The sequence below is a fragment of the Toxotes jaculatrix genome, chromosome 4 (genome assembly GCF_017976425.1).
Source record: "Toxotes jaculatrix isolate fToxJac2 chromosome 4, fToxJac2.pri, whole genome shotgun sequence".
NCBI lineage: Eukaryota > Metazoa > Chordata > Actinopteri > Toxotidae > Toxotes > Toxotes jaculatrix.
In genome coordinates, this window is record NC_054397.1 from 20222267 (window position 1) to 20344162 (window position 121896).

Below are 121896 nucleotides of genomic sequence, written 5' to 3' on the forward strand. Positions count from 1 at the left end.
ACTGATTTTAATTAGATGATTCATCTTCAGTATAGAGAAATCACATGATCTCAGTCCAGTTCAATCTAATTGTTTAAATAGCTAAGAGTGTGTGTGTTTGTGTGTGTGTGTGTGCGTGTGTGCGTACACACACACACACACACACACACACACACACACACACACACACACACACACACACAGAAAACCAACAATATCTTTCTTCTTTCTGTCTCTCCATCTCCCCATTTGCTGTCTGTGTGTGTAGTTTGGAAGGGGAGGTGAAGTAGATTGATGCCACTCTGGCATCAATCTACTTCTTCTTCTTCTTCCTGTTCAGAGTCTGTTTAATAGCATACAGCTCTGCACTGACAATGTTCTGATATCATTTTATTTACATCCATGAATGTAATGCACGAATGTTGAATCAAGTCTCCAATTGTTCTGTATGTTATGCTATCATTTCCTTCATTCATTAATATTTACAAAAGTTAGTGATGGATGTAACAGCACAAAAGTAATTAATGTTTCTTAATTCACAAAATACTACATGCATCAAAACAAATCTGCAAATAATCATAATCAGCAAATAAAAAGTTGGAGGATTGGACAGATTCATTGTGCAGATTCAGGGTCAGCCTGATGATCACTTGCTGAACTCTGGAATTTCTATCAAGGCCTACTTTAGACGAGACCATGGCTCCTCTAATCCATCATGGAGACAAAAAAACACATGCTGAATACAAGCCCAAAAAAGTCTCCAAAACCAGTATTTTGAAAGACATTGGTCAAGGCTTGTCAGTTAGCAACGTATCCTGAGTCATTGTTCTATTTGTTTTGTTCAATCAAGTCCTAGCACAGGTTTGATCTTCAAGTAAATCCACAAAAAAAGTGTTCCAGGATTCTTAATGTCAAAGCTTTGGTCTTGTCAGAACAAATGGGATCCCAACCCAGCCTTTTTATTAATCACGTTACCATCTATCATTAATCAAATTTTATCATTGTGATAAAATATTATTATTAGGTATAATTGTGAGAAAATATACAGATGAAAAACCTGTGAATGAAAAATTATATCAAATAAATAGCCTATAAAATAAAAAAACAGGCCTGCCTCTGTGAATGCTCCTTCAGATGTTTTCAACATCTGAAGCAATAGTTTTATTAAAATAGAGTACAATTACAACATTTCATCTCCTGCTTGACAAAACACATAGTTGTAAAAATAACAATAACTAGAAGTACGGTCATAGTGACCTTGACCTTTGACCTCAAACCTCCAAAATCTAGCCTCTTCATCATTTGTGCAAACTTTAAAGAACATCCTTCAAAGTATTCTCCAGATATCACATTCGCCTGCATAAAATTAAATGTACGATCACAGCGACCGTGACCTTTGATCTCTGACCTCCAAAATCTACTCAGTTCATCCTTGATGCACAGTCAACATTTGTGCAAACTTCTTGAGATATCGCGACGGACAGACAGACGGACGGACGGACAACCCGAAAACATAATGCCTCCGGCCTTGGCTATCGCCGGACCTGCAAACCAGGTCTTCAGTTTTACCCACAGAAATTTACTTGTGGTGGATGGTGACCAATGTGCATGCAGAGACACACGCAGAATAGAGGGGGGAAGTGTAACTTTTATTATTTTCAGTTGCTACAAATGACTAATAAAAGAAAGTAAACTTTCTGTACAGGCAGGCTCTTTATGTGTGTTTGTGTGTGCACATGAGTGCATTTGAATGAGAAGAGACGTAAGCAAGTGTGCATATTATTTTGGCCCATCTGGCAAAACATTTATTTTGAAATCCACTTGCTGTTACCACGGTGACCATGTTTCAGGTGAGCCTTCAGGTGAGCCATCATCAAAGGACCCATGTCCTTTGATGATGTCAAAGCTGTCTGCTTTCGACTGTGTCCTCATAATGGCATCACTGCTCTAATGATCGTGATGATGTCATGTCCTCTGATGATGTCATCAAAGCACATTATTTAAATAGATGTAAAAACACATCTTTCCTTTATTGGAAAGCACCAGATGAGAGTTGACAAGATCAGAATATTCCTCTTTAGAAATGGGAATATTATCAAAGAAGCCGAAGAAATCTTTCAAGATAGCAACCAATAACGTTCTGATTGGAAAATCAAGTTCATACTTGATTGAAGAGATTGTGGGCGAGGGGAGTTTTGGAAAAGTGGCCCGCTGCAGAACATTAGACAAAAAGGAGAAGGTGGCTGTGAAGATTATGAAGAATGACATAAATGCTGCTTTAAATGAGGTCGGAGCGCTTAAAATGCTCAGGCAGCTTGACCAAGACAGGAACAACTTGGTCAAGTTTCATGAGTTTTTCCAGTACAAAGAGCTTGTGTGCCTGGCATTTGAAATGCTGGACATAAGTCTCTTTGATTTCATGATAAAGCGGCACATGGAGCCACTGCATCTTTCTGAGATTCGAGTAATCACACAACAGATGCTGGTGGCTCTGAACGCCCTCAAGAGTGTAGGTCTGGCACATATAGATATAAAGCCAGACAACATAATGTTAGTGAATCATCAGTTTCAGCCCTTTAAGGTGAAACTAATTGATTTTGGTTTGGCTGTCCCCGTGTCCAAATTGTACCAGGGCAGACTGATGCAAGCCTGTTGTTACAGGGCCCCTGAAGTCATCCTGGGCTTCCCACTCAGTGAAGCTGTGGACATGTGGGCTCTTGGCGCCGTTTTGGCCTTCATATTCTTTGGCGATCACTTTTATCCAGATTGCCCATATGAAATTTTAAAATTTATAGTAAAAATTCAGGGTCAGCCTGATGACCAATGGCTGGACTCTGCAATTTATACTAATAAATACTTCAAAAAAGACCAAAACTCATGGAAGCTAAAAACACGGGATGAATATGAGGAAGAAATAGGCTCCAAGACCAAGAAGAGGCACAAGTTGGACAAGTTCACCTGTTTCAATGACATGGCAAAGACTCGCCATGTCAAAGCTGAGGATACCATGGAGTATGAGGACACACAGGCCTTTTTAAGCCTTTTCAAAAGGATGGGTCATGTAGATCCCAAAACAAGAATCACCCCCAGTGACGCTCTGGGGCACCGCTTCATTACCATGAAACACCTTCCTCGTAATGCTGACCCTTATTTATCATCAGCCTGTTCGACCATAAAAAACTGTCAACTAGGGCAATCAACAGCTCAATTCAAGCGCTTCATAACATCCAGCGAAGTTGTAAGTTTCAAGAGATCATCCTGTGACTCATTACCAGCTGATGTAGAAACTGCTGCTTGTATTAATGATGAACCACCACCGCCATCACCACCGCCATCACCACCACCACCATGCAAAGACTTAGATCAATCCAATGGAACCCAAGTTTCAGCTGAAAGAACTGCTGATGATGATAAGGGACCACCAGAGAAAGCTAGGAAAGCTGGATTTCTCTGGTGGAGAAAGCTAAGGAAAGCTAAAGGGAACAATAAGAAATCCCCTGGCATGAGTCACACTAGCCCCACTGAAGACAACACAGAATTTGTAGAAGTCAAAACCCGGAACAAGCATTTGCAGAGGTTTTGCAAATTCTTCTCAACGCTGTTTGAGAAAGCAGGTTGTTGCAGAGGAGGCGCTACTGATTAAAGACGTTACACATTTAACTAAAAATATGGGCAGCACAGCAGTGCGGTGGTTAACACTGTCACTGACCAGTAATATATTCTCTGTGTCTGCGTGGGTTTTCTCTGGGTGCTCCAGTTTCCTCCCACATATCAAAAACATATTGTGTTCATCAAGTGATTTGCAACTGACCAGTACAGGCCTAAATTATGGGCCTGTACTGGTCAGCTGCAAATCACTTTATTTTTTGAGCTTGTAAAGATTGTACTTGCAAATCAACCCATATAAACCTATAAAATAAATCAATAAAATTAAAAAAATGTGTGTGTGTGCAAAAGATTTGTATTTGTAAAAAAAAACAACAATATTGGTGCGTTTCTTTCCTAGGCGTTCTGACCAGAGAAGTGTAGACAGTTAGCAATGTGAATTACGGATATATATAACTATATCAAATAAATAGCCTTTATTAAATAGAAACAGAATGCTCCTTCAGGTTTTCAACAATAATAGTTTTACAGTAATAGTTTTATTAGAGTACAATTGCAAGATTTCATCTCCTGCTTGACAAACATACAGCTGTAAAAATAACAATAAAAATGTAAACAGAACTTCTTATCAGACCTTTTAATTCCACACCATCTCAAAATAATTGAACCATTTTGTCTGTTTCAAAAACCATGTATTTGGACTGTTATGCTGTTCTTTAGCTTGTTTTAGTTAGTGGTGTGGGGTGTAGCACCGCACACTATTGTTGTACAAAGAAGACTGTCACTGTGTAGCGTCTGTGCTCCAGGACTGCTTTCAGTACACAGACAGGCAGATGTTCAGGGAGACAGCTACATATGAGGGAGAGGTGGACCTGGAGGAATACACCTCCTCCGTCCACGGCTTCATCTCTAAGTGTGCTGATGATGTCGCCACCACCAGGACAGTAACCTGCTTCCCAAACCAGAAACCCTGGCTGAATGCTGAGGAAAGAACTGACAGCAAGCATCTCGAGGGCCAAAGCCACATATGCTCAGAAAATTCAGGGTCACTTCTCCTCCAACGACCCCCGGAGCATCACAAACAACAACACCAGGGATGCACAGTGCCCACTGGACCCCTCCCTGCCAGATGCACTCAACAGGTTCTACACCCTCTTCGAAGATCCTTACCCCCCCCTCCTGCACCAGACTTACACCACCACCCGGTGACACGCCCCTCAGTGTGACCACAGCTGACGTGAGGAGAACCCTTATAGGAATTAACCCCCGCAAAGCTGCAGGCCCGACAACATCCCAGGGCAGGTACTGAGGGACTGTGCTCATCAGCTGTCTGAAGTGCTAACGGACATCTTAACACCTCACTGTCACTGGCATCTGTCCCCACCTGCTTAAAGACTGCTCCACAGTGAAGGTCATGGCCCACATCAAAGACTCCATCCATGTCACTGTGGACCCCCACCAGTGCGCCTACAGGAAGAACCTCTCCACTGATCACACCATCTCATCAGTGGTCCACACAACCCTCACCCACCTGGAGAGCAGGAACTTGCACGTCCGTCTGCTCTTCCTGGACTTCTCGCCAGCCAGGGTGTGTATTGCGGTGTATTGAGTGTAGAGGCTTTTAAAAATGTCTCAGAAATTTTTTCTTTATATGAGGACTACAGCCACAAATTTTACTCTACAACAGTGATATTCTTCAACTTTGTAGCCACACTTGTTATATTTCTCACAATGTGTTTACTTTATCGGTAGGATTTCCGTTTTTTTAATAGTCTGCCTTTTATCGACATGAGTTGCTTCATCTGCTCCATTGACTCAAATGTAAATCAAGAACAGGATTTTTGGAGAAAAGCAGAAAATAACCTTTTTTAAAATCGCCGTATTATCCACATTTTTGACACTAGGACCAAAAAAATACATCACTGTGTTCCATAAGATCTCGTGACTTTGACGGTGAAATTTGTTTGGCGATATCATGTTTGGTTTTTGAATAAATAGCAGTAGTTTGACAGCCCTGAATTGGCCAATAATGAGCCCGTCAGAGCAGCTGTGAGGTGCTCCGAAAATTTCCCAAAGGCAAAACATCAGCATACAAGAAAACAAGAGAAAACTAAGTCCTGTGAGAAATTATTACAAATTATTACTGTGATTAGCAGTGATAACAGTAGTCATAGTGACTGCAGTAAAAGTCAAATATAAAATAGATAAAAGTTGTAACAGTAGCAGATTTAGTGGTCAGCAATTGCAATTGCAGCAAGTGCAATAAAAGGGAAAATGTAAACATGTTGTTTCCGAACAAAAACCTATAAATCTGTGGCTCTAAACATGGGGACAGGAACCAAAAGGGGACCTTAGCCAAAGGTTGTGAATGACATCCAATAGTAGTTTTGACTTTTATTTAGTTATTTGCTTTTTTTATTTGCCCTATTGATTTTATTTTTCACAACAATTTTTTATAGTGTTGATATTATTTTGTTATATTATTGTATTTATATATTGTTGTTTCTGAACAAAAAACTGAACAAAAATCTTAAATGAAAACGTTAAATTAAAATTTTTACTTAAAAAGTATTTTTATTTGCCTAAAATCTTTGTCCTGTTTTATTATGATCATAATCATGATTAACTAATTGAAAATTGAAAAATCACAAAATCATTCAATAATCATAAAAATTCAAAATTTCAATTTTCATTAAAGTTTGCATATTGCATTCACTTCATAAATTATTGACGCATTGCTCCGCCCTACACAAAAGTAGATAAGCTGCTTTTCTGAGTAAAAAAGTATTGATATTGGTACTGATATCAGCAGTACTGTATTTACTTGGTATGGGATCATACCAGATTTTGCAGTATGGCACACCCCTATTGGTTTCTATGTTTTGTTTCGTAATACATGGACTGTGATATTATGGTCTGGATCAGTTATCACTGGCCAATCGTTAGCCAATCAGAGATGACGACCCACCTGGTTGTTAGAGGGGTGGGACTTAAAAGGCACAGGTGCAGGCCGGGAGAACGCTAGAAAGAGGTGGACACGGAGACGCTGGTTGAGAGTTTATTCAAATCTGTGAAATACTGTTGTTGTTCATCAGGCGAAGAATCAAGACTTTGAGTCAAAGTGTAACCTGATAAAACCGGACGCTGAGCCGTGCGTTGGAGCTGGTTTCAGCTCGTAGTTCAGCTAAACCGCGGTATCACTGTGACCACCACGCGGCGCACGGAGTCCGCCATTACCGCGCCGGTTTGGAGGAGAGGAGAGCGCGTGTGCGCGGAACACAGACTTCCACCGAGTTTCTGAGTGAGTATGGAGACAGAGCGAGCACACTGAGGGAAACAGACCAGGTGTATCAGAGCAGGTGTATCAGCCTGTGAATCTGTGTGTTTCAGATGCTGCAGCCGAAGGGCCTGGGTTTTTCCATCGCGTGAGCCACAGACGCCACTTTCTGCTCACACCCGCGCACACGCTCCCGGACAGCGTCAGTGCGCGTGTCTCCATCGCACCGCTCACCTTGGACAGGTGGTTTGGAAACGGCTTTCTGGACTTTCTACGAAAAGTGAGTACACAACATTTCAATCCACCGTTTCAGACCAGCCCCAACGAGCGCGCCAAGGACATGGTTCCGAAAACAGTCAAAGTTTACGGTGCCACGGTGCGCTGGTGCCACCTGGGTTTATGGTTTAAGGTGGAGCTCACCTGGTTCTGTTGTCAATATTCTTTTCAGTCTTGGTGGTTTGACATATTTAAATTCTGGAAGGTGATGTGGTTCATGTGGCAAAGATAAAGGCTGAATATGACACGCGGCCGCACGGAGATAATTAGGCCTCAGGGGCCTCCTCAGTTCACGTTGGTAAACCCTCAGTTCACCTCCCACGTGCTCAGGTTATCAGGGGTATGTGGAGACAGGCCTGTAAGTCCTCAGAGTTAGACAGAGACAGACACCTTTATAGTTATATTAGAGTCCAGAGGTGACGGTAAAACACCGTCATCAGTTTGATCAGTGGTGATTTTCCGTTTTACACATTGAGCAGAATTGAATCAGTTAACAATATTAAAGAGTGTGAAACGCTGCTCAGTGAAGAGAACGTGCTGCCGATCAATAAAGCACCTGCAGTCAGTCTGAAAATCTTCATCTTTCAGCTGCACCACAGTCATCCTCACTCAAACATCACAGTCTCCAATATGATCAATAACTATGACAGGAAATGATTGTGTGTGTGTACAAAGCTTCACACAGATGGATTTATATTCAGTGAACTGATGTCCACAGAGTGTGAGTGTTGGACAGGATCAGTCCACCCTGTGTCTTCACAGGTGAACTGGCTCTGACCTGCAGACTCAGACTGAGCTGTTTCTTCTTCTTCTTCTTCTTCTTCTTCTTTCAGGGTCCACAAACAGATCGGCATGAAAATAAATCAACGAATAGTAAGTGAAGCTTTTATTCTGCTGCTGGGGTGTGTTTGATCGGCCGCCGTGCCAGCTGTCATGCTGCCATGTTGATCTCTCTCTCAGCCTGTTGTGTTCTGATGGCCCCCTATCACCATAAGCTTGGATCAGCTTTGAGATGTTCATCAGCCACTGTGCTACCTGTCTCTCTCGTACACACACACACACACACACAGCTGCTGTGCTGATCTCTCTCACAGCCTGTTGTGTTTTGATTGTGGCCCCGTCTTCTGATGGCCCCCCTGCCATCATGAGCTTGGATCAACTTTGAGGTATTTGATTGGCTGCTGTGCCACCTGTCTCTCGCACACACACACTAACACACACACTACGTACGGCCACGTGCCATAATTATTTTTGTCCGCCCGACCACTTTCGCGCGCTCCCTTGCGCTCTCTCTCTCTCTCCTCCCCTCTCTCCTCCCCTCTCTCCTCCCCTCTCTCCCCCCCTCTCTCCCCCTCCCTCCCCCTCCCTCCCTGGGTTCGTTGATTTTGATGCTGGGATCTCTGGTCATTTTGCCATAACTTTTCCTCCTACAGAATTTGTTCCTGTCCATCCAATATGCCCGCAATGGGTCGTCTCTCTTTCTCTCTTTTGGTCGGGCGGTTGTTTGTTTGGTTGTTTGTTCGTCGATTTTGACTACGCTGGATCAAGAGGCTATACGAGGTATGCGACTTTCATTTTTTTGATGCTGGGATGTCTGGCCGCTGTGCCATAACTTTTCCTCCTACAGAATTTGTTCCTGTCCATCCCTCCGATGTGGCTTCTGTCTGTCCTTCAAAAGGTATGAGACAGGTTTTTTTTTTAAATGCCTTGCCAGTCTCTGTCAAACACACAAACATATTCACACTCACACATCTGTCTCTCCCTCTAATCAGCCTGCTAGGGGTTGATCTGGGGGCCCTACATTGGGGCAGTTTAAGACCTGTCTCTCTTTGTCTAATATGGTTGATAGGGGGCCTTGAGTTGGGACCCATTGGGGTTGTCTCTTTCTAATATGCCTGATACAGGCTGATTTGGGGCCCTGTGTTGGGTCTGATTTTAGCCTCTCTCTCTCTCTCTCCCTCCCCCTCCCCATTAGCTTTATGTGGGCTGATTTGGGGGCCCTGTGTCTGGTCTGATTTAGGGGCCTGTCCTCCTTTGTCTCTCTCTAATATGCCAGGTGTGGCCTAATGAGGGGCCCTGTGTTGGGTCAGAGTAAGTGAAGTTTTTATTCTGCTCCTGGGGTGTTTGATTGGCTGCCATGCTGATCTCTCTCACAGTGTTTTGATTGACCCCACCCCCATTAGCTTTATTGGCAGATCAGATCAACCTAAACACCAAATTTCTAAAGCAGACAAGTGTTTGGCAAAATATATAGTGATATATAAAAATCAGCAGTTATATCACTTAACAAAATGCTCCCATTTTTCCCGATAGTGGTGATGATGAACGCAGTGACCACTGTGAAAATCTAATAGATGTGTCAAGTTTACCAGGTTGAACAATAATGATTAATTTGCTCCTACTGAACTACGTGCTGTTGACATACTTGAAATGAGACATTGTCATGGGCTGAATTGAAGAGAAGGTCTTAAGGAAACAGGCTTTGTCTTGAAGTAGAACTGCTAATCTTTATAAACCTGAACAGAGTGACAGCCATTTCAGAAGGCAAACCTGAAAAGATGTTTATAGATGGTAGAAAAAGCTTTCACAATGTTTTAAAAACCATGTCAAAGACACTAGAGGGGAAGACACAGTTAAGGCCTCATTCCAGTTCTTGAAGGAACAGAGTGAGGAAGACATGTTGAAGTTTGGACAGACCATAAATTCTGCTTCAATGATTCTGTAGCTGCTGTAGTTTGATTATGAGTGAACTGAGGCTTTATTCTGTGGCTGAACCTCCAGTGATGGTGTTACTCTCTTTATCCATGCTGTTTACTTTTACATTGTCTGTTGCACACATTGCTCATTTATTGTCACTTTTCTGTCCTTTATCACCTTTTTTATTTACTTGTCATGTTACTTATTTTAGTTTAACTTTACATATTTATGTGTATTTTTTTTTTATTGTTTTGTTTTCTATTTTTTGTATTTTTTTTTTTGTAAATTTTTTGTTATTGTGAATATATTTAACTTTGTCACTTGGATGAAGAAAACCTAGTACTCTGTAGTGCTTGATCAATTGTGTTTTGTTGTTGTTTTTTAACTTTACATTTGGACTTTTCTGTCTCTGAGCCAAGACATGGAGCTGTCAACCTGTTGATATGATTAGTCCGCAAAAGGTGTAAAGTGCAGCAGAAGACAATAGTGTCTTCTCAGACTGTCTCCATGTACGTCAGGACATTGGACTTGCTAATTACTGCTGAGCCTCTGCGGAAGGGTTTGCAAAGATCACAAGACCATGGCAGAACATGCTGAGGAGGAGTTCCACAGGCAATACAGAACTGGAATGTGATGAAGTTTTGAGTTAATGGAATGATGGATAGATGAGTTCAGAGACTCCCAGCAGACTTTCCACCCTGCAGGAATGGACGCACTGGACTTTTCCACAACAGTCTGTGAAAGCAGCAGACACCAGAGTCAGGGGACATTAGTCAGAGGAAGTGAAGGAGCAGCAACCAAAGGTAAGATCTAAGCTCATGTTGAAGGTTTGCTTTAGTCTGTTTGCATTTTACTTATTACTAATGATTGGTTTGTTTTTTTTTCTTTTCGTCATGTGTCCAACCTTAAGGAAGGCTGGAAGGGGAATGTTGTGGCATGATTTTATATGATGTTCCGTCATTGTGTTTCTGTTGACAGTGTTTTCTTGCTCAGCCCCAGCAGAGGTTTAGTAACACAAAGTGAGAATATCTTTCTAGTTTTGGAAGATGTATACTTTAGACTTATTTTTTCATGAAACAAGGGCTGTGGATTTAGTCAGTCTTTACTTACACTGAAATCATTATTAGAAGGGATTTTTTTTTTACAGGAGGAATAATTACACTAACAAAAACTGTGTACACTGGTGTATTTGTTAGATTTAAAAAAAATCTTTCTGAAGGTGTCAAGGCACTGATTTTAAAAAACACCTTTGATTAGAAGTGGAATTTGGTAATCCCAGTGACATTCTCTTACTTTTAAACTCAACCCTTTGAAGATGTTTAATGACAGAGCCTGTTTTCTTTTTAAAATGACATTAGCCTTTTACTGAGAGTACGACAAAAATGCTAACAACAAAATGCTAATATGAGGCTAAATTTCATTAGTGCTGAGGTAAACACTAACAGTCATCCCTCCATTATTAATCTTTTTTCAAATATTCCAGCCACACTGATGTTCTGAGTAATTGTATAAAATATGACAGAACTGACAACAGATTTGGGAAGGTGAAATGTAATGACAATATAATGATGAAAATGATCTAATGATGAAAAAAGTGAAGAAAAGAAAAAAAAATGAACATGAGGGACCCTGTAACGTTCATTATGTACAGCATGAATGCGTGTGAAAAGTGCATTTGTGCACACAAGAGTGAAAACAACAAATCAAAAGTTAGAGGGAGGTCTTATCAAGTTACTGTATTTCCATGTTTGAGACTAATATTCATCTATAGTAATGATTTACTCCACTAGAGTGAGCTCTTGAGCCTCAGTATCTCCTCTCCTGTCACATCTCATTACACTGAGCTGTCTTCCACCAAAAAAGCAGCATAAAAATCGAGTAGGAATAATTTTCCACCATGATATAAAAATTGTTCATACATTAAAATGTTTTAGTAAGTTTAATATGTATACATAGATACTCATAAATAAAATAATAATAAAATTAGTTTTAAAGACCAATTATCAGTTCTAATTCTGACTTCATACTATCTTTCATGTTTCACAGAACATTACCGAAACCAAGAAAACATTCAAGAAGGTATAGTTTTGTTAAAGCATTACAGCAATAGGGAAACTGATAAATAGCCACACATGATCAAAAACAGGAATTTTAAAAACAAATTACAAAATCACTGTAAATTCCATGTATTTCTTCTATGGTTAATTTTTGTTATGTTTTGCTCAGTAAGTATTAAAGAACTGTAATCTCATCTGATCCTCTTCATTTAAATATGGAGCCACCATCCATCTCTGTTCTTAGAGAGGAGCTCCCTTCAAGTGAGGAGGTGCCACGACTGAGGATGCTATGAAACTGAACTTCATGCAAAGAGTTCAGACAGGCAGCTCCATTCTTACTGCAAAGCACATAGTATTTATTTCATAACACTACTAATTGTGGGCATGGGATGGTGCCAGGGTGTGTGTGTGTGTGTGTGTGCGCATGCACACATAAGTGTACGTATGATTTTACCATTGTGTGGGATAAAATGCGCACACTTTCAAACTTTCAGACACCAGAGGAGAAAGTGACTTTTGCTTTTTTACATTAAAGCTCACAATGAAATGAAATCAGGGACTGAGCAAGGCTGATGTGTGAATATTCATTGAATGGAGTAAGTGTGTGCATGTGTGTGACATGAGAGAAAAAAAAGAGGGAGATTCTCATGAAATCATGCTCTTTTATAAGTTGAGCTCACGTGTCCTATGTATCCGACCATGTGACCTGCCTGCAAGGAGGAGGTTGGTTTGATTTGATCTACCTGCTGCAGAGTAAGCAGATAAAACTGTTAGTGTTAACTGGCCTGTGCTGGGATGCACTACTTAAAACAATCAATCTTAATGTTGATATTCTAATCGCTAATAGCTGGGCAACCAAAAAAAAAACCAAATGAAGTCTTTATGTTTTGCATTGTGTTTCCTTTGTCTTTCTATTAATTTCCTTGGCCAAATGCTTTTTTCCAGATTTTGTTTGATGGGTGATAAGTGATGGAAAGGACAAACGTGACAAGATGAAAATCAGAAAAAAAGCTTCTCAAATGATGAAAATGGGAGGGATGGATAAAGCAGCAGATCTGAGGGAGTGACAGAAAAAGAAAGAGGGAGGGAAAAGAGGAGAATAGAGAGACAGCAGGACCAAACTCACTGCCTTCTTTTCCTCCAGTGCTCTCTCCCTTCTTTCTCCCAGTGACTCCAGGCTGAGCTCAACGGATAGGTGAGTTCTACTTCAGCATTTTTCTCTTTCTTCACTTTCCCCTTTGTCTCATTTTTCCCCTTCCTGCTGCAGTGCAGTCTATCTTTCTTCCATAATTCAAAATTTCATCCCTGTGATTACCTGAGCTCATCCACACTCCCCTTCTCCTTTAACAAACTTTAATACAACCCTCACAAGTTATTTCTCTTATCTACACATATCTGTGCCCATATATGAATGCATGTCATCCATATGTAGCAGCAGAATTTCATTGACCATTGACCCTTGTTTGGATTAATTCACTGTGAGGAGTTTCTCTCATCCTCTAGATCTCCTCCTCCTCAGATTGCTCCTTATCTCCAGCTTCTTCCTCTTTACTAGAAGATAAAGGTTTTAGACGTGGACCAAGGATGAATTAATCATTACTCATTAACCAAAATGTCTCTCACAGAAGCAGACCTGCTGCTTTATTTATGTGTGAGAACATTTTTATGACTGTGTTTATTTGCTTTTGTGTCTGTTGGTTAAATACATGCAGCTAAGCTTGAGGTTTTGCGGAAAGCCAAAGTTTCCGTTGGCTGGATGGAGAGGCTACTTTTAGCTTCAGTTATTACTCCCTTTGCCCTGACTGGTTCAGACTGAGGGCTACGTTTTCACAATTTCTTCAGTCTCTGACTATCCTTTAAATGACTCTGATTATTTTAAAGGATAAAAACATCTATCAATCTTTCATTTTACGGTGGAATGTCCCATTAGGGTGAGAAGAGAAGTTTCTAATTATATGTTTTGTCAGAGTATGGAATGTGAGTTCCATGGCTTTGTGTGATTTTTGGGATTTTTGTGGTGACATGTGCATATTTATTTATGAGGCTCTTGCTTTATATGCATCTCCTCTGTTTTCTGTACTGCTGTACTTTCATTCCCATCATGCCCTACTCAGTCCTTATTCACCATTTTTCTGCAGGATGCTGTGCCTCAGCTCTCTGTCTACACTCCTCCTCCTCCTGCTTCTCCTCTACCCCCCTCCGCTGTCAGCCCAGGAGGTGCTTGTACGCCTTGCAGGCGTAGGCCGGCGCGGTGCAAATGAGGGACGTGTGGAGGTGTTCTACAACAGAGCATGGGGCACCGTGTGTGATGACGAGGTGGATCTTAACCTCGCCAATGTGGTGTGCCGACAGCTGGGTTTTCAACGCAGCTTAACCTGGGCGCACAGTGCCAAGTTTGGTGAGGGACAAGGTATGCACAGCCAAGAATATTTGGTTTTGAACACTTAACTCGCTCAATAATAAAGTTTTTATCTTTCTTCATTCAGTGACTCAAAACTCTTTTTTGTTGTTAGGTCTGATCTGGTTAGACAATGTGCGCTGCAAGGGCACAGAACTCTCTATTGCAGAATGTCACTCCAATGGTTGGGGAGTCAATGACTGCACCCACGCTGAAGACCTGGGGGTCGTTTGCAGCCCAGAAAGAAGACCTGGCTTCCCCCCAGTCTCCTTGGAGGGCCATTCATCCTCCAGGAACCAGCCAAGTCAACCAAGACAGAGAAACCCACCTCCACCTTCGCAGTCTTTGTCCCCTCCATCCCCACCTTCAGCCCCAGCCCACACCCCCTCTTCTTCTGCAAGAGGCCATGAGATTGCCCTCCTTCGTAACCCAACGTCTTCCCGTCGCAGCAGCATCTCACCACAGGAAAATGGCCACGAGATCCAGATCTTGCGACGGAATCGAGGAAGTTCAAGAGGAAGCCAGCGGGTGAACCCAGTTTTGCCACAAGGTCACCAGCTACCTTCACGTTTGGCGAACGGTGCAGCCTACAGGCAGAGACAGGAGACGGCAAGGACCAGTCCACAGGCAGTGAGACGGGAGGCAGAGGGGCAGGTGAACAGGCAGCCTCGTCCACAGCCTCATTCCCAACTCCAGTCTGAACGGAGAAGTGACAGGAATCAGCAGCTCAGTGGGAACCATGTTGAACCAGACCCAGTTTATCCAGACATGGGACTGGAGACTGATGCGCATTATACACAGGTAAAAACCATCACACAGATACACAAGCTTTGCAAGCTCACTGCAAAGACATACTCCAATCTAACTTTATTCAGACTCCCATACAGAAATGTCAGTTGTGGGCATGTATAATTAGAGACAAACCTAAAACCAAACCTTCTACAGATCTTGTTCATGTGCAGCAGCAGGGCCTGAAGTTTAGTTTAACCACCAGTAGTTCAACAGCCCCAACTCTTCAAATGTGCACGAACTTCATACCAGAGGAAATTGCAAGACATTTATCACTCGAGTTTGGCTTTCTTTCTTTTCAACTTGCAGAGTTTACACTTTCTTTACCGTTTTGTAATCATCATGACACATAAAGCAAACTCTTTGTTTTCTGTTAGCTTCCTTCCTGCTGCCTACAGTGTGTAATGCATATGATTAAAGAGTGTAATGATTAGACATAACATCGTCATCTTCTCTTCATGTTATTCTCTTGATTGCATGGTGTCTGCAAACATTTAGTTAAACAATGCGTTGTTTGAGCAAAGATGAAGTCATGTTTATGAACTCAAATAAATCTTGTTTTGAGGTGCAAGACAAACACTCGGTGGACGTGAGTTGAGTTGGAGTAAAGCATTCAATAAGTGTGACAAAGATCCATTTCTATTATGTGTCATTACAAAAATTTTAATAAAATAAAGCAGTACTCTTTTATTGAGTTATCAGTCATGTTTTTATCAGTCAAAAACTGTATGTTTTCTTATGGACAGGGATCTGAGAGGGTTCACTTAGAGGAGGCTCGTCTACGGCCTGTGCTGTCCAGCAACCATGGCGGTCTGGTGACAGAGGGAGTGCTGGAAGTGAAGCATGCTGGGAGGTGGCGTCATGTGTGTAACCAGGGATGGGACCTGAGCAGCAGCCGTGTCGTCTGTGGCATGTTAGGATTCCCTTCTGCAGAGGCATTTGACCAAAACAGCTACAGGTAAGTATGTGAGACTGGACACAGCAGAGTGACAGAGGAGGGTGGAGACAGAAAAATGAGTATGTATGTACAAATGGGTGTCTGTGTGTGTGTCTGTGTGTGTGTCTGTGTTTGTGTGTGCGTGCGAATGGTTATGAAAGGGATGGAAAAGTGTGGTGGACTACACATCCCTTCGTGGATTAGGCGGCACCATGCCTGGATTGCTGTTCCATCCCCCCGTAGTAGAAGTTAACCACAACTGCTGTCATTAGTTACGACCACACTTGGCATGACATGTCCACTGTGGTATTAGCTGAGACCGGCTGCCACATTGGCTGAGAGGGCTTTAATACAGGCCTTTAAAATAGTTTGAAAGAGTATGTCATTAATGTCAGATCCACATTGCAAGATTATCATCATCATGGCTTGTGTCTTTACATGAATCTTCCCTGGTTTCTAATCTCATATAATTAAGAAACTCCCAGTGATGTCTCTGTGCAGCAGCACTTTCTAATGCAGCATAACATGTAAGAGGATATTTAATTTTTCTGCACGTCTCTGTCAAAATCATTAGTCAATAATCACTAAACAGAGGTGAATTAAATTAAATCACAAATTACATTCATAAAAAAACATCCAATTAACAGATTAAATAGCCACAATCTATAATAAAGCAGTGATGTGTTTCATAGCTAACTAAAACGGGGCCAGAATTTTCACTAGCATCAATAACTCAACTCTATTGTATCTTTCTGAAAAACTGCTCCTGTGGTTTTAAGTTTATATTTTAAAGCTGCCACATATCAGTTATATAAATATATAGCTCTCATCAGCACCATTTCCAGGCACAGGGGATTTAAGTGAAAAAGCTGTACACACCTGCCAAGCACCAACCAGCAGACAGCTAAAGTTAGCATATTTAGCACCTACAGATCCAGATATTTCTCTCAGCAATTAGCAAAGACCAAACTAGAACTAAAAAGAGACTGAATATTGGACAGACATTTATCAGGTGGACAGAAACACAGCTCAAAATAAATTCTTTAGTTTCTCTGTATCATCTGCATGTACAAACTTGGCCAATGAGTTCGCTAAATCAACTTAAAAGGTGATGTAAGTAGTTTCGGCTGCCCCCACATTGCTGAAATATCACTTCAAAGATTCAAGATTCAAGATTCAAAGGGTTTATTGTCATTTGCACAGTAAGGAAACAGGTTTCCCTGTACAATGAAATTCTTACTTTGCTCTTCACCCAGAATGCCATACAAAAACGTTGTAAGTAAAATAAAATAGATAAATAATAGTATTTACAAAATATTAACAAGAGCATAAGTGAAAAAAGTTACATAAAATATAAACTGTACTGATATATACAAATCAGCTGTTGTGCAAATTCAGCTGAGAGTGAAGTGAAGACTGTGCAAAAGAACTGTTATGTGAACAGTGCGGTATGTGTGCTTAATGCGATTTTAAAATTGGATATGTACTGGACGGTAAAATCACAACTTTAAAAAAACAGAAAATGCTGATTTGTTCGTTAACATTCAGTAGCTACAGCCCCATGGGAGGTGTAGTTTCTGAATCTCAGCAAAACAATTGTAGTGTTTTCTTTGTTAAAATTATAATGTGCTCATTAGATGAGAAGAAGCAGGACTTCAGCCTTCTGTTGGTTTATGTTTTAACTCTTTCATTGCCCTAAAACGTAAATCATGCACTACACTAATAATGTCAGGCTGTTATGTTGATTTTAAACCCATAAATCCAATTCATCTGTCTAACTTTAGCCATAAGTACCCACTGAAGCACCTACACAAACCTTCAAAGCCCTTACACACATACCATCAAAACCCTAGTACCTCACTTACACACACCCACACACACATTAATACCCCTTCTTCCAGCCCCATCTCACAGCATCTAACAAGACCTTACATAAACTATGTCCAAGATCCACGTGCACACACAAATAAGCACACAAACACACACTTGTGCACACACAAACACAACCCTCCGTGTGTCCGTCTGTCTGCCCACAGATGTCTTTTTATGGCTTGGCTAACAGGACGACTGTACTGACCGCTGGCCTGCCCTGCACCATCTGTCTCTCCATGTTGCCAATAATTACCCCTTGTGTCCTGCTCTGCTCTGCTCAGCAGCAGGATACAGACTGCTTCTCCTCAGCTGCCCTGTTCACCACCACGACATTAGCCTCAAAATGACTAACTCTCTCTCATAATGTCTTATCTCTCAGAGCTGTGTAGTTCACATGCAGTGATGTGAGAAGTTTAACTTTTACCTACTTTGTCTTCACTTTTACTTAAGTGGGTCCTTTTGGTCAAGCCAGAAGCCCTTTCGCGTTAAAGATGGCGCAAAGACGTCAGAGTCTAGTTGTCCACCATGCTGACCTTCTAAATCGAATGCTAATGCCGACAACTACACAGAAAAACACCTCAGAGTGGTTTGAAGAAACAGCATATACTGTATCTGTGCCAAGAACTCAACCAGCAGCTTGTGTAAAGACTGGACCAGGCCAGAGAATGTTGTTTGTTTTTTGTCAACCTCCACCCAGCTGTGTGGGGGATGAATCAAGCAGCCATTTTTGTCCAACAGTAAACAGCTGAGGGGTGTAGGAAGGTTTTGTTGTTTCTTTTTTTTTTTTAAACAAAAAAGAACAAGCAGCTTAAGGTGGACCTCTGTCATCTGCCATCAAGTATTATGAGTCAGATCTTTATGCTATTTATGCCTGTCAAAATGTTTCCCTTTGAAATTTTAACAGTGCTAACCCGGTAAGTGACCAGAGATGTTTTTAGCCCTACTAGCAACATGGCTCTGGGGATAGTAGTGTCGTTGTTTCAGTCCACCGCTTTTGCCCAGAACTACTGGGCAAAAGCTGACTTTTTCACTGACTCACTGACTTTTTCTCCAGCTCAACCATGATGTTAACATTTATTACTTACATTTATTCATTTCAATTTGTCCAATACTTTGGTTTCTGAGCAAGTATGTGCAAAAAGACATTCCAATCAGTCTCAGCTGTACTTTGTTTAATGCTAATTAGCAAATGTTAGCATGCTAACATAATAAAAGATGATCAACATGGTAAACATTTACTTCCTAACCACAGCATTTTAACATTGTGAGCATGTTAGTATGCTAACGCTAAACTAAGATTGTGAACAACTTGAACATGGTAAATGTTATACCTACTACACATCAATGTGTGAACATTTATAAGCGTGTTAGCATGCTGATTTTAGCATTTAGCTCAAAGCATCACTGTGCTGAGCCCCCAAGAGCTTCTTGCATGGATGCTTAGTTTTGTTGTTACTGGGACTCACAAGTTGTTTTCCTATCCACCTGCCTGCACACAGGTGTGCAAAGATCACTTTTCCTGTTTGACTGACTGTTCTTTTGAAAATGTGTCTAGTAGCCATTTTTTTCTGTCGCTCTTCATGATGACTGATCTACAGTCACATCTTCCTGGTGCTACCCATTGTGCTGGCAGTGGTCCATGCCTGCTCTTCCTTGGGGTTTGCGTCCACTGGAACAGCTGTAATTATGGTCTGAGGGATCCTCTAATCTAGAATATTCTCTCAGCTGAACCTGCTGCACCCGCCTTTGCTGTGTCAGCATTTCCCTCTCTGGCCATGTGGTTGTTTTTTTGGTGTGACTGCCTTTGTCTCTGCCTGTTAAGTTGCTCAGTGCATTTTTACAGATGTTTAACTACTCCCCCACTTTGCCATGCTTACAAAAGGCAAGGGCTAAAGCCATTTTCCAGCTCCCTTGTTTCATCACATCTACACTCTCTTTGAGGCTCACAGTAACTTCTTCAGTTCTTCTAATTTACTTTCACCCCCTGCTCCTTGTTTCTCCCGTTCTCAGTTACAGCCTTTTTTAAGGCCACATTTAATTCCTTTGTGGCAATTACACTAAAACCCACATTTCATGGAAAGTACATCATTATGACCCCTTTGAGTTTTGTTCCATGGAGGTTGATGGGACTGTCTAGAGGCTGTTGTGGAGTCAGTGTGGCAACCTGCTGTCTCCTGAGTGAGCCGATTGTTCCAGTCAGGCAGCTTTGCATTCATGCAGCATAATAACAGGTTATCTCTGCTTTCCTGACAGTCAGCTCCTCTCACCAGTGTGGCTTATGGTTATTGTGTGTTGCATAAAAAACTTGGCATCGAGCTGAAGATCCTGAGAAGTAAGAAAGTCTTCTCCAGGTTAAAAGCATTCAGCAGTAGTGCTGCGGTTACAACCTGTTTGTTGTGTTGAAGCTCGACGCTGTGGTTCGCCTCCCTTCCTTTGAATATTCACGTAAGACAGAGAACCTTAACTCAGGTGCAACCTGTTTCCACGACTTTTAGGTTTTTGCAAGACAACAGAACTGTGTCTGAAAGACGAAAAAAACATACTTTTCCTCTTCCAGTTAAGTTAAGCAACGCTCATAAAAAGTAGCCAAGTTCACAGAGATTTGAGTCTTACATCACTCTGTGTTTCCCAGCATGCTGGGTAACGATGCTGGGGTTTTAAAGAGCTTTGTTTTTACAGAGGCAAGGCAGGGAAAGTTGATATGTACGTGCATATTTTCATGTCTGGTGTGTGTGAACCAACATGCTACTGCTCGACCGCACAGCAGACACTGCCAAGCAGAGCAGGCAATTATATGGGTAGCACTTTCTCCCCCCTCCTCCCCCTCCTCCAAACCATGAACTAACACCCCCTTACAGTCTGTCTCTCTCATTTTGATTTACCACAAAGTTATGAAACATTTTAAACTGTGCAAATGCACACAGGCTCAGACACATGCAGGCAGATAGTTCCAAGCAAACACACACTAACATGCACAACTCGCATGTATGCATGCAGACTTACATTACATTACAAAAGTCATACAATCAGCTTGAATATACAGCAATATACAGCTTGATAGGGCTTGAATTTCCATTTTGATGATCGGCTTACTGTTATATGCGTCTCATTCCCACGCAAAGATGGAAGCAAACTTTTTATATCTGTTTTCTGGATTTTTCATGCTTTCAGATCAGCTGAAAACTAGAGAAGGGAAAGGGCAAAAGGAAGGGAGGAAGAAAAGAAGGAGACAGAAAAGAAATGAAACAAGACAGAAAAAGGAAATGAGAAAAGAGGGAAGGAAGAAAAAAGGAAAGAGGAAAGGAATGAAGGAAAAAAGAAATAGCTGTGAATGAAAGGAAAAAAGAAGGAATTCAAGAAGAAAAGGAAATATGAGAAGAAGGAAGGCAAGAAGGCATGGCTCCTGGCACTCTTACCTACCTTGTTTCCAGATGTGGCAGGCAGCTAATTACAATGAAAAAGCCTTAAAAAAACAACTGTACACTACCTGCTCAGCAACAAACAGCAGACAGACAAAGTTAGGGTCTAGCTGGTGAATATAGTGGAGCAGCTAAACAGCTAAAAAGAGCCAGACATTTGTCTCAGGAGTTGGTAGAGACCAAAAACCAAGCTAGAAAAAAAGTGTATATTAGACTTCACCATGTGTTATTTCATAACTGAATGTATGAATAAGGAACTGTTTGTTACATGCCATATGAACTTAAAAGGTCATGAGATGTAAATGTTGTGTTCACGTTATATCAGCTTGCCCACAGTGGCCCAAAAAATAAAATGAGCAGGTTTAGGATATTTGCAGTATTTGCTACAAGGCAGAGAGAAGCAAGAATTTTGTGTTTCTTTGCAGATTTCACTACTTAGAGTCTGCACATTGTAGACGAGGAAGATAGACACATTTATCCACCAGATGAGATGTCTGAACCAGACTAGTTGTCTAAATTTTATTTCATCACTGCTGGACTGCAGCAGGTCACAAAATAATGATATGTAACAGTGTAAAAAATGGCTGTTTGCCCTTCACTGTGTGGCCTGCTGGTGGATTGTAAATGATTTGTAGTTCACGTGTTCCATACAGTTGTTTCTCTGACTCAAGATTCCTACTGTGAGTTTTTGGTACAGGCCCATACAGGAGCCTGTGGTCTCCACAGGTGGTTTCCTATGGAGAGGAAACATCTCATGTTTTAAATATTTAATTGTATCATGAATCTGGTGGTATGGTAAATTCTCCTGTCTATACTTGGTGTTCTGACTCATTCAATTCAGGCTCACTCATGAAGGGCGTCAGTTACACTGCACCTGTCTGTGGTCACTCTGATATGTGTGTGTGTGTGTGTGTGTGTGTGTGTGGACACTTCCCAGACTCTGCCTGGTTTGTGAATCATTCTTTTTATTGAATTCTACCCTTTTTTTTTTTTTTTTTTTTAACTGCTCTAAGTTTTGGCATGGTGTGTGTGTGCCTGCCCCAGCATAGGGGACCTCATTTTCTGTACACACACACACAGTTTCCCTTTAGGATTTGACTCTAGTTTAAGGTAATACCCATGAAACTAGACACAGTTTTGAAAACCCTGTTGAAGTTGGCAGACCTCAGTAAGGCTTCTTGCTGGGATTAATGTATAGTGGTTTATTCATATTTGTAGTTTTTTTTCCACCTGCATGCCCAAAACCAGAGTTCCTCTGCAGACATATAGACAAACACTAAAACCGAAATACCCATGAATGTAGAAGTGGAAGATCTAAAAAAAGCCATGACAAGACGGTAGTGGTTTGAGAGGCAAGAGAAAATGAAATGGGGAGTTATGTGATCCATTATTGTAAATTTCCCTCTCTTTTACCCACTCCGTGGCTCTTACACGAGGACTATGTTTAACCAAAGAAACACAATCCCTCTACACCATGTTGTGTCTCCTTCATATTTACAGCTTTCAGTTTGTTTATTGAAGGTTTGATGGACAGAATGTAAGAACAGGGGTGTCAAGGAAGAGAAGGAAGGATGATTGAGGAGGAAAGAGGAGATTGAGCAGGCGGGAGGAGCACAGGAGCAGACTGTGGGAGTGTGTAGGACAGCCAGTTGTTTAGTCTGCTGGATGTAAAGATACATAATTGTAACCCTAAAAATATCCAGAATGTGATGTTCTTTGTCTTTCAGAAAACTGTGGGACTCCAAGTTAGCTGATCCATCCTCCAGGTAAAATAAACATCTGCTCTTTGAAGCACTGACGATCCTGAGTAATGTGACAAATCACAAATATATCCCTCATGTCACTCTGCTTGCTCCTCCATTTCATTTCCTGTCCAGACTGAGGACACAGATCAGTAAAAAGGCCTACTGGGTGGAGAAAGTGCAGTGTCAGGGTGTGGAGGCCTCTCTGTCGCAGTGCCAGGCCCAGTTGTCCCTTCCCAGGAGTGATGTCCCATGCAGGGGGGGCATGCATGCTGTGGTCCGCTGCATCCCTGGATCCCAGTTCACACGCTATGGAAGAGCGCCTGCTCCGCCTGCTGTGCCGGTCAGTGTGGAGGAGGACAGTCGAAAAATATAGATTGTGAATGAAAGTGTGGAAGTTAAAAAACACTAGTTTGAGATTTTGAGAAATACACTCTTTTGTTTTCTTGTCAAGGGTTAAACTAGAAGATTTATTTCACACCCTGTATGGTAAAAGGAAGCTACAATCAGGAAACACTTAGCTTAGCATAAAGATAGAAAGCATGGGGAAACAGCTATCATTAGCATAGCTTTGTGCAAATTTCAAAAGATCTGCCTCCCAGCACTTCTTAAGTTTTCTAATACTTGTCTAACACAACACATATTTTGTTTAATCTGTACACAAACAGGAAGTCACTGCACCAACAAACAGTGCTAGCACATGACCACAGTAAAAATCTAGCAATTCTTACATTTTTATGTGACTGTTTTTTTTTTTTTTCACCTATCCTTGTTTAGTTTTTTTAACTTTGGTCAAAGGTAACTTCTTCTTGACATTTTGGGAAATTTATTTTACTGTTGAGAGTTACATCAGAAGACTGATGCCACTCTTATATCTCCATAGCAAATATGAAGCCAGCAGCCGGTTAGCTTAACAGAGGGAAACTGATAGTATGGCTCTGTTTGATGGTAATCTGGCTATCAGCACCTCTACATAAGTAAAAACCGAAGTGTAAAGACAACATTTTCTAGTTATATAGGTTGATTTTCAGGTGTGTTTTTGTATATGTATATATTTATTTATTTTTAACTTTAAACAGAGCCTGCTCTGATTTTTCTCTAATTCCTTCTTTGTATTTAGCTAAGCTAACGGTCTCCTGGCTGTGGCTTCAATCTTCTCAACAAACTCTAGGCAAGAAAGTGAATGATACCAAAATATCAGACTATTCCTTTAAATTTATCCTTTTGCTAGCTTAATTTTCTTCGATGGGTGGATCCACAGTTTTGAGAAAATAGCCAAATGAGCTTTATGTGAAGATAAGAGTCCAGTTTACAGTAGAAGTGTAAATGAAGAAATGTCTTCACTTCCACACAGTCTTTATAAGAATAAGATGACTCAAACCATTTCTCAACTAAACTCTTCCTTTTGCCTTCCAGCCTGTTGTGCGCTTGAAGGCGGGGCCCCGGCTTGGGGAGGGCCGAGTCGAGGTGCTGCGAGAGGGCAAGTGGGGCACAGTGTGTGACCACCTGTGGGACCTGACTGCAGCCAGCGTGGTCTGTAGGGAGCTGGGCTTCGGGACAGCCAAAGAGGCACTCACTAAGGCTCAGCTCGGACAGGGTAGGATAGGACACATAAATACAAACACACATAAATATAAACACAGTGTACATAATGTGAAACTGCACTTTCAAGGTACATTTAGCTTTAGTCATGGTGACTATTGAGTACAGTATGCTTAAGTAAAACTATAATTGGGTCTCTATTTGTCCCCTAAAGCAGATATTCAGAAAATCATAGAGTATAATAAAGACCCCATGGCTGCTGATCTGAAAATCAGTTATGTGTTAAATGGAACCGACTTTGAATCAGTGCCTGAGTTCACCATGTACCCTGAGTATGATCAGTTTAGTTCAGTGATTCCTTCAGACTAAACACTTCTCACTCTAAATGCCTGTTGCTAAACGCAGGACTCCAAGAACCATGGGCCTGAGCAGACAAATAAACCCGGGGAAAATGTTTACAGCCTCACTTCTACTTCTATCAGACAAGCTGATTGTTGAGAGGCTCTACCCATGACCAATTATATGAGTGTAAACTATGCGAGGAGGTTCCAGCGCCTATGTGTTGTTGTCAAAATAAACCTGTTGTATGTGAACAGCTAACGCAGCTTTGAAAGCGAGGTTGTCATGCAATCAGCACTGAGCACAACCAAACATTCAGAAAGAAGGCCCTGAATATACAGTCACTAAACTGTCTATCAATGATAGAGTGAAACATTTTCCTTGGAAATACCATAGACTCCACTTTCTCACACTCAGTTATTGTCCTTTTTTCTTGCCGTACCCCTGCAGTAGCTCTGTAATCACGTTCATTTCCTCCCATTATCTTTCTGCCCAAATGAGCACATAGCATGTCCTGTAATGACGGGTGCATTTCCCTCTCCCTACTTTACTTAATGAAGTAGTGATGGAAACCATTTGAGTGTTACTTTTAGTGCTCTATTAAACTAGGTGCTATGTTGCTGTTCGCTCAATAATGAACATGGTTAAATGTCAGAAAGGAGCACTGTGGCTTTTAATTTCTCAGGCCTGGTCACCAAAGTTGTGTAAGCATATAATATACAAGAGATAGATTGGTGCTTTGCAGGAGACATGTGAGGACTCATGGGCAGTGCAGTGAGAGAGCTCAAAGCTAGGGTAGATGACATCATTAGCTATTTAAGGCTAAATTATAGGGCTTTATACTGCATTAGCCTGGGCCTCACACACCTACGCAAACATAGATGTGTTCAAAGATTTTCCTCCATTTTGCCATTTAGGTATCTATTTTAGTTTATAAAGCATGGCCCTGCTGTGCAGTGTGCAGCACAGAGTACAGTAATTTAGACAGAAAGCTCTCTGGCTAAGCTCAGTTTCAGAGCCACATCAGAGGTCCGAATCATGTCTGGGCTTTTAATCCCTCTCTGTGGACATCTGTGGCTGCAGAGCCATCAGGTTTTGGAGTCTTTTATGTACCCTGTATGTGTGTGTGTGTCCTTTTGCATGTGGCCTATGGTTGGTAAGACACATATGAATCCATAATTCTGTCTCTCCACGCCCTCTTCTGTAGGTACTGGTCCCATCCACATGAATAGTGTCCAGTGCACAGGCAGAGAGAAGTCGATTACTGAGTGTCACTTCAGAGTGGTGCCACTTTACAGCTGCAAACACAACCAGGATGTAGCAGTCCGCTGCAATGTGCCCAACACTGGCATGCAGACAACGGTGAGAAACGCACACGAAAAAACTTGCCTTGCTGTGTCCACAAACAGGCATTAAGCAGTACCGCTCACAAGAAAACACTTTTTCCTCCCTCCGCATTCAGGTGCGTCTGGCAGGAGGCAGAGAGCCATCAGAGGGCCGTGTGGAGGTGCTCATGGAGGTCGGAGGAGTGAGGCGGTGGGGCGCCGTCTGCAGTGAGAACTGGGGCATCAACGAGGCCATGGTGGTCTGTCGACAGCTGGGCTTGGGTTTCGCCTCAAGAGCTCATCAGGTAAGGGACAGATTACAATATGTTGAGTTTTTTTTTGTTTCTGCTTCATTCTCTCCTTTTCTAAGCTTTTGTGCTCCCATATTTCCTCCTCTCTCTCTCTCTCTCTCTCTCTCTCTCTCTCTCTCTCTCTCTCTCTCTCTCTCTCTCTCTCTCTCTCTCTCTCCGTCCTGCTGTTTGTGTGTCTGTGCTGTGTTATTACCGAGGCCTGAGGTAATTACAGGCTTCTCAAACGTCCACTTCCAGCACACCGAAAATAAAAGAGGGAAAGTGAGGCGAAGAGAGATCGGGAGAAATTCACAGAGCAAACAAACTGAAAATAGAAATGTGTATGGAAAGGGCAGCGTGAGTGTGTTTTGAGGGGGGCTGCTGGGAACATTTAGTTGGCAGTTTTAAAATTGTGAAAAAGAGTGGAAAAAGTGATAATGTATACTGATAGTTCCTATAAAAAAAGGGGGTTTTGTTGTTCATAGCAGAGGCTGCTATTTGCCTTCAGCTCCAGCTCTGACATTTTTCTTTTAGTCTTTGTTTAAGACAACCGCACAGATGAGCTCTAATGATTTTGTGTGTGAATTTGCTCTCTTCTTGTGTTACTGTGCAGGAAACCTGGTACTGGCCCGGTTCTTCAGATGCTGGGGAGGTGGTGCTGAGTGGAACTCACTGCATTGGCACTGAGATGTCTATCCAGCAGTGTCGCAGAAACACACATGTCTACTGTCCCAGAGGAGGAGATGGCAGAGCCGCAGGAGTCACATGTGTGGAAAGTGAGTCCAAAACCAGCAAACATACAGGCGTATTTGTATTTGTTGTGCAATGACTGTGAAGTAAACTCTGAGTTCTCACCCCTGCAGCTGCTCCTGACCTTGTCCTGGACGCTCAGCTCGTCCAAGAGACATCCTACCTGGAGGATCGACCCCTCCACCTGCTGACCTGTGCCAATGAGGAGAACTGCCTGTCTTCCTCTGCCGCCAGAATGAACTGGCCCTACGGACACCGCCGCCTGCTGCGCTTCTCCTCTCGCATCATGAACCTGGGTCGCGCCGACTTCAGACCCCGGGCCTCCAGAGAAAGCTGGATATGGCACCAGTGCCACAGGTAAGATAAGATAAAGGAACCATAACCTGAACCAGACTCTGTGTGCTCCCTGCCACTGTGTCACTTGGAGGAGCTTTAAGGTTTTCATCCGACCCAGCAGCCGTTTATTTTATGCCCTCAACCAGATAGGGAGTAAATATGTGTTGACTTTAGCTGCTGTAAAAAAAAACATAGCTGCTACCAGAGATCAAAAAAATGAAATGTCTGCAGCAAGAGATGAATGGGAATTTAAGATTTGGTGAGTGAAATGGGATCACTGGGCGCAGCACAGTGCAGTGATATTTTTGAGATCTGGACTATAAATAACTAAAACACGTATAAAAGTCTGTTATTTAACACAATAAACACAATCTTTTATTCTCCAAAATGATGTTTACAATAAACATCCTCCTCACTGGTCACCCAGTTGTTACAGTCAGAGCCATGACTGCACTCAGAGCAGCCTGGCTTCTTATCTCAGCGGTTGTGGTTCTGTGTCCCAAAACGAGAGGCACAGCTCGTTGTGTCTCTGAGCCACAACCCAATCACTACCTCCCCAACCAGCAAACACATGGTTTGACTTTCAGTTTTGGTAGAGTCTGTTCTGGGAATGGTTCCGTAATGAAAGAAAGGACAACAACAAACTGATATCTATCTGCCAATTTGTGCTTTTACAATTGTTGTTCGTGTCTGTTTGACGCCTTCGCAACAACATAACAGAATTTATGGCTGCTCTTTCAAATAAACACCAGGGTGTTTTTTTTCACAGGATGCTGAAGGTGACACTCGTGAGCAACAGTGGAGATCTTTCTTTCTATAACTTTCTTTTTTTTTTTTTTCTTACATTCTTCATGTACTAATCTTGCCACCCTGATCCCATTTTCAGGCACTACCACAGCATTGAAGTGTTCACCCACTATGATCTGCTCACCCTCAATGGGACCAAGGTGGCTGAAGGTCACAAAGCTAGCTTCTGTCTGGAGGACACCTACTGCCCCGATGGTGAGACAGATTACAGATTAAGGTTGCATACAGCTGGCTTTTGAGGGAAATCTGGAAACGAGAAGCGAATCGTGACAAACAAGAGAATTGAGAATACATAAAACTGCAAAGCTGAAATCCCATAATGAGCATTCAAAGTCAGCTGTAAGATCAGAGGCCAAGCCTAAATTGATCTTGGCTTCACAAGGCCCAAACAGCTTTACGCAGCTCAGATCCTTTCTATTCATTTTAAAGTCCCCAAAAAAGATCGGGTTTTTAAATCATTTTGTTATAATTTCAGCTTGTTGGTGGAAATCTGAATCCACAGCGACTGACAGCAAAGACAGCTTACATACATCATAGTCATCGCTTTTTTTTCCTCTCCTCATATGTTTCCAACTGTTTTTTTCTTCCAGGTATCCATAAGCGGTATGCCTGCTATAACATGGGACAGCAGGGTATCTCTGTTGGCTGCTGGGACACCTACCGCCACGACATTGACTGCCAGTGGGTCGACATCACAGACGTACGACCCGGGGAATACATCTTCCAGGTCAGGAGGCTTATTAACCACAGAAAACAAACAAGCTCTAAAGTGAAACGTCACCAGGTTCATTTATAAACCATGTTTAGTTGTCTTTAGGGAGAAAAAAGTAACCCACACATCAGTCTTTAAGGTGAAATAGCATGAGTAAACTCAGATTATACAACCCGTTAGATTGGGCATGAAAGTAAAAAAAGAAAAAGAAAAGAACAGGGCAAGCACCGGGGGTTGGTGTTTCAACATCTGAAGGCGCACGTGAGATAAAAGCTGCGATAAAAGACTATAATTTCAGCTAAATGGCTCTTGGCTTTGCTTCCAGCCATTCAGGTGTACAGTATGTGTGTAGTTTTAAGGGTGTGTGCATATTTAAGGAAAGTGAATTTAGTCTGGATTTATATAGAAAGTAGACCTGCTATTAGTACACCCTCTCAGAAAGTATGGGCCCATTGGCAGTGGAAAAAGCTCCGTCAGCACTTTACATTGGTACGGAGCGAGTTTTTATATTTGAAAGCTGAGCTTGTTCACATGTCCTGTCTGTTTCTAGACGTCCAATCGGCTGCGGTGACCTACTCATCTGTCCTCCCTCTCTGTCATTTGTTCTGTTTTTTCCTGGCAGCTCAGCAGCAAAGTGATGATGTTTACAGTTTCTGATTATTTTCTGAGTGTTTACAGAAAATCAAGATGTTTAAGTTTGACTTGCATGTGCATGCGTGGACTGTATGTAAACTATATGCAGGAGTGGTCCTTCTGCTCCGCATGAGCCGGTGCACGTGTGACGAGCCACGTTTTGAGAGATAAAACCACATATTTGTCATAAAGCAGGGGATCCACTGTTGCCATGACGATGTGACCCAGCAGCACTTTGTGGTGGTTATTGTGGTTCAACGGTAGCTGAGCTGCTCATAAATTTGTGTAAGAAGTGAGAGATTGAGGGAGGGTGCAAACACCCGCTCATCTTTCATGCAGCTGGGTGTTTCTTTGAGTGTTTACCAAGAATCGCAGGGTGGCAGCCATTTTTAGGACCATACATTTAAACCCATGAGTCACATCCACCTCAGCCTGATTGCTCCTGATTGCTCCGTCATTTAAAAATCAGCTGGACAACCTCACAGTTTTTACATGACAGTGACAACCTTTCATCGTTCTGTAAAACAGGCTGTGGGCCCTTTGTTTTACATTATTACAAGAGCTTTTTAAACAAGAATCAGCTGCCACCAACTTAATATGGTATTTTACACCGGTACAATAAACTATGTGCTGAAATCATTGGCCGCTCTCAACATGCGATTTTTTTTTTTTTTTTTAAATGAAGTTTTTCACACCAGATTTGGCTTAAAATGTAATGAAAAAAATAATTATTATGAATATCTCAGATCTTAAATCTTTCTCTGTAAATATAATTGAGACCACAAAATTTATACTGTATGTAAAAAAATGAAACTGGGTTGCTTTATTGAATATGTGGTCAGGTTATCTGTTTGATGTGTGCATCAGGAAAATTCATTTGTGTGCTTTTCCTATATATGGCAGGCAGTCAGACAGGGTGGAAAACAACAAACCATGGCAACCAACCATGGCTGCCGCCTAATGATAGGCTGCAACTTAAATCCAAACCCAAAACTGTCATCTGCATCTCTGGGCCTATTTTTCCTGCACGGAGATAACAGTGGAAAGTGATGTCATGCATTGCTTCAACCCCCAATTTATACATCATGAGCCATATAGAAAAGGAAAGAACAATAATCCTGTGGCTTCTCAGTCAGCCCCATGGAAAACCAGTTGTTTCTTAACTGTCTGAAGTAAAGTGTTACTTTCTCACTTGTTCCCATATTTTATAAAAGACACTCCTTGCAGTGCGCTTAGTCTAGACTTAGACAGAAAGGTACATTCAGCAGACACTTCAGGAAGTCACTGCTCCCGGCCAAGAAATAGTCCCACCCATAACCCTAATGTAAAACAGTGACGCTCCCAGAAGATGTACAAGAATGTTCCCAGGACATTACCAGAGCAGAAATGGCAGTTATAGTTTGACTTCAAACTAATTTTATAGTATTTGTACGGTGTCAAATAAGTTATGTCAATAATTTTGTAGTTAATCAGCTGTTCAGCAGAACTCTGTAATGTAACGTTTGTATTTGTAATGTTTGACCAAATTATTTCCATCCAGGCCATCTGAATGCTTATGGGAGATTTCTACCTTTGGCAAATAACAAAATAGTCACAAATTTCAGTCACAAAGGGGCAGAGCTGTGCAGACAGGGGGCAGTTTGTATGAAAATTGAAATAGGTTTTAACTAAGGAAGTCCAAAAAGGCTTCAATCAAGGGCAGCTGGACTTGGCTGTAGATACTCTGAGATGTTTTGTCGCAAGAGGCTTCTTCAGTTCAGTTCAGCCTCTTCAATCAACATGCAAAGACTATGGTAGTCTTTGCATGTTGATTGTTCTTTAACAAATCCCGTCGGTTCAGAAAGGTACTTTACCCAACGTTGAGGCGTGTGACTGACTCTAGTCTCTCTCCTTTTACAGGTGGAGGTCAACCCTTCCTTAGACATGGCTGAGTCTGATTTCCAGAACAATGTGATGCGCTGTCGGTGTAAGTACGACGGAGCTCGAGTTTACATGTCCGGATGCCATGCAGGTAGAGTATTAAGAATATTTCAGTGCACATGAACCCTGATATCCTCAATATAATATATATCTCCCCCCATTTTCTACTGTTTATTCTTATTCTCCTCTTCACCTGTTTTCATCAGGTGATGCTTATAGTGCAGAGGTGGAGGACTTGTTTGACCACCAACGTCAGATTTCCAACAACTTCCTGTGAATTAAAAAACACGCAGATATAAGGACAGAACAACTCCTCACCACACCTCAACATGTCAGGGACAGGAGGGTTAATGACAGTGACATGCCAGTAAATAGAAAGAAGAGGGTCAGAGGGAGGAGGGTGGGAAACTGGGATGGGAGGGACTTGATGCAAAACTGACCAATTAGGATCCTGTGACTGAGTGCCATCAGCAGTGACTGTTCCTATTAGAAAGTCAAAGAGATAGAAGGAGAAAGAGGTAGACCAGACTAGGCCGTCACAAGCATCGTGTCATTATGATAAAACGTAGAGTAGTTTACAATTTTGTCTTGAATTTTTAGTAAATTTAATTCCCTTGATCAAAACACAACCACAGTTAAAGTAATGACATGAAGGCACATGAGTACAACACATCCTTTGTTTTTACAGCACATAAGCAGGGTGTTGTCCATGTAATACCAACACAGGTAACAGACTGTCAACAAAACTCTGTACATGCCTCCTGTGCTTTCACTGCTCACATTACAAAATGCAGTATTTACTGTTACAGCTGTGTGGTTTTTGGTTTCCATTGAGAATTTTTTATTTCATGGTGCTATTTTGCCTTATTTGAATAAATAGTGTAATGTATTGCAAATGTATTGTCATGTACAGTTTTATATTACCTCTCTGGAATATTGTTCTTTAGGTTCTCTAATTTATGCAGAATTTTAATGTACTTTTGAGTTGAAACTTGTCCCTGTGTGGCTGTGTTTTGTATTGTTAATTTTATTATGATAAATATTTCCATTTGTTTGTTCTTCACCTGTTTAACATCGGTAACATCAGATGAGATCTGGTTGTACCACAGTATTGCGCCTTTAACAGTACTTGGTAATGGTAGAGAAAGAATAAACATCAAGACTGACAAACTGTATGGTTATTTGAGGAATGGTTATTTGACTGCAGAGTTTTCTAATGCAGAGCAAAGATAATGGTTAATGTTACAGTTTCTGCAGAAGACTTGGGGAATCTGCTAACTTGCTAAAAGAGATTCCCATATTTAACTGGCCATGTAGTGGAGCTAAATAGCACAGCAGTTCAGGCGGATACAGCGGCTTATGTCTGATAGATCACAATAGCATTTCGACTCCGTTGCTTTCATCAGCAGATTGAAAAAAGACAGTGACTGGGTTTACCATCTTTTCCCAGGGAGCCTGAGCTAACCCGTGTTTTATGGTTGTTTCCAACCTCATTCCCACTGATGAACAGATACAAACACTGGAAAGTCTCGCAGCACCCCACCGGCACATTACGTAGGCTATACTTTAAATACGTGACTCAATTTGGCCTAATTTTTTGCCTTTTATGAGTTGGAGTAGAATATAATTTTCATGTAAAAACTAAAATCAAGCAAGTAACACAAAGTACATTAAGGAAGTGACAGAAACTTCTTACTAAAAGTGGCAGCATAGTGATGAGAGTGCTGCTGTCAGCTGTTACACTGTGAATACCGTGAACACCATAACAATCAGTTATCTGTGGATTTAAACAAGCCTCACTCCATCTGAATTCAACAAACAGGTCCCTGAACACATCATATCATGTCCATCAGTACTTGTGCTTTTTATTAATAATTTTCATCATACGTAATAGTCCAAACTAAATCAGTAATGTTTGAAATATTTAGCTAAAGTTAGGTTAACATTACCCACCTTAAGCTAATGGTCATAATAGACGTAGTAAGGCTGCAGCATCTAAAGTATATTTAATGGAGGAACAGTGTGTTTTATTGCTAATGAATTCAACTTTTCATTCCTCAGAGTAGGACTGTGTAATTTCTTCTCACAAAACTTACATAGCCTTGCTTTAAGTGTGAATCATCATCCAAAAACACACACTCTGGTCTGCGGATGGAAATTAGCTAGTACCTAAATCTGGTACAATACATTTCTTGTCTTTATATGAGATTAATGTTTTTTGTACAAGACCCCTGCCAAATAAATTCAATAATACTAATACTAATAATAATAATAATAATAATAATAATAATAATAACTGAGACACTACTGACCACTTGCCCAGGTGGCAGTCAAACTATTTGATGGAGGAAGGTGATGTAAGGTGTTTTTGCTGACAGTGTTTGGTGCTAGGAAACGCACCACCCTGCCAAACTAGGGCCCTTTATTGTGGTGGGACATTAGATTATTCTTTCATTTGGACCATGCCTCAGATTTAATTTGCTCCATGACATAACAGCTCCTCTGTGCAGCACATATAGGGCAGAACTGGCATTTGGAACCACCACTTGCTTAGTAGTGGTTTGTGTTTGTGTAGTTAATCTAATGATTGTGTGTGAGGCACCCAGTAGGCTGTTCTGCGGTACATCACCTCCTCGCGTAGCCACAGTAAAACATGAGATTATGGGCAGGGCTCAGATCTCACACGAAGATGGTAAAGAGCAGCTAGAGGCTGTATGTGTAGTTCAGCTGTGAGAACAGAACACAGGGAGGTCCACTTCTGTTCTGGCAGATTCACCAAGAAAATTTGTCCACATTTGCTTTTATTCCACATTGTATCAAAAACACAAGGACATACAGTATAATCCTGCCTTTGATTTTTAAGACCATCTCCTAAATGAAACTCACTGACTGAAATCCTATTCCCCGACTCTCACCCAATGTCAACTGGGACTCAGCCTCCTGCAGCCCTCACAGGATAAGCAGTATAGTTAATGGATGAATGGATGAAGTCCTGTTTGTCCTGCGGCTGTATGTTGTTCCTTTGTGTCCACGAAAACACATGACACACATGCTGTCAGATGCATTTTTATCAGCTTGAACAATGCGCGAGTATGTATGATGTAGAGTACACTGCTAAACAAAAAAAAAAAAACAACAAAAACTCATTCCTCCAAGCGCTTTCCACAAAAACATCTCTCTGCAGACTCTGTGCAAAGACATCAGTACCTACAGAGATTTGAATTACATAAATCTGAATTTGTCAGTGCTCTTTGTGAATGACTGATTCAAACAGAAATGAACACAAAAACTGAGCATGTAACAGTGCCTCCTCTGAGGCTGCAGTGCTTTAATTAGCTCACTATGAGCCACGTGGCACTGTGTCTCAGTCGCCCTCAGCCACTGATGTGCACAGTTACGCAAACTGGGTTCTGTCCTGAATATGAATTTGTATATTTAGTAGCTCTAAAACTGAATGTCACTAAAGCACTCTGATCAGTTGCAGGCAACAAAACAAACACCTTTTCAAACATGTATGCACCCAGCAGTCTGTTGTTAGCATGTCCAGTCACTGCTTGGAGCTTGTGAGGCCAAATATTACCAGCAAATCTTTAACCTTTAATCTTTAAAATTAACTGAGAACAAGTGACAAATTTGCAGCTCTTTCTCCTAGCAGCGCGAATGACAATTATTGGCTGAGGAGGTGAAGGAGACGCAGTGCCACATGGTCTGTGGTCGGCTGGGTGAAGCCTCAGAGGAGGCAGTGGCCTCCAACTGTCAAAAAAAAGTCTCCTGAGGTTGGACGTGAGAAAGCTGGTAGTGACTTATGAAAGCTGGCTTCTGTTTTTTCTAAGTGCTATACAAAGGCAACTGGCCTTGCTTGAGGTTCTTGAAGATGATTCACCTCTCATCCAAAAGGCGTAGAATATGTGTAAAATGTTTGAAGAGAGGTAGCCTTCATGTCTTCAAGCTCATTCTGGATTAGGAAACTGAATTTGAGGATAAAATTGGAATTAAATACACATTGTTTTTGTCTAGTGAAAAAAATTTACAAGCCACAAGTTTCATCTTTCCAGGAATTAAGAAAAACAGCCTGTTGACTGACCACCACTTTATTTTTTTGTTGCTTTTTAATCTGTGGCACTTTGAAAGAGTTGTGGTAAACCCCAGTGTCAGAAGATTTCCTCAGCCAATAGCCCATGTAATACTTCAAATGGGGTGAAAACATTACTAAAATGTGTTGCTACGTACGCTGCAATAATGGTGCTCTTCACTGTGTTTTCAGAAAATAACAAGCTGTTAAATGTCAGAAAATCATTTGAACTGGATTTCTTAATCCTAACTGGCTTGTCCAGGACAAGTTACCTCTGTTGACATTTTTCCCTCAAAATGGATGAAAACCATTTTGAGGGAATCATCATCATCTTCATCATTAGTTCTCTTTGGACAGAGAAATCCTCTCACTGAAAAAGCGTAGACAAGCACACAACACACTTCAAACTCTGCAAAACTAACCAACATGAAGGTTTAAAGTCAGGTAAAAGTTTAATAAAAGTCAACCTTGAACTGTAAACAATGCTGCATGTTTGAAAATAACACATTTAATTTAACCCATTAAAACAGAATCAAATCAACAATGTCTTCATATACAATAATGTACTGTCCCATCGTGACTAAATTCAAATGATACGGGAGCATTAACAGTAAACCGTGCTGCTCCCTACATTTACAGATGGATTTACATGGTTCATTTTTAAAAACATTTTTAAAAAATCTATTAAATGACAAACATGAGGCTTTAGATCTATACAGAAAATAATCCTCTCAATGAATATCAAATTACAAATGATTACTCAGTGCTTCAGTACAGAGCTTAGTTACAGACATGAAAGCAAGTCCAGGTGAGACAACAGCCCCTGAACAAAGAAAGTAAGAAAATAAAGGAGAGTGAAAAGGAGTAGGACGTTCTCATCTGAGGTGACACTCCGGGCTAACGGACAGTGGCAATAAGAAGGAAAAATTGGTGGGAATCCATTTCTGGGCAGTGTGGTGGTGGGAAGGAGAGGCCAGTTGAGAAAAACAGAAAAACAGAGCAAGAGAGGAAACAGAGAAATCTTCAGTCTCTGCTGAATCAAGGAATAAAAAAAAAAATACAGACAAGGGGGTTGTTCTCTGTCCAGTCACTTTCCTTCCCAAGCATCTTCCCTCTGTTTGGCTGCCAGGCGCTTTTGTTCTGAAAGATAAATCACAGACAGACAGTTCAGCATATCAATCAACAAAAGCCCTTAAATAAACAACCCTTTGGTAATTTGTTGCTCTAAATTTATATCAGCGTCTTTGCCACATGCTGGGCAGTGAAGAGCTCAGGCAGACTGAAGAGGCAACTGTAAATTAATCTCTGGATGCTGCCATACGTGGCATCCATTCCAAGGACACAATGTTCAGCACATGATGCACGTCTGCACTGACATTTACTGTGCGTGTTGTGATCTTAAATAAAGAGCACAGCAGCCCATGCTAAGAACAAAGGAGCTTTTTTTAGTTTGCTATACTCAAGGTCCTGACTTCCTGACTGACTGTGCAGTGGACGGCCATTTGTGGTTTTCTGTGCCTATATACTTATGTTCCATCTGTGAAGGGAAATGGCTGCTGTACTGATTATAGACCTGTTATGATTTGCACAGGAATGGACGGAGAGCAACTTCTCTTGGCATCAGTTTGCAACTACATTTTCCATCTTTTTTCTGTTAAGTGTAGAAACAGCTCCCACTTGTGGTGGAAACACTGTGATGCAAAAACTAGGACGGTCAGATGAAGCCTCTTATGTATTTTTAACACTTAGGTGTTTATGTAGAGGAGCCTCACTGAGCACTTTATGGTCTTCCTTTAGCAACACCTGAGATGTGGATCTGCAGTATTTCAGTCTGCTTCTAAAAACTCTAGACTACTTCCAGCTTATCCGACAGACCAGTGCAGGATACAAAGACACAGAACACATTCTCCTCATCACATTATGGCTCCACCACAATCACAATGACTATAATTTCTCTGTGTATGATGCACCTCTCGCCTCCTGGAGTTTCCTCCTCTCCGCCTCGCGCTGCTCCTTCGTCAGGTTGCTCTTTACACCGAGGGCACCGATCACAAGCTTGCGAGCCAGTGCTGCACTTGTCTGAGGTCTCTCTTTAGCGGGCAGGAGGTAGTCTGGGGACGGGAGGAAAGGAGAAGGAAGAGGAGCACAGATTATACTAATCTTTAAATATGTGAGGCACAGAAAACTGATAAACAAGTGGGACAATAAGGGACTGTATTTGTACCTGAGCAGCTGCGGGCTTTGGCTTTTGTGGCAGAGGAGGATTTGGAGAGTGGTCGCAGCTTCATCAGAGGATGTTTGGATCTTAAAGCTTCACGGGCTGAAAAGAGAAAAGACCCAAATTCCTTAAGTAGACACATGTAACATGATCTCAATACAACAGAACACACAAATTTGTGAAATTGTGTCAAAGAGTTTCAGACATGTTTCCCCAGAGGACAGATACTCATCCTCTATACTAAACCTGTTTTCTTCTTACAACATTGTGGCAGAAAAAAGTATCACAACAATAATTACTGCAGAGAATAATGTACTGGAAATTATTCTCCCCCGAAATGACCTTTAATGTGAAGCAGCACTTACCTGCTATGGGGCTTGAGAAGAGGCCCAGGGCATGTGTTTCATCAATCCACTTAATGTCAAAGCCTCTCTGTCTGAAATCAGAGTCAGACAAAGGCAGTAAAAAAATTGTGATAAAAATCAAATGCAGATTAAAAATGATTCTGTTGAGACCAGTGAATCTTAGATGCAATACATGTATCAGGGATCCTACACTCCCGGAGATGTCAAACTCAAACTTTACCATAGCTTTAGTCCCATTTTTATTAAGTCACAACCTCAGGGAGAAAATATTCATTATGAAAAAATGCTGCTACATCCACCATAGAGTTTTACTAAAGATTCTAATGTTAATCTTCAAATACAGAGAGGACAAAAAACCTGAACTATATTATGAATATTGTACTTTTTAAGTTATATTAAAGTCAGATGTTATTGTACATTGAATTACACATACTGGTAGCACTGAAATAATTTGAGAAGGTCCTCTGTCTTAAATTCGCCAGGGAAGTCGTAAATCTCTACGATGTGAGAGAGTTCATCCTCTCTGAGGTCAATGTCGTCTTCATCATCGTCTCGGTCCATGTTGTAGTAATCAAACCTGGGCTCCTGGATTGACTCCTTCTTTCTGCCTTCCTTCACAGCGAGCTGGAGAAGGAAAGGAACAAAGGTCATTAAGCTTGAATTATAGCTCTCTGCATTTATGTTTTAGCTAGGTGTAAAAAGAAACTAGCAACTGAGTGTTTGTGAATTTGGAGAATGTTCTCCTGGCTATCAAGTCTTGTTCTGAATATCACCAAGGCTTCCACCAAGCTCTTACCTCTTCTAGCAGATGTGGGTCCAAACAATCTCCATCATCGTTGAACAATGTGTCCCAGCTCTCCTCTTCCCCCTTTAGCTCCTGAGGAGATGTTTCTTCCAGCCGTGCGGTAACATCTGCCCCCACACTGGTCGACTCATGCTGCCCATTAACCTGCACATCTGTATCCTGTAGCAACTCTTCCTTCACATCAGGCTTAGTGTCACTGTTCTGACCTTCATCTTCTCCTCCAACAGGTGCTGTCTTGTCTTTCCCTTCAGCCTTGTCCTTCTTGTTCTTAGCATTCTTTCGTGCCTTGTCTGTGTAGCGAGGCCTGGGTCTTGGCTTAACTTCTCCTTGAGTCTGAGCTTTGTCTTTGGAGGCATGAAGCCGTTGTTTGGGAACGTACAGAGCCTGACTTGGCCTCTTTGACTGGCAGGGGGGTGTGGGAGTTGGCTGGGTTTGAGCACAGTCTTCTTTTGGCTGTTCCAACTCCATTGTTAAATGATGTTATCAAAACACCTGGATTATAGAAGGGAAACAGGAGGCAATGCAATAAAAAAAAACGCAACATCATATATTTAATCTTTCTCAAACGTTAACAGATTTGTCCTGAATGAGTGTAACGACAATATGAATTTACTTTTATTCAAACAACTTTAAATATCTTATGTATTTCGGAAATACAATATAAAAATTAAACAAGTACCATTCACCCCATTACTGTATACTGAAGTTAGCTACAGTTAGCTTACCGATCTATCTACCTACCTAAACTTGCATCTAGCTGAGGCTATAATACCTGTTTATTGAGGACACAAATCTAAAGTTAGTATCGCTTTGCAAAGTGTAATTTTATCCAGTTATTTTCATTGGGACCATTGTAGCTATAATTATACAGAACAGTTTATACTCTTTCGGCTTACCCGTATTTGGTTTGTTTAGAAACAGATCTTCGTCGCACCACTGACGCAAGCGTAGGACAGCCCACAGCATTCTGGGAGATGGTGTTCTTGTTTGTTTAAAAAAAAAAAAAAAAAACATTTGTTTTTTTCAGCTGAATGTGCGTCGATTTCACAGCTCAGGATTTATTCATACCCCAGCAGGAATGATTAATATATTGTTTCTGTGCTGTTGCTGCACTGTTTTAATAGCAGCGCCTGCAAACATCCGCGTCTGCAAGGCACGCTCACGGAAACACTGGTCAGCCATTGGTAAACACCCTCATTATTCAGGTAGCTCTCCGCTGATTGGCCAATCTCCTTCACGTTACACAAGCTGTTTCGTAAATTTTAAAAGTTGTGTAAGGTGGATCTGTGCCAAATCATTTAATAACGGCGTTGACTTCATTCACATAACAACAGCGAGGTCAGCTCATTTCCATCTCTACACGCTGACAGAGCTTCAGGTAAAGACGGTATTTAGATAGTGAAGGAATGAAATGCATGAATGTCTGCTCAGGACCAGGCAGAGATGAGGAACAGGCTTCATGCACGGGTTTATTGATAGAGATCTTATTGTAGAGTGCATGAGTGTCTTCGTGGAGCTAATGTAAGAAATAATTTTTTGACAACAATAATTCTGTCTTAAGTAATAGAGCATTAATAACAAGGTGCTTATCTTGTATTTTCTGGTATTCAAAATCTAGAAATTTTGTTAAATAGCCTTTCTTCAAATGTAGAGTTATTTTCACATAACAGGAAAACATAATGTTCATTGGTAAAATTGGTTCTCTCCAAACTTACTTAAAACTATCATTACTGTGGCTTTCCACTCTTGATTTTATTTTTGCTCACTTTAAACATCACCTCGGATCCTTTCACGTATTTGTGGCCTTTTGTGTGCTTTGATTGTTCAAGTATGTTTTTGTGTTCTCAGTTTCAGCTGTTCTTCTAAACTAAAACTACAAAAGGCATAATTCGTGGAGCACTCCAGCGCTTTAGAGTTGCATGTTCCTTGCATCATTCAGTTGCGGCTTTCACAAAACACACATAAAATGTTAATGTAAAAGATGTGTAAAATGTATGTATGTATAATATTGATATTGTATTTGCTCATACAAACAGCAGTACATCATCTGCACCTTGAACTGAATAAGCCACACCTTTGCTCTGTGCCCTCTCAGGTTGCAGAGATGTGGGGTTCTGGTCTATTGCTCCTCCTGTTGGTCGGAGTCTGGCATCAGTCTCACACCCAGAGCTCTGAGCCCATGCTCCAGGCTGTGACACAGACTATGCTTCCTCCTGACAATCTACACAATCCGACACAGCTCAACTATGGGATGGCCGTAACAGACGTGGATGGTGATGGCGACCTGGAAGTGGTGGTAGCAGGGTGAGGGGCTGATGCCGTGACAATGTACAGCTATAAGTTTGTTACCTTGTGTAGAAATTATTATATGAATATGTGTGTGGAAAACAAATCTTTGTGATGTTGACCCCCAGGTACAACGGGCCCAACCTAGTGCTGAAGTACGATCGCACTCAAAACAGGCTGGTGAACATTGCTATTGATGACAGTAACTCACCATACTACGCCCTGAGGGACAGAGCAGGTAACGCTATTGGCGTTACTGCGTGCGATGTGGATGGAGACGGACGTGAGGAGATCTACTTCCTCAACACAAACAATGCCTACTCTGGTAAATAGTGAATGGTCAAGATCAATCCTCAAAAATGCAAATTGCATATCCACAGCAAGTCATCTCAGGTATATGAATGATTTTTCCTCATGATTACTATCTTCTCTTTTTTTATGCAGGACGGGCAACTTACTCAGACAAGCTCTTCAAGTTTCGAAATGGCCGCTTTGAGGATCTTCTGAGTGACGAACTCAATGTGCGTCGTGGCGTCGCTAACCGCATGGCAGGACGTTCTGTGGCCTGTGTCGACAGAAAAGTCAGTAAACCCTCTTTGTTAACCTATTTATAAAGTTCCATGATATGATTCTTCAGAGTTCACCATCTCTGTTTCTTATTTTTCCGTCTGTTTTCTCAGTGATTCACTGTTCTTTCAAAAAAAAACCTTCCTCTCACTTCTCTTGCGTGTTGTTGCTCTGCAGGGAACAGGCCGTTATTCAGTCTACGTGGCCAACTATGCCAGCGGCAACATCGGCCCCCACGCTCTCCTAGAAATGGATGAGGCTGCCAGCGATGTGAGCAAGGGCATCATCGCTCTGTCTAACGTGGCTGCTGAAGCCGGAGTCAACAAGTTCACAGGTCAGGAGGAGTTAGACTGGGGAAGTGCAGTGTGTGATGGTTTGAGGTTGTGTTTTTTTACAGTGTGCTTATTGTGCAGGTGGTCGCGGTGTGGTGGTTGGACCGATCCTGAGCCAGGCCAGGTCTGATGTTTTCTGTGACAATGAGAACGGACCCAACTTCTTGTTTAAGAATAATGGAGATGGGACTTTTGTTGATATGGCCAGACAGGCAGGTGAGCATGGCAAGGGAGGGAAGGACGTGAAAGCACACATGGTAGGAGTAGAAATACAAAATTAAATCCAAAACTTGAGGTCTTGCAACTTTTTGTTTCACATCTAATTCTATTTCTTACCCTGTTACATTTAATAGTGACTGATTCTCAAGTTCTCAACAAATATGTTGAGCTATTCTTAAAAAGAATAATTCAACAAGTGATGATTGGCATTAAATTTAACGGCCACATAAGAGAATGGTATCAGCCTTCTCATCTGATTCTCAACAAGAAAAATAAAGCAAATGCCCCAAAATGTTAAATTATTCCTTTAATGGTTTTTAAAGGTTTTTTCATAAATGAGATGAGTAAGATATTATTGAAATATTGTGGGTATTTCACTGGAAATGTAGTCCAATAGGGGAGAATCAGTGTGAAGGGTCATCTGCCACAATGTCTTCTTTAGTACCACCACTAGATGTCACCAGAGGCATCAGAAAAAATTTCATATGCATAAACAGTACATTGTTTTCCAGTACTGGCAGCACCAGAGCTTTAACTCTGTGTCCATATCTAAAGGTGTGGAGGACCGGTACCAGCATGGCAGAGGAATAGCACTAGCTGACTTCAATGGCGATGGAAAGACAGACATTGTCTATGGCAACTGGAACGGTCCACACAGACTTTTCCTGCAGGGCAGCGACTCTAAATTTCGGGTAATGAAAGAGGACAATGGGGAAAAGAATATGTGATAAAAGTCTGTAAAATGGATAGATTTTGACTAAACAGGATTTATAAAGTTATCTGTTCTCTTGTGCAGAACATAGCTTCTGGAGGATTTGCCACCCCCTCTCCTATCCGCACTGTCATTGCTGCTGACTTTGATAATGACAGGGAGCTGGAGGTGTTTTTCAACAACATTGCCTACAGAGGAAATGCCCCTAACCGGCTGTTTAGGTAATATTTTAATTATTATGTGGATCCAAGTTCCAGTGAGATTCATCAAACAGTTAAGAAATACTTGGCAATAACAAACATCCTGGATTAATGTTTAAATTACTGGTTATTTTTATAATTTATTTTTATAATCTTGCAGGGTGTCAAGGAGAACTGATGCAGACCCACTGATCCAGGAGCTTAATGTGGGAGATGCTGCAGAGCCACAGGGGAGAGGAACAGGTCAGATAGGTCTAAACTCAGAGCGCTGGACACTGGACAACACATTTTCATCAGTTTTATTCTAGAGCTGGTGTAACCTAAAAGGAACGTGATATCTCTGCTTCCTCTCTCCTTGGATGAGATTTACAGAGACACAGCTGTCAGATAAACACCACAGTGAAGTTGTTATGTAGGTCAGTGCAGTGAAAGCTCTCTGTCTGTTTTGGACAGGTGGCACTGTGACAGACTTGGATGGGGACGGACAGCTGGACCTGCTGCTGGCACATGGAGAGAGCGCCCAGCAGCCAATCTCTGTCTTCAAGGTCACACAGGTGTGTGTCTGTGCATGTGTGTGTCTGTGGGCTTGTTTTACTAAATTTGTGGGGTCTAAAACCCAGGAGTTCACAAGTTTAAATGGCTGTTTGAGGGTTAAGACCTGGTTTTAGGTTTTAGGGTTAGGGTGTGTGTTTGTGTGTTTGTTCATGACATCCAGGCACTGATTATTCACATACTGACCTGTCATCCTTGTTGTCAGGGCTCATCCAATAACTGGCTGCGGGTTATCCCTCGCACCCAGTTTGGTGCTTTTGCCCGGGGTGCCAAGGTAACAGCCTTCACCAATCAGAGTGGAGCTCACACACGCATCATTGACGGAGGCTCCGGGTACCTGTGTGAGATGGAGCCTGTCGCTCACTTTGGTTTTGGTGACTATAATCTACATTTCATACTTAACAGACATTCAAAGAGGATGGGACACACATCTAGAGTAAAAGATTGTTTTTTATTGCATGTAATAAACCCAGTACTGAAAGGTTTAAATTCATATGATGCTCAGGGGTTTTCTTTTCTACCGTTGACTTCCAGGAAATGACGAGGTGAAGGTGCTGGAGGTCTCCTGGCCAGATGGCAGCGTCTTCACTCGAACCCTTCAGCCTGGTGAAATGAACTCAGTGGTGGAAGTGGCCTATCCCAGAGAAGGGGAAACATCTGTGCTTGCCAATGACACACAGGTACGCAGTACGGATCCAGAGCATGAACTGTGAACACGGATAATTTTCCAATCAGCCTCTTATAGTGGCCTCATAAACTTATCCAACCCACCACAGTCAGTCGCTTGTCTTTTTCTCTCATTTTCTGTCAATTTCAGATTAATCAGTTTTCAGTACAAAAAATTAACAGAGGACAATACTACAAAATAACAATACTACACTTTTTTTTCAGTGTGGCAAAGGCTTTACTGTCAAGAATGGCCGCTGTGCAGGTAGGCAGATTTCTTAAACGAAACAACTTAAAGGTGAATAAAACAATTTAAAATCAAAATTTGTTTTTAATTTTATTTATTGTTTATGTTTTTACAGGTCTTTGAAGATAATCACATGAAATACAATAAAAATTGCTTTGGAAAACACAAAAATAACATGATATTATCACAATACTTTTCTTTTTGCCTGTGCTTTAAGACAGGAGCCTTGTTTTCTTTACTCTATGAGTAGTTTAAAAAATGTTGGTTTTTCTTAATTTTCTCTATCTTTTACTGCTTCTTCCTGGTTATGGTTGCTGTTTTTTTGTGTTCCATGGAAAACTCTAAATAAACTGTTACAAATCAATATTCTGCTGGTATTATCATTTCAGTGCTGTGAGACACTCCCCATTTAATCTGGCATACAACCTCATCACTCATACAGGACTAGTATGATCAAGGCCAGAATTCTGACTACAAAGGAAAGATAATGAGTTTCTTTACTCCTCTGAGCAAGAGCACATCTCTCTGGCCTTTTCTTGTCATCAGTCCACACGACTGCTGTGTCCTTCAGTTTCAACCATTTGCACTACTGTGTTGTCCTAACCTTATGTCTACCCTGTCTTCTTTTCCTCCACCATTTTTCTCGTTCTCCCCTGATCTGTCCCTTCATCCATGCAGCCTTGGCTCCATTTTACGATGGCGTCCGCTCCACTTCTGTCTCCACGTTTGAAGCCTCCTGTTTTAAGACAGTTTTACTACAGTGTGTCTTGGTGCTGTCTGCACTGGCAGATCTCAGAGGCTGGTAGTCTTCAGGGTAGCACTGACACAGTAAGAAAGCTTCTATCCAGCACTGCATGTCTGAACCAAACATCTACTAAAAGATTTGACTTGACTTGCTGTAACATGCAGTGCGTCCATCTGGATACACTATTTGATCATATCCCAGTATCTGGACGCTCTGCTGGACATTTCCTGTTTGTTGTGGTGGATTGGGTGCATGCGCTAGTTCCTGCACGTTGTAAGTGAAGACTGAAAAACTGGGATCAGTATCACGCCCTTTACCCAGCTGAAAGTGTAACAGTGTCATATAACCAGTCGAGCATGCATGCAAACATGAGGGAACCTGCCTGACCAAAGCTGGTCATAACATGGAATTAGTACATTTCCTGTAGTTCATTCAGTGGGTTTCAGTTCTTATCATTATTATGTACTGTAGGCCTTTTTTCATAGCTGGTCTTTGTTACTTATATCATTAGGGAGGACTCTGTTCTGTTCAAGTGTCCCCAGTGACACATGACAGTGTGACAATGAGTCAGCATGCACAGTGCCAGTACCCTGAAACTGAAGCAGCTAAACAGAACTAATCATCAACCATAATTCATTTTATTGTTTACACATGTGCTTATGGGACATGTCAAAATATCTGGTTTGAAAAAGGTCTACAGTGCATAAAAATAAATATCATTTGATGATCATTTGCTTTACATTCTGATGGTGAAATTAAAATTTGTCCATAGTTAATAGTCTTTTTTTTTTCTGCATTAACAGATTTATGGCCACTCTTGGGCAGAGTCATTTGGAGTTGTGTTTCTGTCCACCTGATGAATGTAAGTACATTTTTGTCCATTATAAGTTGTTAATGAAAACATGTTGTTTGGCACAACATTGACTGCGTTTAATTTAATATTCCCAGTTCTCGAGCCCTGCTACTGTACATGCTCAGGACCTGTGATGGCATACTGGCACACTAACCCTTTTCCTGCTGTGACAAGCTATTGGTCTATTTTGTATATTTACAGTATAATAATAATAATAAAAAAAGATGAGCTCTGTGCAGCTGTGATGAAACAGTATTTATTTGACACCGGTCATATTTACTTCATTGCCACATGTATCAAACAACAAGCAGTACGAAAGTTTATTCTTGCACACAATGTCACCAAAGTAAAAGACACATTCACATTTGTGAGCCAGCTTTTTGGCAGTTATTGTTCTTTGGAAGTTTGTTCAGAAATTAAGGAAGGGTTGGTGTATTTTAAAACACTACAGGAAAGATTCAGGAAGACTTTTTGACCCATCCTTAGTCTACCTACTGTCGCATTTAATGCACAGTATGTCCTTGCATAATCAAAATTTAGGAAAAGTTGGTCTCACTCATTGAAACCAAGAGGTTAGTACTTAGATTTGTGCACGTCTGTGTGTCTAACTAGAGATATGGAAGATCTGCTACATTATATACACACATGGGCTGAATGACATTCATCTGCTACCAGACAGCATGATTTACAGCAGAGGTGATGGAGGAAGAGCTTCTTCAGTTAATCTGGGCTCTGAGGTGGTGAAAATTTGCGATGCCCTGATCAAATACTTGTATACCCTTTTTAAATTAGCTCAAATCTGGAAACTCAGAGCTGCACGTACCATCTTAAAAAGCCAGTGTCTGGTGTGCGGGGTTGACAGTGATGTGTTCAGTCCAATTTCCTGGTTGTTCCAGAGTGGTCAGGGTGCGACTGTGGCTGATCCGGACCGTGTGGTGCAGCGGTGGTGGCTGAGGTATGAAGTTTGGCGAGGCTTGTGGTCTTTGCTCCTGTCTCAACACTCTCTTCTTCCCTTTTTATTTCTCACTTCATTCCATCCTTTTCCTCACCCACCAGACAAGACAGGAAGGAAGGTGACAGTATGTTCACACAAAGTATTACCAGGTACTTTTTTTTTTTTCCATCGAGACATTGAATCTAAACGTGACTGTGTCAGTATCCATGCACACTGCTTTGCAAGAAACTGCTAAAGTGCATGTTTTAAGCGTTCACTGAGAAAAAAGCTTAAACAGTTTAAACAATGTAAGCGTGTGATGGCAGGTCAGGATCAAAAAGGAAAAAAAGTGAGGAAGTGAATACTTTGTGTGAGCATAGCTGAGGGATGTACGTGTAAGTAAGTGTTGGGACAGGAGTGGTAAATTCTCCTCCGGGGTTGTGAGTGATCAGGGGGGCATGATTTTCAGGAAGTGCCCAGTCATCGAGCAGTGCTGCCAGACACGGAGCTGCTCCCTGAGCTGGAGCCGCTGGAGCCCCGGTCTTCATAGATGGAAATCTCTATCTGGTGAAAGCAGTTAGGGACCAATGATTCACTATGGTTCATTAAACAGAAAAGATAAGCACTCACACTTTTGTGCACATGCCACCAAAAACATAGAGCAAGGATACGACACGCATCCCCCTTTCTATGGGATCTGTGATGAGCAGACCTCTGGGAGCATAGATCTTCTCATTCTGCTCCTGAATGTACTTGGCTATCTTCTTCAACACCTGACACACAGACAGAGCAAGAAAAATGAGATCAAAACACGACACGTTCATCGCTGTCCGAGAACGGTAAAATGTGTGAAGTCTGAGATCACCGGTCTGACCTTCTCATAACGTGTCTCCATGCAGAGGAAGATGAGATATGCTGTAGCGCAGGCCAGACACCCCTCCAGGTAGGACTGTCCTCCAATCTTTTCTGCCTCTGCGTAGTAGTTATTCAGAGTCTTCACAGTGTCCTCAAACAGCGTCCGCTCAATCTGGACACACATGCAGGACAGAGACATGAGTAGAGGGATTTAGTGTAATGATGATAAATGATCATAGCAACCATAGCTGTGAACTAGGGCTGCCAGTTATTTCCTCAACCAACTGATTAATGGTTTAATCTATAAAATATCCATAAACAGTGAAACATGCCAAACATCAAACATCTTCTCAGACCGACAGTTCAGAACCTAAAGATGTTCAGTTTACCATCACATGTAACAAAACGTTGCCTCTGAGAAGCTGGAGCTATGTAATCTTTATGAGTATGTTTAACTGAAAATGCTGTGAGTCGCAGGCTTGTGTCTCCTCACCCTGCTCTCCAGCTCAGAGGGGAACTTGGTCTGAAACTTGCAGGTGGTTCCTTCGCTGTAGTCTCTCTGGATGAAGACTTTGTTGGCCAGAGATGCACTGTGCCTCAACTCCTGCAGGTTGTGGAACTGAGGACAAAACACACACACACACACACACACACACACACACACACACACAAGCAAACGTGCAATGGTAAGTGTTAATACAGTATGTCTTTAATGAGTCCCCAGAGAGAGACAGAGCTACACCCCTCAATGCACCTGTTCACTGGTAATGTGTGCAAACAGAGGCTGATTTGGATGTATAGGATGATAGAGGAGATGTGATCTATCACTCTGCGGCTCAGTGTCTGCACTCATTTCTGTGTTGTCTGTTGGAGCGGAGCCCAGCATCAGACATACTATCTCCTACACACACACACACACACACACACACACACACACACACACACACACACACACTTTCATTCTCTCCCTCTTCTTCCTCTCTGGTCTAACAGGGAAGCATAGCTTGAAAGAGACGGGACAACATTTCACTACAGCTCCCAACAAATCGATCAGGTGGAACAGTATGAGACAGACTGATAAATGGTAAGCCAGATTTTTTTTTTTTTAACAACTCTTCTAATTCCAGCATTTACAAAAGCACGGATCCTGGAAAAGCAGTGGGTGAGGTCAGGACGGCGTGGCTTCTGTCCATGGTGCTGAACGCTATTTCCTCCGTGTGTGTGTGTGTGTGTGTGTGTGTGTGTGTGTGTGTGGTCACTGGTCAACACAGGGGCCTGTCACCGGATTAACGGGGCGTCTCAGCAAACAAAAACAGATCTGCTTTCACCAAAACAGCTTAACATCGCTGTGTCCGTGAAGAGCAGCTGACTTTCATAATTCTCCCTTATGGTTTATTTTTTTTCTTTAAAAAACGCCAGAACACGCTTACAGGTTTATTTAAAATAAATCAGAAATAAATAAATAAAAACGACCAACCCTCGGACGAAACTGGCATGATAATGTAGGACACGGTCGTCAGTCCTGATTCAAGTGAATCACAGTTCAGCCGTGTGCAGACTTAATGCCCCTCTCTGGCCGTGTTAACTGCACCCGCGCCCGTTTCTATCCCGGTGACCGCGCGGTGCGGCGGTGTGCGCCCCTGGTCGAAACCTGAGCAGGAAATTACACCGATCATAATCGTCAGTCTTACCTCTGTCGCCATGTTGCCATCCGTGGCCGTAGGGACGAGCCCCTGCATGCGCTGAAATCGCTTTACTAGGACACAGGGACGGATTGGAGGAGCGGAGGGGGAAGGGCGGGGAGGGAGGTGGGGGGGAGGAGGAGGAAGGAAGAGGGGAGGGGCTAACGCAAGTACAGGTTTAGGTCATATTAAATCAGCTTTTCACATGAGTCTGGCCTCTGCATTAAAACAAATACTGTAACTTGTGATAAAGGGTGTTATTAATAATAATGACATTGGCTCTGTTCTATAACAGTCTCCCTATAAACCATGACAAGGTGACAGAGAGCCAACATCCCCAATACCAGAACCACAAAGCCAAAGCAGATAAATGGAATTCAGCTATCATTAATTTTATCATTTACACCTCTGCTTTTCCTGCCCTGACACTGAAAATTGCTTTCTGTGAAAAAGACCTGTTGAATGGCAGCAAAGAAAGGCCTGCATGTGGCTACACTGACTTATTATCAGCAAACTTGTGAGCTGCTTGTTTCCTGCTTACACATCCGGTTGTTACTGACTCGTGTTTTAGGCCACTTGGTCAATGTAAGTCCAGTATTCATTCTCCTTTTATGTTGTTTTTCTCTCCACCAGCTCTTGGCGTTTTGTCTCTTAAATGATCCACAAAATGCACCATAGAGCTGAACCAGAGATACAGGCGATAATTCTCTGTGGGTAAGTGGCTATAAATGACTGCTTTCACATTACACATACACATTTGATCCATTATTAATATAAGAAGATTTAAAAGAGCAGCTTTAAGGATATGAGTCTTACAAGCATATCAATACCTACAGAAACTGAAATATAATCACTGCCATAAACTTACTGTTGATACGGAAGTAGTGTATAAACGTAAAATATGTTACTTCTACAGTTTATGTGGTTTGGATTCCTGTTTTTGATATTTCCAGCAGGTAATTTCAAAAACTTAAAACAGGTATTTTTTTACTTTTACATTCTTACCTTCTAGCAGAAACAAAAGTTTAAATTTTTTTTTCGAAGTAAAATATCACAAGGCTATTAATCACACCGTATTTCAATATCAAGCTAGCAGTAGTGGTTAAATTTTACAATTAGGCATTCAGTTGCTCATAAATTCAATTTATTATGGCCTTTCATTGCTTCCATACTTCTGAGGCAAAGACTCAAAAAGAACATACTCACCACTTGTGACTTTAAATTAATCAAATCATTACAGAGTTTATTTCAATAGTGGCATGTTTCAACCATAAAATAAGGGGCAATATATACAGAATTCATCATTAGGTCAAATAATAACTTGCAGTTTCTGGAGTTTTAAATTAAATATATTAGATATAGTGGAACAATTTACAGTAACAGTGTATATATGATTACAATAAAAGCAAAGCAAACAATTACAATCATCTGTGTCTGAATCATGATTAAAACAACTTTGCCATCAAGATCCACCTTTTGAGCTATAATGCCTCCACATTAATTCTTTTAAGTCCTGCTTGCAAGAGTGTGAGGCTCTGATGACATTTTCAGTTGGTTTCTATGTCTGTTCAAATTAGTTTAATCCAGTTGGGTTGACTTTGATCCGGTTAAAGGAAAACCTTGGGCTGTGGGGATATCAAGTCTTTTAGGGTGTGACATGTGCACACAGGAAAAAGCATCAACCAGAATGAGGCACCAGTTTGATCTTTGTAAGTAGAGCAGGGTGGTTTGCCAAACTTGTTCTCATTAACAGCGCTCCAGTACAGCATCACCGGGAGTTTGTCAGAAATGTGATGGGATTCATCGCAGGTCATGCATTTTCAGTTTGATGTCACAAAATTATCAAAGTTTACTTCTGGACTTGAGGTCTGGTAAATAATGTGCATACCCACAGGAGGAGTGTAGGGTAGCGTGGGCTGCAGTGGAAGCAGGTGCAATTATTAAAACATCAAGTAAACCAAAATCACTGGCCTCAAAAAGTTGGACAAACCCAGAACTAATCACATGATATGACATTGCCGACCGGCTACAGGTCCACAAACGAGTCTGAAAGAAGTTTAGATAGCTGGCCTGCACACACTGCAGCAAACAAGGCCAAATTCAGAGCTTCTTTTGGTACTACATCCATTATTTTGTTCATCCAAACAAACCAAATTCAGTTTTGTTTGGAGGACACTGCCCAGCTCACAACATCATATTCATCACCAATCTGAAAATACGCCAGATTTATCCAAATGAATATTACTATGCCAGCCTCAGTCGTACAGACAAGTCCTCTCAGCGTTACAGTACAGCTGCTACACAGGGCTGAAGATATCAACATTCAAGTGTACTCAACTTTGTGGCGAGGCAGAGCAAGTAAAATCAAAACCACTGACATCAAATCTGATTATTTGTATCACCTCACCTGACACCACCCTGTACGTCCCTCTGCTCAGCACAAGGAAAAAAAAAACCAAGGTCCTTTGATTTTTGGAGCCATTATGCCCTGTATTAAGTCTCATTGATTCAGAAGGTCCAGTTATTCATTGAGAGTTGAAACAGGAAATATGTAACATATTACAGTAGAAGTCCCATAATCATCACAAGTATTTAAGGAGGGATGTAACTGGAAAAGTGGGGTCTTGGAGGTCAACGCAGGAGGTCTCTTGACAGATATTAAGCGCCTTAACATGAAAACCAAGGCATGTGTGAGGGCTTCAGTAACTTGGTGAAGGGCTGGGGGTGGGGCGAACAGCGAATGACCTCCCACTGTCCACTGGGAGACAAAACCGACATTTCATCTCATTGTGCCTTGATGAGAGAAGAATTACAGGCAGCACAAACAAACACGGTCTCTCTCTGGGCCTCTGGAGCTGAAGAACAAACAGAAATAAGAGAAAAGATCATCAGTCAGAGAACAGATGAGTAAGAGGTGTGATAATTTGATGCGACATGATGCAGCTGACAAAGAATAAAATGGTAGAAGGGTCTGATATTTTTCGTTTTTCCCTCCTTACCTGTTGCCCCCATGAAAGATCTCAGCACCTTAAAAGAACAGCATCGAGAACAGAAGCTGTTGCCACAGTTACTGCAGTTCCTCTGCAATGAGGAGAGACATCATGTTGAAGCTCGTGCCAAAGGAAAAGTAAGGCAAAATTAAATGATGATGACACGATGCCTAAATATATCCCACTTTCTTGTCACAAGTTTTCAGATGTCTCACCCTTTTCTTCAGCACTGAGAAGACGGCATTGCAGCTCGAACAGTTGCCTTTGGAGACAGAGAGACAAGCAGTACTATGAAAAAAACAGCATTATGAAATAAAAACTGTTCAGAGCTAAGATATGAGGCGAACAGAATGACTCCTCTTTCATCTCTGAAGTATAACAGGAGGAACGAAGTGAGTGGATGAATCACAGCAGACTGACCTGTGCTGGTGGTGGGGTAACGTTTACGCAGCTTCTCTGTCAGTTTGGACACCTTGCTGCGTATTGGTTCGTTGCGGCTCAAGAGACCATTCTCAGAGATGGTGTCATACTCCGGGGCTCCAAGAGGCCCGTCATCATCCTCCTGAGGGAGAGAGAGGAGGGCAGAGAAGAAAGGAGGAGGGAGTAGAGGGGCAAACAAAGAAAAAGGTAGTTACACACTCAAATTTATTAGCCTTTATTACATGTCATTAACTCTGTGTCCTCTCTGTCCCGCAGTCCTGTGTTTGTTTCTCTCTGGTCTCTCTGTCTCTGTACCTTTCTGCAGGTATCTCTGGCTCCCGAGCTGTATGTTCTGTGGTCCTGGCTCCACCCACCTGCTGCTGTTTATTGTTTACAATGATCCATTTCTAACACGTTTAATGTTCCATTCTGCTACAGATAAATATTGGATTAATATTCTTTGCAGACTGTAATGTAAATAATTACCGGTCATGACAGCTTTTTGCCTCTGTGCTCTGTTTCCTATCATAACTTTAATCTGCTGAGCACACATTATCCCCTAACTGTTCACTAACTGTTCACTAACCCCATCTCCTCCATTCCTAGCTGTCTTATCTTCCTCCTTTCACCCAGCCCGGCCATCGACAGGAGGGTCCCCCATATGAGCCGGGCTCTGCTCAAGGTTTCTTCCTGTTAAAAGGGAGTTTTTCCTTGCCACTGTCACCTTAAGTGCTTGCTCTGGGGTCAGGCTCTGGGTCTCTGTAAAGCGCTTTGAGACAATTTTGATTGTGGAAGGTGCTATATAAATAGAATTGAATTGAATTAAGCTACAGTAATTGGAGTTAGTCACAAGCCAAACAGCAGTTTGGCTAAACAGAATGATATATGATATAATTGTGATGATTTCAGCCAGTTTGACTTATAGATGTTTGGCAAATAAATCAAGCAGGATGATGGCAAGTAGTAGGACTACTAGGGAGACAAACACAAGTGTAAAATACATGCATTTACAGGAAAGCTGTACTTAACCTATTTGCCAAACATAAAGACACCAAACCCTATAAACAACTGAGAAAACAACCGATATGAATCATTTTATCCTTGTAGTGCTGAGCCTATGAAGATATGTGTTATTTATACCTCTATAACCACCTCCTGGAGACCTAGGGCTGGGTAATCAGGTTAGTAGAACCTAAACAAGGCATAACCTCAACATCATAGAACAGTGTAAGAGGACAAAGAAGAAGAAGAGTATTGTTCTTGCTAAAGAAGTCCATCTGTCTTCAACAAAAAGGACTTTTAGGGGAAAAGATAACCTGTTTCTGCATAATGTGTGTTGAACAGCTGATATTCAAAAAGGAGAAGGCAACAACTACAATCAGAAACTCTAAAGCACATATGCTAGTATGCACCAACTCTTAGATGTACCACAGGTTATCATTAAACAAAGAATATTCCTCTGGGCAAAACACTTCACTGAGGTCAGACTATACTTTCAATCAAAACATACACACTTCAAATCATTAGTCAGAATGGTTTGAGGAGGGAAGAATTGATTTCAGTGTGTATGTCAACACCAGCCATGCAGACTAGAAATGAATGACCCTGTATGATGGGATTACTGGAGACCACAAGTACAGGCCTGTTAATTAAAGTGTTACACATAACTATCACTACCATGCCAAGGGAACAAACACATGAATGCATGGAAGGATGGATGGTTGGCACTGGGAAATTCACTTACCACTAAGGCCAAAGGAGCTTCCTTTCATTAGGATGCAGAACAACACATGAGAACAATGTTACTCAAAAACACTGATTTTCAGTGCGACTAGAAAGGGATGAACCCAAACCCATGCTTCAAAGTGCAAAGCAAGGACCTAAAATACAAGATCACCTCACACAAGCTTACGACACATGACGTTGTTGTTCATGTGTCAAGTAGTTCAGTAGTTTGCTGGGTGACAGTGCACTAGCTTCTTCTAAACGGAGGGGGCAACACTCACCTGCAGGGAAATTGAATGTTCCTGATCACAGAAGACAGCAGAGAAAAAAAAACAGGAAGTATCACAAAGTTTGTTTTTGTGTTTTTCCCCAAACAGCGATGGCAAGCTTCAGCAAAGATGTTTCAAATTTGTAAACAGGACGTAGAGACAGATGGTTCACAACAGTCACCAGCCACTTTTTTTTAATGGAGAAACAAAGTAACCAGGAAACAGTCCCACATGTAGTCCACACATTGTTTTTACACAAATGAAACTAATGTGATATAAGCTAAGCTAGGCTAACTAGCTGCTGGTTCTAGCTACATATTTAGTGTTCAGAAATGAGAGTGCCTTCTCATTTAACTCTGCAAGAAAGCAAATTCACATATGACCCATACTGTATATTGCAAAGAAGGAATAAAGGCAAAGACAAAGTGAGACATGAAAAGATGTAACTGAAATGTGGACATTTAGATTTATACCAGTATTTACCTCAATGGCATCCTTAAATTCATCATCAGGCTCTGCTTCCTCCGCTTCCTCCACACTCCCGGGAGACAGGTCCTGTCATCAAACACAAACACACACTTGTTAATATACAAATACTGAGCTATCAAGTATACTATAGACAGATCCACACATTTTGATCAGTATCTCTGGACAGGTAAAGTCACCTTTATCTGAGCCCATGCTCACAATCACAACAGAAAAAAATGGCTCCATTGATGGATGGAGAAAACCCATGCCTGGATTTATGTTACATTACTGGATAAGTACATTGAGAGTGTGGGATAAACTGGATAAGAGGATTACAGCCATGGTTGGTTTTAATGTAAATCACAACCACTGAATCTGTCAGTATTTAACCCTGCATGTACTTTTCTCCACTCTGCTCCTTCCTCTCACCTCCAGACTAGTTGGTGTGGGGGTCCTGTCCAGCAAGTTGCCTTGTTCCTGTTCCTCACACAACCCCTCTGAGGCCTTGGTCTGGCCCACGTGGAAGAACTTCCTAAGGTCCAACAAAACTGGGAGTACACGAGAAACAAAACTTAACTTCAGATTTACCTTATTAATTGAGAGTTAGTGTTCACCCTTGCTTCTTTCCGACAGGATAAACTGACCTCTGCAGAAGTCTCTGTTCCACAGGAAGATGGTGCTGTTGAGCCCAGCTAGCACCCAGCCCACGGGAGCAACATAGAGCAGACACGCCACTATTAACATCCCTCCATAGAACCTGGAGGGTGATATTACACGTCAGGTCACACTCGAGCCATGTGAGTGACTGATCAGCCACAATATTCCCACAACTGGTAGATTTACATTTAACATAACTGTAATGTTGTAACTGACTTAGGTCTGAATAACACAGTATTTCAGTTAAGCTGTTTAAATGGGTTTTCTAACTAATTAATGCTGAGTAATGATTACTCAACTAGAGGTGATACTGTCTGTCTGTCTGTCTGTGCGTGTGTGCAAAAAGATGCAGACCTTGATGACTTGGTGTGATTATCCCAGTACAGGACCTTGTAAATAGCTTCTGCAGTCTGACAGGCAGAGGACAGCATGTCATCCAGGTGCTTCAGCCTGGTGAAGACAGGTAACACCCCCAAACACAAACATTACAAGAACAAAGATACACTTCAACCCATCCATGAACAAATACCATGTATAAATGTCATGAATACAGTTTGTAAACCTGATCCAAAGAGGACAACTAAATAATGATTTCATTATCTGTTATTCTACTTTTCAACTAAATAATACATTTCTTAATTTATAAAACAATTATTTTATAAAACAAAGAAAACAAAGAATTCTAAAGGTACCCTCTGGAGATTTTGGCACAATATTGAATATATTTTGTTAATTTTAATTTATTCTTTTTGCTTTAGACTGTTGGTCAGAAAAAACAAGATGCTTTAGGACGTCACAGAGGGCCTCAGGAAACTGTAGCTGGCATTTTAATATTTTAATGTTCTCTGATATTTTATATACTTAAAGGTTAATCATTTAATTAAGATAATCGACACATTAATCACTAATGTAAACACTCATTAGCTGCAGCCCTGCAGCAAATAACCCCATCCCCTGTCTTACAGGTCTTTTACTTCCAGCATGGCCTCTTGTTTGGTGAGATGCACAGTCTGCAGGTCTCTGCGGTGCACGGCGTGATAGCGCTTCCTCTGGAGCTCAGCTTCTGAGGCTCTGCCCCCACACCTGTCCTGCAGGTAACCCAAGGCAGCTGGCACCGACACTGCCACCACACCCACTGAGAACCAACCCACTGACATCAGGGAGGCAGACACAACAGCACGTTAATAAATTATTCAAGTGTCCTTTAAAACACCACACAAAAGCTGGATCAATATTAATGCCTAATGCCTCATCTCACCTTCATTAACAGTGCAGAAGAAGACATTAAGGAATATACAGACCAGCAGAGAGCACAGGGGCATCTTCCATCTGAGAGATTAAAAAAAGAGAGAAAGCAGATGGCACTGAATACTCCAATGCAAGTATGGCTTCTTGCCATTTCTACTAAAGGCCAAAAGCATTTATATCATATGATGCTCAAACAGACCACACAAATACGCACCCGAGCAAGAAGCGGCTCAGCTCCAGTGCATCTGCAACTGGTTCTAGAAACAGAGCCATTCTCTTATAGGACACGACCATGTTGAGGAGGTCAAAGTTTGGTATACACCGTGGACTCCCTAACTCAGAGGCATCTGGAGACCCGGGGGTCTCTTTGGACAATGTGTGTACCAGCTCCCCCCGTTCCCCTGTACCCTGAGAAGGGTCCTGGGACGCTCCAGTAATGTGCATCGTCGTTCCTGTTCAGAGTGAAGAAAAGTGGTGTTTGGTGCATTGACAGTAAAAGGCAAAAGGTTTCCTGATTTGAAATGTTTCAGTTCACTAAAGACATATACTCTGAAGTATGGACCCTGTCCGTCTTGTTCAAGGGCCACAAAGAGACGACAATTTACATTCGCATAAGCGTTTCATGTTGTTTTATAACGTGTTGTTAAATAACAAGTAGGTTCTCCTGAACGTACCACTGCATTAACTGGGCACTACTAGGGTGAATTCATTTTGCAATGTTATGGTCAAGATGCCACTGTGACCCTATCAAAGTAGCTTGGTACTTCATGTAGTATTCAAAAAACTACTAAGAGGTAGTACCGTTACACAAATAACCCTAACTACGTGTGTGTGTGTGTTTTTTTTTTTTTTCTCCATCCCTCACAGTTCTTCTTTGAAGCAATGTGTGAAATTAAACTATTCATCGTGACCATGGACAGGAGAACTTTCAACCTGCGACATCTCAATAAATCAGCGCCACTAACTTAAAGTGCTGTGGCCTGCGGGATGCTGTCAAACAGGAAAGTTAACTTGGCTTGCTGACAAGAGGACACTGTAGATATACCACTGTCACTTCAGTCCAGCTAACATCAGCTGCCGGGTATGAAGGAGGTAACTTACCCCGAGCTGACAGTCCAACAACAGCCTGCTTGTGAAACAGTAGCGGTGCTGAGAGGAGCTCAGGCGAAACTAGCGAGTCCCACCGACATCATCAGCCCAGAGGAAGGAAGAGCCTCCAAATTCAACCGGCCCGATCAACATGACAGCAGCCTGCGATCCTGCACGACCATTAACCTCTCAAAGCAAGTCAGTGTGCGTTTGTCTAAGGAGAAACCCGTTAGGTAAATCAGCTATGTTGTTTATGGACGGCTGCTTATCGCAGCTAGCTTTGTTAGCTGCGTCTTGTTCTAACAACGTCCGCTTCCGCGTTCAATTCAGGCCTAGTAATTGATAACAGAAAAGTGGGACGCGTCCGAGATAGTTGATCACAGAGCAGGATGATCTTTGGCTGCAAGGTTGAGCCTAATGTCAATCTGACTGTAAGATGAAATAGTCCTAACTTTACATGTTTACATGTTTAAGACAATTGATGAATAATATTTTTTATATATTTTTCCCCCAAAAAGAACAAAGTTGAATTTCAAATTCTCTCATTAAGTTGCATATTTGACCACAACTGGCTCGCATGAAAACAGTCATCTGGTGTCAAACTCTACTCATGCTATATGACTATACATCAATCTGCACAGTGGTGGTCAAACATCCAAGTGAAGTAACAATAAGCCAAACACATTTTTGAGTGGAGGGGTGCTTTAATAATAACACAGCTATACAGTGTAATCCCTTGTTGAAAGCACTGAGGCGGTTACAGAACAGCTCAGCTGAAGGAACCAGTGTCTTCCTTAAGGACTATTAAACAGGGCACAAGGCAGCCAACACTGACTGAGGGAGAGTCATACATTTCCACACAGAAACAATACGTACTGATTTAGTCACTGGCAGTTTACTTTCAGTGTGCAGTTTACAATGCTGAGCTTTGTTTCCACACCAGAGCACGTGGGCAGGGAGCAGCGAAGAGAAAGAGGGAACAGAGATGAAAAGTAATGAAGTCAGTCATCAGTGGAAATGGAGCAATCTGAAGCAGCAGTAAACACACACATATACAGAAACACGCATACAACAGATATGCACCTACAGACCCTTTGATGGTGTATTGCAGTGTGAAGTTCAGTTATCCTTAGTTGTATCAGTGGGTAAAGACACACACACACACCACACACACACACAGCATCTACTTCCTTATTATCACATCCAATCAAACTGCTGAGTCAACAGACAGGTAGGGTGTGATGGGACATGATTCTCCACTGGGACACTGGAATGAGTCAATTAGGCCTTAATGAAACTGTTTAGCAGCCGCAGCAAGTTCATGAGTACCTCTTCATTTACACTCCATCATACAGCGGCAAGGGGCCCTTTGAGCAGACACGAGAAATGTGCCTTATACTAAACACCAATGCAAACATTTAGGGTGCCTGTATTTGAGTTTCAGTGAGGCAGAAAAGAGAGGAAAAAGTTACTTGGAGATCAAACAAGAAGTAAATCATTGTCTGACTGCACTGAACTTGCAGATTAACTGCAGATTTCAGGGACCACAGTTTGTTTGAAAGTTCTCTCTAGTGAGCTACAACTGCACCATAGTTCAAGAAGCTGAATTTCCTGTAACATGGTTCTTGGTTTGTTGTTGAACATACGTTATCTTGCACTGATCAGTTATTGTCACTTACTCATAATAAGTGTAAAGGACATCCGATAACTGTACATGAACTTAATATTAATGTGTCCTAACCTTAATTTCTTTGTTTAGAACATTGTGGCTGGTGTTTAATATCACTTTTTGTGGGCTTATGTAGTTACATGATATATGTGATATGGTCTTTGATGCCCTCTACTGGTAATCTGAATGTCTCCAGCCATCTTTCCTCTACTGTTTCATGAGAATGTATCCTTTATTTATTCTCTGCACTTTGCAGCTGTTTTCAAAATCAACCATAAAGAGTTCTCAGACATGGTTACTGTCTGACTCTGAACAGTAGAGTGATCTGGTGTCAGATAAGTAAATTTACTTTCAACATCTAATTAAATCAAGCATTAAAACTTCAACCTATTGGCCTCCATGGTTATATATTCAGTACCCTGGTACAGAACAACAAAACATTCATCCTTTGTTCACTTTCTGAGCAATTCCCATATGTTTATTGCTCTGATTACATTATTTTCCATTCGGTATAGTCCAAAAAATGCATATTTGAATAAATGAAGCACACACACAATTAGAAAAAAAAAATCAAGATTGCCATGTACAAGAAACAAACTGGCTCAGCCAGTGATTTTTTTTCATAAAATAAGAAAAATATTTATAATTACTCTGAAAGCTTCCACACATACTTAATTTCAATAGGTACCACTGTGCCATCATACACATGTACAGTATGCAGCTAAATAGCTGACTTAGTGATCACATAGCTACAGTATCTATATTTTGTCTTTCTACTTGGTCCTTTTCTACCAATGAGAGGACATTAATGTACAGAACATCGCCACCGAAACAAAGCTAATTAAATTTGTTTCAATACCATAATAGTTTGTGGTTTGACACAAACCACCTCAGTACGATGCACTTGACAGTTTCAATAACTTGCTGGATTGCAGCTTTCTGGGTGAGAGTTCTTGAATACAGTACCTGCAATCTCGAAGCAAAGACCTAACAGTATAGACCCTGTTATAGAGTGGTCACGTATTAGTAAGCGTGATCCAGCTGTGAAATGTTGATAATAATGGATCTTTGTGTTTATCAGAGCTGGGGAATGTTATTCACACTTTGCTCATTTTTATAGTGGATGTATGTAATGATTTTTCAAATGACTATAAAACACTACTAGAATTTTTTTTCTGTTTACAGTATTAAAAAGCAGAATTCTCAAGGCCCTTACAGGCTGTCAGTTATACATATTAAGGGATATATCATGTCTGTCCAGAGAATTTTAGACAGCTTCAGGACTCACGGTATACAAAACCCAGCGAAAATGGATTTTTTTAAACACTGAAAAGATAAAATTTAAACATATTGTGCACTGCATAAAATCAGCTGTTTATATCTTGCATAAAAAATATAGGTCCTGAGGACCTTAACACTGTGGCGTTCTACTTTACTGTAGCTGCTTGCTATGTGAACGCTGGTGGAATTTAAGCCCCCCGCAGTTTCTGAACGACTTCCCACACTGTCCGCAGATGTAAGGCTTCTCTCCGGTGTGGATTCGGAAGTGCCTAGTTAATGCACCAGAGTGACGGAAACACTTGGAGCACACCGAGCAGGTGTACGGTCTCTCCCCCGTGTGTATGCGAAGGTGGGTCTTGAGGTTCTCCATGCGGTTGAACTCTCGGTTGCACTCTGAGCAGCGGAAGGGGCTGCAGCCGGGTGGGTATAGCTGCAGTCTGGTCCTCTTGCTTCCTGCTACAGGCTGCTGACAACGCTGCTGGAGCTTCTGCGGGCACTGGCCGCAGTGCCGCCGCAGCAAGCTGGGCAAGTGGAAGGTCTGACCACAGGACTTGCAGGCGAAGAGATTGCCAGTGGTGTGGCTGAGGTTGCGACTGGTCCGCACGTGGACTCCATATATCTGCGGAGGGGCTTCTGGGATGGGAGCTGGTTCTGCTATCTGGAAGATGGGGAACTCAGAGGAGAGGGATGGAAGCTCTGTGGGTGGTGGAAGGCGTGTAGCCACGTTTGGAGGATGAGCTATAGAAAAATACCAAATGTGAGGGGTTAAACTAAAAGAACTTGGAAAACCTTCACACCTTAATAACATTCAAAAACAGATTATGTAGCTGCAAAGTTTGAGTTTTTGTATCCAACTTTTTCTGCCACATATCTTTATGAACAGCTTAGAGCAATATGCTTATAGAAAGTAAATCTGTATTTAGCCATTCTGGCCATCCTATTTATTTAAAGCAAGTTTTTAAATGATTTGATGGTTTGACTGAACTTAAAATGTGGATAATACATTGCTGTTTAGCAGCAAAATTTCAAGTCCAGATGCTAAACACTGGCACCAGCACCTGAATGCTTCAAGATGATGAAGTTTGACCAGCACAACAGTGTATTTTTGTTAACCCCATTTTGATTTGTTGCTACAGATGTGTGTTTGTGTTTGTTTCAGGCATTCATTGTGCCCCTTTCTTACCCTTTGCCAGCCTGGTGCAGGACAGCTGGGTGTCTGGGTCTTGGCTCTGAGTATCTAGAACCTCTGGTTCCCACTCCTCCAGCATTTTGGTCTGGACCTCCGACATAGACCCCACGCTAAAATCCTCCACTTTGATCGACTCTAAACAGCAAGCTGAACCATCTCTCTCCTCCTCCTCTGGCTTCTCCTGCTTCACTGCAACCTGCTCTAATATGGACTTGTCATCAGTGCAGGGAAGTGGTGCCACATGGAGGTCTTGAGCTGTCGAGTCCTGACATGGCCAGGTAATACTTTCCACCTTCACCACACATACACGCGAAATCTCTTCAGTGACCTCTGTAACAAAAAGGTGACAGGGTACACGTATTGAACAAGGCAACACTGAACCTTTTTCTCTATGATTCACCAGGTCCTGAACCTTTAAATAAACAATTTAAAGTATTCATTTACAAATTACACATAATTGGACACATTTTATTTTTAAATAAGTCACTTCAGTTTTCAAAACCCAGGCATTAAAACAAATCAGTATATTAAGTAATACCTGCACACTAAGAGGTGATTGGTCTTCAACAATTCTGACTGAAAAACATGCAGTAGAAACTAACAAGTGTCACTCATTTTGCACCCATCTACAAAATGTGTGAAAAAGTCAGCACTATGTATATGAACATTTCAGCTGTTTTATGCAGTTTCTGTTCATACTTACCCTTTGTATCACACGTATTCTTAGTCTGATGGCAGGAAAACTAACAAAAAAAAAATTAAACTAAATAAAAACTGCATCATACCTTTAATACATCCATTATTTCTTTTTTCCGCTGGGTCTGAAGCATCTCTGACGAGCTGTGTCTTATTCTCATCGCCTGATCTCTGCTCTTCATTTCTGCTCTCATGTTTATCTCGGGGGTCAGCAGGCTGCTGTGCACGGATGTGGCTGGCAGGAGGCGCATCACCTCTGATCCCTCTACCATTATGCACACCGGCCACTTTAGGACTGACACGTATTTGATTGCATTTATGGTGAGGCGGCTGATCTGTATGTTTTGAGGCATTACAGAGTCGCTTTGTAGGGGCAAGGCTCCCACCGCTTTCCTTCATGCGCGCAGAGTCCAACATAGCTTCAGCTCTCTGCAGTCTTTGTTTGAGGGACTCGTTCTCTCGTCGCATCTCTTCGTATATGTCTCCTGCCGTTTGACCCACCAGTTTTTTCACCTCTCGAACTGCGATCTGCACGGCCACTTCAAATGCTCCATGTATCGCTGCAACAAGCTCCTCTTGCAAAGACAGCGCAGCTTCAGCCCCGTCTGGTTTTGACATGGACGGGTGTTTCTTGGTCCCGGTTAGCTGCGGCTTCATGGTGCATTCAAAGACACATTAGCTCGATGCCAGAATTTGTCACTAAAAGCTTCCTGCGACCAACAATTTCTCAGTTATGAACACCTTTTGGTGATGCAGCGTGTTTTCAAGCACAACGATGGGTTTCACTTCCGATGACAGTTCTGCCATCTATTGGTAAAGGGGCTGAACTGCACCAGCTTGTTAAAAATTAAAATAAATAAACAAAAAAAATGGAGCTGACCAAGTGAAATTGAGAAACTTTAACTTTTTATAACGTTTATTATGTGAACAAAACATCCGAAAACTCCCACAAGGTTCAAACGACACGTATAACACCAGACCTGTGGCATTCACAGGCAGGCCTACAGACAGTGTTTCCAGGGCCTCGTCCATTAGTCTCGGCTTTTATAATACTCCAAGTTTGCAAGTATCCAACCAGAAGGCCCGAGGACGGCCAGGGTCAGCACAGTCAGGACGAACACAGACTCCTGCAGGACAGCCATGTCAGCAACTTCAGTTACCATTTAATTCATAAATATGAGAACAATTTAAGCTATAAACGTACATTTTCCAGCCACTAACAAAAATGTGGGAGAAAAACAAACAAAAACAGGCCCCGTGTGCAGACTTACCGTGGTGCCAACGTTATTTTTAGGTGGCTTTCCATAGATGTAACTTGCTTTTTGTTGAATCATTATACCTGCCCTCGGAGCAAAAGCCCGTCGAGACCTCAGCAGTCCAGCAAACAGGCCACACATGTTTGGATTCGAAAGAAAACCGCCCGTATCAGCACCTGAGACAACACAGAGGACAGGTGAGGGCTTTGAGGAGCACGCGCGCTTATAAGCAGACGACACACCTGCTAATTGGTCTGATTTTAATTAGGTTGCCCTCAGGTGGTACAGGAAAAATAATATAGCGAGATGAGTTCAGTGTCCATGTCTGAGGCTGTGACTGTTCTTGTCAAAAGCATTCAAAGATTTGATGGTTTATTGGGAATTATGTCAGAGTTTACAAAGTCAGGGAAAGAGGAACACCCATTACCTTATTTGAATATGGATTCATGATGATATGGCTTATACATAGCTTTGAGAAATTTTAATATAAATGTGGAAAATGAAAATGACTACTGCTGCTAATTATTGATGGGGAATACTGAGCAAATGTGCACTCAGTTTTTTTTTCCATTTCTTTTCTTTTTCTTTTTTATTATTTTGTTGTTTTTTGAAGCAATGACTGAGTGTGACAGTGACAGACTCCCTCTCTCTGATTGCCAGTAATGCCTCTATGGACAAAGGCTCTGGTAAAAGAGCACAACATGGACAGAAGCAGTTGTTTATGTTGTTCGCAAAAGCCTCTTTCAGCATCACAGAGGTCAGACAACAATGCCTACAGAGATTCAACTTTGTGTGCCCATCAGGCTCACATCCACAATGTCATGCACTGTCCTGTGTCAGAGTCACAGCCACAGCTTTCTGGGGCACAGAGAGAGCTCTAAATGAATTTTCTTAAAAATAAAAAATAAAACTCTTTTCAAGCCTTGAAAGTGAAAATGATTCTAATTTTATACCAGTTTATCATCCTTTCTCTATAATGATATAATTAGTTTACATTTTACTTCATCATTCCCAGCAAATATGTGGACAAACTACATTCAGGCTTCAGGATGCAGAGAATGTGAATACCTAAAATATTTAGCTCATGTGTCCTCACTCTCCCACAGATGGTAGGAAAATGAAATTTGTAATGAAATTCGTACATCACTGAGTCTCCATTTATCATTTATGTATTTAGACCAACATTTAAGAGAAGATAATCTAGGTAAACAGAAATCTATAAAAGCAGTCAACATAGGATGTGATGCAGTGCAGTTCAGCGGGCACTAGATAGCAGCAGCCTTTAGCTGCCTACTAAAAAGACTTCATACATGGACGATGGAAACTGTCAGGCATCAGTTTTTAATAAGCACTGCAGGCTGCTGTTGTATAGTATTGTGTGCTGTTTGTTACTGTACTGTCTTCCTCCAGCTTATGATGTATGGCACCATTTTTCTGTCAGCGGTATTGGGTTTGTGGACAAACTCTTTGATCTTCTTTACTGCGTATGTTCAGCTACATGATATGCTGTTAATCAACACCTGATGCAAGAAAATATAGGCCAGTGACATTACTGCAGCTACACAAACACACAATGAAACTTAATTACCAGTGATGGAAAGTTAGCAAATACATTTACTCAAGTAATGTACTTAAATTCAGTTCTGAGTTACTTGTAAGTGACAGAGTTACCATATATGGTTCCTTGCCCCATAAAGAGTTAAGACCTTCTGTCTTCTGTTTGTTTATTTGGACTGTTGTTTCCCTTCTTACTTGCAGACTGACTCTTGCTGTGAGGTGAGCACCTCGGCACTGACGTCATTAATGGATTAATGATTATTCCTTGACGTTCCCCCCTGTGGCTCTACTGACGTGTGGGTTGGAAGTGGGTCGGCTCAGCATTAGCGGGTGTGAAGGTTGTAGTCTGGGTCCTGGTTCAGTAATAAGGTTGTCTGTCTGCCTGCTGCGCATGGTTGGAGTTTGTCTCATTCAAACTACAGAGGGTAAGGTAAGCACTCTCATTATAGCCATAGTTTAATATAATTCTCAGCTTTTTTCCTATAGTGACAGTTAAACTTATTTTTGTTGTTACAGTCAACAGCTGTGAACCATATCAACCATATTGTTATGGAATTTATTTAATTGGTAGATTTTCCAATATGGCATAAAACATTTCAGGGAAATAATCTGATTTCAATGTCATTTCTTATTTTTGCATATCAATACTGCCCAGTTTATAAAGCTGTGTCTCCAAAAGTTTGCATTCTCAAGAATTAGGCTCTAATATTTAATTATTTGGATTGTTGTTTAAGCCGTTTGGTTTCTAAGATAGAATGGTCAAATTTGTTGTCTGCACCACCCAAACTGTGTTTAAAACTTGAGTATGGATGTGCTGGATAATGTCATGACACCAGCATCAGTGTGGAGCTGAAACTATTTTCGATTAACTGATCGACAGGAAATCATTCAGCTACTGTTCTGATAACCGAATACTTGTTCAAGTCTTCTTTGAAGCAAAAATGCCAAAAAACTAATGGTTTCAGCTTCTAAAATCTGTCAGATGTTTGTGGATTTTTTTCACTGTTCTCAGATATCTTATGGCCCCAAACAATTTATGAAGAAAATGACTGACAGATTCCCTGCCAATGAAAATAACTGTTAGTTGGAGCCCCAAATAACAGTGCATGTGCATGAGTGCCACTTCTCTGCACACTTAAGACTCATAAATGATGAGATAAGATTGTCATACAGGAAAGGGTGGCAGAGTTAATTAGGTTTTTTGGCTGCAGCTCTGGAAATGTGTCTGCGGGCTGAAGGATTGAGCTTTTCTTGTAACTGTGATCTCTTTATTTTGACCACTTAGGTCTATTTCCTTTACCCCCACTCCCCGCCCCCCCTTTCAACTTACTTTCCTGTCAACCCTCTTACCTTCTCCCTTGATATTGTCCTCCTGTTCTCATCTCACCAGTTGGAAGTTGTCCACCCACACAACATGGCAGAGGTCCCAGCACCCACCTCCACTGAGGACGGTTTGCCTGTGCAGTGGAAACTTTCCAATCGACGCAGCAGGAAGCCTGGGTGCTCCAATATTTTTACAGGGGTCAACTTGCACCAACTGCACAGGCTGTTCAGAACAGCAGGAGACAGAGACGCTGAACATCGGGCGAAGTTGGTTTGGCAAGGGATGGATGCAGATATGGAGGGAGCAGAGGAGAAGAGGGAGGAGGAAGGGGAGGAGAGAGAGGACGAGGCTGGACTTGCTCAGGCCTTGGTGGGGCTCAGAGTCCGAGCAAGGAATAAAGCAGGTTTCAGAGTGGAAGGACACAGAGACCACAAGTGGCTCAGAGCATCAGGATATCTCAGGTAAGTGACAGTGTCAAATGGCAAGAGGGCAAAAAAAAGTAAAGAAAGGATGTGAAAAGTGATGTGTAGACGAGGAGTTAAAAAGAAATGAGGTGAGAGATTCTCTTAATTCTTCGTTATTAGTTGCAAAGTGGTTCTCTGTCCTCACCTTGCTTATTAATAATGAAAAACACTGTCATCAGGTGAACGTCTTGATGTTCAAGACCCTGTCTAACTTAGATCCAGACTCCCTCTGCATCATAAAATGAAGTGTGTAAATTGTCATGTGCCTAACAAACTCAGCATGACCTCACAAGACTGTGTCCTCTTCTCTCTGCATACCACTACACACACACACACACACACAAATGCACACTGCTTTCAACATTCCTCACTGAGATGAAATTAGATTTGTTGGGGGAGTAATGAAGTACCACAGAATGGTAAAATGGTTTCATGAGTCCACAGGGCGGTGTAGTGATAACAAAATGGCGTACAGCAACAGTTTTTTTTAGCCATGCTATCGGTGTGCCTGTAAAGGTGGTGATGTTGGTCTGTCAACCGGTCCACCACTTTGGTTCAGACTGAAATATCTTAACAATTATTGGACATACATTATAGTAAAGTTTTGTCTAACATTATAAAGTAATTTTGATAGCAATGCTCCACTACACCACATATCTGTATTTCAGTGGCTACTTGGCCATTCAAATTTCCACAGACAAATCACTGAGGTCTGCCATCCTAGAGTAGCAGCACCATTTTGAAGTTATAGCTACAGAATTATGCCTCCTGACACATTATCGTATGATCTTCATCAGTGACATTCTTGGAGTCATCTGGTGTTTTGATCTGAACGCACGCAGTTGACACAATAGCATATTAATGTGGGAAAATATTGTACAATATGTGGGCCTGTAATAATTTAGCTAAACCAGAGTTACTTTCTCCTTGTTCCAGGATTGAGGAGCCGTTATCCGACTACACTGTTGAGGATGAGGTGGCCGACCTAGCGCCAAGTACGGGGGAATTCCTGTTGCCCACTGAGGAAGACATCCCAGAGCACCAAAATCCCTTCAAGCCCTCCTCATGGAGGTTGGGTGTGGCAAGGCAGGACGGTGCCAGAGACTCTGAACGCTACCTTCACCGCATCCTCCACTAAAAGCTCATTGGAGTTTGGAATAACACACAGTGGCAAGAGATGCAGTGAAGTCAAGAAATACATACAGGACTGATTCCGCCTGAAAGGACACAGTGTGTTCCTACTTTTAGCACCTTCAACTAACATGTACTCTACATGTTAGACCCCAGCACAAAGACACACCAGTGAACTCTGCTTGGGGATTAGTCCAACTATTATAGGTAATTTAAACACAGCCATGTTGGCTGTAGATTAGCACAAACATCAGAATGAAACCAGTTTTGTTTTTGAGCTGGTGTGTAAACCCTGAAATGATGGAGCACAATGCCTTAACTTACCTGCCACAGCAGGGAAGTTAATACTGAAATGACCAAATGAAGATGCCATCAATCATTCTTTTTAAAACCTGTCTTAACTGATTTTTTTGGCTGGCTGAGGGCAGCAGGACCAAGCAGGACCAAGCAAACCACCAAACACAAACTTGATAGTACCATGATATTACCAACTTATTAGTTGATATGGAGAACTTGTTAGCAAACACTCATTTATTTACACACCTAGCAGAGCAACGTTGGCATTCTGTTGAGTCGTGTTTCAGTCCACCTGAATGGAAGTCATGTGTTCACTCTCTTTTAGCTCTGTTTTTGGTCTGCACAAACTCCTGAGGGAGATACTTGGATCTTTAGCTGCCGAATGCTCCACTTTCTTCATCAGCTAGTCGCTAACTGTGTCTGTCTGCCATGTGGTCCTGAGCAGGTGACTTTGCCAGAGCTTTTTCACTGAAAACAGCTGCCTGCAACAGCTGGACACAATGCTGATGAGGCCTGTGAGACTGGACCAAAATAGTGAAGTTGAGGGCTTTAAAATTGAGCATTTTAAACAACGAGCTGGAAGATACTGACATGCTCTGTCAAGCTAGAAGGAACAATAATCTCTGTGGATTCATCAACAGAGTGTTCATTAACAGAATCCTGAAAAGCATGTGAAGTCTGGCTGAATTTTTCTTTTTAGTGTGGTGTGACTGTGTCTGATTGTAAACTTTTCTCATTCCCAAACACACAAGTTGTCTGTATTAATGGAATATGTTTTAATTATAATCTATCATTAAATATTACATACAAATTATACAGTGCATTGTCACAATACATTTCATGTCAGTTCAGTACAGCAGGAAGTTATTTTGTTGTTTACTTAGGGCCACCCCACGAGCCAGAAAATGAACAGAAATCAACACGGCTGAGACAAACTGGAGCTTTTGGACTGGGAGTCACTCACACTGCCACTTGCAGATAAGATAATTTAGTCTTCTTCACCAATGACTTAACTCATCAGTGTAAGGGGACAAATTAGGTGAGCCAAGCATACTAATCTGAGCTTAACAAACCATTTGTTTCTTTCACCTAAGATTGCTGCTGCTTTCTAACATCACCCAGGATGACTTGCAGATTCAAATCTAGACAGTTAGGAGAAGCAATGAGTAACTGTGAAACTGGTTCACATGGCTTGTGTCCATTTCCTAAATCTTTAAGACTTAACCACAATGAACACTTCTCTTATTTGTTAAAAAATAAAATTCTGATCTTCAATAGTGGCTCTGATGCCTTCACCAGCCCCGTGCTTTGGACTGCAATGCTGGGGGGGGGGGGGGTATGTAGATGAATATTAAAAAAGGCAGACAGGTATGAAGAAAAAAAAAACATGGAATGCAACACCTCTGATCCAACAAAAACAACTGTATAAGAGGCTTTTGACTGGCGTGCATGTATGTGAGCAAACATTATGTGCACCCAGGAGTCCAACAGAAAAGTCTGACATCTCACTGAAATCTTTCTCTCTCGACAGAGGTACAGAATCTTTTCCATTCAGACGTTAATTCCTCACTGACATCCACACAAGGCACAGAGGCAAAGAAGGAAGGTATGTTGGGAAATTCTTCCTCTTTTGGCCTCATCTCTCCACCCATTCATCCACTCTCTGTAACCAAAATATCCACAAGGAGAGGAGGGGAGGGTGATGATAATATCCACTTCTGGGACAAAAACCTGCACTCTCAGATTCTGTCCCTTGTTCTGTCCAACTGCACATCTCACTCCTTTCCCCAATCCGGCTTCCTGCTGTTCCTCCTTTAACTCTTTGCTGCTTGATTCCTACCACCAGGTGAAGAACGGTCTTCTGCTCTGGAAACTCTGTGTATAGGACTCACTGTTGGCTCTCTGAGGTGCTCTGGCTGTTTCGACGATTACCGGGGGCATCTGGACCAACTGGAGGGGCGTTTTACCATCCTTCAGAGCTTGGCACAGGTTCAGAATCTTAGTATGAAAAGAGAGACAAAGAAGTGTGTCAAAAAAAAACACTGTGGTGAATTACTGTTTTAAAGCAAAGAGAGTCAGCCAAGAAGGAACAATGATAGAACAATGATAGGAACATTTGTTTTACAAGGAGTACAACTTCCCCTATTTGGCTTCAGTTCTAGATTTTGTTTTCAGGATAGATGTTAGAAATCTGAGGAGAAAACTCACCTGTCCCCTCATTACGGCTACTTGTCTGTGAAACTGTCCTCTGTCGAAACCAGGGTCTTTCTGCGAGAGACAGAAGGCAAGAGATGCATGTGATACAGAACGTTTACAGCCACAGAACTGAGTCATCCTCCTCTCCATCTTGAATTTCCCCTTATTTCAACATCTGCATCCATTTCTCTGCCAGATTCTAAAATTGCTTTTCTCGACGTACAGGAGACGTCGCTGAATCCTTAATCCAAGCACCTCCTTACCTTGAATAGTTCATAGAGGTCTTCCTCCAGGTCTTTGATGAAATTTGGGTCAGAGAGTTTGGGCAGGACCAGCTCTCTAATTTCCTGGGAGAAAGGAACTTTGGCCTGGGAAAGCCACGCCCAGTAGAAGGGGTCTGGTGATTGGGCAATGAAACCGGGAATTAATGACTACATACATTATGTGTAAAGCCTTAGAAAGTTAACAACAGAGTGATGGAGTAGCTGATCTATCTTAATATTTTCTGGAAAAAATATCTTTAAAGACACTTGGGGGAACTTTAAAGAAAATAGGACAAAATTAAGAGCAATATAAAAACATATACACATTTAGAAACAACGGTAATAGAGAAATAGACAAATATACTGTATGAGATATGGGACAAATGTAACAGATGCTATAGCAGTTTTCACACTTGTAAAGAGAGAAGCTGTTTCTTCAAAAGAGTCAATTACATCCTGCTGAGAGCGAGAAATGATTGGTTTAGACAACGTCAGTGTAAGTGCTTACAGGCTCTCCAAGAGTCGGGGTGTTTGAGGGGGAAGGCGAGGCCGTTGTCTATGGCTGCCAGCTTGATGATGGGATCCTTTACTACCACCCAGTCTGTATCCTGCAGAGAGGGCGTGAGGGTACAGGTAGGAAAACAATTATTCATAAAATATATACATACTGTAGGCACAACAAAAACAAGTATCTAGCCACATAATGACCATTTCAAAAATTCATGTCAAGGTTTTGACGGTGTGCGTGTCAGTGTAGCCTCACCCTGTTCCCAACAGGATCCATGGGACAGTCGTACTTCAGCAGCCAGTTGTCATTTCCCCTGTCTGCAATACAAAACAACAGATTCAAATTCAACCCAGAGTAACAAAGTCCGTATAACATCTTAGTAAGTGCTTAATGAAGTACTGGGATCTTTTATTTAAGCAAAAGCAGCAATTCTATAAAACGGAAGCAAGAAGTTTTGTCAGCAAAATGCACTGAACCCATTTCTTTAAAGCATCAAAACTAACAGTACTCAGTAAGGGCTGAATGGTGCCCTGTTATATGATGCTTATTATAGGATTATTACTACTGATCATTGTGTAGCCAGTAACTATACCTATCAGATAAATGTGGTGGAGTACAAGTATTAAGTAGCAGAAAATAGAAACATTCAAGTAAAATACAAGTTTCCCAAAATCGCACTTCAAGTACTTGAGTTAATGTACTTAGTTACTTTCCACCGCTGATCTGAATGACACTATACATTCTAATAAAAAACTAGGTTTGCTCTACTTTGAACACATGCCTGTGTTCCTGATGATGTAATCGAGGACTACGAGCCGCTCAAACTGCAGCTGGAGCTGACGATTGGTGTTTTCAGGCAAAGGCTCCGCCTCGAACCTCCGCAGCCAGAAATCTGCATCCTTGTATCCGTCCACAAAGAGCTGGAAGGAACCAACCTAGTGGAAGTGAAACAGATATTAAGGTGTTTCTGTTACATACAACACATGATTTCTGACTTTTCATGTGAATCTCAGACCAAACACAGATATTGTGACAGCACATTTGTGCATCGTTTAACTGTAAATATCCCAGTTAAAGTCATTTACAGGCAACAACTTCATACACTTTCTCTGAGGTTTTTTAAAGTCATTCAGAGAAAAACAAGAAAAGAAGAGGAGTCAAAGTAGAGAAGACACAGAATAACAGAATATCCGACACTGAACATCATAAACTAATAATATCTAACCTTTACCAGCCATTGGATAAATTGTGTGTATGTGGTGAAAAATACACAAATTAATCACTAAAAGAAATCACTTGTGTAATAATTTGTCAGATTACCTTTGGAGGCAGTCCAATCCTGTGGAAGCGCTGCCCCACTTTAGGCACCTTCTCCAGGGCTAACCTTTTTCCTCGAGACTTGACCCTGTCTATGGCACTGTAGTTGAATGTTTCACTAGCTAGATACACCACCTAAAGGTGAGAAGATGCATTAGGAGACAGAAAATGTGCTCTTGTAACATTGTGGTAGCACTGTGTGTGTGCATACCTTAGTCCTAGGAACAATGTTGAGCTCCAGTTTCTGATCGACCAGGCTGGCCCCGGCCTCTGAGAGGTAACCCTGGTTCAGGACCAAACAGTCGCGACCAAAACAGCAGGGACAGCACAGTTTCTGGAGCCACTTAGTCCACTTGGGATTCAGCTGGCCATAGGGCTCTTCATTTTTGGGTTTGAACACGCCTATGATCTTCTGCGGAAGGAGAAAGTGTAGGAAAAATGAGCATGAAACATTGACGAAGAGGCTCAGTACTGGAACATTTCGGAATGAATTTAAAAAAAAAAAACAGTTGTGTATGAGACAATTATTTGAATATAAAACTGAAACACAGAACTTACACAGGGGCGATGCAAAGGTAAATTATGCTGGTGGAGCTATTTTAAGTTGTACTTTTTAAACTGTGAAAAATATTTAAAGTCCCTGTAAGTGACATGAGCTGAAGCTGTCCACAGCCACTGTGCTTTATAGAAAATGAAACTGCAAACTTTCTTTACAGCCTACAGGGGACAAGTGTTTGATAAGCAAAGGGCCGATTTGGGAGCAGTGTCACTTTTGACCTGTATACAGCCATTATGTGTTGCAGTGTGCGAGTATGACACACATACAGCGATTACAACATGAAACTTGGTCATAGAAGAGAATTATATCCTCACACAGAGAGCTAGCACATGACTACTAAGCACAGTGGTGACTAACTAAAGAAACCGGAGAGGTGGGGGGGTTGGGTAAGGGGAGCAGGTCACTGGATAAAAGCTAAAAACCTCACGCAATAAGCCTACAATACTCAATTCTGTTTTGTAAGCTTTTAATGAGTGGAGAAAGTGGTACATAAAAGACATGGATTATCTTGTCTTTAACAGACTGAAAATACAAGTGAAAGGAGTGAGGATTGAGCCACAAGGTCCAAAAACACACTTCCTATTTTTTTTTATTATTTTTTAACGTGAACTGAACACAACACACGCTGCAGACAGGGATTATGGCGGCAGGAGAGTGCCTGTGAGTTGCACAAGACTTTTATTGGTCGACACCAGCGGTGCTGATCAAAGTTTACTGTCAATAATCTGGCAGGACTGGAAAGTCACGAGATGTTGTAGAGGGTGACAAATGAGAAGGAATGCTCTATAACGATCCATGAGGTGATTTATTGATTTGTCTCGACCGTGTAGCAATTTGAAAATGTTGTAGAGCGCTTGCAGAAATAAAGTGATTACAAGTGCTGAAACTAAACAGACACGTGAGCTTAGCATCTTCTGTTTGATCAGATGCTTAAGACTTTGTTCTTAGTCCAGAAATGCAACAGAGAAAGAACAAGAACAAAACTGGAAAACCACCTGAGTTAACAAGTGAGACAGCATGTCATCCGTGACTGTGTTGTTGTTGACATCAGTGTGACAGTGTGATTACCTGACTCGTCAGCAAGATCTGAAATGAGGAACACCTGCCAGCATAGCACATCACAATGATCATAAAGGAATTTAAGGGGGAGCAAAGCAAATGGATCAGGAAGTTTGAAAATACTAAAATGTGAATGTGCGTTGATTAGGTTTTCAAGAAATACGGGTACTGTATTTAAATAACCTCACAGGTTTGGTGTAAGCTAAGTTAGCTAGACTGAAAGCCTGCTGTCAAACATGCAATAAATACAGGAAGACGCTGACAACATGGCCAGTGAGCTAATCAGAAAGTCACAGAGCCAGTTAAGGAGCTCTTTGGGAACACAGGGTGAGGAGGTGGGATCTGTGTGTGATAGGTGCTGCAGGATGACTTTGGCAACAAAGAGGGGTTATACGAAGACACTGATCCAAACAGCAATTAGAGACTTACATTTTTTTCTGTTAATTTTTCTCTTTTTATTTAAGCGTTGTGTATTGTGTGCCATTACTTGGAGTACTCATACTGACAATGTTGTTGTTGATGTGCTGTGTATGTGTGTTTTTCAATGAACTGCAAATAGGCCAAAGACAATTTTACACCTTGATGGTCAATAAAGTTGTATTCTATTCCAAAAATAACGGTTGTTTACTAGTTTACACCTGAAAATGTAGGTTCATCTTTTGTTTGCATGCCTTATCGCCTATTTGCCAAGTCATGACAGGCTAGTTGGAGGAGGCCTTTCGCAGAAGCGACTAACACTTAAATCAAAACACTCTTTCTGTCTCTCAATCAGTGCATCACACGCAACTTAAGATTTCACGGATAAGCCATCAGATAACAAAAGGTACCGGTAGCATGGCAGCAGCTGTCGGTTATCAGTAGATGTGAGTTAGCAGCTGCTCTTCTTACCCCCTGTGAGTCTTTGACAAAATAGCTCCCACTGGATCCCTGGTAGATCCTCTCCGGGTAGATCCCCTCCTCTATGGCTCGCTCGGCCTTTCGGATGATCTCTCTGAACTCGGGATCCTCCGGGAACTCGTTCCTGTGCGGCTCCCGCGGCGAGCTCCCGCGGTCCCGGTCCAGCAGTGGCTGTCTCTCCCGGCTGCGCCCCGGGCTGCCGGCCGGGATGCGCACTACGGAGCCCGGTGTACCTCCAAACGCGCCCCGCGGGCTGGTGGGCTCTGTGGGACAGTAGCTGAAATCACCGGAGTCCCGAAGCGGAGAGACAAGCGGACTCGTCTCGTCCATGTCTTTGGAGGTGGGCGAGGAGTTAGTCTAACTCCCGAGGAAAGACCAGGAATGGAAAAGAGGAAAAAACAGAAAAAGGAGAGAAAGTAGGACGGTTGTTATGTTGGCTAGCACTGACGCTGGCTAACAAGGAAACTCAGAGGGGAAAAAAAGAAACATCAGATGACTGTCAGCTTCCGGGAAGAGGCAGGGTCCGTTGAGTGTTTTGATTTTTAACCAATCAGCGTTCAAATGCTGCTGTCAACAACCTAATCTGTGGCGCTGATTGGACACAAATATTCCGACCACGGAAGGCACGTGAGTGCACAGTTAACCCAATCAATTAACTCAATATAAAAACAACCTTTGATAAATATTTTCAGGGTTATTATGGGACTGTGGAATAATCATTTTACTTGCAGCTGTCAGACTGGTAAGTATTTGCACACTCTGTTGGCCTGTCGGGATATGAGGAGCTAAATTCAGCTGCAAACGATTTAAAACCCTACATTAAAGAGCTCTGTTAATCAGTCTGAGACAATTTAATCAGTAAATGAAGAATAATGGTGTCAAAGTACTTGTTAACACCACCAGGGTTTAATCAAATGAAGGTGATGTACATGTTTGTTTTTGTTTTGTTTTTTTCCTTTAAAAGAATGTTTTTGAAAAACACATTAGATTTCACATTTTGTCCATAACCACAGCTTGTCTTAATCTCTTTTGTTAATAATTAATAATAATGGATGACATGAGACCCCCAGTCATACCCCTTCTTTCTCCCTCCTTGTCCCTCCCTGTATGCCAAAATACACAAAATATCGAATGAATGTAAGATTACAATCAGTCCAGTTTAAGTTTCCCATATGTCCCTGTCATAGACTGCACTACTGAGTACTTACACATGTTTTGCTCTGAAAATGCTGAATGGCAAACTTTGACTTCTCCCCCTCTTCACAGAAGAGTCAAAGGTCAGAAGTGGTAGCATTTGAATCTCTCTGAACTTAGCGTCGTACTCAAGCGACACTTTGACTGGGCAGATTCTGGTTTGAATGAGGGATTGCTGAAGGACAACCACAAGTCTGATACACCTCAGAATAACCAGTGTCTGTACTGAAAATCCAATGAGTAATACAGTATCTGTCATGGCTGGGGAAGTCCAAGTCATGTCTCAAGTCCATGAGGTTCTCATATGTTCTCCTCAGCACACTGCAAATTAAAAGCTACAAGTCTTTCAGGTCTCTGACTGTTACTGTTAAAAGTCACCACACTTGTATTTGTTTTGTTTTTTTAAAATTAAATAATCACTGAATATTTTTGTTCTAATTTGTAATATTCCTAATTTTATTGAGACTTAAGTTTGATCCAAGGTTCAGCCATCTAAAAGCTCTCCTACACCAGCTATCAGACAGCTTTTCTACTACACATCACATGTGTAATAATGTGTCAAAGAAAGTAAATAATACAGATGTGTTGTTGTATGAGCAGTCGGATGTTTGTAGCAACATCTTGAGGCTGATTATTGAGTATTTATTTGAATATTTGAAGATATGTATACAACCTTTTTTTTTTTTTTGCGCGGACTGTGGTGATGATTCATGATACTTTTCCGTGTCAGAATGCATTTCTCCTGTTTTTTCCATATGTGCATTAACACCAGCCTGGCCTGCAGGATGCACGTTTGGGTGTGTGGACGTGCCGCTGTGCGCATCCTCCTGCCTCCCTCCTCCTCCCGGCGCAAACAACTCGCCATCTCATTGGTGGAAACCAGCAGGAAGAAGAGAAGCAAGAGAGCTCGGGTCGTGAGATCTGTCAAGTTCAGCCACACCAGGCAACTCTACAGAGCCGCTGCCGCATCAGACCCCGAAAATACCGCGCCTGCTTCCTCGTAGTCGTCTTTGGGGTTTCGGCGAAGTCAGGTCAAACCTGCGGACGTTAGTGCCGCTTTTTAGAAAGAGTCACTTACCCCAAAGTTTCCGGAAATACACCGCAGAGGGCATCCGTGTGAGGATGGCTGCCTACAAGCTGGTCCTGATCCGCCATGGAGAGAGCTGCTGGAACCAGGAGAACCGCTTCTGCGGCTGGTTCGACGCGGACCTGAGTGAGACCGGAGAGCAGGAGGCAAAGAGAGGAGGACAGGCCCTGAAAGGTACAGCAGATAATGTCACAGGGCCTAATCGGGCTTTCTCTCTCTCTGGATTAAGTCGCTGCAAGCCAGTGCTTATGCAACTCTGCCGGATGGGGAAACAGGTAGTAGGCCCACTGCGACACAAGACAGGCCAGCAGCGGCGACACAGAGTAGAGAATAAATCATTGTATTTCTTAGACTAAATAGTTGCTGTTAGTCTCCGAAATAAAAGATTAGCTGCAGTCACTCATTTCTAGGAGATTTTAGATGCTTCAAAGATCAGACATCTGTCAGTCTGGCACAGATCACAGTCTCTCTGCTGGACGGCTTTTCCCCAGAGCCCATGATGCTCCCACACACCATCCCAGACAGTCTGACGGCCCTTGGTCTAGTAATCTTTTTTTTTTTTTTTTTTTAGGCTTTTCTTATTTTGATGTGGCTCTGCAGTTATATTTCAATGAAACCTCTACCTCTGTTTCAATGCCAATATGCATTTGCAATTGCCATCATTTTCACGTCCTCTCTCTGATTCACCTCAGATGCTGGCTATGAATTTGATATTTGCTACACCTCTGTCCTGAAGAGAGCCATCCGCACCCTGTGGTTTGTTCTGGACAGCATCGACCAGATGTGGCTGCCTGTCCACAGGACCTGGCGCCTCAATGAGCGTCACTATGGTGGCCTGACTGGGCTGAACAAGGCTGAAACAGCAGCCAAACATGGAGAAGAGCAGGTCAAGATCTGGAGGCGCTCTTTTGACATTCCTCCCCCACCCATGGATGAGGGGCATGACTTCTATCAGACCATCAGCAAGGTGACACTACAGGAGAACAGCAGCTCATTGTCTCTTTCTCTCTTACAAATACAGACACCTTTATTACAACAGTGCAAGCTGACATGGCCACAGCACATGACAACATTAACTCTGTTTTCTGTTGTAGGACCGCCGTTATGCCGACCTGACGGAGGATCAGCTCCCCTCCTGTGAGAGTCTCAAGGACACCATCGCCAGGGCGCTGCCTTTCTGGAACGAAGAAATTGTCCCACAGATCAAAGAGGGAAAGAGGGTGCTGATTGCTGCCCATGGCAACAGTCTCCGGGGCATTGTCAAGCATCTCGAGGGTAAGAGGCAGAGTGGTGACGTATGAGGCGCTGCCCACTGTCAAACGAATTTTTCCCCTTTTGGAGCCTCCCACTGGAAAATTAGCATTTATTGATAACTCAACACTGAATTAAAAAGTTTTGTTATCACAAAATCACAGTCTGAACTGATTACAGTTGCTGAATTCGTTTAATGCATTTTTACACTGATTTATCTTTGTTTCTTCTGGGGCAGGCTGAAGAGTCTGAACAGTGATTGAATCTTCAGAGTATTTCACTTCTGATGTTTTAATCTGATCCAGAATTTCTTTTGACAAAATTGCTAATTTTACTGAAGATTTATATGCGACTTTCAAGCTGGTTTGACTCCTTGTCCAGTGTAATGGCTGATACTCAGCCCCGAAAAAAGGATGTAATGTAATGCTCTCAGTTTGGATTAAGAAATAATTAATTAGCGGAGAAATCATAGACTGAAATGAGGACACAGCACTAGAATCATGATTTGTCCATTTCTAAAATGATTCTTTCTTTTGGCAGATTTTGCACATTTTTGCAATCCCAGCTGAACAAAGATGCCCCATGAGTTGTCCAGAGCTGGCCAGGGAATCTAAATTTGTCAGTTGTACAGGTTTCATATGAATTCAGTGGGAGAAAAAGCTAATATCCACTGGGCAGAAATGTAATGTGACTGAATCTTTATGGTTGGAGGGAAAAAGGAAATGATAAGAATATCGAGATTGGATGTGACTGTAGAATAATGCTCAAAGGAATGACTGCTAAAGTGGGCTTGATGTTGGACAACTTGGAAATGTTATCAATTGTAGCTTCTCTGTGGCATTAATGTGATAGTGGTTGAGTTTTGTTGTGGGTTTGTTTCACTTTAGTCTGTGAACAATATACCACAAGCAAAGATCTTTGCCATCATAAGTAGCTGGCATCAGCGGTCATGCACCTGAAGTCTTTCTGCTTCAATCTACAGATGCATTAAAGTTATTTTCACACAAATGGATTGTAAGCTTTGAACTTTTCTTATTTTCCCAGGGATGTCAGAGGAGGCCATCATGGAACTGAACCTGCCCACAGGCATCCCCATTGTCTATGAGCTGGACAAGAACCTGAAGCCTATAGGACCCATGCAGTTCCTGGGAGACGAGGAGACGGTCAAGAAGGCAATGGAAGCTGTGGCTGCTCAGGGCAAAGCCAAGAAATAGACTCATCCTCAGCGGGGGACTAGAGTACAGATCAATCATGTGCTGTTCAGTTATCAATTTAAAACAAGGTCATTTATTGTTTGTGTCATCACAGACTTGCAGAAACACAATGTGCACTTTATTGTGATAATACCCACCTTTCACACAAACATACAGTCTGGTATTTGAGTTGATTGGTCTTTACTTTTTGGCATAACTGAAACACACATTTCATCATTAGACTATGGATATCTGCTGTAATTTGGTTTAAGCACTGACCAAAAATTGCAAATTAGGGACCAGCAAATAGGAGCAAACATAGACTAACTCTGCAGTCATCCTAAGTATTTCTTCCAATTTACAATCCGTGTAGGTGAAACTCAGTGGGAACATTGTATCCTATGACGAAACAGTGGCTGTTGTCAAAAGGGCAAGCTGATATGCTCTGCACTGCTGAATTTTGTTTGCTGTGGCATTGTGAGTAAAAGAATAAATGTTGTGAACCATAATGTGAGGCAATTAGTGTCTGACATCTTTTTCCAGCATAACTTTCCGCTCTGTCATTATGGTTCATCTGGTTATGGACAAACTGGTTGGGTGCAGTCTCTCTTGAAAAAAAAAGTAGTACAGATATTAGTTTTAAAAGGGAACTAAAATACATATTACAACACAGGTCACAGTTTCAGTCAGTGTTGTATACCAAACATGCACTGTAAGTCCCTACATAAATGCTTTAGGGGACTCAGCTGTTATAACTGTTTTATATGGAACTTAGAACTACACAGCTGTAACGTTATAAGTGTTGTAAATGTCTCAATCATGGATTCCACTGCAGTATTTTTCCCCCACTGGTCATAGGGCCAGAGCCTTTTAGACACTGCAAAAGTCTGGGCACCTGCAGCAATTCACTGGTACTTTTTCCTTTAATGTTCTTTAAAAAAATACAAAAAAATAAACAGTGAGTAAAGTTTGGGAAGCCTAGCATCACAGCTTGCAAACACTTTTTGTAGCTGCTAAGAGTATCTCTGTTCTTGATTTAGGAATTTTCCCCCACTCTTCTTGCAGATCACTACAAGGTCTGAGATGTTTTTAATCTGTCTTGCAGCCACAATTTGCAGATATTTAGTGGAATTTATTCTTCCCTTTATCCATGCAGTATTTCCACCACCATACTTAACAACTGGCAAATGGCTGACTACATGCCACAGTAAATGGAAAATAAAATTCTTTATTTTCTTAAAACGTGTTATATGCTTAATACCTGTAGTAAAAGTAGCAGTACCTTTACTACTGGTATTAGTTTCATGAATATTGAATAGTTGCAGTACAGGTTTGCACATATATAACCGACTGAACAGTCCGTGTATGTTGGGCCACATGGCTTTGATGCAGCGTTACTTGGCATGCGCACACGTATGCCTCAACAAACATGGCGGACCGAGCCGTCCCTGTTCTCCTTCCTCTCAGCGTGAGCCCCGGCCAATCAGAATCGACTCGCGGCCTATGTCACAGCCAATCGGCTGACAATCTACTCTTCTCGAAAACATGTCGCCCATGAAGCTGTGTGTTCCAGGTGAGTCCCGTAAATTTTGTCTTTAGCAGTAGTTAGGATGTAGTTACACAACATTTTAGACCGTTTTGGCGTTTTGTGGTCATGTTGGCTGTTGTAGGCGTCGCTGTGTTGCTGGGAAACAGACTGAAACTACACTTCTGGCAGTGTAAAATGCTGTTAATTATTTCCAGCTGCCATGCGTGGGGTGGGCGTTTGGCTTTGCCTTTCACCACCTTCAAACTTTACTTTTTAATTTCGGACTAGCTGTATGAGGCGAATAAGAGACGGAGGGAGTGTGTTTGCGGCTATTATGTGCCATTGTTTTACGGTAAAGGAGGGTACACATCGTACGTGTGCGGGGCAGTGGGTTGTTGACTTTTACTTTCCACGGCAGGTTTCATGTGCAGCCCTGCCCATCGCCTCAGGCAGGACAGCAGCATTCCTTCTCTCACTTGTTTTGACTCACCCATGGGAAATCCTCAGTTTTGCTGTGCAGGCGTTAGTAGGAATTTTTAGCAGAAATAATTCACATAGAATGACTGTACGATAGTTATCTATCTAATAATCTCAGTGTGTTAACGTTGCATGGAAACACAACTGTGTCAGTCCTTTGAAAAATCATGCAGGATCAGCACTTCATGTCATGTTAATGCCACGGTTAAAGGACTGAAAATGATCAGAGAAATTATTACAGAGAAGTAGTTGTTGTCCTTAGATGAAGGCTAATTACGGCAAAGATCTTGCATGAGATAAATCATATATTGTGTGCTCACAGGAGTGTGTTTGGTTCTGGTATTGTTGTTATTCCTGATGTCCGGTGTGTGTTCTGCAGGATCTGGAAAGTAAACCTAGACGCTCTCTAAACCATTTAAAGTTGTTGTGTATGGAGAGTTTCCTTTTGCCAGGACAGTTTTGCTGATATGGTAATCTACCCAGATCTTTACATCTACTTAACTCATCTCATGGTCAGTTTAATTAGCAGGTGGTGGCTTAAATAATATTCACACACTGTAAATATATGGTTTTGGCTTTGTGATATGGTGTCTCTCTAGTCTCTTTTATTCCCAAGTAAGTCCACCTCCACTATAAACCTCTGACATATAGTACGTACAACTTTTCACCAAGACACTTTTACTACCTCTGTCTTCCTCCTCTTCTTTGTACTCAGGTGACAAACTATGCAGCGTAGAAGACTGTATTCCCGGCACAGGAGTATACCTGCGGCACGGCTACATATACTCCTCACTAGCAGGCTACGTTCTCAGGAAAAACGAGGGAGAGGAGGTGAGGGGTGTGGTGGGTGTGGGTGGGGGAGAGGTGATGAAAGCTGCAGAAGCAATCAAACGTGGTGTGGGAGTGCCTAAGTAAAGGTATTGCGTAACATTTGTGAATGTGGCTGAAGTGAAATTGGTTTGTTCAGTGCCTGTGGTGAAATATGGCCCATATTTTGTGTGACAGTGTGTGACTGTTTTGATCTGGATTTATGAAAACTGAACGGGGTTTGTGTGGCCCATATTTGCATTAATCCATGTGATTTATGTCTCTTTCTAGTTACCCGTGATTTCAGTGGTGAGGGAAACAGAAGCGCAACTACTGCCAGATGTAGGAGCAATAGTCACCTGTAAGGTATGCAATGGGATCAGATACTGTTTTTCTATAATTGTTTGATCTGTTTAGGTGATCCTGCACAGGTCAGCTATGGATATGTTTATAAAAGAGGTGGTTTGTCTTGAGCCCTGATGTGGATTTTGATTGAGCAGGTGACCAGCATCAACCCCAGGTTCGCCAAGGTCCACATCCTCTATGTAGGTTCCACACCACTGAAGGACCGCTTTAGAGGGACTATCAGGTAACCTCAAAACTGACTGTGTGATACAGCAGTGGTGTATGGTCTTATTATTTTGATTCTTTCCTAAAACTGAGTTCACATTCTCTGACTTTACAGAAAAGAAGATGTGCGCGCAACAGAGAAAGACAAGGTGCGTTTGGCTTAATTGATTCAGTAAGCTCATCATGAGCAGCTCCTGAAATGACAAACTGGTGTAAACCCTTTGCTTCATTTTTACAGGTGGAGACATACAAAAGCTTCAGACCTGGAGACATTGTCTTGGCGAAAGTGGTATCCTTTACCTGCTCTGAGGCAAAAACAAATAAATACCTTTTTTAAGAGTGAAAGATGAAAAATACTCATCAGCTATGAGAACTATTCAACTTGTGCGTCTGCTTTTACTGCATTTTTTACCCTCAGAAATTCTTAAACTCAGAGTGACTCATGCACTATAAAAATAATTTCACCTCCAAATGGGGAACGTTCTGGTGTTAAAAGTGGTTTCAGGATTTTAATGCATGACAGATGCACTTTTTCACATTACTTTTTAATCCATTGCAGCTGCTTTTGGATATTTCCTAAATTTACTGACCCTTGACATGTGATGTCAGATTTCTCTTGGCGATGTTCAGTCTAACTACCTGTTGACAACAGCTGAGAATGAGCTGGGAGTCGTGGTGGCACACAGTGAAGCAGGTAACCGTTCATGCTCAATTAAACAAAACTTCTTGCTTCTGTCAAATTTTCTATTTAAACTTCAAAACCCAGGAGGATTCCAGCACAACAGCACACACACGAATAGTATCCTGTTTGAACACAAGGTGGTGCAAGAGGAACTATCAAGGTAACTACAGGGGAAAATAGTTACTACTGTTTGGCCTGCAGACAGTAATTGTCACTTGGTTAGAGCTGTGTTTATTGGGCATTTGGTGTAGCATGAAACGTAAACTCAAGAATAATTACAGAAAATGTCTTGCCCCCACACATCTACTAAATCAAAATGCCAATACAGCAATTCTGCATGATGAGCACCTGTATCAGAGGTTTTCAAACTGTGAGCCGCACACCCTCAGGAGGGTACACAGGGAGAGATGTGATGTGAGGTGTTTTTGTCTCATATCTTTGTCACATTTTCTTTTGTGAACCAGGTGCCCAGATGGTTCCCATCAGCTGGTGTGAGATGCAGTGCCCTCGGACACACGCTAAAGAGTTTCGGAAAGTGGCTCGAGTGCAGCCGGAGTATCTACAGGCATGAGAACCCTGACACTTCTTTCCTCCACAAGGAACACACAGCTTCCCCCTCCCTCCTTCACTCATTGTCGTTGAGTAGCCACTCGACTTCTTTGGGATGTTTTCTGAGAGACTGGACGATGTGGGATTTGTTAGCTACTTCTGGTGCCATGTCTTTCTTAAGTGTTGTTTTAAATAGCTTTCCCTTTGCACATTGTGTCATCATTTGATTGTGCCAGCTTGAAACACTGAAGCAGCATCAGACCAAAATGCAAAACTGTCACGACGTACTCTAAACAATGTAGTGACTGTTGTTAAAAGATTTTCAGCTAATTCAGGGCTGGTACGTTGCAGCTGCTAAACTCTTAAGAGACCACTATGTTGAGAAGCTAAACATATCAGGATTTTGCATCTACAGATGAAAGATCTCTTTCACAGATGCAGGATTCAGTTTTGCTAGTTAGTGTTATGGCAAAATTTAGATTAGCTGGTCACTTTAAGGATGAAGCGTGTTGCTGGGTGTAAACAAACAAGATTGAGATTACATCTCATGCAAAGGTAAAAAAGAAACTCTGCATTTTAAAACCGGAAAGATCGCTGCAAAGGGCAGTGGCTGCATTTGGTCTGAAATAAGGGGGATCTGACCAAAAAAGCTGCATAGTGAGTGCTGCACTTTGGATATTTTAGTCTCCTGAGGCTCATGTTTCCTTACACTATTTCAGCTTTTCCAGTTTCAGATAAACTGATGGACAAATGTTGTCCACACAGCAGTTTTAAATGGAACATGAATGTGATTGAGAGAGCCTAATGTTCAATCAGACTTACAACACAGCAACCATGCACAGAAAACTGAAGTACCACACATGATAGTCAAATATTTCTCTCTGTCTTCCTGCACATAATAAAAACCACATGATTATGAGCCCATAACAAGCAAGCCGAAATGTTTCCACCTGATCTTTGAAGTATAGTGTGCTTTGATTTTTCTTACTCTCTCTTCACTTTGCAGCAGATGTCATGTGCAAGACTGAAATATAATGACTATCAAAACCATTAAGGCCAGTTTCCTTTTTTATCCAGACTGATTCAGGTCGTATTATTCAATAATGAAACTGGGTGACAACAGTCACACTCTATAGTGTGCCCACAGCTGCTCATATTTGCTCAACTGGAAGGACAATCACCAAAAACATCATGAGGATTCTTTCTCTTTGCACATTAATTAACGTGCTTACTAACCTTTCTGTCACAAAAAATATTGGACAGTTAAATGTGTAACAACAGCATGGATAAAATCAGTGTGCCACCTAACACTGCATATTATGTCAGTATTCACTTTTTTGCCATCATTAGAATAAAGTCATTACAGGGTTAAAAATTCTTAGTCTGTAATGTCTTTAAAAGAGAAAAAGTGAAATTAGGAGAACACGTTACAGCTTCACAGTGTAAACAGTGACCCAACAGTTAAAACTACACATAATTAAAAAAAAACCTTTCAATCGCACTTTTATCAGTCGTCAAAGCGCACAGATCGACATGCATTGACGTCAATAGAGAACTTCTTATTGGACGGTGCAGTAAAGCCAAGTCCTGCCCCCCTGTTACTGAAGTCCATTCTGCGTGAGTGAGCGCGTTCAAACTCTCCCAGAAGCCCTTGCTGTAACTGCTGCTGTGCGTCTTTCCCCATGGCCATATTTCCTCCTCCAGTGCTCGCAGCTGGCTGGAAACCCTTTTTGAAGCCGCCCATCAAGCGTAGGAATTTCTGCTGCTGTTCAGAGCTGTTGAACTGGGCTGTGCTCCACTGACCCAATCCCTGAGGAACACAGACATTGGGGACAAATATTAGAGACTAGCTGTAGTAATTCTTAGAAACTACAGTGAGAGGAACTCCACTAATTTTACACATGAAGCTCAGGTTCATTGTTTTGAGGAGAAAACAGTTGTATTATGTCATCTGTGGCTCTCAAGGAGCTTTCTAAAGCTTGAAAAAAATGGCAATTAGAGTTAGATACTACAGAGTTGCATTTTGGGAAATGTAGGTCACAGCACTTTCTGAAGCTTGACTCATACTAGCGAAAAAAAAGTCAGGATATCTCTGATCCTGCTGCATCAATTTTGTCAATTTATTTTTAATTTGTCTCTGAAGACCCCCCCCCCCACCAGCCTTCCTGAAAGTACAACACTAGAAGTATGGCGTGCCCCTTTAAGGGGAAAAGCCAAAATGGAAGTTCCATTGTTTTATTCTCTTTCCAGGGCAGATGCAGATACTGACCGAAGGTTTAGCTGGTTTTTCAGGTTGAGAGGCCTTGTCAATCTCCATTTGTAGAGCCTGTCTTCTCCCCTATGACAAACAAAAACGCACTTCAATGCAATTCACAGTTTCATTTGTCAAGTGTCATTTAAGCCAGCGATGTAAAGATAGTGAGAGCCCTGGTTTACCTGGCTGATGAAGATCTCATCAGTGTTTCCACACCTCTCTGACAGAAACACCACGTCCTCTTGGGAAGACTCCTGAAACACAATGAAACACAAATGCAGCTCACTGCCCCAGTACAGAAAATTTAAAAAAAAATCTGCACAGCGTGAATAACCTCTGACAATACATACTCACCTGTTGGTCTTCCACCTCTCCTTTGATCTTTCTCTTCTTTTTCGTACCACTTTCAACTCTAAAGTTGTTCTCAGCCTGAACAGAGCTTTTCTTCTTTTTGCTTTTCTTGCTTGTTCCATCACCTTCCACTGCGACAGGAGTTTCCCTACTGAGTCCATTCTCCTCATTTTCTTCACATTTGATTAATAATGGCTCTTCTTTTCCTTTTTTATTTTCCTTTTTCTTCTTCTTTTTCTTCGGCTCTGTCTCCTCTACTTCGCTGACCTCCACAGAAGCTTTTCTATATTTTTCTTTTTTTCCTTTTTTCCTTTGCTCTGTCTTCTCTTCTACAATGACAATCTCACTCTCCACTTTTCCCGATGCTGCTTTGCTCTTTTTTTTCTTGCCTTTGATCTCAGGTTTTTCTACTCCATTTTCATCTTCTTTAAATTTGGCCTCTTTCTTTGTCCTCTTTTTCTTTTTTACCTCCTCAACCTCAGTCTCTCCCTCTAGTGTTTCTAACGTCCCTTCATTCTTACCCACTCTAGGTTTCTTTTTTCTTACAGTTATTCCATCAATAGCTGCAGTAGTCTCTTCCTCTGTGGATTTGGTCTTCTTTCTTTTCTTCTCTTTACTTTGCTCCTCAGTGCTTACAGCTATTTTGTTTTTCACTTTCTTGGCTTTCTTTGGCACTTCATCCTTTCCAGCTTGCTGTACTTCTTCCTCTTCTTTCTGTATGTTAACATTTTCACCTATAATTTGTACAGTCTTGTTCTTTACTTTCTTCTTCCTTTGTTTCTTTTCCACATCTTCTTTTACTGAAATCTGTGCAATTTCCATTTGATTGATATCATCAGCCAGCTGCTGTTGCTTCTTCTTCTTTTTGCTGACTCCTTCATCTTTGGCATCTTTGGCATTGGCATCATTCTGAGATTCATTGACAATTTTCCTTTTCTTCTTTTTCTCCTTCTTCCCACCACTTACATCCCGTGGCTCCTCTTCTGTCTCAACCTTTTTGCTCTTCTTCTTTTCTTTTTTTCCATCTGCTAGGCTCCCAACATCAACGTTACAGTTTTTGTTTTCAAGCACAGAGGCCTGTCCCAGAGCCTTGTGTTTCTTCTCCTTCTTTATATGATTCTCCCCACGCTTGTCTTCCTCCACCTTCATTTTCACCTTTTCCACTGGCCTCTCCACAGCAACCGACCTCTGGCTTGTCTGGTAAGAAAAATGCAATTACTGTAAGATAATGCTGCTATACCAGGCTCATGGACTCAATTATATGCATATATGTAAGTATATATGTGTATGTGTATGTGTATGTGTAAGTGTGACTAACAGAAGTAAACTGACCAAGGATTTGACTGGCTGCCTGGGCAGGGACTCCTGATCAATGTCTCTCTGCAGAACCAATCGCTTTGCCTACAGGTAACAGAGTGCATTTAAAGTTGTTTTCACACATCTTACATCTATGCATTATCCTGTGTCAGGCAAGTCAATCGTGCACGTGGCTTTACAGAAGGTTCTTCTGATCTAACCTGAATAACCCATGCTGAGTGAAATCATTACCTGCTCAACAGTAATCTTTTGAAATTTAGGTGCAGTCTTTTCGGAAACAAACATCACGTCCTCATCGGAATCCACCTGCAGGTGCAAATGAACATGATTTCAGTCCCAGTGTTGATAAGTAAGCTCACACTTCCACAGCACCTACACCTGAATCAAGATATGTCGAGATACAGCCTTGCTAAAGCTTCAGATGTTATGCTACGATATGTGATTGAATGACAAGTAAATATGCAATGTTAACAAATCCAGTGTGATAACATAAGAACAGCATTTGAACAACAAAACGAAGTTTATTCGTGGCACTGTCTTTGTAAAATATGCTAGCTAGCTAACAGCAGCTAAATAACAGCGAAACGCTTAAACCGATGAGGAGACAAACTAGTCGGCAAGCCACACGGTGACATTAGTTTATCATAGTTGCACAGTGTATTATGAAATATAAACTTCATGAGAGGTTTACTAACTTCGTGCGCTTTGATAACTCACGTGGACACCCGTTTACATGACCTGGAAGTAGTTTTCCTCGTTCCTCTTAGCGACGACTCTGGCGTCCGTAGCAACGAGCGCGCTCTCGTGGACAGATTATTGAGACGTAAATCAGAGAGCCCTCGTGGACTTTTGCTGCACGTGGAGTGACGTATTTACTGTCATCACGTTCAGTCTGCGAGGATGTTGGACCGCGAGGGCCTACAGTACGCCACGAGATGGGACTTAGAGTCCTCGTGTGTTCCCATGGAGATGAAAGTTAAATTTCTGACCCTGTAACTCGTTTCAAACTGTTTCGGAACGGTTCTTAACGGTATTGAGCTTATACATGATACCTGCAGGTCTGCTATCAGACATAATAGTATAGAAGCCATAACAGATATATTTTACCTTTACATACAATTATATTATATCAACATTAAACATTCAATTGATGATCCTCACACCTGAGATGGACATAAACCGACCTGAAGATTATAACAAATCCAAATTATTCAGCCTGTTCATATGATGTATGCGCAATGTGAAACCTTACTACAGCAACACTTTTACACAAAATAGAAAAATGCAAGTTTTCTAAAAGTAATACAATTTATATGTGTGTGTGATATTATCATTAATTGTAGTAGTTGTATTGATAGTCATTTCATTTTGATTTTGTTTGTTAGTTTTAACTATTTCAACTCTGAAGCTTAGCTTAGATAAAGCTTACACGACCTTGTTAGTTATAATTTTTTTTTATTATTTGTTGAACATACTTATACTCTAACACACCTGACATGAGGCAGCAAAAGGTACATTTTTTCATTCTTTTTTCAAATAAAATTGTATAATATAATGTATTAACTGAAAACACCAAAAAATGAACAGAAAAAAAAAAACTTAAACAGTAGAATCAAACCAGGATTTAACCAATTAATGCTGCATTCAGGTCATATGTTTGGGAGTGGTTGGTAGCAATGGAAAATATCCCCATGTTAATAACATGCAATTGTGCACATCATCTGACAACTCAAAACCATTGTTTGATTACAGCAGTGGATGTGTGAGGGTTAAAAATTCTGTGCACCCACAAGATGACACCATGTCCCATAAATATAGGATTAATTACATTAAACTTTGGTAGATGTGAGACATATTTGTTTTTGTTTTCTGACACTTCCATACTCTTAAGTTGGTGGGACACTGGGGGATGACACGTCCTTCAAATTGGTTCATTTCAAGCATGCGCTGGGCTTCATCTTTTGCCTGAGTACTCTGGGAATCAATCTCAGCCACAGCCTTTGGCCTCAAAAGTCAAGCTAAGACCAATGTAATGCCATCTGCAGCACCAGCATCTGACTATCATTTGCATCATCTTTCTCCTACAGCAAGTCAGCACCCAGCCTTCAACCTGCGGTGTGAGTATTAAGAAATCACCTACAGCCCCCCAGCTGCCAACTACAGCTTGCAGGGGAGGCTACATTCCCAAATTCCACCTACAGCCCGTGCATTTAAGGTGGCATGACTTAAATAATCACAAGTTACTTTTAAAACACTCCTACACGCAGTATGGGATTTTAGTACCACTGCTACCCTGCTATTTTTGATGGCTAGAGCCAGGAGATGAACTGGCTCACGATTCAACACATCACGCAGGGGGCATACATCATGGAGGTCTTCACTTGGCTCTTAAAACTTGGAACTAAAGATACTACAGCTATTCTTTGTTCCATGTGTGTATTCTGGACATCATTTCAGAGTCATCTTACAGACAATCACACATGGACATCAGTTTTACTGTACCCAGGAAACATTGTTTGTATTGTAACTTACTGTAGATCCATTGCTGTGAATGACTTGCAGCTTTTTTGAATTGGCAGTGTTTCATTTAGGTGTTTCATAATTTGCTTGTGTTTTATTTATTAGCAACAGATCTTTCCATGTGTAGTTCCATATGTACTGTCAAAGTGGTATTTTCTATCTTTCATGTATTTACTTGTATTTTCTTAAGTTGCAGCACATCGAAGTCTCTGCGTACTCACATTAGTAGCTGACTGTGCTGCATCTTTATGTTCCCTGCAGTGAAGTGGATCCATTAGTGTAACATAAAAGGACAGGAGAGTGAAGAAAGATCACCTCAATGACCAGACGATAATTAACAGAAACTGTGCACTGATGTATTAGCCACTTTGTGCAAATCACATTACAGACATTCATGTTACGCTGCCATCAAACAGTGAGAGTGTTATCATTATAAGAGCATCTCAAAAGGCAAATACCAGCGCTTCTTCACATTTGAATATTTACATGATTAAAACTCAGTGATAATATTTTCATTGTACAATATTAGAGCACACACCTGTACACAAAAGCAAAGTTGTGGACAAGTTATTTAGTTAAGTCTCTCAGCAAGAAGAAATGGTCACAACATGAACATGGTAACTGCTCTTTCAAATGTATTTTAACTGGATAAAATGTCCGGGCTTGATTTCAGTCTTGCTCAAGAGACAATGATATTTTTCAGCCAAACTTTGTAGTGTCATTAATACAGTAAACCGTATACGTGAAGTGTTACCACTTAAAGTCACAGTGATGTATGACAAAATATTTTTTCTGTTTTTGATGGAATTTGAAAATGTAAGGAGATCCTGAACGCTGCCATTAATCTCAAACAAAGTGTACGTGGTGCTCATACTGTTACTAAGTCCAGAAAAGCCTTGGGAAAATATGAGTGAAAACTAACTGAAACTGGCTGACAAAACACTTCAACCTCAAGGTCCACTGAGCAGATGTTAGAAGCTTTCAGTCATATTATGTATGGTCTTCCTCTGCAGATAGAGTTTGCACAGTTGTCATGGAAATGTAGATGTTTAAATTTCCAATTTGCTGAGCACTTGAGATCGTTTTCAATGTCATCAGCTTTGAAACTCAAACTCTACACTAAAACTGTTTATTTTCCTTGAATATGTATATCAAAATTCTAGAAAACACTCAAAATACTGTAATTTTGACAAAATACATTACCTTTAAACTGTGCTTTTTTTAACATGCATCTCAAATGATCATACATCTCAGATATCACAATGCCCAGACACAATCAGCGCCGATAAAGTGCAAAGTCACAATCTCCAACAGTAAACCCTATACTGCACAATAGTTATTGCAGTATTAAATGGCTTTTTATGATATGCTTTAAAAACCAGTTCTCCATGAGCTGTAGACTCATCTTTCACCTTTTAAATCACTTGACAATCTTCCAGAACCCCGCACAAGCTCTGTGAAATACATGACATTTATCAGCACACACACACAGAGAGAGAGAGAGAGAGAGAGAGAGAGAGAGAGAGAGAGAGAGAGAGACAGAGAGAGAGAGAGAGAAAGAGAGAGAGAGAGAGAGAGAGAGAGAGAGAGAGAGAGAGAGAGAAATGTGCCAAACTGTCCAAATGCACTGAAAATGGAATGGAGATGTGGAGAGAAAAACACTATGAGAGTCCTTTGGGGTTTTCCAGCATGAAATTCAAAGGCCAAGCAAGCTTTGTGGGTGTATGCAGGTCATTTACATAAACATCCTAAGGGTCGCTTTTTTCTGAGTTGTAGCTTGATGACAAACAGAAAGAGACAGAATTTGATTTTTTTTTTTCCAAAGCAAGGATCAGTGATGAACGGCACTGATTTATAGGTGCTTACGAGATAAAATGTTTTCTTCACTACTTTCAACTCATGCCTTAATCTTGACTGTCACAGTCTAACAGCAGCTCGTTCAGTCACCCCACCTCAATACCACAGTGGACACTGATTCTTGATCTTTGCCTCAAACACATTGATAACATTGGCCCTCCTGAAACACTCCTTGTCAGTGTATTTACATATTACAATTAAGACTGTTTGTGCTGATCAACATAATGCACTGTAAATAAAATCACTCTGACAAAATATCCTTAACTGTAGAAGCTGCATCACTTTCTGTTCCCTTGTTTGAGATTTCTTGTCCAGTCTGCTGCTGCAGAGACAATCGAGAACATTTCAGCAAAAATACTATTACAGTTTGTTTGCAGAAACACAAATACATTAAATATATTTAGCTTCCACCAAATCCACTGTGTGAGTGAAATGTGGCGTCTTTAATATTTCCTTCTTCTTCTTCAGCAACATAAAATTTCTCTGTCATAAATCTGACTCGAGTGTAACCTCTTCAAGCCTGGTCCCATATTACCATAAGCGTCGTCCAGTGTAGTTAATTGGAGCTGTGGGCATCTATGAGAGAGAGAGAGACAGAAGTAAAAGAATCCATTGATTAGTTATTTATTGATCAAGTAAAAGGGAGTTACACAGAGTGAGTATTTCTGCCACACTTACTGTACCACCGTTCATGACCAGAGCCATCTCAGTGGGTTGGTAGACGTGGCCTCTGAAGGCAATGCCAGGACGCATACTCCCGTGGCTGCTGTGGTATGTTCCACTTCGGAGCGCTGACAGACCAAGCAAGGTAAAACACACACAGGTTACAGGTGTCATGTTAGCAAGTGTTACCTGGAGACTGACGACCTCATGCAACAGAGCTGAAACGTAAGACAAATTATTTTGGACACTTATGGGCGTAAAAAGTCCCATTCATTTTTACCATAGGTAAAGTTACTTCCAGTCTAGCATGAAACAACGTGTCAGGTGCTGCTAATAGTGGATGTCGTTTAGATCATTTAAACTGGTGGCTCTATCATAAACATATGAATGTTGCATTATCCCATGTTTCTGTGTTAAGTAACACTGAGGAGACTGTTGAAGTCAAAAATTGAAATGAGAAAACCAAATAACACTTAATTCTGGAACCAGGGCCCTCTCCCACTCCACAACTGTGTTCTCAGCACAGCTCCACCCAACTTCATACAGAAGTGTAAGTGTAACTGAAAACACACCTGTGGGTGTGTAGTGCCTTTAAGACCACACTAGTGTCTGGAATTACTCCCTTGTTCCCCCATTCATTCCTTCCTATATATCTGATATAGTTTACTGTATAGTGAGCTGTGAATTGAGATTTTGGATCCATATGAATCATCATCCATTTGTGTCATCACTGACAGCTGTGGTGTTGCATAACCATTAATTTTTGCATCTATAAAATGTGGAGCAATGCATTGTGGGAGAAAGTAGCGTACATGCTGTAGACAATATTTTTTTCGTTTTTTTTTGTTTGAGGGATCTTTGAGGGCACTAGATAGTGGATACATTTCACAGAGGGACAGTAAATATAGTGTGTCATTTAGTGGACATGGAGTGAGACACAGACTATGTTACTTTTGCTGAACAGCCACTATTATGCCCCATGTGGAAATTACACGTGAAAATACAGGATACTGGCACTAAGAATTTCCCTTTATTTTTCAATATAGGAGTCAGATGCTTCAAAGACTTCATCATTAGATGGGCTGACTGTGAGTGAGTGGTGGAGTGGGGACCACAAGGAGGGGAACAACTAACAGGTCTAGTATTGAGATGCAGTGTGTTTTCTTCTTATTTTTCCTTTATGATAAAACCAGTGAAACATGTATCTGTGACATCCTTCCATGACTTGCTTATACTGTGTTACGTGATGCATTGTCTCTTCCTCAGTAAACTGTACAATGGCCAACAAATATGATCAGTTTCCTGAAGTTTGCTATCTCACAAGACACTCTCGATCACTCCTTTCACTGCCTCCACTCTTTGTTTGTCCTGGTTCTTCATGGTTTTTCTCCTCATCTGTGCGTTTGGCTTCAAATAAATATGGAGAGCAGTCAAAGTGAAATGACTCATAAATCTCCCTGTAGAAAAGCCTGTTGGATAATCAGCCATTTCATGAGATTTAATTGGATTTTGGATTTTGCACAGTCGCTAGAAGTGAGGCACACTTTGCTGTAAACAAACCTACATAGGGCTCATGGTAGTATGGTGATATGGTAGTCAACTTGCAAGGTGAACAGGACATTGATCTGCAGTGAAATTGATGATTTGAAAGGAATTAACAGGAGAAAATGTCAAGCTTTTCTCAGTTTGACTCACACAAATAATAGTCATCCTTTCGGTTAGAGTCTAGTTTTTATTTGAGATTACGTCATGTCATGTCACTTGCTCTGACAGATGATATAATACTTAACGTGATGTAGAGTTGCCTTCAAGTGGGGGCGTTTTTCACAAGAAAAGAAAGACTCACTGTGATATTATAATAACAGTTTATCTAGAATATTTATATTCAGTATAATCCAATCACTGTAGACAGAGTAAATTAATTCATGTCAATATTCGCAGGTTTTCTCTTGTCTTGGGTCAGGAGTTCTCTCAGGCCCTCAGTCAAAGTCGTTCTCAGCAGCTTTGAGAAACGTTTTAATGACATTTTTGAGTACTGCTAATGATCAAGTGAACTTGATCATTACTGAAATCCGCTGTAAGCGAACCAGACAAACTTGTGACAGCCACCTTTCATACTCAAAAGAAAACTCTGATTGGAGATCTTATGTAAAATGTCAGACCCCATGAAAGTTTGTTACTTTTGCAGTCTTCACTTTTTTCATTTCTCAGCATGACATTGAGTCACACCATTTTTGTTGTCAGTTGCCTAGCAATGTTGCCCTTATGACTTACTGTAAAACACCTAAATGTCAATATTTTTTGATTGAGAATACAACCTAAGGAGTTACAGCTGAATGCATCGTGTGACCCAGGTTTTTAAAAATGACATTTCTTTTGAAACAGATTCCTCATCTCTATTATACAAACATGCACACGCACGCATGCACGCACGCACACACACACACACACACTTAAACATTACATAGACCTACTTGCACTGTGCTCCTCCATAGAAAAGGCTTGGTTTTCCGGGAAGGGTCGGTGAGAGTGTGCAGAGAGTTCATCTCCAAAATGAGGAGGAGGAGACGTGTGACTGGTGTCAAAGAAATCTTGTGTGTTGGACTGTGGAGGTTTTCGGAGACACAGGTGTGCCTCTGGGACAGCGTGGAACAGTAGCAGGATCCAGCCCTGAATGACCAGGGCCACCGCCAGTGCAGGCTCATCCAACACCTTTACATCCTTCTTCCCTCCTCCTCCTCCTAACCTTTCTCCTTTCCCTTTTCCCCTCAATACCTGGCTGCCGTAAAGGTAAAACCCCAGCCAGGCCACCCACAGCAATGCTGATGCCAGACTGGAGAGGAAGAGCCAGACTGCATTACACTTCCATCTCCGTTTTTCACTCTCTCCTTCTCTGTCTTCTTCACTCCCACCTCCTCCTTCTGCCCCCAACTCTCCTCCACAGAGCACCACCCCCAGAGAAAGCCCCATGGCTATGAGGAGGAGCCCCAGGGTGTAGCTGCATGTCAGAGCAAAGTCCAAAGGTGGATATTCGCAGGCTGGGTGACCCTCCCTGACAACAGTCAGCAGGACCCATTCAGCAGAGATGATCCCCTGAACCAAGGCCAAGGCTAGACCAAGCGCTGCCAGGGAGCTGCCTGATGGGCTCGTCTTGCCAGCCACCAACCTCCTCAACCGCACACCCTGCACTAGCAAGCTAGAGAAGCAGAGGGCGAAGAGGGGCCCCCAGAAGGCCCTGCGGACCACACAGAGTGCCTGGTTCTTGCCTACCAGGAAAGCCAGAGAGATGGTGAAAAGCCCTATGAGCGTGCCAAGGAGCAGGAGAAGAGGCCCCATGCCGGAGCGCCTGGCGGGGTCAGAAACCGCGCGCAGCTTGACAAGAAGGAGCACAGCGAGGACCAGAGAGGTGAGGCCACCGCTACAGGCCACAGCCTCCAGTACCACACCCCAGACTGACTCCAGGTCACACAGCACTCTGTATGGAGGGTCCACATCCACACTGCATCCCCGAGGAGGAGGAGAGAGGTGGGACGAACCATAGCCAATCAGTGACAGGAGGCAGATGATTATAGGGCTGACGGCCATCTTAGAGACACAGAGACAGAAAAAATGTAGTGATGAGAGACAGAGAAAGGGTTAAAGGAGAGGGATAAACAAGAGGATTGACACTGTGGAAAAAGACCCTGAGAAGAGGAAGGCAGGAAGGTGAATGTACACATAGGTTATATTAGTCTATACAGGGTCTCCATGATACACAACATACTGTAAAAACAGCAGCCAATATATTAACATATATAAACCTGTTGGATATTAGACATTAATATGTTTCTCTCTCTTTGAGACACACACACACACACACACACACACACACACACACACACACACACACACACACACACACACACACACACAAAGCACAGAATAGAACTGCTTTTAGCACCGGGCAATGGTTTCCATGGGAACGGGAAACAGCGTGGGCTGACTACATCGCATACTGGGCTTTTGAGAAGTCGAGTTTCAGTACCCAAAAGCACAGAGAAACACATGACTGCATGCACACACACACACACACACACACACACATCTAGAGTTTGTACATACTTGTGAAGACCATCATTGACATAATTCAATCCCCAGCTCTAAAATGAACATAAAACTGTGAGTACATGAGACCAAATGTTCTCGCATTTAAAAAATGTCGACACTGTCGTACACATGTACAAATACACATACATACAAAATAAATGCCACAACAGAAATTTCATTCTTCATTTGAGAAATTTCAGACTCACCTCAGGCAAATTCTTGACTTTAGATCTTGATTATTGAGGGTGAAGAGGCATCATAATTTTCCAGTCTGCATCACTTTAACTTGTTGAAGTATTTTTGTAATTCCAGTTAATGAAATCCTTGAGGCAACAGAAACAGAACGGTTTCCATTTTGTCTTTGAAAATGTCTCTTATGTCGGTCTCTGCGCTCACAGCTCCCACAGCTTTAAAGTACAAAATAACACACTTTGAGAGACCAATAATGTCCTGCTGCTGCAGTGACACGTCCAGCTGCTCCGAGAAGAATCCACGATTATGATGCATGCCTTGATACTTCACACACCCACATAGTCAAATATATCTTCTGTCTCCCTTTCACTCTTCTCTCTCACTGTCTGTGCCCCTCTCTCGCTCCCTCTGTCCTCCTCTTTCTATTCATTCTGTCTCCATGACTGTGTTTCTCTCTCCCTGCTTCGCACTGAATCTGCGGAGGTGTCAACAGAGATACAATCCCAGCTTTACCTCTGCTCACCCACACATGTGCAGTATGATTTGCCGATGCACCTGTGTAACCAGGAAGAAAGTAGGAAATAAGTACAGTATATAAGCATGGCAATGCACTGCCAATCCTGTATTAGTCACTGGTTTGCACATCTCTGTGTTGTTTCCTGCCTTTCAGGCTCCCACATCTTCCTTATGCCGCTTATACAATTCCTCCTTACACCCAGAACTCGGCGACATGTAGATTCATCTTTGATCACCAGATTGGACCAAGACAATCACAAGTCTCTTCGGCAGTAAGATGTCTGTTGATGGTGTATGTTGCAGAATGAAGATGGGATTTGCACGGAGAGGGGCAGATGGTCAGTACAAACACAGGTGAGCCTTGTGGCCACGTGGCCATCCTAGTAGAGTGTTACATAATACGCTTGAAGACATGATTCAGCCAAGTCTCCCTTTAGAGTGGAGTAATCTCCTCCCTTGGAGGTGGCTTTATGTGGGGATAGAGAGGAAAACCATGACAAGGAGTAACCACTGTTCCGGCTAATCGAGCGAGTTTGGATCAGCGTGTGAGAGATTGATGCTGACAGAAACTAGTGAGCTCAGTGACAGATAGAGGCCAAACATAGGAGAAGCCAAAGCTGGTTTGTGGTACACAAATAAACTCTCAGGCAAACAGATGCAAGGGAAGGAGTGCACACCTGCACCCTGCTGTGCCAGTCAAGACTGTCTAATCCAGACAGTGAGTCCTTGTTATGTAAGCAGCAGGAGCAACCACTTTGGTTGGAAATAACAAGAATACATAAATAAATATGAGCATGTATAAGAATGACAACAGCAAACATTCTCACTTGTCATAGTAGGAAAAGCCAGTTGTTACTTACAGTATAACATTAATTATAACTGTTCTATTTAAGTTATTAAGTTTAAGTTATTAAATTATATTAAAATTAGTGCTGTCCAAAGGTAACAAAATCCAACTGCCAGAACCGCTGAAGCTAAAATAATGTCTCATTTGTGTAATTGGTACAAACACTGAAGTGTAAAAATAAGAATTTGTTGTTTTATGGGGGTTAATGTGCCAGACTATTTCTTGCCAGGTGATCAGTTGATACTCCAAGAAGTTACAAGCCCAGCTAGTTGGCAAGCTAAGATACTAAGGCTGCTTCATGCATGGGAGTATCAAGTCTCAACAAACAGTGAAGAAGTGTATTTCCCAAAATGTCATCAACTCAAGTGGCAGATGAATCAATAATTACACTAATCATTACCTGCAATTAGGGCTGCAACAACTAATCAATTAAATCGATTAAAATCGATTATTAAAATAGTTGGCAACTAATTTAATAATCGATTAGTTGGGTCTACTTTATCATACACATAAGTGCAGCTGCTACCCTCTAATGTGGGGGCAGTAAGCCCACCAAAGCCGCGGTGGCAGTAAAGCACCAGTAAGCTGGATGCCGACCGCCGTAAAAGAAGAAGAAGAAGCGGCAGGAGACGCGAACCAATGCCGTGCCTTGTGTAGCTCACCTGGAAGAAGCGTTCGAAAAATGGCGGAGGAGCTCACAGCAGAGGACGCTAACGTTAGGAGAGAGACAAATGTACGACCCAAGTTGTCAGAAGTCTGGGAGCACTTTGCATCAATGCCTTCAAAGAACAGCGTTCGGCGCAAAATGTGCGCAGCTGATCTCTCCTGGCACGGCAGAACAACATCACTGCATGAGCACCTGAGGAGGAAGCATGTTGGAGCCATGGGTGAAGGAGACTCACGGTAAGTTCGCAGTGAGTTAATTTATCACGTATCCATCAATAAAACTAGAGAAAACGGACAGAGGTTTGTTTTTAAATTGTCCCGAAAAACGGACATAAATCTGCCGGATATATTTGATTCGAATCCTTCATTTTCTCCATAACAGAAATTTGAGCAATATCTGGTCAAACATTTGCATTTCCCTTTTATTCTCAGCACATGGCAGCAGTACCCAATGTCCATTCATTTAATTTCATCTTGCCTTGTCTGCATTTTAGATCAGTAGTTATTAATTTAAAAATATATTGTATGTTTTACTTACTGTTCTTCTGTGCATATTCATACTACACATTCTCACTCACCTCAGAAAACAAACAGCCCAGCACTGGTGACTATGTTTTGAGGAAGATCTGCACACCACAGCAGTCAGCTGTTCTCACTGATGGTATCCTGAATATGCTGGTTACAGACATGAGACCACTATCAATGGTGGAGGTGGTGAAGAATTCAGAAAAATTTTAAAGACCTTCAACCCTGGTTACACTCTTCCCCCAAGGACCTATTTCACCAGACTGATGGAGAAGAAATAAACCATAAAGAGCCATTTCTCCATAGTTTTATAGGAAAAGCCTGTTTAAAATCTGTTTGAGCATTTTATTTATTAAATTCTTGTTCAGCTCATTTCAAGATGGAGACAGTTTTTTTTTTCAGATCATGTAAAGAAATGCTCTCTGCACTGTATAAAAACAGATGGCCTTTGTTTTTCATTACGGTTATTTAAACTGTTCTCTATCTTTATGTTTTTCTTTACATTGATTCAGCAGCTGCAAAATTTTTATTTTTATTTATTTTTTTGTACTCAGTGTAGCATACATTTAATTTTTTATGTGAGTTGGAAACAACTTTTGAACAAAGACAGTTTGGTTGATTAAATAAAATGCTGGAAATCAAATTTTGCTTTTTTCCCTTTTTACCCGATTAATAATCGATTAATCAAAAAAATAATCGACAGATTAATTATCAAAATAATCATTAGTTGCAGCCCTACCTGCAGCTCTAGTTATCATTGTCACCATTATCCATCACAGAAAACCCCAAACCTCAGATGGGGTCAGAGGGTCCAGGGTTTTTTAATAGTTCGGTATCTGAGCCAACCTTTCTGATTTGATTTTAGAGGAACTGAATGTCTGCTAACCTCTCACAGACATCACTCTCTGACGTCCCTGTCTGCTTTGGGTATAAATAAAGTAGATGATTAGTTACGAGTCACTGGCTTTAAAAAGTTTGGGAAACCTTGTGGAGCTTCATGTCTTGTGTTGTCTTTGTGCTCTTTTGTCCACATTGTGTGATTGAGTCCTCTGACAGAGACAAAGGAGGGAAACAACAGGGTTGAGAGGATGATCAGTCCTAATCTGGGTAATCCAGTGGTTACTATGGTCACAGTCTAACAGAACCTTGTTAAGTATGGGCCATCCCATAATCTCAGCTTTATCCCACCTCAGGTCCCTTCTGAGAACTGACATAGTTAATAAGTCATCACAGTTGGTTAGATTTGTTATTAGAGGTATGTGTTTGTGCAGCTGGTTGAAGTCTTTTTTTCAGGGTCTTTTTGAAAATGTCCTTTTTTTCTACCAGTGGAGACCTTGTATAAAATAGTGCATGCCATTGTAAAGAAGAAGTGGCAGTAGTGTGTTGTGGGAGACATAAGCCTGCTCGCTGACAGCCTGTTGGCTCTATCTGCTGTCTACTTGGAAAACTACAGTCTGGTCTTCAGCTGAGTAGACAGCTCTGGTGGAGGCAGGAGACGACCGTAAATTTGCTTTGGCAGATTATCCAGCTCCGCACACCACTTCACAGTCATACAAACACGTACTGTATCAGAGAATGTAAAGTCATGCCATTGTATATATATTAAAAAAAACCAAAACAAAAACAACTACTACTACTACTTTGGATAGTTATCATTACATGGCATGTTGGCATGAAAATGATTTGAACCCCATTTTCCCATTAAACAAAACATGAAATAAATACAGTTCAAAGCCTTCTTTGCCACGTTATCTGTTATCAGTAAGCACATTTGCAGGAATCAACATAACTTCTAACGTAACTTATCTTTTAACTAATTTTCAGTGGTTTAACTTGCTCAGTCCACCTGTACTACAGTCATTTCCGTAGACAATATGAACGCTATTTGAAACTGAGGCATGCCCACTTTTTTTTTTAAGCTGGGTTGAAGTCAACAAGTATTCATATGAGTTTCATTGAAACATCTTTGGTTGATTTTATGGTGTAGTTTCTTTGATAAATACCACCTATACTGACAGAGCTGTGCTTTAGCAGGATAAACCATATGTGGATCAGAGAACCACAAACTTATTATTTTGCTTCACGATTTGTTTACATGCGACTCAAGATCTCAAGTTTTAACATTTATTTCTTGAAAATAAATTATGATTTAAAAGTATGTGGTGACTTTCAGTCATGAAGTTGAAGAAAGAATGAAAGTCACATTTCAGAGGTGATTGTTATTTATTCATTTTAATCATTACATGGAATAACCACCCTGTGACCCTTAAAAAAGTTGTTTGCAATTGCAATTGCAATTAAAGGTTTTGTTAAAAGAAGAAATGATTATGCTAAAGGGCAAATAATTTGGCTTTTCTTGCAGACATTTCATAAAAAATATTTCATGATATAATCTGCTGGAGTTAAATAAAATATAACTTCATGGTGCAGCTGCAGTCTTACACTGTAGCTTTGACTTAACACTGAGGCATATTATATTGAGACAATGGCGCTCACATCAAGTCGAGAAAAAATATCAAATCACGAGAAAAGAAAAGAATAAATCGCATTTTTTAGATACATTTACAGCACACAGCAATGCAGGAACAACTAGCATTTTACACAAGTTAGCACAGGGTTCAACATGATGTCTGCTGTTTGTACAGGGAGGTTTGGCCCCTGTACAGATGTTTGTTTGATCATGGCTGGCTTCTCTACCTTTTGTTGTTACATCAGAGTTTACACTGCAGTGCTGTTTCATCTGCGTTTGTAGACATGCAGGACAGTGTTACATGAGGGACAGGAATGCTCCACATCCTTGCAAGCATCCACACAGAAGGGGATCAAACAGCAAGGCCAGCACCTGGTGCGGAGCATTGGAATAAAGTCAAAATAATACTCGATTACTTTGTGTATAAGTTTCAATTCATATGGGTGTGTGTGTGTGTGCTGGGGTTTTTACTCACAAGAAGACTCCAAGTAAACCACAGATCAGCCAGGTGAGCAAACCATTTCTGTATTCAATGTGAGTGAGAACAGTGGTTTGACAGCGAGGACACATCATCTGTCCAGGGGCTTCAGATGGCAGCTGCTGTACCACCACCACCTGGTTGACTGTGAGTAGAAAAAAAAACTACTACTACTACTGACAAGTACAATCTTCACCTCCCCAACAACCCATCACTAAACCCAAAAGTGTCTGTTCCAAACAGTTTTTGCATGTTTTTTTTCTATATTAGACACATTTGAAGTTATTTAACTTATGAGAGAAAGTTGGAGAGAGACACTCACCAGGCTGCACAATCTGGGGTAGTGGATGTGGGTTGTGTTGGTAAGTAGTGTATTGAACTGGTTATGAAAAGGAAACATTTAGCTTGAGAAAGGTTTAAAGAATAAACTACACAAGCTGCCCAAAGGTTCCTACCAGATGGACTAAAATGGCAGGAATAATTGAAGAAATTAGAATTGCATTACTGTAAAAGAGACAAAATGAGTAAATAAAGTGACACAGATGAAAGTCCCTGATGTCCTACCAGTCTGGACGGGAGGCGGAGGTTCCACATAGAATCCCACATTGTCTGCAGCAACACCTGGGTATGGTGGTGCTGGCACATCTGTCATTCCGATGGGAGGTCCCTGAAACTTTTCCATAATCTTTGTCTGATGGACTAGGGATAAAAGCTTTTAAGGCAGAGAAAATGAGGTTAAAAAAAAAAACAATGGAAAAAGAGTAAGGGCTTGTAATTCAAAAATGCTACCCCTCCCTCAACAAAGGAAAGTGGGGATAGTCAGGGGGTTAGAATATTGGGTGGACTTGGGTCCAGATTGAAACCTGGAATCTCCACGATCTAGTTTTGCACCATTTACTTCTATCTCAAGTGTGAAAACTCGCTAGTCAAGTTGTAGAGTAGTTTAAAGTAGTGCATAACCAGCTGCTGCAACACTTTCAACACTCACCCCATGGTGAGTGAATGCAAGCAAGCAGGTTTGGTCGCTTAACATTTTTACATTGTAAAGAAGCACATGATTCTCAGAAGTGAAACTAGAAAACACCAGTTAATGTAAAAGTCTCTGCTCTCGCATGACCACAGGGCCCATTTATGTATGTAAATTATATGACTGTTTACCAAAGACCAAATTTTTCAAGAGATGTCCCCAACCCGCCTGCCGGCAACTAATACAAATAGGCTGTTATGAATCAGTATTGACATGACCTCAAGTATTATCTGATGAGTGTTGGCTGACTAGATTTAGGTAAGTGTTTGTCAAACTCGTATTTTATGTAAACAGCCCTTGGTGAGAAAGATTTGTCAGTTCCCATCTCTGCCTCAGCATTAAGAAATGCACTGTGTATACAGAAAACACAAGCAAACAAAGTGAAAAGAAAAAACAGACAAACGCTACAGCGAAACTAAATCATCGACACAACAGACCATTCTCACAGCACGTTTTCATTTGTCACAGAAGGAAAGCCACATGTGAAACTTTTTGTTAAGTTTTTGTTAATGATGGCTCAGTTCCAATAAGTGTCCCAGTAAGCCATGACAGTGTACAAAAAAGGCCTAACAGGGTCCCGGAACTAGATCACTGAAATTGAATGTCACCATTTTTAATGTCATCTAGTCAAAAATGTCTGTGCTAGTAATAAGTAAAATTCAAATAATCCAATAATATCTGATCCTCTGTTTTCAATATTATCTTCAAGAGCTTTCAACCATATCTCACAATCTACACTGGATTTTGATAAGTTTTTTCAGTCCTCATTAACAAGTGGTCAGTGATCTCAGCAGTTTTTAGTGTCTCCATTTCTTAGTTTGCTTGTGCTCAATGTATTTACATAGCATTTCCTTGATCCAAATGTGTTACTGTTAATCATGCTGCATACACAGCGCTCTTGGCCACTGAGAATCACTTGGCTCACTGAGCACAAGAAGGAAAGATGTATCAAAGTAAGACCACAGATCTCGTTCAACCTGTTCTATGAATCATTGTGCATTTTTCCATGAACACTTTTGCACAAGTATTCCAGCAATAAGTTGTGTTGAAACCTTCTCTCATTAGTGAAGGTTGAAACTATAGTCATGTTTACTGAGTTTAAAAAAAAGTTATGAAATAACCTCTGAATTTAACATCTGTTTCAAGGCAAAGCCACTTTTTTTTAACACACATGAAAACCAAGCCACACACACAAATTCCAGCAGTAGGTGAGGGAAACTGAACTTGTTTCATCTCACCTCAAAGTACAAAACAAAAAGGGTCTTTTGTTACTTACGTTTCTTGACGTTTCAACAGATTTTCAGAGTGAGTGCTGAAACCACAGAAAAACCTACTTCAGTATATAGCTTCAAACCTCAACAGACTTTTGTTTATTTTAAAAAAGAAAGAAAGGCAGACGGAAAGAAACAAAGAAAAATCTAAATGGTAGCTGTCTCCACCTGAATGTTTTCTCTTCTCACCACTAAGGACAGATCTAATGCTGCTTACCTTGATAAGGAGGTCAGGAGGGCATGTCAGACCACTGCTGCACTTTTTCTACCTGAGATGTTTGAGGAAGCCAACACGACATGTTATAGCAGTGTGTCAGAGAGGAGGTGGAGCAACATCAAGGAAAAGTGAAAAGCATTACTGTAACACATACACTGTGTGTGCACTTTATAAAAAATAAACCCACCACTACACAATCTAGCATCATTTTTCCAACAAAATCTCTCTTAAGATATTAATTTGTGTTACTCGTTTTCTGTATTTTATGCTACAATATTAGAAAACTATATTCTTCCAAATATTAAGTGGGTGCCACTTGTTTTGGGGTCAGCAGTGGTGGAACTGGAGCTCTGTGTGAAACTGTGAATGTGAAGTAGGGATTAGGTGTACAAAATAACAAAATTTTCCTTGAATAGTAGTTTGAAATTATTGTCCTTATACAAATTGATATAATGATTAAATTGTTTTACTTCTGTCTGTTACAGTTTTATCTTTTCATTTTTGTTATGATTATTTAATACTATGATGCATTCAGAGCTTTGGACAAAGCTCCAGTTTCATGTTTGCAGGTAAATAACTACTGCACTAAATTTTTTCCTACTCCAAGTGGTGTGAAGCAAAGGGCTTTAATTTCCCCAGCATTATTTACCCTTTCTGTTAATGATTGGCTCAAGAACTTTAGCAGGCCAACGTCAGTTTATGAACTGATGATGTAAATTTAAGTGTTTTGGTGTATGTGGATGACATTGCATTGATTGCAGAGATTAATTTACCAACAATGTTAACTATTTTGGGCAGTGCAGTGGTTAGCACTGTTGCCTCACAGCAAGAGGGTTCCAGGTTTGAACCCGGGGTTTGCATGTTCTCCCTGTACCTGTGTGGGTTTTCTCCGGGTACTCTGTCTTCCTCCCACAATCCCAAAAACATGCACATTAGGTTAATTGGCTACTCTACATTGCCCCTAGGTGTGAGTGTGTGCATGTGAGGTTGTGTGTCGGCCCTGTGGTGTACCCCTGCTCTTGCCTGTAGTCAGCTGGGATAGGCTCCAACTCCTCCGCGACCCTGAAGGATCAAGCGGTATAGAAAATGGATGGATGGATGTTAACTATTTTGAGTTCATGGAGTAGAAAATGGAGATTGACTATTAATGCTGATAAAACACAAATAAAACACTTTAGAAAGCAAGAGCAGAGCAGGTACATTTTTAACTACCAGCCTTTATATATTGGTTTGGTCTTTGATGAACATATGAGTTTTACAGAGAGAATCAAAGTCGTGGCAGAATCAGCTGGTAAGGCACCAGGGTCAGGGCTGAATAAAATAAAATTGTTATCTGAACTTAGTTTTTCAATCTTCACAAAACTTAATAATTCAATGATAGTCTCAGTTTCTCTACATGCTGCAGGAGTGTGGGGGTTTGAGGATGAAGTGTTTTCTTGGGGTGCATAAATTTACTGCAGAGCAAGCTACTGAATGCAATATGGGATGGGAACCGTGTCTTGCAAAGCAGAGAGGTAAACTGGTGTGGTGAGGGAAGCGACTTGTTCAGTTGCCAGGGGAAAAACTGATCAGAAAAGTCTCTAACTGGGATTGGACACACAATCATTTCTGGTCGCTAGAGGTTGAGGCAGAGCTTATGATCTGAATTTCATCTTTAGGAAAAATTTGAAGTTTAATATAAATTCACAAAATTAGTAAAGGTTCATAAAAAAAAGATTGGAAACAGGAAATTTGTAAGAAGCCAAGAGAGCTACCAATGCAAAACCAATATAAAATGAAACTTGATTTGTTTTGGTTGTCTGGTGCTGATATACTGACTTGGCTTTTTAATGTGGAAACCTTTGTTTGGGTGAGATTTATAGACAATGCTTGGTGAGTGAGACAGGGGACACTGGAGAGGACTGAGTTGTGAGTCTCTGCAAATAAGCAATGGAGATTTCTTTGTACTCGAGATTTACAGAGAGAGCAGAGAGAAATGCAACTGAACATGAGTCACTGACCAAAAATATTTTTTCTCTGTATTTGTCCCATTCGCCTCTATGGCCCACACCAGCAGCCAGCTGATATAATGTTCAGAACATTATATCAGCTGGCTGAGTCAGTTTTTTATTTGGCCGATTTTGACGCTCAAAATGTCATAAAAAACGTCATAGTATAGTAAGGCGTCAAAATCGGCCAAAAAAAGTCACAATTTTTTTTTGAGCTCAAGATGTCATAAAAAATTTCATAAAAAACGTCATAGTATAGTAAGGTGTCAAAATCGGCCAAAAAAAGTAAAAAAAAAATTTTTCCTTAAAATGTCATAAAAAACGTCATAGTATAGTAAGGCATCAAAATCGGCAAAAAAAAGTCAAAATTTTTTTCGACCTCAAAATGTCATAAAAAAACGTCATAGTATAGTATGGCGTTTTTTTCGGGCAAAAAAAGTCTAAATTTTTTTTGACCTCAAAATGTCATGAAAAACGTCATAGTATAGTATGGCGTTTTTTTCGGGCAAAAAAAGTCAAAATTTTTTTCGACCTCAAAATGTCATAAAAAACGTCATAGTATAGTATGCCGTTTTTTTCGGCCAAAAAAAGTCAAAAAAAAATTTTCGACCTCAAAATGTCATAAAAAACGTCATAGTATAGTATGGCGTCAAAAACGGCCAAAAAATTTCAAATTTTTTTTCGACCTCAAAATTTCATGAAAAACGTCATATTATAGTATGGCGTTTTTTTCTGGAAAAAAAAGTCAAAAATTTTTTCGACCTCAAAATGTCATAAAACACGTCATAGTATAGTATGGCGTTTTTTTCGGGCAAAAAAAGTCAAAAATTTTTTCCACCTCAAAATGTCATAAAAAACGTCATAGTATAGTATGGCGTTTTTTTCGGGCAAAAAAAGTCAAAATTTTTTGAACCTCAAAATGTCATGAAAAACGTCATAGTATAGTATGGCGTCAAAATCTGCCAAAAAAATTTAAAAAATTTTTTCGACCTCAAAATTTCATGAAAAACGTCATAGTATAGTATGGCGTTTTTTTCTGGAAAAAAAAGTCAAATTTTTTTTCGACCTCAAAATGTCATAAAAAACGTCATAGTAGAGTATGGCGTTTTTTTCGGGCAAAAAAAGTCAAAATTTTTTTCGACCTCAAAATGTTATAAAAAACGTCATAGTACAGTATGGCGTCAAAAACGGACAAAAAATTTCACATTTTTTTTCGACCTCAAAATTTCATGAAAAACGTCATAGTATAGTATGGCGTTTTTTTCTGGAAAAAAAAGTCAAAATTTTTTTCGACCTCAAAATGTCATAAAAAACGTCATCGTATAGTATGGCGTTTTTTTTCGGGCAAAAAAAGTCAAAATTTTTTTCGACCTCAAAATGTCATAAAAAAAGTCATAGTATAGTATGGCGTTTTTTTCGGCCAAAAAAAGTAAAATTTTTTCGACCTCAAAATGTCATAAAAAACGTCATAGTATAGTATGGCGTTTTTTTAGGGCAAAAAAATTCAAATTTTTTTTCGACCTCAAAATGTCATAAAAAACGTCATAGTATAGTATGCCGTCAAAATCGGCCAAAAAAATTCAAATTTTTTTTCGACCTCAAAATTTCATAAAAAACGTCATAGTATAGTATGGCGTTTTTTTCTGGCAAAAAAAGTCAAATTTTTTTTCGACCTCAAAATGTCATAAAAAACGTCATCGTATAGTATGGCGTTTTTTTCGGGCAAAAAAAGTCAAAAAAATTTTCGACCTCAAAATGTCATAAAAAACGTCATAGTATAGTATGGCGTCAAAATCGGCCAAAAAAATTCAAATTTTTTTTCGACCTCAAAATGTCATAAAACACGTCACAGTATAGTATGGCGTCAAAAACGGCCAAAAAATTTCAAATTTTTTTTCGACCTCAAAATTTCATGAAAAACGTCATAGTATAGTATGGCGTTTTTTTCTGGAAAAAAAAGTCAAATTTTTTTTCGACCTCAAAATGTCATAAAAAACGTCATAGTATAGTATGGCGTTTTTTTCTGGAAAAAAAAGTCAAATTTTTTTTCGACCTCAAAATGTCACAAAAAACGTCATAGTATAGTATGGCGTCAAAATCGGCCAAAAAAAGTCAAAATTTTTTTCGACCTCAAAATGTCATAAAAAACGTCATCGTATAGTATGGCGTTTTTTTTCGGGCAAAAAAAGTCAAAATTTTTTTCGACCTCAAAATGTCATAAAAAACGTCATAGTATAGTATGGCGTTTTTTTAGGGCAAAAAAAATCAAATTTTTTTTCGACCTCAAAATGTCATAAAAAACGTCATAGTATAGTATGCCGTCAAAATCGGCCAAAAAAATTCAAATTTTTTTTTGACCTCAAAATGTCAGAAAAAACGTCATAGTATAGTATGGCGTTTTTTTCGGACAAAAAAAGTCAAAAATTTTTTCGACCTCAAAATGTCATAAAAAACGTCATAGTATAGTATGGCGTTTTTTTCGGCCAAAAAAAGTCAAAAATTTTTTCGACCTCAAAATGTCATAAAAAACGTCATAGTATAGTATGGCGTTTTTTTCGGGCAAAAAAAGTCAAAATTTTTTTCGACCTCAAAATGTCATGAAAAACGTCATAGTATAGTATGGCGTTTTTTTCGGCCAAAAAAAGTCAAAATTTTTTTCGACCTCAAAATGTCATAAAAAACGTCATAGTATAGTATGGCGTTTTTTTCGGGCAAAAAAAGTCAAAAATTTTTTCGACCTCAAAATGTCATAAAAAACGTCATAGTATAGTATGGCGTCAAAATCGGCCAAAAAAAGTCAAAAAATTTTTCTACCTCAAAATGTCATAAAAAACGTCATAGTATAGTATGGCGTCAAAATCGGCCAAAAAATTTCAAATTTTTTTTCGATCTCAAAATTTCATGAAAAACGTCATAGTATAGTATGGCGTTTTCTTCTGGAAAAAAAAGTCAAAAAATTTTTCGACCTCAAAATGTTATAAAAAACGTCATAGTATAGTATGGCGTTTTTTTCGGCCAAAAAAAGTAAAATTTTTTCGACCTCAAAATGTCATAAAAAACGTCATAGTATAGTATGTCGTTTTTTTCGGGCAAAAAAATTTAAAATTTTTTTCGACCTCAAAATGTCATAAAAAACGTCATAGTATAGTATGGCGTTTTTTTCGGCCAAAAAAAGTAAAATTTTTTCGACCTCAAAATTTCATAAAAAACGTCATAGTATAGTATGGCATCAAAATCGGCCAAAAAAATTCAAATTTTTTTTCGACCTCAAAATGTCATAAAAAACGTCATCGTATAGTATGTCGTCTTTTTCGGCCAAAAAAAGTCAAAAATTTTTTCGACCTCAAAATGTCATAAAAAACGTCATAGTATAGTATGGCGTTTTTTTTGGGCAAAAAAAGTCACATTTTTTTTCGACCTCAAAATGTCATAAAAAACGTCATAGTATAGTATGGCGTTTTTTTTCGGCCAAAAAAAGTCAAAAATTTTTTCGACCTCAAAATGTCATAAAAAACGTCATAGTATAGTATGGCGTTTTTTTCGGGCAAAAAAAGTCAAAATTTTTTTCGACCTCAAAATGTCATGAAAAACGTCATAGTATAGTATGGCGTTTTTTTCGGCCAAAAAAAGTCAAAAATTTTTTCGACCTCAAAATGTCATAAAAAACGTCATAGTATAGTATGGCATCAAAATCGGCCAAAAAAATTCAAATTTTTTTTCGACCTCAAAATGTCATAAAAAACGTCATAGTATAGTATGGCGTTTTTTTCGGCCAAAAAAAGTCAAAAATTTTTTCGACCTCAAAATGTCATAAAAAACGTCATAGTATAGTATGTCGTCTTTTTCGGGCAAAAAAAGTCAAAAATTTTTTCGACCTCAAAATGTCATAAAAAACGTCATAGTATAGTATGGCGTTTTTTTTGGGCAAAAAAAGTCACATTTTTTTTCGATCTCAAAATGTCATAAAAAACGTGATAGTATAGTAAGGCGTTTTTTTCGGCCAAAAAAAGTCAACATTTTTTTCGACCTCAAAATGTCATGAAAAACGTCATAGTATAGTATGGCGTCAAAAACGGCCAAAAAAAGTCAAATTTTTTTTCGACCTCAAAATTTCATAAAAAACGTCATAGTATAGTATGGCGTTTTTTTCGGGCAAAAAAAGTCAAAATTTTTTTCGACCTCAAAATGTCATAAAAAACGTCATAGTATAGTATGGCGTTTTTTTCGGACAAAAAAAGTCAAAAATTTTTTAGACCTCAAAATGTCATAAAAAACGTCATAGTATCGTATGGCGTTTTTTTCGGCCAAAAAAAGTCAAAAAAATTTTTTTTCGGCCAAAAAAAGTCAAAAATTTTTTCGACCTCAAAATGTCATAAAAAACGTCATAGTATAGTATGGCGTCAAAAACGGCCAAAAAAAGTCAAATTTTTTTTCGACCTCAAAATGTCATAAACAACGTCATAGTATAGTATTGCGTCAAAATTGGCCAAAAAAAGTCGAATTTTTTTTCGACCTCAAAATGTCATAAAAAACGTCATAGTATAGTATGGCGTTTTTTTCGGCCAAAAAAAGTCAAAAATTTTTTCGACCTCAAAATGTCATAAAAAACGTCATAGTATAGTATGGCGTCAAAAACGGCCAAAAAATTTCAAATTTTTTTTCGACCTCAAAATTTCATGAAAAACGTCATAGTATAGTATGACGTTTTTTTTCGGCAAAAAAAGTCAAATTTTTTTTCGACCTCAAAATGTCATAAAAAACGTCATAGTATAGTATGGCGTTTTTTTCGGGCAAAAAAAGTCAAAAAATTTTTCGACCTCAAAATGTCATAAAAAACGTCATAGTATAGTATGGCGTCAAAATCGGCCAAAAAAATTCAAATTTTTTTTCGACCTCAAAATGTCATAAAAAACGTCATAGTATAGTATGGCGTCAAAATCGGCCAAAAAAAGTCAAAATTTTTTTCGACCTCAAAATGTCATAAAAAACGTCATAGTATAGTATGGCGTCAAAAACGGCCAAAAAATTTCTAATTTTTTTTCGACCTCAAAATTTCATGAAAAACGTCATAGTATAGCATGACGTTTTTTTTCGGCAAAAAAAGTCAAAATTTTTTTCGACCTCAAAATGTCATAAAAAACGTCATAGTATAGTATGGCGTCAAAAACGGCCAAAAAATTTCAAATTTTTTTTCGACCTCAAAATTTCATGAAAAACGTCATAGTATAGTATGGCGTCAAAAACGACCAAAAAAAGTCAAATTTTTTTTCGACCTCAAAATTTCATAAAAAACGTCATAGTATAGTATGCCGTTTTTTTCGGGCAAAAAAAGTCAAAAATTTTTCGACCTCAAAATGTCATAAACAACGTCATAGTATAGTATGGCGTAAAAATTGGCCAAAAAAAGTCAAATTTTTTTTCGACCTCAAAATGTCATAAAAAACGTCATAGTATAGTATGGCGTTTTTTTCGGACAAAGAAAGTCAACATTTTTTTCGGCCTCAAAATGTCATAAAAAACGTCATAGTATAGTATGCCGTTTTTTTCGGGCAAAAAAAGTCAAATTTTTTTTCGACCTCAAAATGTCATAAAAAAAAGTCATAGTATAGTATGGCGTCAAAATCGGCCAAAAAAAGTCAAATTTTTTTTCGACCTCAAAATTTCATTAAAAACGTCATAGTATAGTATGGCGTTTTTTTAGGCCAAAAAAAGTCAAAAATTTTTTCGACCTCAAAATGTCATAAAAAACGTCATAGTATAGTATGGCGTTTTTTTAGGGCAAAAAAAGTCTAAAAAATTTTCGACCTCAAAATGTCATAAAAAACGTCATAGTATAGTATGGCGTCAAAATCGGCCAAAAAAATTCAAATTTTTTTTCGACCTCAAAATTTCATGAAAAACGTCATAGTATAGTATGGCGTTTTTTTCTGGAAAAAAAAGTCAAAATTTTTTTCGACCTCAAAATGTTATAAAAAACATCATAGTATAGTATGGCGTCAAAATCGGCCAAAAAAAGTCAAAATTTTTTTCGACCTCAAAATTTCATAAAAAACATCATAGTATAGTATGACGTTTTTTTTTGGGCAAAAAAAGTTAAATTTTTTTTCGACCTCAAAATGTCATAAAAAACGTCATAGTATAGTATGGCGTTTTTTTCGGGCAAAAAAAGTCTAAATTTTTTTCGACCTCAAAATGTCATAAAAAACGTCATAGTATAGTATGGCGTCAAAAACGGCCAAAAAAAGTCAAATTTTTTTTCGACCTCAAAATTTCATGAAAAACATCATAGTATAGTATGACGTTTTTTTTGGGCAAAAAAAGTCAAATTTTTTTTCGACCTCAAAATGTCATAAAAAACGTCATAGTATAGTATGGCGTTTTTTTCGGCCAAAAAAAGTAACATTTTTTCGACCTCAAAATGTCATAAAAAACGTCATAGTATAGTATGGCGTCAAAATCGGCCAAAAAAATTCAAATTTTTTTTCGACCTCAAAATGTCATAAAAAACGTCATAGTATAGTATGGCGTTTTTTTCGGCCAAAAAGTCAAAAATTTTTTCGACCTCAAAATGTCATAAAAAACGTCATAGTATAGTATGGCGTTTTTCTCGGGCAAAAAAAAGTCAAAAAAATTTTTTCGACCTCAAAATGTCATAAAAAACGTCATAGTATAGTATGGCGTCAAAATCGGCCAAAAAATTTCAAATTTTTTTTCGACCTCAAAATGTCATAAAAACGTCATAGTATAGTATGGCGTTTTTTTCTGGAAAAAAAAGTCAAATTTTTTTTCGACCTCAAAATGTCATAAAAAACGTCATAGTATAGTATGGCGTTTTTTTCGGCCAAAAAAAGTAACATTTTTTCGACCTCAAAATGTCATAAAAAACGTCATAGTATAGTATGGCGTCAAAATCGGCCAAAAAAATTCAAATTTTTTTTCGACCTCAAAATGTCATAAAACACGTCATAGTATAGTATGGCGTCAAAAACGGCCAAAAAATTTAAAATTTTTTTTCGACCTCAAAATGTCATTAAAAACGTCATAGTATAGTATGCCGTTTTTTTCGGGCAAAAAAAGTCAAAATTTTTTTCGACCTCAAAATGTCATAAAAAACGTCATAGTATAGTATGGCGTTTTTTTCGGGCAAAAAAAGTCAAAATTTTTTTCGACCTCAAAATGTCATAAAAAACGTCATAGTATAGTATGGCGTCAAAATCGGCCAAAAAAAGTCAAAAATTTTTTCAACCTCAAAATGTCATAAAAAACGTCATAGTATAGTATGGCGTTTTTTTCGGGCAAAAAAAGTCAAAATTTTTTTCGACCTCAAAATGTCATAAAAAACGTCATAGTATAGTATGGCGTCAAAATCGGCCAAAAAAATTCAAATTTTTTTTCGACCTCAAAATGTCATAAAACACGTCATAGTATAGTATGGCGTCAAAAACGGCCAAAAAATTTCAAATTTTTTTTCGACTTCAAAATTTCATGAAAAACGTCATAGTATAGTATGGCGTTTTTTTCTGGAAAAAAAAGTCAAAATTTTTTTCGACCTCAAAATGTCATAAAAAACGTCATAGTATAGTATGGCGTTTTTTTCGGGCAAAAAAAGTCAAAATATTTTTCGACCTCAAAATGTCATAAAAAACGTCATAGTATAGTATGGCGTTTTTTTCGGGCAAAAAATGTCAAAATTTTTTTCGACCTCAAAATGTCATAAAAAACGTCATAGTATAGTATGGCGTTTTTTTCGGGCAAAAAAGTCAAAATTTTTTTCGACCTCAAAATGTCATAAAAAACGTCAAAGTATAGTACGGCGTTTTTTTCGGACAAAAAAAGTCAAAAATTTTTTCGACCTCAAAATGTCATAAAAAACGTCATAGTATAGTATGCCGTTTTTTTCGGCCAAAAAAAGTCAAAAAATTTTTTCGACCTCAAAATGTCATAAAAAACGTCATAGTATAGTATGGCGTTTTTTTCGGCCAAAAAAAGTCAAAAATTTTTTCGACCTCAAAATGTCATAAAAAACGTCATAGTATAGTATGGCGTTTTTTTCGGCCAAAAAAAGTCAAAAATTTTTTCGACCTCAAAATGTCATAAAAAACGTCATAGTATAGTATGGCGTTTTTTTCGGACAAAAAAAGTCAAAAATTTTTTCGACCTCAAAATGTCATAAAAAACGTCATAGTATAGTATGGCGTTTTTTTCGGCCAAAAAAAGTCAAAAATTTTTTCGACCTCAAAATGTCATAAAAAACGTCATAGTATAGTATGGCGTTTTTTTCGGGCAAAAAAAGTCAAATTTTTTTTCGACCTCAAAATGTCATAAAAAACGTCATAGTATAGTATGGCGTCAAAATCTGCCAAAAAAATTCAAATTTTTTTTCGACCTCAAAATGTCATAAAACACGTCATAGTATAGTATGACGTCAAAAACGGCCAAAAAATTTCAAATTTTTTTCGACCTCAAAATGTCATAAAAAACGTCATAGTATAGTATGGCGTCAAAATCGGCCAAAAAAAGTCAACATTCTTTTCGACCTCAAAATGTCATAAAAAACGTCATCGTATAGTATGGCTTTTTTTTGGGCAAAAAAAGTCAAATTTTTTTTCGACCTCAAAATGTCATAAAAAACGTCATAGTATAGTATGGCGTCAAAATCTGCCAAAAAAATTCAAATTTTTTTTCGACCTCAAAATGTCATAAAACACGTCATAGTATAGTATGACGTCAAAAACGGCCAAAAAATTTCAAATTTTTTTCGACCTCAAAATGTCATAAAAAACGTCATAGTATAGTATGGCGTTTTTTTCTGGAAAAAAAAGTCAAATTTTTTTTCGACCTCAAAATGTCATAAAAAACGTCATAGTATAGTATGGCGTTTTTTTCGGGCAAAAAAAGTCAAATTTTTTTTCGACCTCAAACTGTCATAGTATAGTATGGCGTCAAAATCGGCCAAAAAAATTCAATTTTTTTTTCGACCTCAAAATGTCATAAAAAACGTCATACTATAATATGGCGTCAAAATCGGCCAAAAAAATTCAAATTTTTTTTCGACCTCAAAATTTCATGAAAAACGTCATAGTATAGTATGGCGTCAAAATCGGCCAAAAAAATTCAAATTTTTTTTCGACCTCAAAATGTCATAAAAAACGTCGTAGTATAGTATGGCGTTTTTTTTGGGCAAAAAAAGTCAAATTTTTTTTCGACCTCAAAATGTCATGAAAAACGTCATAGTATAGTATGGCATCAAAAACGGCCAAAAAAGGTCAAAATTTTTTTCGACCTCAAAATGTCATAAAAAACGTCATAGTATAGTATGGCGTTTTTTTCGGGCAAAAAAAGTCAAAAAATTTTTCGACCTCAAAATGTCATAAAAAACGTCGTAGTATAGTATGGCGTTTTTTTCGGGCAAAAAAAGTCAAAATTTTTTTCGACCTCAAAATGTCATAAAAAACGTCATAGTATAGTATGGCGTTTTTTTCGGGCAAAAAAAGTCAAAAATTTTTTCGACCTCAAAATGTCATAAAAAACGTCATAGTATAGTATGGCGTCAAAATCGGCCAAAAAAAGTCAAAAAATTTTTCTACCTCAAAATGTCATAAAAAACGTCATAGTATAGTATGGCGTCAAAATCGGCCAAAAAATTTCAAATTTTTTTTCGATCTCAAAATTTCATGAAAAACGTCATAGTATAGTATGGCGTTTTCTTCTGGAAAAAAAAGTCAAAAAATTTTTCGACCTCAAAATGTTATAAAAAACGTCATAGTATAGTATGGCGTTTTTTTCGGCCAAAAAAAGTAAAATTTTTTCGACCTCAAAATGTCATAAAAAACGTCATAGTATAGTATGTCGTTTTTTTCGGGCAAAAAAATTTAAAATTTTTTTCGACCTCAAAATGTCATAAAAAACGTCATAGTATAGTATGGCGTTTTTTTCGGCCAAAAAAAGTAAAATTTTTTCGACCTCAAAATGTCATAAAAAACGTCATAGTATAGTATGGCATCAAAATCGGCCAAAAAAATTCAAATTTTTTTTCGACCTCAAAATGTCATAAAAAACGTCATAGTATAGTATGGCGTTTTTTTCGGCCAAAAAAAGTCAAAAATTTTTTCGACCTCAAAATGTCATAAAAAACGTCATAGTATAGTATGTCGTCTTTTTCGGGCAAAAAAAGTCAAAAATTTTTTCGACCTCAAAATGTCATAAAAAACGTCATAGTATAGTATGGCGTTTTTTTTGGGCAAAAAAAGTCACATTTTTTTTCGACCTCAAAATGTCATAAAAAACGTGATAGTATAGTAAGGCGTTTTTTTCGGCCAAAAAAAGTCAACATTTTTTTCGACCTCAAAATGTCATGAAAAACGTCATAGTATAGTATGGCGTCAAAAACGGCCAAAAAAAGTCAAATTTTTTTTCGACCTCAAAATTTCATAAAAAACGTCATAGTATAGTATGGCGTTTTTTTCGGGCAAAAAAAGTCAAAATTTTTTTCGACCTCAAAATGTCATAAAAAACGTCATAGTATAGTATGGCGTTTTTTTCGGACAAAAAAAGTCAAAAATTTTTTAGACCTCAAAATGTCATAAAAAACGTCATAGTATCGTATGGCGTTTTTTTCGGCCAAAAAAAGTCAAAAAAATTTTTTTTCGGCCAAAAAAAGTCAAAAATTTTTTCGACCTCAAAATGTCATAAAAAACGTCATAGTATAGTATGGCGTCAAAAACGGCCAAAAAAAGTCAAATTTTTTTTCGACCTCAAAATGTCATAAACAACGTCATAGTATAGTATTGCGTCAAAATTGGCCAAAAAAAGTCGAATTTTTTTTCGACCTCAAAATGTCATAAAAAACGTCATAGTATAGTATGGCGTTTTTTTCGGCCAAAAAAAGTCAAAAATTTTTTCGACCTCAAAATGTCATAAAAAACGTCATAGTATAGTATGGCGTCAAAAACGGCCAAAAAATTTCAAATTTTTTTTCGACCTCAAAATTTCATGAAAAACGTCATAGTATAGTATGACGTTTTTTTTCGGCAAAAAAAGTCAAATTTTTTTTCGACCTCAAAATGTCATAAAAAACGTCATAGTATAGTATGGCGTTTTTTTCGGGCAAAAAAAGTCAAAAAATTTTTCGACCTCAAAATGTCATAAAAAACGTCATAGTATAGTATGGCGTCAAAATCGGCCAAAAAAATTCAAATTTTTTTTCGACCTCAAAATGTCATAAAAAACGTCATAGTATAGTATGGCGTCAAAATCGGCCAAAAAAAGTCAAAATTTTTTTCGACCTCAAAATGTCATAAAAAACGTCATAGTATAGTATGGCGTCAAAAACGGCCAAAAAATTTCTAATTTTTTTTCGACCTCAAAATTTCATGAAAAACGTCATAGTATAGCATGACGTTTTTTTTCGGCAAAAAAAGTCAAAATTTTTTTCGACCTCAAAATGTCATAAAAAACGTCATAGTATAGTATGGCGTCAAAAACGGCCAAAAAATTTCAAATTTTTTTTCGACCTCAAAATTTCATGAAAAACGTCATAGTATAGTATGGCGTCAAAAACGACCAAAAAAAGTCAAATTTTTTTTCGACCTCAAAATTTCATAAAAAACGTCATAGTATAGTATGCCGTTTTTTTCGGGCAAAAAAAGTCAAAAATTTTTCGACCTCAAAATGTCATAAACAACGTCATAGTATAGTATGGCGTAAAAATTGGCCAAAAAAAGTCAAATTTTTTTTCGACCTCAAAATGTCATAAAAAACGTCATAGTATAGTATGGCGTTTTTTTCGGACAAAGAAAGTCAACATTTTTTTCGGCCTCAAAATGTCATAAAAAACGTCATAGTATAGTATGCCGTTTTTTTCGGGCAAAAAAAGTCAAATTTTTTTTCGACCTCAAAATGTCATAAAAAAAAGTCATAGTATAGTATGGCGTCAAAATCGGCCAAAAAAAGTCAAATTTTTTTTCGACCTCAAAATTTCATTAAAAACGTCATAGTATAGTATGGCGTTTTTTTAGGCCAAAAAAAGTCAAAAATTTTTTCGACCTCAAAATGTCATAAAAAACGTCATAGTATAGTATGGCGTTTTTTTAGGGCAAAAAAAGTCTAAAAAATTTTCGACCTCAAAATGTCATAAAAAACGTCATAGTATAGTATGGCGTCAAAATCGGCCAAAAAAATTCAAATTTTTTTTCGACCTCAAAATTTCATGAAAAACGTCATAGTATAGTATGGCGTTTTTTTCTGGAAAAAAAAGTCAAAATTTTTTTCGACCTCAAAATGTTATAAAAAACATCATAGTATAGTATGGCGTCAAAATCGGCCAAAAAAAGTCAAAATTTTTTTCGACCTCAAAATTTCATAAAAAACATCATAGTATAGTATGACGTTTTTTTTGGGCAAAAAAAGTTAAATTTTTTTTCGACCTCAAAATGTCATAAAAAACGTCATAGTATAGTATGGCGTTTTTTTCGGGCAAAAAAAGTCTAAATTTTTTTCGACCTCAAAATGTCATAAAAAACGTCATAGTATAGTATGGCGTCAAAAACGGCCAAAAAAAGTCAAATTTTTTTTCGACCTCAAAATTTCATGAAAAACATCATAGTATAGTATGACGTTTTTTTTGGGCAAAAAAAGTCAAATTTTTTTTCGACCTCAAAATGTCATAAAAAACGTCATAGTATAGTATGGCGTTTTTTTCGGCCAAAAAAAGTAACATTTTTTCGACCTCAAAATGTCATAAAAAACGTCATAGTATAGTATGGCGTCAAA

General features: G+C 40.3%; 12 protein-coding genes across 15 annotated transcripts; 4 read left to right on the forward strand and 8 right to left on the reverse strand.

The window, feature by feature from the left end:
* The first annotated feature begins 12951 nt into the window (after positions 1–12951).
* LOC121181248 (lysyl oxidase homolog 4-like) lies at positions 12952–32864 on the forward strand. Its single transcript, XM_041037108.1, has 15 exons — positions 12952–13087; positions 14031–14302; positions 14406–15091; positions 15826–16037; positions 23035–23073; positions 23185–23392; positions 24466–24646; positions 26138–26292; positions 26393–26560; positions 27159–27321; positions 27409–27652; positions 28518–28633; positions 29029–29165; positions 31683–31794; positions 31910–32864. The coding sequence occupies exons 2-15, from the start codon at positions 14032–14034 to the stop codon at positions 31978–31980; spliced, it is 2763 nt and encodes a 920-aa protein (XP_040893042.1). The 5' UTR covers positions 12952–13087; position 14031; the 3' UTR covers positions 31981–32864.
* A 3340-nt stretch (positions 32865–36204) lies between these two features.
* Positions 36205–40099, reverse strand: r3hcc1l (R3H domain and coiled-coil containing 1-like). 2 transcript variants are annotated; one of them, XM_041035278.1, is made up of 7 exons: positions 40060–40099; positions 39155–39655; positions 38792–38982; positions 38359–38429; positions 38000–38095; positions 37746–37886; positions 36205–36915 (listed from the first exon to the last, which is right to left on the reverse strand). In XM_041035278.1, exons 2-7 carry the CDS (start codon positions 39629–39631, stop codon positions 36863–36865), a joined length of 1029 nt encoding a protein of 342 aa, XP_040891212.1. In that variant the 5' UTR covers positions 39632–39655; positions 40060–40099; the 3' UTR covers positions 36205–36862. The 2 variants fall into 2 exon arrangements, with proteins under 2 accessions (XP_040891212.1, XP_040891211.1); XM_041035277.1 differs by lacking the exon at positions 40060–40099 and adding an exon at positions 39905–39926.
* Positions 40100–40424: 325 nt separating this feature from the next.
* crtac1a (cartilage acidic protein 1a) lies at positions 40425–45283 on the forward strand. Its single transcript, XM_041037253.1, has 14 exons — positions 40425–40541; positions 41259–41467; positions 41578–41774; positions 41894–42030; positions 42194–42350; positions 42430–42564; positions 43123–43259; positions 43364–43500; positions 43640–43722; positions 43933–44033; positions 44237–44405; positions 44566–44711; positions 44923–44962; positions 45060–45283. The coding sequence occupies exons 2-14, from the start codon at positions 41268–41270 to the stop codon at positions 45065–45067; spliced, it is 1647 nt and encodes a 548-aa protein (XP_040893187.1). The 5' UTR covers positions 40425–40541; positions 41259–41267; the 3' UTR covers positions 45068–45283.
* Positions 45284–46792: 1509 nt separating this feature from the next.
* Positions 46793–50092, reverse strand: golga7ba (golgin A7 family, member Ba). The gene is made up of 5 exons (XM_041037254.1): positions 50023–50092; positions 48825–48950; positions 48351–48503; positions 48148–48249; positions 46793–48040 (listed from the first exon to the last, which is right to left on the reverse strand). Exons 1-5 carry the CDS (start codon positions 50068–50070, stop codon positions 47957–47959), a joined length of 513 nt encoding a protein of 170 aa, XP_040893188.1. The 5' UTR covers positions 50071–50092; the 3' UTR covers positions 46793–47956.
* A 1738-nt stretch (positions 50093–51830) lies between these two features.
* On the reverse strand, positions 51831–59191 carry zfyve27 (zinc finger, FYVE domain containing 27). 2 transcript variants are annotated; one of them, XM_041036659.1, is made up of 13 exons: positions 58892–59191; positions 58005–58242; positions 57801–57871; positions 57506–57692; positions 56897–56992; positions 56530–56642; positions 56315–56433; positions 55901–55972; positions 55430–55450; positions 53424–53565; positions 53219–53265; positions 53013–53094; positions 51831–52868 (listed from the first exon to the last, which is right to left on the reverse strand). In XM_041036659.1, the coding sequence occupies exons 2-13, from the start codon at positions 58232–58234 to the stop codon at positions 52798–52800; spliced, it is 1251 nt and encodes a 416-aa protein (XP_040892593.1). In that variant the 5' UTR covers positions 58235–58242; positions 58892–59191; the 3' UTR covers positions 51831–52797. The 2 variants fall into 2 exon arrangements, with proteins under 2 accessions (XP_040892593.1, XP_040892594.1); XM_041036660.1 differs by lacking the exon at positions 55430–55450.
* A 1832-nt stretch (positions 59192–61023) lies between these two features.
* On the reverse strand, positions 61024–64476 carry si:ch211-284e13.5 (uncharacterized protein LOC793850 homolog). The gene is made up of 3 exons (XM_041036514.1): positions 63804–64476; positions 63013–63348; positions 61024–62567 (listed from the first exon to the last, which is right to left on the reverse strand). Exons 1-3 carry the CDS (start codon positions 64369–64371, stop codon positions 61981–61983), a joined length of 1491 nt encoding a protein of 496 aa, XP_040892448.1. The 5' UTR covers positions 64372–64476; the 3' UTR covers positions 61024–61980.
* Positions 64477–70498: 6022 nt separating this feature from the next.
* Positions 70499–77024, reverse strand: pi4k2a (phosphatidylinositol 4-kinase type 2 alpha). The gene is made up of 9 exons (XM_041037104.1): positions 76534–77024; positions 74239–74439; positions 74031–74162; positions 73492–73645; positions 72966–73027; positions 72711–72810; positions 72203–72336; positions 71952–72011; positions 70499–71741 (listed from the first exon to the last, which is right to left on the reverse strand). The coding sequence occupies exons 1-9, from the start codon at positions 76870–76872 to the stop codon at positions 71580–71582; spliced, it is 1344 nt and encodes a 447-aa protein (XP_040893038.1). The 5' UTR covers positions 76873–77024; the 3' UTR covers positions 70499–71579.
* Positions 77025–78602: 1578 nt separating this feature from the next.
* On the forward strand, positions 78603–81940 carry pgam1b (phosphoglycerate mutase 1b). Its single transcript, XM_041037116.1, has 4 exons — positions 78603–78997; positions 79516–79790; positions 79918–80098; positions 81119–81940. Exons 1-4 carry the CDS (start codon positions 78859–78861, stop codon positions 81286–81288), a joined length of 765 nt encoding a protein of 254 aa, XP_040893050.1. The 5' UTR covers positions 78603–78858; the 3' UTR covers positions 81289–81940.
* A 786-nt stretch (positions 81941–82726) lies between these two features.
* exosc1 (exosome component 1) lies at positions 82727–86930 on the forward strand. Its single transcript, XM_041036350.1, has 8 exons — positions 82727–82840; positions 83988–84103; positions 84371–84445; positions 84580–84668; positions 84765–84798; positions 84888–84938; positions 85259–85343; positions 85796–86930. Exons 1-8 carry the CDS (start codon positions 82813–82815, stop codon positions 85900–85902), a joined length of 585 nt encoding a protein of 194 aa, XP_040892284.1. The 5' UTR covers positions 82727–82812; the 3' UTR covers positions 85903–86930.
* Positions 86931–87064: 134 nt separating this feature from the next.
* On the reverse strand, positions 87065–90575 carry knop1 (lysine-rich nucleolar protein 1). Of its 2 annotated transcripts, none has more exons than XM_041036348.1 (7): positions 90498–90575; positions 90034–90108; positions 89818–89886; positions 88489–89682; positions 88317–88388; positions 88150–88218; positions 87065–87690 (listed from the first exon to the last, which is right to left on the reverse strand). In XM_041036348.1, exons 2-7 carry the CDS (start codon positions 90085–90087, stop codon positions 87388–87390), a joined length of 1761 nt encoding a protein of 586 aa, XP_040892282.1. In that variant the 5' UTR covers positions 90088–90108; positions 90498–90575; the 3' UTR covers positions 87065–87387. The 2 variants fall into 2 exon arrangements, with proteins under 2 accessions (XP_040892282.1, XP_040892283.1); XM_041036349.1 differs by having other exon boundaries at positions 90520–90563.
* Positions 90576–94710: 4135 nt separating this feature from the next.
* On the reverse strand, positions 94711–98430 carry gprc5bb (G protein-coupled receptor, class C, group 5, member Bb). Its single transcript, XM_041036692.1, has 3 exons — positions 97317–98430; positions 94858–94970; positions 94711–94755 (listed from the first exon to the last, which is right to left on the reverse strand). Exons 1-3 carry the CDS (start codon positions 98425–98427, stop codon positions 94711–94713), a joined length of 1269 nt encoding a protein of 422 aa, XP_040892626.1. The 5' UTR covers positions 98428–98430.
* Positions 98431–104274: 5844 nt separating this feature from the next.
* On the reverse strand, positions 104275–107199 carry LOC121181370 (lipopolysaccharide-induced tumor necrosis factor-alpha factor homolog). The gene is made up of 6 exons (XM_041037306.1): positions 107138–107199; positions 106926–106961; positions 105187–105334; positions 104945–105001; positions 104620–104767; positions 104275–104516 (listed from the first exon to the last, which is right to left on the reverse strand). Exons 3-6 carry the CDS (start codon positions 105302–105304, stop codon positions 104411–104413), a joined length of 429 nt encoding a protein of 142 aa, XP_040893240.1. The 5' UTR covers positions 105305–105334; positions 106926–106961; positions 107138–107199; the 3' UTR covers positions 104275–104410.
* Positions 107200–121896: the final 14697 nt, after the last annotated feature.

What these genes read in the sequence shown, in the direction of transcription:
- LOC121181248 (XM_041037108.1), top strand. Translation starts at nt 14,032, where the DNA reads ATGCTGTGCCTCAGCTCTCTGTCTACACTCCTCCTCCTCCTGCTTCTC. An exon ending in CAAGTTTGGTGAGGGACAAG is followed by an intron (nt 14,303 to 14,405) that starts GTATGCACAGCC and finishes TTTTGTTGTTAG; the next exon opens with GTCTGATCTGGTTAGACAAT. An exon ending in TCGCCTCAAGAGCTCATCAG is followed by an intron (nt 26,561 to 27,158) that starts GTAAGGGACAGA and finishes GTTACTGTGCAG; the next exon opens with GAAACCTGGTACTGGCCCGG.
- r3hcc1l (XM_041035278.1), bottom strand. Translation starts at nt 39,631, where the DNA reads ATGGAGTTGGAACAGCCAAAAGAAGACTGTGCTCAAACCCAGCCAACT. An exon ending in ACCCACATCTGCTAGAAGAG is followed by an intron (nt 38,983 to 39,154) that starts GTAAGAGCTTGG and finishes TTCCTTCTCCAG; the next exon opens with CTCGCTGTGAAGGAAGGCAG. An exon ending in GAAACTCCAGGAGGCGAGAG is followed by an intron (nt 36,916 to 37,745) that starts GTGCATCATACA and finishes TTTATCTTTCAG; the next exon opens with AACAAAAGCGCCTGGCAGCC.
- crtac1a (XM_041037253.1), top strand. Translation starts at nt 41,268, where the DNA reads ATGTGGGGTTCTGGTCTATTGCTCCTCCTGTTGGTCGGAGTCTGGCAT. An exon ending in CTGGAAGTGGTGGTAGCAGG is followed by an intron (nt 41,468 to 41,577) that starts GTGAGGGGCTGA and finishes GTTGACCCCCAG; the next exon opens with GTACAACGGGCCCAACCTAG. An exon ending in TGTCGCTCACTTTGGTTTTG is followed by an intron (nt 44,406 to 44,565) that starts GTGACTATAATC and finishes GTTGACTTCCAG; the next exon opens with GAAATGACGAGGTGAAGGTG.
- golga7ba (XM_041037254.1), bottom strand. Translation starts at nt 50,070, where the DNA reads ATGCAGGGGCTCGTCCCTACGGCCACGGATGGCAACATGGCGACAGAG. An exon ending in TGGAGACACGTTATGAGAAG is followed by an intron (nt 48,250 to 48,350) that starts GTCAGACCGGTG and finishes TCTGTGTGTCAG; the next exon opens with GTGTTGAAGAAGATAGCCAA. An exon ending in TAGAAAGGGGGATGCGTGTC is followed by an intron (nt 48,041 to 48,147) that starts GTATCCTTGCTC and finishes TGCTTTCACCAG; the next exon opens with ATAGAGATTTCCATCTATGA.
- zfyve27 (XM_041036659.1), bottom strand. Translation starts at nt 58,234, where the DNA reads ATGCACATTACTGGAGCGTCCCAGGACCCTTCTCAGGGTACAGGGGAA. An exon ending in AATCACACCAAGTCATCAAG is followed by an intron (nt 56,643 to 56,896) that starts GTCTGCATCTTT and finishes ATCACCCTCCAG; the next exon opens with GTTCTATGGAGGGATGTTAA. An exon ending in GAACAGAGACTTCTGCAGAG is followed by an intron (nt 56,434 to 56,529) that starts GTCAGTTTATCC and finishes GTGTACTCCCAG; the next exon opens with TTTTGTTGGACCTTAGGAAG.
- si:ch211-284e13.5 (XM_041036514.1), bottom strand. Translation starts at nt 64,371, where the DNA reads ATGAAGCCGCAGCTAACCGGGACCAAGAAACACCCGTCCATGTCAAAA. An exon ending in AAATAATGGATGTATTAAAG is followed by an intron (nt 63,349 to 63,803) that starts GTATGATGCAGT and finishes TTTTTGTTACAG; the next exon opens with AGGTCACTGAAGAGATTTCG. An exon ending in CTGCACCAGGCTGGCAAAGG is followed by an intron (nt 62,568 to 63,012) that starts GTAAGAAAGGGG and finishes ATTTTTCTATAG; the next exon opens with CTCATCCTCCAAACGTGGCT.
- pi4k2a (XM_041037104.1), bottom strand. Translation starts at nt 76,872, where the DNA reads ATGGACGAGACGAGTCCGCTTGTCTCTCCGCTTCGGGACTCCGGTGAT. An exon ending in TTACATCATCAGGAACACAG is followed by an intron (nt 73,028 to 73,491) that starts GCATGTGTTCAA and finishes TTTGTATTGCAG; the next exon opens with ACAGGGGAAATGACAACTGG. An exon ending in CCCCGACTCTTGGAGAGCCT is followed by an intron (nt 72,337 to 72,710) that starts GTAAGCACTTAC and finishes CCCAATCACCAG; the next exon opens with ACCCCTTCTACTGGGCGTGG.
- pgam1b (XM_041037116.1), top strand. Translation starts at nt 78,859, where the DNA reads ATGGCTGCCTACAAGCTGGTCCTGATCCGCCATGGAGAGAGCTGCTGG. An exon ending in AGGAGGACAGGCCCTGAAAG is followed by an intron (nt 78,998 to 79,515) that starts GTACAGCAGATA and finishes GATTCACCTCAG; the next exon opens with ATGCTGGCTATGAATTTGAT. An exon ending in CATTGTCAAGCATCTCGAGG is followed by an intron (nt 80,099 to 81,118) that starts GTAAGAGGCAGA and finishes TTATTTTCCCAG; the next exon opens with GGATGTCAGAGGAGGCCATC.
- exosc1 (XM_041036350.1), top strand. Translation starts at nt 82,813, where the DNA reads ATGTCGCCCATGAAGCTGTGTGTTCCAG. An exon ending in GCGCAACAGAGAAAGACAAG is followed by an intron (nt 84,799 to 84,887) that starts GTGCGTTTGGCT and finishes TCATTTTTACAG; the next exon opens with GTGGAGACATACAAAAGCTT. An exon ending in GGTGGCACACAGTGAAGCAG is followed by an intron (nt 85,344 to 85,795) that starts GTAACCGTTCAT and finishes TTTGTGAACCAG; the next exon opens with GTGCCCAGATGGTTCCCATC.
- knop1 (XM_041036348.1), bottom strand. Translation starts at nt 90,087, where the DNA reads ATGTTTGTTTCCGAAAAGACTGCACCTAAATTTCAAAAGATTACTGTT. An exon ending in GGCAGCCAGTCAAATCCTTG is followed by an intron (nt 89,683 to 89,817) that starts GTCAGTTTACTT and finishes TTTTCTTACCAG; the next exon opens with ACAAGCCAGAGGTCGGTTGC. An exon ending in ATGAGATCTTCATCAGCCAG is followed by an intron (nt 88,219 to 88,316) that starts GTAAACCAGGGC and finishes TGTTTGTCATAG; the next exon opens with GGGAGAAGACAGGCTCTACA.
- gprc5bb (XM_041036692.1), bottom strand. Translation starts at nt 98,427, where the DNA reads ATGGCCGTCAGCCCTATAATCATCTGCCTCCTGTCACTGATTGGCTAT. An exon ending in TATGGAGGAGCACAGTGCAA is followed by an intron (nt 94,971 to 97,316) that starts GTAGGTCTATGT and finishes TTGGTCTGTCAG; the next exon opens with CGCTCCGAAGTGGAACATAC. An exon ending in TGGTCATGAACGGTGGTACA is followed by an intron (nt 94,756 to 94,857) that starts GTAAGTGTGGCA and finishes TCTCTCTCATAG; the next exon opens with ATGCCCACAGCTCCAATTAA.
- LOC121181370 (XM_041037306.1), bottom strand. Translation starts at nt 105,304, where the DNA reads ATGGAAAAGTTTCAGGGACCTCCCATCGGAATGACAGATGTGCCAGCA. An exon ending in TCCGCCTCCCGTCCAGACTG is followed by an intron (nt 105,002 to 105,186) that starts GTAGGACATCAG and finishes TTTCATAACCAG; the next exon opens with TTCAATACACTACTTACCAA. An exon ending in GGTTTACTTGGAGTCTTCTT is followed by an intron (nt 104,517 to 104,619) that starts GTGAGTAAAAAC and finishes GCTCCGCACCAG; the next exon opens with GTGCTGGCCTTGCTGTTTGA.